The sequence below is a fragment of the Perna viridis genome, chromosome 3 (assembly GCF_037379345.1).
Source record: "Perna viridis isolate PV_CMFRI_1.1 ecotype Kerala chromosome 3, ASM3737934v1, whole genome shotgun sequence".
Classification (NCBI taxonomy): domain Eukaryota; kingdom Metazoa; phylum Mollusca; class Bivalvia; order Mytilida; family Mytilidae; genus Perna; species Perna viridis.
In genome coordinates this window covers 49465346-49607264 of record NC_142447.1, presented here as the reverse complement: position 1 = coordinate 49607264, position 141919 = coordinate 49465346, and the positions used below count along the sequence as shown (strand labels likewise).

At 32.6% G+C, this 141919-nt stretch overlaps 5 protein-coding genes across 20 annotated transcripts; 1 reads left to right on the top strand and 4 right to left on the bottom strand.

Annotated features, from left to right (window-relative positions):
- Positions 1 to 2068: 2068 nt before the first annotated feature.
- LOC148622730 (protein mono-ADP-ribosyltransferase PARP14-like) lies at positions 2069 to 44413 on the bottom strand. Of its 6 annotated transcripts, none has more exons than XM_088572865.1 (21): positions 44158 to 44413; positions 41005 to 41219; positions 39547 to 40771; positions 36795 to 37049; positions 36253 to 36486; positions 33465 to 35192; positions 31179 to 31613; positions 30130 to 30395; positions 28752 to 28985; positions 27676 to 27897; positions 26878 to 26935; positions 26252 to 26263; positions 24115 to 24294; positions 23693 to 23758; positions 22384 to 22563; positions 21246 to 21428; positions 16907 to 17109; positions 11280 to 11682; positions 10768 to 10913; positions 9198 to 9369; positions 2069 to 5895 (listed from the first exon to the last, which is right to left on the bottom strand). In XM_088572865.1, the coding sequence occupies exons 2-21, from the start codon at positions 41158 to 41160 to the stop codon at positions 5624 to 5626; spliced, it is 6630 nt and encodes a 2209-aa protein (XP_088428991.1). In that variant the 5' UTR covers positions 41161 to 41219; positions 44158 to 44413; the 3' UTR covers positions 2069 to 5623. The 6 variants fall into 6 exon arrangements, with proteins under 6 accessions (XP_088428991.1, XP_088428990.1, XP_088428992.1 ...); XM_088572864.1 differs by having other exon boundaries at positions 44162 to 44412; XM_088572866.1 differs by lacking the exon at positions 44158 to 44413 and adding an exon at positions 43992 to 44111.
- Positions 44414 to 51594: 7181 nt separating this feature from the next.
- On the bottom strand, positions 51595 to 59020 carry LOC148622729 (glycine N-acyltransferase-like protein 3). The gene is made up of 5 exons (XM_088572861.1): positions 58851 to 59020; positions 58026 to 58148; positions 55774 to 55888; positions 52940 to 53063; positions 51595 to 52544 (listed from the first exon to the last, which is right to left on the bottom strand). Exons 1-5 carry the CDS (start codon positions 58929 to 58931, stop codon positions 52025 to 52027), a joined length of 963 nt encoding a protein of 320 aa, XP_088428987.1. The 5' UTR covers positions 58932 to 59020; the 3' UTR covers positions 51595 to 52024.
- A 2671-nt stretch (positions 59021 to 61691) lies between these two features.
- On the bottom strand, positions 61692 to 63398 carry LOC148622728 (uncharacterized). The gene has a single exon (XM_088572859.1). The coding sequence runs from the start codon at positions 62866 to 62868 to the stop codon at positions 61795 to 61797; it is 1074 nt and encodes a 357-aa protein (XP_088428985.1). The 5' UTR covers positions 62869 to 63398; the 3' UTR covers positions 61692 to 61794.
- Positions 63399 to 68991: 5593 nt separating this feature from the next.
- LOC148622727 (uncharacterized) lies at positions 68992 to 91414 on the top strand. 10 transcript variants are annotated; one of them, XM_088572849.1, is made up of 17 exons: positions 68992 to 69127; positions 70518 to 71556; positions 71945 to 72084; positions 74747 to 74764; positions 76129 to 76269; positions 76697 to 76917; positions 77152 to 77263; positions 78584 to 78649; positions 79794 to 80116; positions 81360 to 81554; positions 82074 to 82178; positions 84351 to 84534; positions 85129 to 85314; positions 86636 to 86825; positions 87426 to 87621; positions 89143 to 89268; positions 89972 to 91414. In XM_088572849.1, exons 2-17 carry the CDS (start codon positions 70523 to 70525, stop codon positions 90674 to 90676), a joined length of 3942 nt encoding a protein of 1313 aa, XP_088428975.1. In that variant the 5' UTR covers positions 68992 to 69127; positions 70518 to 70522; the 3' UTR covers positions 90677 to 91414. The 10 variants fall into 10 exon arrangements, with proteins under 10 accessions (XP_088428975.1, XP_088428977.1, XP_088428978.1 ...); XM_088572851.1 differs by lacking the exon at positions 74747 to 74764 and adding an exon at positions 73282 to 73296; XM_088572850.1 differs by having other exon boundaries at positions 68998 to 69127; positions 70522 to 71556.
- Positions 91415 to 93590: 2176 nt separating this feature from the next.
- Positions 93591 to 131717, bottom strand: LOC148622726 (fibronectin type 3 and ankyrin repeat domains protein 1-like). 2 transcript variants are annotated; one of them, XM_088572847.1, is made up of 11 exons: positions 130658 to 131717; positions 123136 to 123307; positions 112767 to 112891; positions 106580 to 106661; positions 105633 to 105647; positions 102726 to 102800; positions 98868 to 98933; positions 98348 to 98562; positions 97949 to 98121; positions 97247 to 97291; positions 93591 to 96589 (listed from the first exon to the last, which is right to left on the bottom strand). In XM_088572847.1, exons 1-11 carry the CDS (start codon positions 131004 to 131006, stop codon positions 96527 to 96529), a joined length of 1380 nt encoding a protein of 459 aa, XP_088428973.1. In that variant the 5' UTR covers positions 131007 to 131717; the 3' UTR covers positions 93591 to 96526. The 2 variants fall into 2 exon arrangements, with proteins under 2 accessions (XP_088428973.1, XP_088428974.1); XM_088572848.1 differs by lacking the exon at positions 105633 to 105647 and having other exon boundaries at positions 130658 to 131716.
- Positions 131718 to 141919: the final 10202 nt, after the last annotated feature.

Here is a 141919-nt window from a genome sequence, read left to right as displayed (position 1 = left end):
CATTTGCATTAGTATCACAATTCTGCATCCATTTCATGCATATGCCTCTGCAGTCGGAGTCTATTGACTTTTAAAATTTCAAATTTCAAATCAATATTTAAAGTTTTTTATGAGGTTAGTTTGATACATAACTACTTGCACTTAGTCAATGACATTTGGTATGTACTGGTAGTTAGGCATCACTGTATCATAATTCTGTATTTGTTTCAAGGTCTTTTGACATTGAAATTTCTTGTTTAGATTTAAATGCCAAGTTTCCTTTAAGTTAGTTAAACATGAATCACTTGTACTAGGTCAGTTATATTTGGTATGTAGTTGCATCAACATCACTTCTTTGCTATTTCAGGCCTGTAGCCAGATATTTTTAGGGGGTATTTGTACAAAAAATTTTCTGATTTTAACAGTTGTCAACCAATTTTCATCTAGTCTTTTACAATTTTTAATGATTTTCTGCTTTGGGGAGTGTCATTGTGACACCCCTGCCTAAGGGTATGAGTTCTATATCTTTTTAATGCATATGCCCCACAGCTATTTTATTTTACTGAAACATCACTTCATCACAGTTCAATACATGGATATGTATCTGGATATCTGGCTACTTTGGTGGTGTCAAATGGTTGTGTGGATATGTTAAAAGCTGCATTAGCTGTCATTTTTATTTCTGTTGAAATATGCCTCAACTTTGAATTATTTCTACTAAGTTGTACTTTTCTTGTATAATTTTATTTGATATCCACAAATAAAATGCATTAAATACATGAAATAGGTGTCTATATATTTGTTGTCTTGCAAGACAAAAAATCAACCTAGATCAATTTGTACGCATGTGACTTCTGGTGACCTTAATCTGCACATGTTGTAAGGGTTGCTTCTTTAAAAAAAAAATGTGATTGCAAAGCGAAAGTGGTTAATCAATGGCAAGGAAGACCGACGGACTCAAGCCATAAAAGAAAAAAGTTCGAATATAACACAAAGATCCTTTTGAAATTTTCATATTGTGATATAATGTGGCACAAATATGGTCAGAAATTTCATTATTTATTTGAAAACTAATCAAGAAATAGATGAAATAAATTGTAAACAAGACACATGCTTACCTGTGTATCCCATATTGTTATTTTTTCACTAAGGTTAAAGTATATTTGTAACCCAGGCGAATGTCCTGTCGGCAATCTTCGGAAGTAATGGCAAAAAATAATTAGATAAGAGCTATCAATCTTCTTTGATTAAAAAAGCATTGTTTTCACAATATTCTGTAGGTATTATCAACATTTATTGCTTCAATTGAATACTACAAACTTATTTCATTGAATCAGCAAAATTCAGTAGAATCAAAACTGAACACATTTGGCAGCTAATGCAGCTTTAAATTTACCGTACTGTATAAAATTAGTAACAATTTGGTTGATGACACTCTCATTGGCAATCATACATCTCCTATTTTCATACTACATGTACCAACTTTCGATTAACAGTGTCCATGTGTGATAGGTGAGACATCTACTATATAGTCTACAATGGTCTGTATACAGATATGTATTTTATAGAAACTTATCTCCCTCTTGAACCAACCGAATCAAGAACAATATCTTAAAGTGTTGCTTTCATACACAGCACACTAATACTGGTTATGTGGTCTGTCATTAACTCTGGATTAAAAATACATGTATAAGTAAATTTTGTGGGTTTTAAAGATGCATTAATCCCACCATGTCTGTCATATTTGTAAAGACTGCTACTATTAAAAGTATTTTGGTGCTTTCTAGAAATTTTGATGACCACATCTGACATTCTTTCTAGAAATTTTGATGAACACATCTTCTGACATTCTTTCTAGAAATTTTGATGACCACATCTTCTGACATTCTTTCTAGAAATTTTGATGAACACATCTTCTGACATTTAGGTTTCCCACAAAAACAAACTGCTTTGTGTCAAATATGTGTAACTAGGTTTGTTTTTTGTCATGACATGTATTTACTATGCAATTATTCTTTATTATTACTGGTATTTAACTATGTATGTTTTGTTTTTTTATTTATTGAAGTTAAACACAAATAATAAGAAGTTTTTGGATTTCATCTTTTATTTATCACAGTTTAATCAAAATAATAAAATATATTAACAAAATAATAATGAAATTAAACAATTACAATGTCAAATTAAGAACCATAATGGTAGGTTTAAGTTACACAGCAAGACAGTAATTGGACACCATATTTAATTACAGCACTAATTCAATGACAAAAATGTTTTCCTTTAGTACATTAGACCTCTAAGTTTGGCAAGATGGAATAACTTTCAATCAATGAAGAAATGAGGACATGTCAACTAAGGTACTTTTGTATAACTGTCATTTTCATTTTATGAAAAAAATGACATCAGTTGCTTCTTGTTTATTTCAATCAACTGTTACATGCCTTAAGTTTACACACCACCAATTCAACCAATGAGCATTTGGAACGTACACAAAAATAGTCCTACGCAGAAATTATCTTCTGTTCCTCATAGTACTGTGAAAAAAGTTCTCATTTTATTTCAAAACTTAAAACTGTTTCTGAAAGGAAAAAGACATTTCTGTACATTTTATAAGTGCATTTTTTCTTCTTGTGCCGTAAAGCCTAATCACCATTAAGATTTTTAAATATACCCCTATCTTGTGAAAACACTCAGATTTCCCATGCTATTTAAAGACCATTCACTTGACCAGTGCTGCACTGCAAGTCTGTTAACTCTATATGCCATTCTGAGGATTGTGAGCTGACACATGTAGAATTGTGCTAATATACAGTCTTCTGAATGTTAAAGTTTAAGGTATAGTCCAGAGAAGCCATTGAATATTGTGAAATTAGAATTGAAACCTACGGGAAGTGGAATTAGTGGTTTCCAGCCTTAAACAATAAAATATGGTCAAATACAGTCAATCTCCTGTCAATCAGACAATTAACATTCTTTTCCCGTCCTAGTTGTCACTGAAATATATACCAGCACAGTAATTATAGTGAGATACAATCAGTATATTCACATTAACACCCTTTACTTTATTTTCATTCCTCCTGTTAAAAGTCTGTTAACCAAGCAATTAAGAAAGTGACGTAAGATGATAGACCAATCATTTATAGGTAAAATTTTTCCTGTTTTGGGATATGCTTTGCATGGAGTTTCAAGTTCAAGGTTTTAAGGAGAAATTTATAGTTTAAATTGCAATTTTAAACACTGTTTTAAATTTCAAACTGCACTGTGAATGATCCAACACATACCGTCCCACAACAGATCAGAACACATACTGTCCCACAACAGATCAGAACACATACAACTGTTAGACTTAAAGGGCATAAAAATAAATATTAAAATTTTGATTTAGAAAGTTTGTGTGAAGATGTACAGAATAAAGGATTAAAGAGCCAGGCATGCCTGCACACAAACCACCACTTCAGGGAAATAAATGATTTAGTATCAAACACAGGGTCCTAGATTCTACTCCAACAGGGAAACAAATGGACATCCCCTATCAAGCCACAACACTAATAGGCATCACATATCCAGCCACCACACTTATCAAAATCCCATATCAAGACACCACACTTATGGGCATCCCTATCCAGTCACCAAAGTAATGGGTAACCCCTATCCAGCAACCACAATTTAAAAACTCCTTACGCATCCACCACTGGTGTTGACAAAATTTATCTTTTTTTTAATTTTTAACAAGTTGATTTTTGGGGGTGTGGTCTCTTTGAACCCTAATAACTTAAAAACTAAAAGAGATATCCGAAATCTGATTGAAAAATGCAGGCAGAGACCAATAAAAAAAATTCTCAAAATTGGACCAAAAATAAACAAGTTATTATCTTGACATCAGGAAAATGCATATTTCTGGCCTCCCTTTTTGGCTCCTAAATTCTGAAAAGTTCTTGTCTTTACCCCCAAAATCCAAGTCTGACCATTGTGGTACAGACTAGTGTGAAACAATATCATTGCCATTCCTATGCTTTGACTGGAGTTTTAAAGTTGAAATCTATGAAATGCTTGTTTTAGGCCCTTTATCGCTCCTTATTCTAAAAACAGCTGGGGCTATAGCACCCAAAATCAATACCAGCCTCCCTTTTGTGGTTTGAAACCTTGTTATAAAATTTTTAAAAAATCAACCATTACTCGGGTTATCGCACGAATAGCAAATTGTGATAACAACGACAATGACAGGGAAAAAGACGACGACAATGTCATACCAATATACAACCGCAACTTTTTTGTGGTTATATGAAAACTTTCTAAAGATAAATTACAGAAACATCTATGGTAAACACAACATCAGCAATATATACCATATACGTGTTTTTTGGGTTTTTTTTCAGAGTGGAAAATTTCATGTTTTCCTAAAAAACTGGTTGAGGTTTTTTATTGCATAACATAATTTTAGTGGCAGACAAAGATAAGACAAAGATGAATAACTCTTTTTTATCTTCATAAATATTTCATGTGATTTAATTTTCAAATTCCAAATTTGACCTTGAATAAAGCAAAAATTAAATTAGCACTTAATATGAATCAAAATACAGCAATAACAAATAGCAAAGCAAAAAAAAATATTTAGTACTCACAAAATCATTACATAAACCCTCAATACAATATATAGTTCACACATATTGATACATGTAACAGTTTTAAATCCATCTATCTGTTAGAAAGAGTTGCCCATACAAAATGGATACCATCCAACTGAGTTTATGTCAAAAATATTGGTTGAACAAAAAGGTTACTTAACAATCAATTACTGAAAGTTATATATAGAGGTAGACCTAATATATTTTTTGAATAAATTTTACTAGTTTCTCTCAAAGATGGCCCTAAAAAAACATAACCGACTTAATTTAAAGATATAGGTGATTTTTTATACACTCATATAGATTCTGTAATTTCTCAAGCTACCAAAAAAAAATGGTATAAAATTTCTTTAAAATTTGTATTTAGAGTACAGTATCTTACACACTTACATATTTCAAAAAAGAAAACTGGGGGGGGGAAGCACAAAATTTTTCTTTTGTAATATTACAAAAACCACCAAAATTCCCAGTACTTTTTTTTATAGAATATTATCCCGTCAATTATCTTCCCCTTGAAAAAAGTTTTTTCAAATAAATCTTTGTATTAATTTTACTTTACATAGTTTTATTAAAGTATATCTTTTAAAATAGTTTAAATCATTTTTAATTATTCTAACAGAATTTTCTTGTTGAAAACATACCTCTGTATGATTTTGCAAGATAACAAGAAAGAATGCTCTGTGTAATAGGTATGATCAACAAGAATTCATCATATCTCAAACTCAACATCCAGAAAGCTAACAAAGAGAATGTCTTACCTTCCTATATAATTTTATTGATCTGTAAAGTCATTATTAGATGACTACGAAATATTGAGTTGGCAATTTTTAATCAGACTGATCAAGCAGTTCATCCCTTTTAAGTCAAAATATAATTATTTAACATTGAAATTAGACATACCTAATATTCTTGTCAGATGATCGAAATAAAGTTTAACATAATGTAAAACTAATAAAAAATTCATACAGTTATTTCATAATAAATCACATGATACAACCCATAAAATCATTTGACAAATCTCACTTGAATATGATGTGATAAGTTGGGTAGGCCTGGCAGTCATGGAATATAACAAACATGACAGGGTTACTAGGGTTGTCAGTAGAAGAATCATAGGTCATTCCACCATAAGACTTCGTTGGTAAGACCTTCATTCCACTGTTTCCCTGGCAAGGTATACCAGTGAGGACTTGGACAGAGAATATATGACAACCTCCAGTCCCAGGCTGACAATAACCAACAGAATAACCAGCATTCACAGCAAAATACACTCCAGCTCCCAATGCTGTACCTAGTATTGATAAAAAAATATAAATACACTCCAGCTCCCAATGCTGTACCTAGTATAGATCAAAAAATATAACTACACTTCAGCTCCCAATGCTGTACCTAGTATTGATAAAAAAATATAAATACACTCCAGCTCCCAATGCTGTACCTAGTATAGATCAAAAAATATAACTACACTCCAGCTCCCAATGCTGTACCTAGTATTGATAAAAAAATATAACTACACTCAAGCTCCCAATGCTGTACCTAGTATCAATAAAAAAATATACATACACTCCAGCTCCCAATGCTGCACCCAGTATCGATAAAAAAATATACTACGGGTAAATTTACATTGGAAAATAGTTTATGTGTACTTAACCTAACTTCCATTTAAAAAAATCATGTACTGGTTGTAACACTGATGTTTTCATATTAACTCTGTACAACTTTCATAATGATGTACCCCATCTTCAAGAAAAAAATTCAATACATATAAAAAGATTTATAACTGAAATATGCATGCCCTATCCAGAGTGGGATAAACTAATTTACTAATCATACAGTAAGGCAGGAATCCTTTAGACTTAAAATTTGTGGAAATCAAGATTTCATGCACACTACCTGGGAAGGTGAACAATGGGTAGTCAAATGAGTCAAATGTACAGATTTGGGGCGTACAGCTGAATTATTATGAGTGCAGATGATAATAAAAAATGCTGATTACTGGTACTTTGAGATAAATTAGTTATCTACTATATTTACTATTTCAAACATGCAAATACAGTTATTTTATCATATATATAAGTTTCAAGTGTGCTGGATTCATTTTAATGACAATTTTAATTACAAAAAAATGTATTTTGAACGGAAAAAAAAAACAAAAAAAAAACACGGTCGTAAGGTGGTGCATTCAATATGTAGTGAACAAACACAGCAGATTATAGCAAGTAATATAGGGATAAAGTCTAATATTTTTCTTATCTGACTATAGGTTTTGTATTATTTTTTTAACATATTTTTGCTACAAGTTGGAATACTATTTTATGGTTTGGTTTTGTTATTATAGAAAGATGTAAAAAGTACACTGTTTTCATAGTTTGTGAAATAACTGTTGACGTTGACAGGGTTACACTGAATTTTCTACATTGATACCCCCTAGTTCCATAATCCTCATTAATAATTTGCTTTTTTATAGTAAAGCTTAAGATCAAGGCGAATTTGTATTCAGAATTGGGGCTGATTACTTTCAAATGTAATTGATTACATAATGATTACATCGGGTAAATCTATAATTGATTACATATGATTAATTTTGTCAAAGTAATCATGATTGCTTCAAGATTACATATGATTACTTCAGATATTTCCACACATGAATTTAAGAAAATAAATTTACTTCATTGGCATAGGTAATGCAATGACATATTTAGCAAAATAATTTATATAATCATAAAGCAGAAGAAATAATAAGAGTATCATATACATAATTTCAAAGCTGTGATAAATATGATATTGAAAATTTTTATTTTACTCTTATTAGTAGACCAAATATATTTCACTTTAATCAGTAAATTATGTGTCTGTTTAAGTTAGGTGACAATTTGACAAACAATTGTATAGCCTCAAGGAAATTTAAAATACATACAACAGCATTGAGAAATATGTTTGTATTGTACATTAATTTATTCTTGCAATCTTTTAATTAAATTACACAGGCAAAATTATTTCACATAATTTTCACATGAATTTCACATGATTTTCACCTGAATTGAGCAAATAAACAAAGTGACAGAGTTCACGTGAAATTCAGGTGAATGGAGCCTTCATGTGAAATTCACACGAAATGTTCACATGAAATTCATGTTTAGTGAATTTTACATGAAAATCATGTAAATTTTATGTGAATTTAACATGAATTTCACATGAAAAATATTTGCCTGTGTATATGATTTACACAGATATAACACATATACATATTTTAGGTTTGTTTCTCTAAAGTAAAATTAAAAAAAGATCATGATTATAGTTTAAAGTAATTCTTCATAAACATTGGATCACAACAATAATGTACAAATAAAGACAAAATGCTGTATTTCATCAATTGTTTCACATTTTTTATGTCAATGATTTGGTAAATAAATTATAAAAAAAAACTTGTATATCCTCTATTTGCTTTGGTAAATTAGTCGCGGGAGACAAAGGAATAGAAATTTACTTGGAGTGGTATACCACTATTATCTATTCTATAAAATGTATAAATGTCAATCTCAATTTTCAGTTGCTAAAATCAATTTAAATGTTAAGTTTGATAAATCATGCGAAAAGGAAAAATACTGATCTTTAATAATCTATTTTTTACAAAATTTTTTTGGGGTAATTTAATCAAAATGTTATAACAAAGTAATGACTTTTACACCACTTTTTTACCCAGTAATTGATTACACATTATTACTTGTAATCATAATTTACAATGATTACTAATAACATGTGTTTCTTGTGAAAATGTAATTGATTACAGGTGATTATGAATACCAACCCCTGTTTGTATTAAATGTAATTTGTTTCTTTGAAGGTGGTGAATGTTTCTGGACAGTATTTACAGACATATGATGGAGGCATCATGATGTTAAATGTAAACAAAAAATTAACTATGACAATCTTGCATCCAAAGGACATTTTTGTCAATTATATAGTATCATTTTCATCAACTGGTAGTTGTATTAAATTTTACTGTTAAATTCAATTTGAGTTATACAAGCTTGGAAATGTAATCAAGCAGAATAAAAAAAAGGTTTGCAATATTTTGAAGAACATTTCAACATTATTTCATGTCATTTTATCCATTTTTAACAACATTATATGCAATTAACTCCTCCAATCTGTTCAACTTCTGCACAACTACCTGTACAAAAAAAATTTAAATCGACATATGTATACTCCTAAATTTTGTGCACATCCTGCTACAACCAGAATCTGTGTTCAATATTTTAAACACTCACTCTATACAACAGAAAAGATCCAAATGAAACAAAATTTAAACAGTTTTAACAAGAAATCATTGTAGAATTTAAATCTATATCTGTTTGTTTGAATTATCATAGTTTTAAAGCGCAATGCTATAAAAAGTATTTTTGTCTGAACATTTTAATAACTTACCTGTGCACCCCCAATCTGTACATTTGACTCCTACTACCAGTGCCCAACAAGAGCAGTATAGGAGGAGTTGCCCTTTCAAGATATATTGACAGCCAATAGACAGGGTGATTTTTACAGACCCAAAAACTTTGTTTACAATGGATTTTGATTTTATACAAAACTAACCATTCTTTCCACAATAACTCCTGTTAAAGCCATGGTTAATGATATTATTGACAGTATCTGCTGATGTGCCATGCCATAACCATTTCTCTGGGTTTTTATTGTTTTTTTTCCACAACTCTTTTTTCTTAGCAGCGTATTGTAGATACAATGTAGGGTTTTGTACTCGATAGATCTGAAGTAAAAAAAGAAATGATGAAATGATTAATTTGATAATTGTGGTATTAACAGTCCTTTATTAGATAATTCACACATTATTAATTGGGAGAAAATTACATTGAGCTGAATCTGCTTCATTCAGTACTTTAATATGATATTTATATTTGGGAAAACTTAAATAAGTTTTACTATCAAACTGAAAATATCCTGTTATGAAAACATAACACATCATTTTGTCAAATTAACTGCAGTTCATGACTACCCAAACTGTTATATAGACAAATATGGTCTACAGATTTTTAATAAGGAAAACATGCACTTACAGTAAATGAAATGTTCACCAAGAAGAATTTATAACAATTAATTACATCTATCTATATATATCAAATATTCAGTTTGCATAAAGACATGTCATCCAACACATCTAAGACCTTGTTACACTGCCTTCCATGTCAACAACATTTGCAGTGACTTAAAGTCTTTAGTAGAACTAAAAGATATAGAATGGAGCAGGTACAGTTTAAAGTTCTATCCAAAGACAAAGAATGCAGCAGGCACAGTAAAATGTTCTATTCAAGAACATTTAATGGAACAGGTACAGATAAAGGTTCTATCCAAATATATATAATGGAACAGGTACAGATAAAAGTTCTATCCAAAGATGTAGAATGAAACAGCTACAGATAAAGGTTCTATCCAAAGATGTAGAATGGAACATGTACAGTTAAAGGTTCTATCCAAAGATGTAGAATGGAACAGGTACAAATAAAAGTTCTATCCAAAGATGTATAATGGAACAGGTACCATTAAAGGTTCTATTCAAAGTTGTAGAATGGAACAGGTACAGTATAAAGTTCTACCCAAAGATGTAGAATGGAACAGGTAAAGTAAAGGGTTAAATCCAAAGATGTAGAATGGAACAGGTATAGATAAAGGTTCTATCCAAAAATGTAGAATGGAACAGGTATAGATAAAGGTTCTATCCAAAAATGTAGAATGGAACAGGTATAGATAAAGGTTCTATTCAAAGATGGAGAATGGAATAGGTACAGTTAAAGGTTCTATCCAAAAGATGAAGAATGGAACAGGTACAGTTTAAAGTTCTATCAAAGACATAAAATGGAACAGGTACAGTTAAAGGTTCTATCCAAAGACGAAAAATGAAACCAGTACAGTTTAAAATTTTATCCAAAGATGTTGAATGGAGCAATTACAGTTTAGACTTCCATCCAAAGATGTAGAATGAAACAGGTACAGTTTAAGGTCCTGTACTCCTTAGGTATGAAAAGGACAATCGATCAAACAATACAATTATTAGGATTCCCATTTATAACCTTCAGATAAGATATACACAAATAAGTATAAGTGCATACCAGTAATATAACACCATTACATACTGAGATCAGTTACATACTTTGACAATAGAACGACTACCACCAGATCTCTGGAACTCCATCTTGACTCTGTCATACTCTGTATTACCAGGAAATAATTCCTCCTCATAACATAACTGTTGATCTTTCATCTGAACTTTACTCCAGGTAGATGGCACACCTTGTCCTAAACATAAAAGTTGAAGGTCATTGTGCAGTTGCTGTATATCTATTTCAAAACCACATTGTTCTTTTATGTCACAGTCAAACAACTTACTTGAAATGAGAGTGACATCACATGTTTTATAATCATCAGGCTGATAAATGTCCAAGACTGAAAAACATGCAGTATGGAAAAAAGATGGTGAACATAACCATTTCCATTTTTTTAATATTTTTCACTTACTTTTATTTCTAAAAACTATAACAAAATTCATGGAAAGTCTTCCATTAAGTTGAGAAGCATGATCCAAATCATTCATTAATGTTTCAAAGGCACGTGACAAAAAAAGTTTGATAGTATTCTTCCTTTAATCTAAAACATTTGACTAACCTCTCTGTTGCTCTTTAATCTCTCTCTTAACTGGTATCTTAACATGAGAGCTGTCACTAGGAATTTCAACCATCTTTTGAAAGTCAATTGTATATGACACCCCTCGGTTATCACGAATTTTCACTGTAGCGTTTTTATTTTTATATGCTGTCTCAATCTTAAGATTGTCCTCCAGTTTAAATGGTCTAAACTTTTTATCATGTTCGCTTTGATAATACCACTGGACATAATTAGCCACATCCTTGGCTCGCTCATAATCCAACATCTGGCTTTCCTTCTCTCGTAACTGAATTCTGATGTGGTCACATGCTTTATCCACATTAGGTTGAGGTCCCTCAATAGAAACACCTCCTTTTTGGTTTTTGATTTTTACATTAAATTTCTTTTCAGCTTCCCTAAAAATCTGTAAATAGATACAACCTAGACAACTGATTAAAGTAAAACCACAGTTATAAACAAATGATTGGAAGGTTTCATCCAGCTATACAGGCAAATGATGAGAAAGTTTTCATCATTTCAATATAAATAACTCAGTAGATATTGCTATAGCAAAAATAAAAATATAGTTAATACATGCCATAGATGGATTTCCCTCATTTTGCTCTCTAATATAAAAAGGTAATACTATAAGCAAGCTCACAAAAAGGATGCCCTGTTCCACACATACCCTGATGTTGTAAAGGTCTCACTAACAACTTCTGACATTTCCATTACTTTTTAATTTTTAATTTTGGATGTGATGTCTCTTCTGATTGGTTGATATTTTTCTATTTATCCTCTCATAGACATAAATTTACCATGTTATTGGGATGTTTGATAATGTTGCCTGTTAACTTAAACTTTTGAATTCAAAATTAAATTATAAGGACTGAATGTAATATTTTTTTATCTATTTAAATAACCTCAATGCATGTGGTGCAAACTTGAAAATAATTCACTATATGCAGTAAGGACCATATGATTGAGATTATTTCTTCATAGACTAAAACAAGAGGTTCCCAGGAGCCTGAATCGCTCACCAGGTTGAATTTTGCCTTTCAATAAATTAAACAAGAAGTAGTCCAACAATTTTGACTCAAGAAAACTTTGATAGGATTTATGAAAAGGATCATTTCAGCAAATGAAAGTCTAAATCTATCATAGTTATGAAGATATTGGCTGAAAACTGTAAAAAAGGGCAATAACTCTTATAAGAAGGTGTCTGACAACTTTTATGCTTGAAGACTTTTGTAGTCCTAAGAATAACTGAAAGAATTTGGCTTAACGTAATGATTTTGGAGATATATGCAAAAAACTACTGTCTCACCCCTATGTTCTATTTTTAGTAATGGCGGCCATGCTTTTCAACGGATCACAAATCCCCACATCAGTTCTATGCATGATACCCCATGGAACATTCATACAAAGTTTGGTTCCAATTGGTCAGGTCTCACTAACCACTTCCGGGTCAAATGGCCACCCCCCTATGTAGTACCAAAAACACACTGAACCTAGACATATGCATTGTAAGTGCATTATTTGTGTGTATAAAAGTAGTCAAAATAAAGCTGAGAATGTGTACTTTAAAATCATGTATGTAATTAACTACAAAAGTGTATGAATATTATTTACATGTGTGAGTAATTTGCCTACATGCTGTCAGTTAGCAGAACAGGTAAAAATATGGATTTTCAGTATTATTTATTCAAGTAAATTTTGTGAAGAATTTCTACAATCATCGTACCATTAGCATAATGATTTTGGAAGCCTTTTTTCCCAGCTTCGCAACGGTATGCAACTTTAAGATGTCATTTGTCCTGGGAATTCACAGTGAGACATTGAAAATTACTTCTTTAACATGTAAAGTAATGGAAACGTTAGAAGTGGTTAGTGAGACCTCAAGTAGTGTCAAAGGAGAAGATCTTTGAAAGAAATAACGTTAAAAATAGCAAAAAAAACATTGAAAAAGGGCAATAACTCCAACATGGTATAACAGATTAAAATGAAAATTTGACCACAGATAGATATCATCATGCTGAACACTTTTACCAGTGTCAGAATTTGGCTAAACCGAACGGTTTTGGAGATATATGCGAAAAACTACTGTCTGACCCCTATGTTCTATTTTTAGTAACGGCGGCCATGCTTTTCGACGGAACAAAAATCCCCACAACAGTACTATGTAGGATACCCCAACAAATATCCATACACAGTTTAATTCCAATTGGTCGAGTAGTTTCAGAGGAGAAGAGTTTTGAAAAATTGTTAATGACAACAACAGTGGACGCCAAGTGATGGCAATAGCTCACATGGCCTTCGGCCAGGTGAGCTAAAATATTACAAGAATTCCTTAAATCATTTTCAAATTTTTACTGTGAATTCCAGGGACAAATGATGACTTGGGCTGAGATAACCCCCTGTGCACACACCCCCCCACTCATCAACCAAAATATGATTTTCAGGTACCCTTATACCTCCCATTTACAAATCTTTTTGTCGCCAAAAAATTATCTGAAGCATTTTTGTATTTTTTGGCTACTTTTTATACCTCGTTGTGGCAAATATCCATTTTTTACTTTTTTTGATTCTACGAACTTCTTCTTTCTACAAAATGAAGAACACTAACATATATATGTAACATCATGTATCCTTATGTCTCAGCTTTACAATGGTACCAAGAAAGTTGTGGTAACACTTGGGGTTTGGGGGTAAAATGAAAAAAATGTACCCTACCCCACCAAAAAAAAATCGCTTAAATTGACATATTTTACCATATCAAAGCCCCCAGAGTGCTTATGCTTTGGTAAAAAATAGATTATTTGGTATTTTCTGTTTAGTATTATCACAATTAATACTTCTGGAGTTCTTATGGTGAATTTTTGCGATTTTCATAGTCAGAATTTAGCCAAAAAAGCAAAAAATGAGATTTTTTTTTTTTCCATAAAAAATAAAATAAATTCGACTCTACAAGCTATTGCTAAACTAAAACGCCTCAAATTTGGTATCATTCAATAGATCATTCAATTTTCCACATAAATAAACCATAAAAAACTAATTTTCAAGAAAGAACTTTCTAAATTCTAAAAATTCTACACCTACCCCTTGGAAATTGGTTTCAGTATCAAACAGAATCCTCATTCACAACATACCAACACCGTAAAACTCATATTTTAAGCATTCATAATTAAGATAATGATGTACCCAATAAATCTGGTCAATTCAGGTGCTTAGATTTTCTTTTGGGGTTACAATTACTGTAAAATCGTAAAAACGGGAATTTTCAGAATTTCAGTATTTCACCTATATCACCCGTTATTTCCATTTTTTCAGAATACCATAGTATAAACAAGCTTTTGTTTGATACAGTACATTATAATAGTGTCTTAAGGCTAAAAACCACTAATTCCACTTCCCATAGGCTTCTATGCTAATTTCACAATATTCAATGGCTTCTCTGGACTTTACCTTAACTTTAACCTGCAGAGGACTATATATCAGCATGATTCTACATATGTCAGCTCACAATCCTCAGAATGGCATGTGGGGTTAGCAGACTTGCAGTGCAGTACTGGTCACCGGAAGTGACGGGTCTATAAATAGCATGGGAAATCCCAGTGTTTTCACAAGATAGGGGTATATTTAAAAATCATTATGGAGATTAGGCTTCACATCACAAGAAGCAAAATGCACCTATAAAATGTACAGAAATGTTTTTCCTTTCAGAAACTGTTTAAATTTTTTAAATAAGATGAGAACTTTTTTCACAGCACTATGAGGAACAGGGGTAATTTCTGCGTAGGACTATTTTTGCGTACGTTCCAAATGCTCATTGGTTGAATTGGTGGTCTGTAACCTTAACTTCCAAAGTAATAAATATTTGAACTCTTAAAAGTAAAAATAGGTGGAAATTTCCACCCCTACCCATGAAAGAAATACCTCAACAAGAACTAAAATGTTAATTTTTTGGCATATAATCAGTGTACAATAGACATGTTGGGTATCATTGTTTTAATCATCGATGTTTCAAACATATTTTTCAGTTTCAATGTGGCAATAACAAACTTTTCATAAAAAGAAGAATTTTCGGATTTCATATTTTCTTCCATTTCACCTGTAATTGGCAATTTTTTTTTCAAATACCATACTTCAAACAAGCTTTTGTGTATATTCAAATACAATAATATATTGTCTTAGCTTTCAAATGAGCCCAAGTAATAAATATTTGAACTTTTCCAAGTCCAATCAAGTTAAAAAATGCCACCCCTACCCATGAAAAGAAAACCTCCAAATGAGCAAAAATGTTAATTTTTAGCATATAATCGATGTCAAATAGACATGTTGGGTACTTGTGTTTTGTATATTGATGTTTTCAACAAACCAAATCCAATCAAGTGAAAAAGTGCAACCCTTACCCATAAAAAATACCTCAACATAAACTAAAATGTTAATTTTTAGCATATAATCAGTCAGTGTACAACAGACATATTGGGTACTGTTGTTTAAATTATTGATGTATCCATCATATTTGCTCATTTCAGGTGCATATTTTTCAGTTTCAATGTGGCAATAATGAGTTGTTCATAAAAAGGGGAATTTTCGGAATTTCATAGTTTCTTCCATTTCACTTATAATTGGCATTTTTTCAAAAACCGTACTTCAAACAAGCTTTTGTATATTCAAATACAAATATATAATGTCTTAGCTTTCTATTGAGTCCAAGTGATAAATATTTGAACCTTTCCAAGTCCAATCAAGTGAAAAATTGCCACCCCACCCATGAAAAGAATACCTCAAAATGAGCATGAGCGTACTTTTCAGTTTCAAGGTGACAATAATTTTCAAGTTTGTGTGAAGTAGGGTACTTGAAAAAAAATGCCTATTACAAGTGAAATGGAAGAAAATATGAAATTCCCCAAAAATTCCCCATCATATGAAAAACTCATTGTCATATTGAAACTGAAAAATATGCGCCTGGTATGAGCAGGTATGTTGAATACATTGATAATTAAAACACTAGTACCCAACTTTTTTTTATACATCGATTAAATGCTAAAAATTAACATTTTGGTTCTTGTTGAGGTACTTTTTTCATATAAGCTCTACCATGTCAGTATGCTGTGAATGAGAACTCTGATACTGAAACCAGTTTCCAAGGGGTAGGGGTAATAAAATTAACATTTTTTGGAAATTCTTTCTTGAAAATTAGTTTCTCTTGGTTATCTATGTGGAAAAGTGAAATATCTATCAAATTTGAGACGTTTTAGTTGAGCAATAGCTTATAGAGTTGAATTTATTTGACTTTTTATGGAAAAATCAAAAATCCCATTTTTCGTTTTTGGATAAACTGTCACAAAAATCTTGGCTTTATGACCCAGTCGGGTACACATATAGGCTTATACTAAAAAAGAATCCGTGATCCTTCTTTGGTAACAAATTGATTCGGTAATGGGTGGTATAAAGGTACCTAAAATTCAACATGAAGTTGATGAGTGGAGGGTGCACGGTGGACCCTCCCAGACCATGGACTAAAAGTTGTAAGAATTGTGAAGCTTGGAAGAAAGAGTTCCAAAATCACTATATCAATGATAAAGAGTTGAAGGTATTTAGTGTTAATGAAACACAAAAATCCTCAAACTACTGGTAACTACCTCATCACTTTTAAGCTGATTAACAACATCAGGATACCCAACAACTGATTTCTGACAACACTGAGCTTCTGCTAACTTATCAAGGTCTCTTTTAGCAGCACTGATGTTGGCCCAAGAATCAGACCATAAATAAAACTTCACAATGTCTGTGTTACTTTCTTCTCTGACAGAATATCTAGAAGCAGCTTTAGGTCTTGTGGAATCTGAATTATGCAAATGCTAAATATCAATTTTTGATACAGTGAGTACCTGGAAATTCTAAATTTGTTTGAGCTGTATGCTTTTATTATAAAAATAAAAACATCTGATGTAAAGAATATTTGAAGCACATCAATCTTATAACAAACGATAACATTATCTTCTTTAAATACTATAAAAGGCCTCTGTCTAAATATTAATGACTAAAGACAACACCATTTTTCCTACAACATCTGTCAACAGTTCCCCATTTTCAATGGAAATGAACAATGTGAAATACAAATTCATTCATGTAATATACTGTACAACTAAGATCATCATATTAGACTTCTTTAAGCGATATAATTTTTTTTCTTTATCTTCTACATTTTAAAATGGAAATACTTTAAATTTCTGTGCAAATTCAGAATAGTTCGGAGCTATTGACCAACAATGTCCATTTTGTATAACCTAACCTGGTATTTTAGCCACTCCCCCCTTTCTACAAAACTACTTCAGTGGTATACACCAAAAGCATGCATGTGAATTACAGATAACGATATCGATTGATGACAATGACAGAATCAATCTGCATTAAAAAATGTTGATTTTGTATTAAAAAAATTTGTTTTCTTTCTCTGTTTGTTTTCTGGTGTGTTTCAATTTAAATATAAGGAATGTTCTCAATTCTTGGTTAAATTAGGCCACAGTTTTTTAATTTGACTGTTTACAGATCTGCCGACCTGATTTCTCCACATAAGTGAAAAAAATTATATTGGAATTTCAGTTTTCCAATTAACATTTTTATGTCACCAAATAATGGCAAGTGCAAAATTATCACATTTGCTTTTTAAATTAAAGTACGAATGACGCTTGCTTCTAGTTTTGTTCATTCAACAAGTCAGTGAGAAGATTGAGCAAAAATGGCTGCATAAATTTCACCACTTCAAAAAAATTTGAATTTAAGGGTTATGGTAGTTTGGGAAACAAGTAAACACTGGCTACAGATGATAGAATCAAAATACCTTTCATTGAAAAGAATATAAACAGTACCTGTAAATGATTTAAGGGTTTAAAAACATTGTGGTTTGTTTTTCTTCTCAACAAGAAGTAGGAAAACAAGAGGCTCCCAGGAGCCTGAATCACTCACCTTTTTTGCCTTTTAAGGGCAATAACTCTAACAAGAAATTTGGACTCCATGAAAACTTTGGTAGGACTTATTGTAATGTTCATTTCATCAATTGAAAGATACTAGCTAAACCTAACGATTTTGGTGATATATGCAAGAAACTGCTGTCTGACCCATATATTCTACTTTTAGTAATGGCGGCCATATTTTTTTAACCAATCAAAAGTTCAAACGGTCATTTTGTTAAGAATACCCTATAAACAAAAACACCAACTTTCATTGAATTGTGTACAGTAGTTTCTGAGAGGATTTTAAAAGTAATAACATCAAAAACAGCAAAAAACATCCAAAAAGGGCAATAACACCAACATGGGTCAACAGATTTTCACCAGAATTTGACCAGAGAGAGATCTCATCATGCTGAATATTTTACCCTCAGTCAGAATTTGGTTAAACCTAACAGTTTCAGAGATATATGCAAAAATCTGCTGTCTGACCCCTATGTTCTATTTTTAGTAATGGCCGCCATGTTTTAATATTGTTTGGCTAGATCCTTTAATCTCAGTTTCCACTACATAGATGACATATTATCTTTAAACAATACTAATTTCAGGGATTCTACAGAGACAGTAAAGTCAACCTCATATCTTGACCAACACTTAGAAATCGATGGTAAAGGAAAACTATTGACCAAACTTTACAACAAACATGATGACTACACAGACTTTTTGTATCATGCTAGAACTCTAACAAATAGGCTTCTGGAACAGAGTTATGTTGCTACAAGTCATCACTATAGAAGTTTTATGGTCGTCATCATGAACTCGTGGATCGTTATGGTATATCCATCTGCACCATAAAAACTGATTTATTCAACGGGTCATAGTTTTCCTTTCCTCTTTTGTCTACACCTGGACTTGACTTTTTATAAGCAACTCGGCAGGTGTTTCTAGAAAAGCAGAGAATGCTTACCCTATCGGTGCACCTGGTCCATGCTCCCAGTTTTTAGTGGAGTCCAAGTTGCTCATTTGCTTGTGTTACTTTGTATGCATGATTTTAGTTACTTTATGTTCTTTGTTGTGTATGTCTGTTTTCCATGTCTGGTCTTTGTCCCTGGATTACATTCAATTGATTACCGCTATAACCTTGGTTCCCTTGATTACTCTTTTAAACAGATCAAAAATCCAAGCAGTCATTTTGTGCAGGATACTCTAAAGAACAATCATCTTAAGTTTCATCCAAATCCATTCAGTAGTTTCAGAGGAGAAGATGTTTGAAGAATTGTTAACAACGATGATGATGACAACGGACGCCAAAATAAAGGGGAGACAATTGGTTGGAGAATCAAAGCTATGAACTTTTTGTGTGGAATTATGCAAGAGACCTTATAAACAATTGAGAAAATTAACTTAAAACATAATTAGTTGTTTTGTTTTTTTTTTCTGGTGACCATTTCACCCTCCATAATTATTGAAATTTTATAAAATTTACAAGTTTCATTGTCTTCCAATAAACGACAAATTACAAGTTTTTAATGTATTTTTCAGATTTAAAAATTGTTCGTCAATTTCATTTTTTTTAAAGAGTTTTAAAAAGATTATGTAGTCTCTCAGTGTAATTGTTATATGAAAATAGAAAACAAATGCAATGACAGGTTGGATAACGGAATCTTTGAAAATAAAAAAAAAGTTTTTATTAATAACATAAATAATCGATATGTATTACTGGTTCCCAATTTATTTTTTATTTTTTTACGACCGACTGACCCAATTTCATCCAGTCAAAAATCTGTAAACCAACAAATTAAAAAAAATTGTGGACTTATGGGATATAATCAACTTTGGGTCAGTTTACACAACAACATAAACCACTTTGCAGTCAGCATAAACCAACCCAAAGATGTTAATATCCATTAATCTAACCAACAATTGAAAACAGGTCTTAAATACTTAATATTAGAAATTTTCTTAACATCTGATAACTTGTTCTTCGGTATTTTTTGAGTGGAGTTTTAACATTTATCTCCAAAAGAGAGGAAGGGAAGAGACCTCTGAAAACAGGATTAAAGTCAACAAAATGAGTATTCCATTAAGTGCAAACTTTTGAATTTCATCAGCTTAATTTAAATGTATTATTTCCTTTAACAGGATAATGTAGAATGCAAATAGCAAAAAAGTAATGTAGATATGCCTTATCACTTAAAGATAAAAAGATTCTTTTTAAAATTTGTTATATCTCCTTTTAACATGATGGAATGCCATATTTGGCCATCACCAATGTTATTAAACTCCTGGGAAAATGTTAAAATCAGCTGATTAGAACTAACTACCAAAAAAATTTCCTCTTCACATTAATGAGATCAGCCAAACAACAAAGCAACAATAGTTGTCTATTTTAAAAAAAAAAAATCCTCATAAGGATTTTAAATTATGGACCAGCAGGTGTTAGATAAACCTTTGATACCATGAATCTCACAGTTGCAAGAATGTGAGACTTAATATCTCTTTCTCCCATTCATAGGCTTCGCACCGCACAAGGGCGTGATTATTAAATTTGTAATTTCCCGCCACGTGCCGGGACTCCCACGCTTACCATGTTTACAGTTGTTATTCATATTGTTGATCAATTAAATACGTGTTGATTTACAAATGTTATTCACATTTTAAAAGCTTATTTGATAGTGTATCAACTAATCAAAATGGTAGTTATATCAATGATGCAATGACTTGATGACTAGAGGGAGGTCCTTGATTATATAGTTGATGTTGGGAGAATTTTGGGTGTTTTTTAATTTATTTTTTATGGTTTTATTCATAGGAGAAACAGATTCTCCCTCATTTCTCTTGGGGATTAAAGGATTTCTCCACTCCCGATAGTTAAATTTTAGATTTTAACCCACTCGCTAAAACTTGTGGGTTAAAATCTTAAATTTAACCATCTAAAGTGGAGAAATCCTGTAATCCCCTCAAGACTGAAGGAGAATATATACATAACTCTACAAAAACCTTAAGATTTGAGCAGTAAAGACAATACCTTGGGGTTTTCCTAAATCTTTGTGAAGTCCAGCAATTTTTTTAAGAGCTTTGATAAAAACAGCAGCCATTTCTTTCTGAAACACAACTAGAGTAACATGTTTCAAATGTTTGGTTGATGTAAACTTCTTTATGGATTGGAATATTGCAGTGGCTACATCTCCTGGACTACAAGCTTTCTGACCTGTATTGAAAAAACAGATGGATAAGTTTGAGGGAATATTCTATTGACCAGCCATAACAAGCTCATTAGCACATACAGTCAAATAAAACAAACACTGAAAAAAAGTACATTTTGCAGTATACCTTTTTCTAAGATATGATGAGCATTTTTGTCAGATCTTCGGTATATACAAATATTTTTTGCCCAGTGGCCCCAAATTTTCTTTTCATAATTTCATTAAACACACCTTAAAAGGTTATTAGAGAAGTTTGTAAATCCTTGTAATTTCTTCTGGATGTGAATAAATAAAACTACTGACACAAAACCTGTAAAAAATCAAGAGAAATCCTTTTCCTAGTAAAATTTCAAATGTTTAATCTAAAAAATGAGCACCATGACCCATCAATTTTTTCTACTTATATTATTCTGAATAAAAGATCTTATAAGATTTCACAACCCTTTGAAATCCTTGTTATTTTCAAACAGAACAGCAAACATAACTAATGCATCACTGACGGAATTACATATCACAGGTAAAAATAATTTTCATAAATTAAAGACACAATTTACAATAATTTATTTCAGTTTTTAACTGACTGTTTAGTCTTTCTGAGGAAACAAGGTTTATTTTGCATAACCTCATTTTATATGTGATCATTGTGATGTTATTAAAATGGAAATTTCTGCTCTCTGCAATTCAAAAAATCCCTAACAAATAATGTTTAGATTGTGAACCAATTCTTACAGTTTGGAATTGAATCCATTACAAATTATAAGGAACATTTCTGATGTGAAATGTCTAATGAATTAGCATGGTTTGGGCCAGTTTATACTTTTTATGAACTCCTCAGCAGTTTGCAAAAATCTTCAAACCAGGTTATTTCATTAAACCAGAGTTCAAAGAGATTCCTTTAATAAAGACTTTAATATCTAAGAATTGTTTACAATATTGTCATATGTTCTATAGTGTTATTACCTGTACCAAGAGCAGGTAAAGATAAAGTTGTCAGTCGTCTTTTCTCAGCCTCAGTCAGACATTTGGTTACAGCTCCCTCCCAACCTGCTGATGAGGACTGCGCAAAGATGTGGAATATATGTTTACATCCTAGTCTTCCACCAGAAGTCACTATCAAACCTTTTTCTTTTGAACTTTCACCTAAACAAATAAAAACACAGTTCAAACAATCAAACCATTTCTAAAGAATGAGAATGCTTAAATGACTTCCATGAAGTTTTCCTAAGAGTAATCAAAGGAACCAAGATTCATGAAGCAATGAAAAGAATATGTTCCAAGGATTAAGACTAGAAAGAAAAAATAGACACACGCAATACAGAGCATGAAATAACCAAAACAAATACAAAGAAACAAAAAATAAATGAGCAAACCCCGACTCTACTAAAAACTGGGAGCATGAAACAGAAACACCTGTCGAGTTGCTTATAAAATATCACATCCAACAGACAAAGAGGAAAGGAAAACTATGACACAGTGAACAAATTGATTCTCATGGTGTAGATGGATACCTCATATTGAACCAGTTCATGATGACAACCATCAAAGGTTTGTATTGATAACTTTAATCTTGTAGCAACAAAACCCTGTTCCAGAAGCCCAGCTGTAAAAAGTCTAGCACAGTTCAAAAAGCCTTTGTAGTTTTGGCACGCTATGGCATAATGTATGAATTGTGATATGAAAACTCCATATGCAGGTACCAAATGGATACTGCCAAAGATGAAAGGAAAGTTGACAATAAGGAATGAGAAGTCATTGTGTTTGCCGTATAGTTTGGTCATGATCTTTCCTTTTCAGAAGGTCAAGATGTTACGCTAAATTCATAGTGTCTAAGTTAAAGCTGAGAACAATGTATGGAACAGATGTACAGACAGCAGTAAAATGTGATGTCCCAAAATACCTCAAGTCATAGAATAATAAAAATGCCATATATCAGTTGAGTTCAGGGATGCATAAACAGAGCTAACAATCAATATATTTGCATCATGCAGTGCTAAAAGTTTATACAATCTTAAAACATTTCTTTTAATAATCTGATGCTTTATGTAGTCATCAATTTCACCATAGATATGGTAATATCAAAAACTTGTGTGTTATGGGATAAAGTAAATAACTTCATGTGATATAATTCATAGTCCTTAGCTATTTGTTGTAAATTTAAAAAATGTTCATATCTTGTATTGTATGGTGATGTGAGGTAGTGGCTTCCCAAATACCGCTATTTCTTCATGCTCTAAAACTGAACTATATATAAACCAACAATATAATATACCTTCCTGTGTTAATTCCCTCTGTATGTCTTGTCCACCAGCTATCAGGATGGCTTTGGACACTGCACCTGGAATTAGTTCCCATTATGTAATAACATTCTGATTTTGACTAGTGGCAATTTAATGCTGCCCATTTGTGTTGAAATATTCTGGTAATGATGAACCATACTGGTAGAAGGAGTTTTAGCGCACTATAAAACCTGGTTTACCCCACCTTTTATTTTGAAATGCTTACACATAGTCAGGACCTTTGTGATGGTTTCCAACTTTCTGTTTTTTAATCTGATTTTGCCATTTGTTATATGGACTTTCCTTTTGAAAATTGTCTTGATTTTATCAGTTCAGAAATTTTGTTATTACCCTTCATTTAGAGAGGTCCAGAGAGTAGAATTGCTATATAATCTGTAACCTTTATAATACTTACCTCTAGAGAGGTCTAGAGAGTAGGATATACTGTTCACTATTGCATCAGCACTTTCTTTAGTAATATCACCACACTTGATCAGAACATTGATATACCCTAACTGAGTTGATTGAACCTTGCCTGTAGGTCGAAGTCTATAGTCAGTTGAAGGTGTACTCACAGGGGCCTGGGCTTTACTGTCTGTAGAAAACATCAGCCAAATTTAAACCGAAGTCTAAACATATAGTTCCTTTATAACATAAAATAGGATACAGTTTACTTATATGGTCTTCATTAAACAACATAATCTGGTTATTTTAATAGACCTAAGCACATTATGTACTTTAATAAAGTCACGCCATTGGTAAAGCAAACTGGAAGTGCTGAAAAAGTAAGGTATTTGGTTTTCTTAAAAGGAATATGTTTACTGTAGATCAAATTAAGCCTATAAATCAAACTTTGTGAAATCAATATAGATATAGCATAATATTTAGTAAAATGTGTGCTTACTTTGCTAACAAACCCATCTTTTTTGGTAGTACATGAATGCATTACACCAAAATAAAAGACAAAAAAGTAATTAAAAAGTCCAAATTGGACCAAATCAAGGAAAAAACACTTGATTTCATTATATATTTCTTAAACGATAATATTTGCCACAAGTGTTGACAACTATTTGATCCATGAAAGGCTATTGTCTCACAACACTTTTCAACAACACACTGGTTTATTTTCATATACATTTTTCAGATGGAAAAAAATACCCCAAACTTCTCAATTTAAAAACATAAAAAAATTGTCTATAAAACAATAATTTCAAATTCCATTTTTGACATGTTTATAACAAAGCAGCCTGTTAATGTTTTGTGATATTTTTAACATTAACATATGTTCAACTCTCAATTGAGTTTTTAGATCACTCTGTGTATTAAGAAGCACAATTATCTTTAAACAAAAAATCTGTAAGTGATAGCTAACCAGTGATACCCCCGCTTTCAATCATAATATAAGGAAAATAAACAAGTTCTTCATAAACAGGAATGTGAATTTTTTCAACAATGGATCGCACCATATGGCACCCTACAAAAAGAATGTGCTTTAATTTCAAGCCACTGTGATGAGTAGTAAGTGCAACGAAAATTTCAACTATCAAAAATTTACAGTAAAAAAATAAACAAAGTCCTTGGTATTCAGTGGTTGTTTTTTTCTGAAAATTAATCTTATCATATGGCATACCTACAGGAAGAATGTGTTTAAACTTCAAGCCACTGTGATGAGAAGTTGCTGAGAAAAGTGCCATGGAAAAACTTGTTAGGACGGGAACACGGACAAGGGTAAAACAGTATACCACTTCTCCTTCAAAGTTGGGGTATAATAAATACAATGAATGTTGAAATTACTTATAAAGTACTGTGAAAGTATCAATATTCCTAGAGTACCAATTTTCGTGGTTTGGCAAACTATGAATTTAGGTTCTCTACAAAAACGATAATTCTCATCAGTTTGATTGCATCTGTTTGCACTAAGTCAAGAATTCAAAAACTGATTTTTTTTTCACCAAAACCATAAAAATTGGGACCCACAAATTAAAGTACTTTCACGGTATGTCTGGTTGTATCAAGGTATTGTGTACTTAGAGATAGCGTGTACCTTGAAACCTGTCTAAACTGAACACATTTTTGGCTCTAAAATTGGTTCAGTCTACCAAGGTTCAGAATACATTTAAAAATTTATAACAAAGTGTCTGGCTTAGACAGGTTTTTCAATTTTTCAGGGTTTGGTTTAGACAGATTTCAATGTAATCTGAAATATAGATCAGAGTGAAAAAACTCCAGCAATACAGAAATGATCATATACATTTATTCTTGTAATTTTGTGGTTTAAGATCAAAATGGGATTCAACATTTTGCAATATCAAAAAAATTTTAAATTCATCCAAATTAAAATACCCGAAAGCAAGTTTTAATTTTGCAAAAACAGAAATCCCGTAACATTTTTGCAATGATATCTGAAATTAAAATATATTTCTTTTCCTTACAAAACAAAAATTCTACCTGATGAAACTAAAGAGAAGATTCTGTGACTCATGGAGTGCAGAGTTTTTTTTTAATGCACTAAAACTACAAGTATATCACATCACTCTAATAAACTGACTTACAGTTCTCTTTACCTACAATACATTATTACAGACACATGTTCAAAAGTAAAACCTTCATAACTGCATAACATCAGTAATACTTTACTGGTAATGCTTTATCATTACCCAGGGGCTCAAATTTACTTGCATGTGTGAAAAGTCCTAGACTTTTTTAATCCTAAATGAATGGTCAACCAGAAGAAAGTGAAATGTCTTCAATAAGAGTAAAGTAAGGTAGGTCCTGGACCTAGGTGAATGATATTTCAATGTGCATCAGAAATTGACTGTAGTGGACGATGAACCAACACTAATTTGGACCCTGATGACCAAATTATTTGTTTTTACTACAAGCTGCAAACAAAACAGCAGCATGCCAATCAAACCATAACGTATTGCAGTCATATTAAACTGTCAGTTAGTGCTTCAGAAAAGAACAAATTCTAGCTGTAGAACTTGGTCTGACCTTCTTCATCCCGATAGAGTTGTTGTCTCTATGACATATTCCTCATATCCATTCTCGTTGTATTTCATAAAAAAATTCCCTCAGAGTGAATGCTCACTTCAGATCTGCAGATCAAATGACATAACCAATCCTGCTTAGTTCATGATATATGAAGAAAAAATTACTTTTGGCTAACTAAACTTACCTGGAAAAGTTTGGGTGTTGGTTTTACTTGAAACTTTCTTCAGTCTATCTTCAAAAGCCTAAAAATATTTGATAAGGTGTAAACTGAACTAATGCACCTAATTGAAACTGAATTATCATTCAGTACATATAGTATGTTATGGACTTTCGATGATTTTTACTAACCAGTAATACCAATATACATGATATAAATCCTGATAGCAACTTACCAAAGTCATGATTTATCCACTGGAGAAAATTTGAAACAATTGTATTCATCAAACCAGGCAAGCTAAGCAAGCTGAATATAACATTTTTAAAGGTTGATAAATAATAAAGCAACTTATATCAAAGTCCTGAATTGTTTAATTACATGAATCAAGATTTATCATTTTTGCTTGTGTAACTCTACTTTCATTTTATATTTTTAGGTTATCCCTTTATAATGACAACTTTTGATAGCCTATAAATGTTGACCCTCCATACTGACCAAAAACTATCAGTTTACTCTAAAATAAATAAGAGATTAACAATTATATAAAAAGACAAAATTACCAGTCAATAATTCTTATAAAAAACAATTACAAGCTATAACAATGAAGAAGTGCAGGTAATAAACAATATATACTAGCAATACATGTTGTTACAGGTGTCTAGTGAAGCAGTTCACTATTTCCAAAAGATGCACAAAATGAAAATCACAACTCGAACATATATATTTTTTTCTTTTTACATGTATAACATACAGTTATATCATTTTGCTATGAAATCTTTACTACAGTCATGATATTTTCATAACTTGGAAAATACATATACTTACATTAACTGCTGCAGTATCTTTTGGATAGATAACAAACTCAACAGATTTAATTGTTGAATGTGGACATTTATCCTGGAAATGTTGAATTTTATCAAACATGATCTTGGCCACAAGATCTGCTGGAAAACTAAGTACACCAGTCCCGACAGCTGGGAAAGCTATAGTAGACAGTCCTAACTCAGTTGCTTTAATCATACAAAGGATGACAAAATTTTCCAGAATCTACAAATACATGGGATATATAATCAATACCAAGTAATACATGTCAGTAATTCTGCTGTACTCAATCAAATATGAGAAAAAAAGCCAATTTTACATTTATTTAGTGGAATTTAAGCACACCATCATCATTCCCACTTATCTAATGAAACTGTATCAATACACTGTATCTTAACACTGTTCCCTCTAGTCACACCAAACTGTAAAAAGTATGCTGTACCTTAACACTGTTCCCACTAGTCCCATCAAACTGTATCAGTACACTGTACCTTAACACTGTTCCCTCTAGTCCTATCGAACTGTATCAGTACACTGTACCTAAACACTGGTCCAACTAGTCCCATCAAACTGTATCAGTACACTGTACCTTAACACTATTCCCTCTAGTACCATCAAACTAAATCAGTACACTGTACCTTAACACAGCTCTGTCTAGTCCCATCAAACTGTATTAGTACACTGTACCTTAACACTGTTCCCTCTACTCCTATCATATTGTATCAGTACACTGTACCTTAACACTGTTCCCTCTAGTCCAATCAAACTGTATCAGTACACAGTATCTTAACACTGTTCCCACTAGTCCCACCAAACTGTATAAGTACACTGTACCTTAACACTGGCCCCACTAGTCCCATCAAATTGTATCAGTACACTGTACCTTAACACTGTTCCCTCTACTCCTATCATATTGTATCAGTACACTGTACCTTAACACTGTTCCCTCTAGTCCCATCAAACTGTATCAGTACACAGTACCTTAACACTGGCATCACTAGTCCCATCAAACTGTATAAGTACACTGTATCTTAACACAGCTCTGTCTAATTCCATCAAACTGTTTTAGTAAACTGTACCTTAACACTGTTCCCAGTAGTCCCATCAAACTGCATCAGTACACCATGGAAAATTTTGCTACATGGCAACTTCCCGCCAGATGTCACTGCTACAGTTTGACATGGTTTGAATGTATCTATATGTTGGTATAACTCTGTCTGTATTATATCTCCAGCTGCCTGAAGGATAGATTTGGAAAGTCGACCATGGTTGAGGTCCATGTTCTGGTCGATAGAATTCACAATAACATCAACCTGCAACAATAACTTGTTTATAACTTACAAGCAAAACCTCTGCTTTTAACAGAAAAAATATTCAAAGAAATATTATTTATACAATAGTTGCTTATGTTGACAGCCCAAGGGGCATTGATATTGCTAAAAATGTTAATGCCTCAAGCCTCAGATAAGGGCATCATCAATGTTGTCGGAAATATCACTTACCAAGGACAGGCATTTTTTTAAATTAAATTTCAAGGGAAAGCCTTCCAATAGCACAGTTATAAGACTGTTTCCAATCATTAACAAAAAACATAACTACTTAATTTAAAAATCAAATGATAGAAGAAAATTCCCAAACAGTGTTAATATAAATGATAATATTCCAAGTTACACCTTTTTGAAACATTCAGGGATAGATATATGTATACAGTGAGACCTGTCTAAATCAAACCCTCAAAAGTACGAAAACCTGTCTAAACCAAAACATAATTGGTCTGAAAACCTGTCTAAACCAAACCATGAATAGTCCAAAAACCTTTCTACCAGTAAACCAAACTCTGAATAGTCCAAAAACCTGTCTAAAACAAACTGTAAATAGTCTGAAAACCGTCTAAACCAAACCAAAGCCCTGAATAGTCCAAAAACCTGTCAAAACTGGGCCTTGAATAGTCCAAAACCTGTCTAAATCAGGCCCTGAATAGTCCAAAAACATGTCTAATCTGGGCCCTGAATAGTCCAAAAACCTGTCTAAACTGGGCCTTGAATAGTTCAAAAACCTGTCTAAACCAGGCCCCAAATAGTCCAAAAACCTGTCTTAACTGGGCCTTGAATATCTCAAAAACCTATCAAAACTGGGCCCTGAATAGTCAAACAAACCTGTCTAAACTGGGCCTTGAAAAGTCAAAAAACACCTGTCTAAACCAGACCCTGAATAGTCCAAAAGCCTATCTAAAGTGGGCCTTCAATAGTCCAAAAACCTGTCTAAAACAGGCTCTGAATAGTATAAAAACCTGTCTAAACTGTATATGTTTAAAAGTCCTGACATATCAATTTAAATATATTTAGAACCTTCATAAACCTAACACCTGTCTAAACCAAACAAATTTTAAAGTCCAAAAGGGGTTCAGTTTGGACAGGTTTCACTGTATATAATCATAACTGAGAACGAGATAAGAACCTGTCTCTCAGATAATAACCCCTTCACCACTTTAAAAAAGCCATGATCTTCAGACTCTGTCTCTCTAGGCTGAGGGCTATAGTGATGTTCGTGACTATTTTTCCCAGCCTCTCGAGTCCTATTGTGGTAACGATGTTTATCTCTACTCTCGTCCTTTGGTAACTTATCATGTCTGGATGGTGATGATTCAGTATGGTGAGGGTATCTTAAAAATTGTTCTCTGCTAGGCTTGTGATCAGGTTCTGGGTATTCCAAGGGTGGTAATCCTGCATAGAGAAAATTTAAGATAAGACTTTTTCCATATATACATCTTAATTTTATTGGTTCACTCCAGTAACAAAATAATTAATAAACTGGTTTGATCCTGTGAGAAATAATAACAGATTAATGTCATATTTAAGAAGTCAACATACATGTAGGATGTTTACAGCAGTGATTTTGTTCCTCTTTTTCAAAGGTGGATTTGGGAAGAAAATAAACTAATTGGAAACCACAAAAGGTGGGGCTAACTGTGATTTTTTGTGAATTTTGCATGATTTTGAGATAATTTGTTAGGGGACACAGCCTGTACTAAGAGGTCAATTCCAGGTAACAAAATCACTAATATTGTTAGATGGGTATTTTTTGTACCGTAACAGGTACAATGTACTCATTTTCACTGTTTATACTGTGGACAAAAAAAAATAAAGCATCTAATACCTGATATAAATTCAAAATTTAAATCTGAGAACAAGTCTGAATGACAGAATACCTCATCTTGAATACATTTTCTGTAGTTTGAAGTAGTCAGTACTCATTCACATTACAAAAATGATCATGAAAATATTTGTTACTAGAACATAATTCTTGTAATGGTAATTTTGTGTTATAATTCAAAGGCAAATATACAAAATATTCTATTGAACAATCATATTGCTTATAAATTCCAGTTTTTTAACATAGTGAACATAGAAAAGATCTTTGCATGTAATTTTATTCTGAAGATCTGCAATGACTTTTTTTTAAAATTGTTTTCCAGTATTCATAAGTAAATAATAAGAGGCCAATACCTTCACCAGTATCTCTATCTCCATTGTAAATTCTTTTTAAAGCTGAATCAAACTTTTGGACAGTTCCAATGCTGATGTCACACAAATAAACCTCATTAACTGTCGTTGAACTGCCATACTTGTTAAAATATTCTTTGATTGTCTCTACAATAGTCAATGTACACTTGTCTAGAGGGTATCCAAATATACCTCCACTCAATGCAGGAATGGCTACTGTACAATATCTATATTGTTCTGTCAGATATAGACACTGTAGTACTGCAGCTTTCAGTAATGGTTCCTCTCCATCATATCCTCCCTTCCAAACTGGTCCTACAGCATGTATGATCATCTTACATGGAAGCTTTCCTGGTTCAGAACACATAGCATCACCATCCACTATAGGTCCTTTGTTTTTAATGAAATCATTACACTCTTCCTGTACAGATCTACCAGCTGTTTAAGTCAACATAGAAATACACATGTACTTGTTTTAATCACATACATTTGTACCATGAGTTTAATAAGTTCTAATTATGAAACTTAAGTTACCCAGTCCTGTGGTAAAAAATTTCAAACAGGCATCACTCCTAGAAAATCTTCCTTGTACTATCATTAACTACATACAATGTCTTTTGTTAAGGTTGATTATACCTAATATTCCCAGTACACAGATTTTCCTAATTTTTTTCAAAGATGACCTTGAATGATCAACCTTACAATTTACTGTAAAAAACAAAGGTCACCAAACTCAACATAACTGAACCTTAACAAAAGCAATTGTTTTTGCAAAACTTTATAAAGATTCTGTAGGGAACTTTCACTATTTTACAAACTATTAAAAAACAAGCTAGACCAATCGATGTCTAGACCTTGCATCGTACTGAAGCTGTGATTTATATTTGCTGAGGAAAATGCACCGAAAAAAAAGTGTGTTGGACAGATGTACAGAACTACGGAACATAATTCCCATAAAAATTAGAGAATCAAAATTTTCTAATAATATGCACATACATCTATGGTGTTCTTGCTACATATCAAATTTTATAAATTCTGTTTGGTAGATTAAGAGGAGCTGCAATGACATGATGATTTTCAGTAAATATCTAAGTTCAAAGGGGTATAACTCCAATAAAAATTAGAGAATCAAAATTTCCTGAAAGTATGTGCAACTACATATGATATTCTTGCTAAATATCAAGTTTCATTAAATTCTGGTGAGTAGTTTCAGAGTAATTATAATCACAAGCTGATACATGATGATTTATGATAAATATGTAAGTTCAAAGGGCTATAACTCCCATAAAAACTGAAGAATCATAATTATCCAGATAATATGGACAACTACATTCTTGCTATATTTCAACTTTCAGGAATTACTCATGAGCAGTTTCAGAGGAGTTGCAATGACAAGCTGAAGTGAATGGATGGACAGAGTGACTCAACTACTAGACCTGCTTCCACCTTTGGCAGGGCAGGTAAAAATAGTGTAAACAATTTCTTATACATGTAACTTTATATAAAGAACACTTAACTGACATTCTTTCATATTTCAAAAAGAAAATATGAGGTCACTGAACTCTTTTTCTTGTAATATTAAAAAAACAAAAAATTCCCACTACATTTCTAAAGATATTGCTGCTCGGATGTTAAACCCCAACAAACAAACATTTCTAAAGAAAATTTTTCTGTAAATTATCTCCCCTTTGAAAAAAATATATCTCCTTGAATGAGGATTTTTACAATTAATGATTGTAGTTTTATCATACAAAATTGTTTGTCAAAAATTCCTTAAAAATAATTAAAACATTATATTTTTACACCATTTCAAACACCAATAGTGAATTGAAGACATGTAAGTATGTCTGCATGATTAAGCACGGTGAAAGAAAAAAATGCTCCATGAAATATGTATGATCTACCACAAATTCCATCTTTTAAATTTAAATTTCCTATTCTTTTAAAGACACAACTAACAAAAACTTTAGGGTATCAATATATACTGATAATATGCATAAAAACCTACTAAGTTTCATGAAATTCTTTTCAACTAGAGAAGTTGCACTGACAAAATGTGCCACAGACAACCAGACAAAAGGACGTACAGAACAAAAACAATATGCATCCACACCAAATTGAGAAGAGGGATATATTTCAGGATTTGTTCCCCTATAGTCAACATTAATCTTGTAATGTTATCAGCAACATGAGCAATAACTTCTTGTTTTAACTATGATTGGAATAAGAATAAAATGACAATATGTAAATTTAGTACACAGCCAAAAATACCATGTTATTATATCTTACCAGCATCAACTACAGCTTTAGCCAGTCCTCCACAATGGTCTAAATCATTGTTAGCAGCATTTACAATGGCATCAACCTCAAGCTTAGTTATATCAGTCTGCATCAAGTATATCTTATGATCAGCATCATGCTGGAATTCTTTCTTCTTAAATTCAGGAGACCATGATTTTGTCCCCTTCTGACCTGTTTTTGCTTTCTGTTTAGAATATTCTGATTCATGAAGAACTATACATGAATTTCTTTTGCCAATGTCAATGGTTTCTCTTTTGCCACATGTACTTGAAAAGTATTCCCTTATACCAAAAGATTCTATCTTGTACTTATCTGAATGTATTTTATTTATTAAATTTTCGAATTTACTTTTTGCTATGGCAACTCCAGTTTTATTTCCAGTAATTTTAAAACTAAAGTCTTTGTCACTGCCTCTAATTTTGACATCCATTTTTTTCAGTGGCATTTCAATAGCTTGTACATTATTCTGACCAACATGTATGAGAAACATATGGACACCTTTATCACAATGAACTGTTACTGTGTCTTTTCCATAAAGTTTAGAAAACTTTTCTATTTCTCTCTCTATTTCTGATTTGATCTCATGAAAAATGTACTTAATGGCTGCCATCTGAATTCTTCTATTGTCAGTGTGAACAGTAAAGCACTTTTCATTCCTCCTTTCAAGTGTATTCACAAGTTCTTTCCACTCCATAGATGTGATAAATGTGTCATATTGATCTTCAACTAGAAACTCATCTTCTAAGAACAGATCCTCCATACAAATGATAGCACGATCTGCCTCCTTTTTAGTACGAGCATACATCTGACATGTTGTATGTCCACGTTCAACATTCCAGGTGGCCATTATTTGTTTTGTTTTACACTCATTGTACCAAATCTCTCGAGATACCTTTTTGAAGAGTAACTCCTTTTTATATTTGCTCATTTTAAAGGATTCATTCACAAAGGAGTTAGCAGACTCCCTAAGAAATAACTCTGCTGCCTGCATAGATTCTACAGGTCCAGTAAGGTTTACTTCCTTCTTTTCCAGATTGCACTCAGCATTAACGTCAGGATAGGTCATCTTCACCTTGTCGAAGTACTTTAACAACCATAAAAGCTGGAGTTTGTAGATTTTAAAGGAAATAATTTTTGATGAAGAGTTATCTAAAGCCAACACTTTTCTTTCTGAATCAGATATGATGATTTTCACAGTTTGACAAAGTTCTTTTACTATTCCTTTGTCTCCTACCAGCACAATGGCAAAGCTATCTTTGTCTAAAAATACACCTACTCTTTCAGGATCAGAAATATCAACTGATCTAAGTTCCTTTTTGACAGTTTTCCAACAGGCTTCAATGGTTGTCATTTTCATTGTTGTTAAAGATGATTTAAACTGTTCAGTAAAATTATTTATATCTGATGGCCATGAAGTAGCTTTCATTTGATCTTCAGAAATTGATAAATCAAGTTCACATTCAATTCTGACATCATCATTTTCCAAATCTTCAGGCCAAATTATGCAACCATTCAGCTTACTTAGCTCACATTCAAACTCTTCTTTAACTTTTGGTGAGTTTTTTATAAACTTAAGAATGTTTAAATCAGCACAAAAAAATTCTGGCCCTGGCAAATCAGGAACAACCAAGTGACTTCTTAGAAACACATAGTACAGACTTACATTTAACTGAAAGTCCTTCATTACATGCTTCCTCCTACAAACTCTTCTTGCCACTGAAAAATGAAATGAATGAAAACTAGAAAGTGCTTAAATTGGTGAAAAAATATCTTTATATTTCACAAAGACTAAAACTAGTATTGTTTAACATTTCAATTGGATGTTTTTGTTCATTCGTTAACATTTTATCCATTTTTTTTTAATTATAATCTCTGAATATATTAATTTCTGTGAAATCTGAATAGTTCAGTGTAACACTGTTCATTACATATATATAACCTAACTTTTAAACACACCCACTAACCACAGAACTACATCAGTGGTATCTCAATACACTAAAAATATAAATGTAAACTAAAAATGGTACTTTCCATTGATGACAATGACAGAATTGATCCACATATAAAAATGTCAATTTCATATTAGATGAACAATTTCTTTTATTTCAATTTTTGTTATCTATTGTGTTTCAAATTAAAATATAAGAATTGTTTTCAATTTTTGGTTAGATTATTCAGGGTTTATTCAGGGTAAACGAACCCAAGAACCCAGGTTCACATACCCAATTATCTAACCAATAATACAAAACAATCCTCTAATTGATTCTCTCTGTATCAATTTTTATTTTAATGATAACATAATAACAGCAGCAGATAATCAGGTTTATCTAAAATAAACCATTTATTTTATCAAAATTTGTAAAGTAATCTTATTTTCATTTAAAACAACTTACGTGATACAAATATATTATCTATGGGATATAATTTAATTATTTCAGAATTAATACTAGAATAACTGTTAGCAAATCTGCTATGTTATATTATGTATGTTCACACATATACTTTCTACAATTTCTATTTGATCCTAAAACTAATTAAACATAAAATTAAATCTAATTACATTTTGTAGTAGGTGAACAATATCATTCCCTGAAAGTCTCATAAAAAGCTATAAAAGAATTAACCAGGAATTAAAGATACAAAACTGTAAGACCAAAACAAGAAAGGAAGGGTAGCATTAGAGTGTCAAGTACATGTAATGGCTAAGGTCAAAAATGATTCCACAGCATTTTTACAAAATATGATGTAATACACAAGTAATCTAGATTATACCAACCTTGTGGTGATGGAAATCTGATAACACAAGAAAAGCCATTGTATTCCATAATTTCTGCATCATCATCACCACCACTTTTCCTTTCATTCTCAAAATAATATCGAACTGTATCCCTGGTCATTTTTGATGCTATATTGGATACCAGTACACAACTTGTAACAGGTACTCTGAATACGGACAGTTTGTTCCCTTCTAATGGCTTCCTACCACAGGCTACTTCAAGACTCATAAAATCTACAAATCAAACACATAACTGAGAAAGTACTGGTAACAAAAAAAAATACCCATGCAAAAATCATGAACAAACACTTTGTTAATAAGATGATGTAGAATGCCACTAAAAAGTTACAATAACAAGTCTTTGTATTTGATGTCTATAGCCTCCTCTGTCTAATTCTATTCTTTATCAAAAGGGAAAAAAGGTCTTAATGAATGGTAGATTTATTGTTGTTAATGAATAAGAATGTGCAGTTATCTAAATAATACAGAAATTCTTAATTTTATCCTCATTGATAGTTAGGTAATTATTCACACCATCGTACCAATTTTTTCCTCAAACATAATGATAGCACATTTTCTGTCTGTTCCATATGTAATTTGTGTTGGTTCTGAGTTGGCCCTAACCTCCATACAATCTCTCAAGCAATCCTCTGATGTGGTCGGTTTTAAACCCTTAACAAACACCATACTCTGTTCTATAACATTATCTAGATCATTGTCAGTTTCTATCACGTGGATGGTTAGGTCCACATTGGATACTCTGTGTACTGAATTATTCTTTAAAACATTCTTTGCAGCTTAATAATAAAAGAAGCAAAATTTTTTAAATTATTTATCATGCAACAGAGAAACTGAAAATTTAAATATCTACCAGTTTCAATAATTTAACAATTTCAACACAGACGAGCTAAAATACTGCTATCCAACTGCCCCAACAACAGTTGCCAGTACTACATAAAGACTTGACAAAAAACTATTACTGGTAACTGGCATAGTGGGGCACAAGTATAAAACAAACTAGAAAGTATTAAGTACTAATGTACTTGTAGAGGTGATATGAATACTTTTGTTGTATGTCAGAATGTTGTTATAAAATTAAATTTAAGATATTAGAATCTAACACCTGTACAAGTTCAGGGTATGGAAATCTCAGACATCGGAGGATTTAATCTTCTTTAAAGATTCTCTCTGCTGAGTTAAAGAACTATTAAATTTTATCCAAGGTCTGAGATTTTCCAATCTTGCAAGAGAACAGTGGGTGTTTGATTTCCCCGTTGGAGTTAAATTTCCAATAAAATATTTCAATTGAAATAACCTGCATCTTATAGCTGATTGTGATGTATTAGCCCAGTGATACGCCATGACCAGGTGTGAAACTTCAAAACAAACTGCAAGAAATAATCAATCACTGGCTGTTCTATATTATTTATGTAGATAAAAAATTATCATTTTAAAAGAATTTTCAAACACAAAATCAATATTGGTAAGATATGACCATTCTCTTTATTCAGTTGTGCCATTTTTTTTAAGGGAAAGTGCAAGTTATCTCAAACAGTGGGTTAGAAAAGATCTTACACAGCTAAAGATTTGGTTTTTCTTGTCTCTTTTGTGAGAAAAAGTAAGTCTATTTTTAAAGCAACAGAATCATGGAAACAGTGAAAACTTCATGCTGAGATTTGACTGTACATTTGTGATCATTGTGTGTATAAGTACAGAAAAAAAGTGTCCTGTACCATTATAATGTTTTATTTGACTGCAACTAAAATAAAATTTTACATGATGCAGCTTGATATGACCCCAGAGGATGTATCGTAAATGGTTGGGGCAAGTATAGACACAACATTCATTCAAGTTTGATGAGATCAAAGATTCCCTAGAATTAAATTTTAGTTGATATCAAATACAGTTTATTTGGTCTGTGATTATTTTTTTTACCAGCATGGAAGAGGAGCCCAAATATACTGTTAGATTAAGCACATCAAGGAACTCTGTTTTAAGAGAGTGAATCCCATTGAAATAGGTAAGAAATAAGCTATATATACTATGTAAAAGAAAATGCTTATTTTTGCCCTTTCAAACCTACATTATGTAAATTCTAAAACACTATAAATATAACCCCCAAAACCAATCACAGTCTGTCTTTTGTGGTATGTATCCTTGTGGTACAATTTCACTTAGATCTGTACGCTTTTGTTAAAAAATTAGTACAGAATCATGATAAATGTTTGTAAATTTTGCTACTTTTCAGCCTTTTATTCCTAAAAGATGAGGACTCTAAGACAGAAACAAGAGCAACAGTGATATATAGTTAGGAAATAAAACAAAGAAACTCCATTTATGACAGTTTTACCATTGACTTGCCAATTATGTTTGCATAATTCCAACCTAAGCTATAGCAAGGGGTTAAATATTGACATAAATACCAATAATGGCCAGTCTGTTTTTGTGAATTATTTCAATTCTAACAGAACTAGTTTTTTCATATTTTTCAAAAGATGCAGCTTCTATGTTGCATAAAATATCGACCGTTTGTCAACAGAATTGTCTGTAAAATTGGGTAAAAGAGTAATCAAGGGAACCAAGGTTATAGCGGTAATCAAAAGAATGTAATCCAAGGACAAAGACCAGACATGGAAAACAGACATACACAACAAAGAACATAAAGTAACTAAAATCATACATACAAAGTAACAAAAGTAAATGAGCAACTCGGACTCCACTAAAAACTGGGAGCATCGACCAGGTGCACCGGTAGGGTAAGCGTCCTCTGCTTCTCTAAAACACCCGCCGAGTTGCTCATAAAAAGTCAAGTCTGGGGTAAACCTTATTTTTGATGTCGGAAATAAGACTGTCATATATCTTTGACTTCTGTCATATGTTTATCAAAGTTTTATCATAGCTGTGGTCTATAGACCTTTGAAGCACATCATATCAAAAAATCATAATTATTTTTACTGTGTATATCATTAAAAAACACTATTCTCATTGAATAATTGGCTTTATAAATGAATCTTTAGGAGTTAAAACACATTTCCAGCTATTTGTATAGGCCATGGCCAAAATTACCAGACTACTTTTATTGATATTGTGTATTGTAATCTTTAAAAATCAAATAAATAACTAAAACAGTGTTATTCATCACGAATCAGGATGAAATTAAAGAAGAGAAACCTGTCAAATGTTATAAGAATTGAATGTTTCATTTTTAATGTTTCATTGGCATGTAAATGTGTTCTAAGGTCACACAGGTACCACTGGTACTCTAAACCAAAGACATTTGCTAAAAATACTTACCCTCTTTAGCCTTAAATTCAATAACAGCAATCCCAGTTTCAGAACTGACATCTAAAGACTCAATGTCTCCTCCACCAGACTTTCTGGTATTATCGAAGTAGTAAGATAAAGTATCTTCAGATATTTCCCCAGTAAATGTAATAACAATTTTACTTCCCCCTGAACTGGTCTTTGGATCAGATTCATAAGCGTCAGGCTGTAAGTTAGGATATAACTGATGACCTCCCCTTGGAACAACTTCTTCATCATATCCACTTTGATAAGCTTTCTTTTCCACTTCCTCCAACTGGTTTCTTCTATTCAAGGGTTCTGATTTTGAAGTTCTGTAATCATTATCAATTGAACTATCTACTTCTGCAGTAATTGAAACCTGGTTACTTGTCTGTACACCAGTTGGCAAGTATAGTCCACCATACATCGGTTGCACTGGGAGTATATGGTATGGATAAGGAGGGTAAGCACCTGATGGTCTGGCATAGTAGTTACGGTATGGATAGTAAGGTGAACTCCGTGGTCTAATGAATGGCGGCTGTGATTGAGGACTGTCAGATATGTACTGTCCGTCACTAGATATATCAGGATATAAATTCCCTAAATTGTTTGTCTCCACTTTGGTATCATATGGCATTTCATTTCCATGCAGTGTGTCTACTGTCCTCTCAAAGGTTGCTGCTTCTTCACTGGTTTCTCCTTCCATATTTGATTTCACTGTTTGTTCTTTATTTCTATTTTTCTCCTCTGTCAATACTTGGTCAGCATGTTTCAACCCTACTTCCTTACCCACACTGTTGTCACAAAAAGCAAGGTTAGTATTTTGTACTTCTCTCTCTGTGACAATACTACCTCCGCTAAAATCAACAGGTGAACCAGTGTTCTCTAAAACTGTAAGTTCTTCCTTATGACTACAAGTTTCAATATCTATATCTATCTCTCCATCATTGTTAACATTTCCTTGTGAAACTGAAGCATTATTAACAGGTTTCATATTCCTGTAATGGGGCAGTCCTGTATCAGTTTCAATGTCCTCATCAATTAACATTCTGTTTTTATATTTTGCAGTTCTAGAGGAAATAACACGATCTTCTTTATCAACTTGCTGAATGGTGATTCTATCTTTCTGAAGTTCAAGCTGGAGTTGATTGCAGATGGAAATGGCATTCTCTGGTTGGATATTTTCGTTAAGGGTACTAGACTGGTGAACCAATTTATCATCAAAATCATCACTCTAAAAAGAAATATCTTTGATATAACATAATAGTTTTGAAAAGTGTATATATATATTTATCTATATTTTAAACTACAATGTATACAAATATCATTTAATTGATAAAAATCTTTTTTGTGTACCAGTAAAAGTTTCAGAACTACACATAAATCAAGGTTTTATCATCAAGAATTCAACATCATTTACTCATTTATTTTCTATGAGATTAGTAAATAGTACAACTAAATTAGTACCCTAGTAGCTGAAGTTTCACCCAATGTAACACTGTCAAATGGAATGGTGAATGTAGGAACATAAACATCAGGTCCATCTTCATCAGAACTACTTGTTGAGTCACTTATAGTATATTGTGCACTCTGAACTTCTTTTTCACCATTACTACCCTCCATCTTTATTACAGTTAACCCCCTTAATAACCTCTGGATATAGACATATTGCTTATAAACATCTGAAACAAACATAAAATGCTATGTCAATCAGTATAAAATGTAATTAAACTAGATTATTAGGAATATGCTATAAGAATTCTAGATGATTCAGTAAAGTTCAATCTAGGATGCTTCTATTCGTGGATTTTAGCATGATACTACCAGTACTCTGTATCATTACAGAGACAAAGGGTTTTGTTTAAATAAATTACCAAGAAAGTCGCAAGATTTAATTCTTGCATGGAACAAGTTCCACACACTAATTAAATCTAGGTGTTCTTGGACACTCTTGACCATCTTTTTGTTATTCACTCTTTAGAAAAGCAGAGGATGCTTACCCTACCGGTGCACCTGGTCCATGCTCCCAGTTTTTAGTGGAGTCCGAGTTGCTCATTTACTTTTGTTACTTTGTATGTATGATTTTAGTTACTTTATGTTCTTGGTTGTGAATGTCTATTTTCCATGTCTGGTCTTTGTCCCTGGATTAAATTCTTTTGATTACCGCTATAACCTTGGTTCCCTTGATTACTCTTACAATTTTTAAAGTATATTATTCAGTGAAAAATTCAAATAGTGGGATAATGAAAGGTTGTTCCCATTTCATTGTAACTGTTCCAAATTTGAGTTTTTACAATAGACTACATACCTATTTTGCCTTTGCTTTAAGTCAGTTTTAAAAGGGCATTAGAGCTTGTGTTGTGATGTTTTAAGTGTACTTTAAATAAAGCTTTCAAACTTTGAAAAACATTTTTTCCTAAAGTTCAAAACTAGGGCAAATTTGGAACAAAAGCAGATCAAGGCCTGCAGAACCAACAGAAGCCCTCATGGCTTTTTTTAAGAAAAATGAAAGAAAATCACTGACAGGTGATGGTGAACACCTCTACATTTGGCAAGTCATTGCACCCTACCCCTCCCATATTCTAGAATCTGCCTTTGATGACCACACCATATTGACTATTGAGACACAAGAATAAGGATGTTGTTTAAATAATTATGTAGTATTAAGTCCTAAAATATAGAAAATGATTCCATTTCCATAACCATAGTCACAAGATATAGTATCAATATACTTTCAGCCTTTCAACAGCATTAGAAAATTCCTGAACACTGAATCCCCTCCTAAATTTTCTTCTAAATTGAAACTTCGAACTCGTATTACCATGATGCAGAAATGAAAGTGAAAATAAAATTAACAAAACAATACTGGAATGTACCATATGACTGACAGCAGATTGTATACCCCAAACTTGTCTCAAAGTACATCATATACAAAGTATTTGTATTTGTATTTGTATTAGCTGCGAAATCATAGCTCGTCGGTTCATTCTCACTTAGCCAACATTTTGAAAATTGATAGTCTCATCTGGCCAACATAGGTAATTGGGGTGTTAAAATAACATTTAGAAATATTGTTTTTATAACTGTTTTATTGAGGCCACCCAAAGGGCTACATTTATGTTGGGTAAAATAAAAAAAAAATATTAATGATATATTTTTAAAAGTATTTATAAAATAACACAAAACATTTTTTAATTATCTTTAAAAAAAAATATATAAATATATATATTTCAAATATAAAAATAAAAAAATATAAGTTTAATTTTTAAATTCTGTAAATAAAATTTAATAAAATGAAATGACTGCTATTCTTAATTGAGAATAATTATTATTAATTGATATTAATTAATATAAATTAAAATAATTAAAGATAAGATATGTTCAGCTTGCACCACTCTACTTGACAGATGCATACTCACTATAGCTTGGGATGCTATGGAAGAGTATATAAATGTGGGGCCAACTAGCAGATTTATCATTTCAGTTCTCATGGCTAACGCTCAAGTACACATAGACTTTCTTGAAAATGGCCGCGGTGGTCATTATTTGCTTCATAATGGTTACAAATATTCAATAAAAACTAGACGCAACGACCGTTGCTACTGGAGATGCATCTCACGTCAATGTCCTGCTACTCTGACAACACTACATAATGTTCCTGTTACCATAAACAACAATCACAACCATGACTCAGATAGCATTGGTTTAGCAGCAGCAGCCTTTATTAATAAAGTAAAAAAGCGTTGCAGGGAAGAGGTGTCACCAATACCTTCCATTTTTGATGAGGAGCTTAGTAGTCTTTGTAATAATGAGTTTGACGATGATGTCAATGAGATGATAGAGAAAATTCCGACCTTTGAAAGTTGTAAAGCTGCACTCTACAGAAGCCGTTCTAAGGTGCTACCAAAGCTACCAAAAACTCAGGCTGATATAGACCTCGATGAAAACTTCAAAAACACACCAGCCGGTGATCGCTTTCTTCTAATAGACAACACCAACAACAGCGAATGTTAGTGTTTGCTACAGACAACAACTTGGAACTGTTATGCAACTCACAAACAGAGTTTGGTGATGGCACATTTTATTCATGTCCTGGGATGTTCTATCAGCTATATACATTAAATGTAATAACATGCAGACAAATTTTTTATATGAATATAGTGCTGATTATAAAAAAATACCATTGCTTTAATATAAAAACATGTTGTTATGTTTTATTGCTTGAAATTGTGATTTGATCAATTATTATTTCTGAAATAAAAAAATATAAATATATATATATATATATTACTTTTTTCTATCAAACCCCTGCATATTATAAAAAAAAACCTCAACAAATTGACACATTTACCTTGAATAATTATTATAGTCCCCATGGAAGAGGCCCCAATCAATTAAATAATTGCAGTAAAAACAATTGCAAAGTTTCACCTAGCCTACATGAATTTAATTACCTGTAGGTACCTGAAATACAAAATGTTGGCTAAGTGAGAAGACACCAGCTCGTCACAGCCTCGTGATCTTTTTCTTTTTCTTTTTTTTTTTGATTTTGCGATCTAACGTTAAGAAAATACAAAAAAAATAGTTAGAGCTACGTTTCGCAGCTATATTTGTATATACCTACATCTTTAATGGTTCTTCGTAACAACACTTTAATCCATTTTTTTTTCGAAGTATTTTCGACGTTTTCACAAAGTTTCCTACTTTCGGTTTTGAAGCTGTCAAAATTAGTTCGTCATATTCGAACCCGATATGTAAATAACACGACTAACAGTCACATGTACAACATATAGGCTAAAAACCACTAATTCCACTTCCCATAGGCTTCTATGCTAATTTCACAATATTCAATGGCTTCTCTGGACTTTACCTTAACTTTAACCTGCAGAGGACTATATATCAGCATGATTCTACATATGTCAGCTCACAATCCTCAGAATGGCACGTGGGGTTAGCAGACTTGCAGTGCACTACTGGCCACCGGAAGTGAAGGGTCTATAAATAGCATGGGAAATCCCAGTGTTTACACAAGATAGGGGTATATTTAAAAATCATTATGGAGATTAGGCTTCACATCACAAGAAGCAAAATGCACCTATAAAATGTACAGAAATGTTTTTCCTTTCAGAAACTGTTTAAATTTTTTAAATGAGATGAGAACTTTTTTCACAGCACTACGAGGAACAGGGGTAATTTCTGCGTAGGACTATTTTTGCCTACGTTCCAAATGCTCATTGGTTGAATTGGTGGTCTGTAACCTATAATAAGGTCTCAGTCTTGTATTCTTTGCCCCATAGGCTTCTATAGTATACCTTAAATTTTCATGATTTTAAAAAAAAATACACAATGAGTTTCAATCTAACTTTTAACCATGTTTTTCAATTAAGGAAATGTCAAAAATAATTTTTAGGTCCATTTTAGAAAAAAGGCACGAACTTTGGTACACCAAGACAGGTCAAACTAAAATTAGACTTTTTCTACTTTCACTTTATTTTGAGTTCATAAAATAGACCCCTTTTCTGAAGCATTATTTTATATGAAAATACTGTTTTTCCTCAAAAACAAGTTTATCGTGTTATAGCTTGATATTTACACTGTACTTTTGATGAAAAATGATAGCCATCTGCCAAGAAACAAAAACAGGAAAAGGCAAAAAGGAAGCGCACTATATTTTTAGCCTCCATGTTTTGACGTACACCCGCTCAGGAATATATAATACAAGACTGATACCTATAAAGTCCAGTGAACTTTTAAATAGACTATTTCTTAGGTATTTATAGCCCTCTCACCGCTAGCGCCGTCCAGGGAGTGTATATATATTGTGGGTTACCCAGTGTTTAAAATATTAAGCCTTCGATACAAATTCAAAACAACACCTGATGGACATTTTTGTTTCCATACACGTAGCCTAGATATTCTACTATTAAATGTTGAAAAAATCTTATGATTATAAATGCTGATCATACTTAAAGAATGAATGAATGACACCGTTATCGGCCGCCATTATTGTTTTCGTTTGTGCTAATCCGGTGCAAAGGCGAAATTCTTGGTAATGTAATGCGAACATCGGATGACTCCTACGAAGCAGACCATAATCAGTTTTTAGTTCACGCTCGTCGCCGTCGTCTGTCGTCGTTAACAATTCTTTAAACATCTTCTCCTCTGAAACTATTTAATGGATTTGAATGAAACTTATTATGTTTGTTCCTTAGAGTATCCAGCACAAAATGACCGTTTGCATTTTTGATCTATTAAACACATGGCCCTCGTTACTAAAAATAGAACATGGTCAGACAGCGGTTTTTTGCATAAATCTCAAAAACTGTTAGGTTTAACCAAATTCTGACAAGAGTATTTATAAGTGTTCAGCATGATGAGATCTATCTGTGACAGATAAACACAAAAAAGAACATAAAGTAACTAAAATCATACATACAAAGTAACAAAAGCAAAAGAGCAACTCGGACTCCACTTAAAACTGGGAGCTCATAAAAAGTCAAGTCCGGGATAGACAAACGAGGAAAGGAAAACTATGACCCGTTGAATAAGTCAGTTTTCATGGTGCAGATGGATACACCATAACGATCCACGAGTTCATGATGATGACCATAAAACTTCTGTAGTGATGACTTCAATCTCGTAGCAACATAACCCTGTTCCAGAAGCCTATTTGTTAGAGTTCTAGAGCGATACAAAAAGTCTGCGTAGTTTCGGCAAGCTATGGCATAACGTATGAGTTGTAATATGAACACTTCATACGCAGGTGCTGAAGGGATGTTGCACACAGATGAAAGGAAAGTTGGCAATTCTGAATGAAAAGTCATCACGTTTGTCGTAGTTTGGTCAATAGTTTTCCATTACCATCGATTTCTAAGTGTAGGTCAAGATATGAGGCTGACTTCACAGTGTCTGTAGTATCCCTTATCTCAAGTTCTTTGGGGTAGATGCGATGTATCAAATCTCCAAAATTAGGATTGTTTAAAGATAATACGTCATCTATATAGCGGAACTGAGATTAAAGGATCTAGCTAAACGATATTCTTTCCTTCGGATCAGATCAGCTAGTCAGCCTCATAAGAGTGAAGGAATAGGTCAGCAAGTAAAGGAGCACAATTTGTTCCCATTGGAATGCCGACCGTCTGTTGAAAAGCGCGTCCGCCACACTGGACAAATATGTTGTCGATTAAAAATTCCAGCATTTTGTAAACATCTTCTGTATATTTGGAAGATGATTTGGATTTATTTCTTACAAAGTATGAGGAATCTCTACCAAGAACTAGGTATTTGTATCTCGGTGTACCATCTTTTTTTGAAAAACAACGATGTATAATGTTTTAAGTCGAGATTTTTACTGAGTATGAGGAATAGAAGTATACAGTGTTGAAAAATCATAGGCTTTAATGCTATTATCTGATAATAGTCTTGAACTGATTGTCTCCAAAAGATCTTTCGAATTTTTTAGGATCCACATTGAATTAATACCACTACGGGAGTAACACGTATTGTGGCAGGACTGCAGACCCTCTTTGACAGGTGTGAGGATAGAAGTTAAAAGTTTTGAAATAGGTTTGGTGGTACATTTGCAGATCCAGCTATGTAACGTTGTTTGTATGGATTCTTGTGGAGTTTAGGAATCCAGTACATAGACGGTAAATCACAATCATCGTCCTTGGTAGAGAGACCAAAAGAGGATAGCACAGATTTATGGTTATCCACAATCTCTTCTTTGGAGAGTGTGGTAGCAGTATAGGTATTATCACTGGTATTGTTTTCTACGTCTACCTCTGGTAATAAACATTGCATGTAAAACGTTTTGCAGACAAAAACAATGTTGTTTCGGGCTTTGTCTTCTGGAACAACAACATATTTGTCATGTATAGTAGACAATGTTTTTCCTACTTCGGGGTCTTTGAAAACTGATGTAGCCTTGGCACTCACTGACCTACTTAAAACTTTCATTCGTTTCAAAATTAAAGACCTCACGGCCTTTAACCACTCTGACAGAGAATCAATGTCTTCTTGTTCTCGTTTTATCCATTTTCTTGCAAAGTCCTCGACGGCATCCATAAGAACTTTAAAGTTATAATTCCAATTTATGGAGTGTGGTTCACGGTGCTTGGGACCTTTAGAAATGATATTACGCAGAGATTCGTTTTCGATGATGGTTAAATCTCCTGTTACGACGTGACCAGAAGGACCATATTTGAATGGAGAGGTTTTGCAAGAACAGTCAGATAGTTTAGCCTTGAAGTCCTCAATCTCGAGGTTCTGCAATAGCCTTTTATAATTGAAAATTTTGGATGTAATGGATGCAGTATAGGAATATGAAATAATTGGTATGGATTTGTATTTGAAATATGGGGGAATTTTGTTTGTAACGTTTTTGTAATGGAGGATGTTAGCCAAATTAATTGCATCTATACCTTTGTTGACAAACGGTAGTGGAAGAAATGATCGTTTTTCTTCGTCTTGACTTTTCACACAAACTGGTTTAAAGAGTCTATGGAAACCAACATCCAAAATGATGGCAACAAGTCTGTATAATGATAAGGTGGGGTCAGAAACAGGAGTGTCAAGACTTGTTTTGTGAAGGGAGTGTAGTAGAGTGAGAGGTATAGAATAAAGTTTGGTTCCAATGTGTTGAAGTCCAAGAGGTTTTTGTATGGAAGGAAGGAGACCATCTGTGGAGACTTCGTGTAAGAAGGGTGGTCGACCCTGATAAACATGTTTGCTTCACAAGTGCAAGCGAAATCAATATTTCTATTTGGAAATCTGTCTTGTTTATTAATTTTTTTTTCAATTAAATGAATAACTTGAAATTTTTTCCCCAAAATTCCAACCCCATACCCCACTTTCCCCTCGCTCTCAAAATGGTCGATAACTTTTGTAGCACTTCGCAATACTTTGCATTTTTTATCCCTTAAGAGCATCTCTAGCAACATTCATTTCAGTTTTGGCCGGTCAGATCAATCTGTACAGATACCGAAAATATTACAGTTCTCTACGGATGGTGGGGATATTTTACACATTTAAAATGACGTAAACAAAATTCAGACGACAGCTGCAAGTAAGAAAATAATTGCCTTTTCTATCGTAGAAAAGCTATGCTTCGATTTGGATAATACAATCGGAGTTATATTTTTTTCCAAGGCGGGTGAGGTTCTTGACAAAAGCAACAGTGGAACAGCGGAGATACACGTACGTATATCCACGAGTTTCCTGAAGTTTTTAAAAACATCGAATTCACTTCTATAAAAAAGTAAAAAATAATTAGAAATAGTCTTTAATTTTGAAACGAATGAAAGTTTCAAGTAGGTCAGTACCTCGCGCTGAAATAGTCTGTCTGTCGACACACTTTAATGTATTCAAGATGAAACGAATGACATTTTATGTGTATTTGCCATAGTTATGATCAGAACAGAAAGGTGTTCTATGAAAGGCTGTATACAACTTATCCAAATCTACGTAATTGAACCATGAAATGCTTTTAATTTAACCACTGAAAATAGTAAAGTTTTTAACTTTCCTAGCAGATTATTTGGAATCAAATTTTAACAAAAGAAAATGCAAAAATGCTTGACTAATATTTTATGCAAACCATATGTACAGGAATCTTGAATGGCTCTTACAATACTCTTTTTATTTTATTTTTTTCGCTCTTTTTCTAAAATTATACGTAGCAAATTAACGCAAATTAGGTATGAATGGCTGTATATGTCGTTATTTGCGAACTATGTTGGGTATAGGTAAGAGACCACAATTAATTCCCCTCGGTTTAGTTCCAACTTTGGTAGTAGGTACTATCCACATTTTTTCATTTTTTTTACTGGAAACTTATTTGCTGAAGTTTTGCCTCCATTTTGGTGTAAAATAGGTCAAATTACATGGGATTTTTTTTGTTAATCAATTCTGACTACAAGTTGTGATTTGGTTCCGTGGACGAAGGTTAAAATTTAGGGATGATGCGGGGGATCTCTGGTCATCGTTGAGCGACAGAAATATCCTCTTGCATGTTTACCACATCTCCAAGTCATATGTATTAATTACAGAAAATGATGACAAAATTTTTGACAATTTATATATATAATCCTGGTTGTAGGTATTTTTAGGCCTGAGAAGTTTTTATTCAGTTTGCCTCGGTGGAATTTTTTTAATCTGCTCAAATGTGTATATTGAAATGCACTGTGGTCTCGTGCCTGTATGCTTTATATTTGTGATTCGATATGCCTGTAAAAGCCCCGTGATTAGGCAATAAAATTACTTGTATTTGTATTTGTAAGGCCGTCAAATACTCCCTCTATTTGGTACAGATTGTATTGTGTCCATCTTGACACTTCAAAACTTTGAGAACATATAAAACGTTTACAACTGAGGCTTGCAGTTTTTGTCTAAGCACAAATCGTAAAAACTTAATTTATCATTCAAGTTATTTAACGGTTACCGTAAATTTTTACACTTATACCTCTTGGTGATCTCTGAAAATATTAACAATTTTGTATTAGTTTATAGTGTATTTGTTACGTTTCACGATATTCGTTCTTTTCTATTGGATCTTTTCTTGATGTTTAACAGTTATTGTTGATTTTGTACGTTAGTTTTGGCTTGTTGATAACGTCACACACGTTTAACAATAAAGGATTAATATCGCCAAAGAGGGTATCCAGTCCTACCAAGACACTTGTTACTCCCGTAGTGGTATTAATTCAATGTGAATTTTCAAAAAAGATCTTCTGGAAACCCTAAAATCAAGATTATAACCAGAATAAAATAGTATTTAAACCTATGGTTCTCAACTCTTTATACTTCTATTTCCCGTATTCAGTTAAAATTCCAACCCATAAACATTATACATCGTTGTTACTCCAAAAAAGACGATACACCTAGATACATATATATATAGTAGTTGGTAGAGATTCCCCATACTTGGTGAAAACGATTCCAAATCATTTTCCAAATATACCGAAGATGTTTTCAAAATGCTGGAATTTTTAATCGACAACATATGTCCAATATGATAAACGCGCTTTTCAACAAACGGCCGACATTCCAATGGGAACAAATTGTGTCCCTTACTCGCTGACCTATTCCTTCACTCTTATGATGCTGACTTTATAGCTGATCTGATCCAAAGGATGGAACATCGTTAAGCCAGATCCTATTATCTAAGTTTCCACTATATAGATGACGTATTGTCGTTGAACAATCTTAGTTTCGGGGATTTTATACATCGCATTTATCTACCCCAAAACAAACTTGAGATAAAGGATACTACAGTCACTTTGAAGTCAGACTCACATCTTGACCTACACTAAGTTATCGATGGTAAAGGAAAACTATTGACAAAACTATACGACAGACGCGATGAATTTTCATTCCATTCTTTCCTTTCGTCTGTGGCAACATCCCTTCAGCATATGCATATTGAGTTTTCATATCACAACTCATACGTTATGCCAGAGCTTGCCGTTACTACGCCGACTTTTTTACGAATAGGCTCCTGGAAAAAAAGTTATGTTGCTACAAGATTGAATTCATCACTACAGAAGTAGTGAAGTCATCATGAACTCTTGGATCGTTACGGTGTATCCATCTGCACCATGAGAACCGATTTGTTCAACATGTCATAGTTTTCCTTTCCTCTTTCGTCAACCCCGGACTTAAGTTTTTTATAAGCAATTCGTCGGGTGTTTGTACAAAAGCAGAGGACGCTTACCCTATTGGTGTAACTGGTCCATGCACACAGTCATAGTGGAGTCCAAGTTGCTTATTTGCATTTTGTTGCATTGTACGTATTAATTTGGTTATTTTATGTTTTTTTGTTTTTTTGTTTTTTTTGGTCGTGTTGATCTGTTTTCCATGTCTGGTCTTTGGAATTATATTCTTTTGATTTCCGTTAGAATCCTGGTTCCATGTTACTCTCTCTTGTTAAGTACAAGGCCAATAATCAAAGAGATTCAAAATTATCCTGACAAGTGATATAATGATAGCACAGTGCTTGCTAAAGTTTTTAATCTTACCTATCATATTTTCAGTCTTAAAATAATTTTGACGTCAATGAAAAAAAGCGAAATATTTATTCCGTATAAACGATTAACTACAAAAAAAAAACAAAAACCACGGTGCAACCTGGGAACACATGAATAAATATGTACATTTCTAAATAAACAACAAAGGTCATTTCATCCTTCAATGATATGAAAATCGACGAAACATGTATTATTAGAACATATTATTGGAAATGTAGATCGTCCTGCTTTTCTCTGGTCTTCTTGATTTAACAAAACATTTAGTGGGGCTATGGATTTATGATAGAAGTGCTTGTAGGTTTCTTTTTTTTTTCTTTTTTTTTTTTTAGCTTTTATAAAAAAGACGTACGTATTAAAACTGTTAAACTTACCCATGTCCCAGAGGCGGCATAAGGATACAAAATATACAAGTACCAGAAACAGAAAAGTTAAAAATAATCCAAACTGGTACCCTAAATAATTCACAAAGTTGTTAAAGGAATTGCATTGATTTTAAAATGATGAATACAATCTTCAAAACTAATTGACCTCTCACCAACAACTCTAGCCATCTGAGCAACATTGTTAGGAAGAGAAGGGGGGTTATAACGTACCCATGTCATATTACCCTCCGGAACCCACTCTAGCCCAAACTCTCGTGCTAGCTGAATTAAAGATGAGTCTTGTATCGGTATAAAAGCATATGCCACCTCATTTTTAGCTAATAATTTACGAGTCAGATCACTTAGGAGAATGTTGAAGTAACCATGTTGTCTATATTCAGGTCTGATATACAGCATGGCCATCGCACCATTATATTGCATACATATATAAGCCAAGAGATTGCCTTGTTTGTCTGTTAAACAACTACTGTCAAACTTGTCTACAACACTAGAGAAATATCCCTCTAAATCCTCCCTGTATCTCGTTGATTCCCAGTCATCTTTCATTGCTTCGACATGTCTTTGTTCCAATGCTCTCAGACAGATGTCATCAGGAATTCTGAAAACAAAACCAAATACATATCATGAAATGAAGAAACTGAATATCTTTAAAAACTATTAACAAATATTTCATATGCTTATTGCTGTTGAGATACTTGTTGCCCAGGAAACGAAAAATCAAAGTTACTGCTGAAAACCAAATCTGGACCAATAGGACACATTTAGCTCTCCAATTTTACAACTATAGAGGCACCCGTAAATTGCTCCATTTATTGAGGTGTAGGAATATAAGAAAGCTAAATTAGTTGAGAAAAGAGTCAGTAGCCCGACAACATATGGGTCCATATAGTGTTATTTTTTCTCTCTAAATGTCATTATGAAACAACATGCATACACGTGCACACAAACGTTCAGTCTTGTAAGGCAAATATAATCGTGTGTATTCAAACTTACTCTGGCATAGGCGGTGGTGATTTCTTCGTCCAACAATACATGAATCTGGACTCCTTAGAAGAAACTGTGGCGCCATATTTCTTACTGACCTCTGTGATGACAGGAACAATGTCGTTCGGTACACCTAAACATATGTACTAAAATATACTTAACTGTTAACAGCTAATATAAAATAGAAGCCCTGTTTGTCAAAGAAGTCCCCTCTCCCCGCATCATTTGTTAGTAATGATTTTTTTAGTAAATCAGATGTGTAAGACACTAATGATGCACCCGCTCGCTAGATTTGCCAAATTAAGAACATATTTATTTTTGTATGAAGACATAGTTTGCAGATTCAGAACGGCTATGTACTGTTGGTTGATGCAGGAATATTTGGAATGTAAGGCTAAGCACTGCAAAAATACTTGCAATGAGAAAAAGAGACCTGATGGACGGACTGACGGACACATAAAAAATGTTAATACCACTAATAACAAATAACAAAACTTTGTTGCGTGGGGTATATTTCTTACAAACATTACGAAGTCTAACTATCACCCAGTTCCGTAATATTCCAAGGTCCAACAATCACCCAGTTCCGTAATATTCCACAAAAATCAAGATCCTATGACCTAGCACACCATCATTATGTGTAGAAACATCCTGCAAAAATATTTAAGATGTAGTTCGTTCAAAAACTACAGGAGGAGATAGCCGGACAAGCCATATAGCCCTATATGTATTTGTGATGAAAATGACTAAGTCTATCTATCACCAATTCCGTAATATTTCATGAAAATCAAAATCCTTTGATCCTGCACACCTTCATTATGTATAGAAATATCTTGTAAAATATTTTAGATGCAGTTCAAAAACTGTACGAGGAGATAGCCATGATCATGTTTAATCCGGACGAACGAACGGACGGACGAACAGACGACCAGGGGTAAATTAATATGCCCGGCAGTTTGTCACAGGGGCATAAAAAAAAAAACAATAGAACACGGGGAGGGGTGTCGCCTTCCTGACCTAGTGGTGTACTTAAAATAATCTGGTAAAACCATGATTTGTTGGTGGGTTTTGTTGGCTAATATTAAATGTCCATCACCACTGCCATGGTTGACTGATTGTACGTCTTGTGATATATATTGCATTTCATAATTAACGAGAACGTTTGATCAATTTATTAGAATTAGAACAAGTTGGTAAACTTTGAAAATTTCGCGGACCGAAATGACACACGGCTGAAGGAACTTGGTATCAGTTTTGAGGTATTTAAAGGGCGCTTCAGTTAAGACTGCCGTAGAAGATTTGTGTGGTGCAATTTTCGAATATATATATATCATACTTTAATTTTAACTCGGAAGTCATGCGACTTTTTGCGTCTTAAACCGTCTGATGTAAATCAAAGGGACTTCCGGTTGATAACCGCCTTAAAAGCACTTCCACTGCGCAAGAGATCTGGTGGATGAATATTGAAATGTATCAAATTGATTTTTTCGTATAAATACATTGCCCGTTTTCCAGCACGCGATTGAAGTTATGTTTCACATGATTGATTGTCACAGAAAAATTCAAATACATATTTAGAAGTTTGAATTGAAATTTTGAATCATCAGTATTGTGTGGATGTGTAGTTCTAGTAGTGGTGAAAGCGCTGATCCCGTTGTAAATAATTACTCTTTTTGGACATACAGAGAGAACAAATTACCATCAGCGGATAATAAAGTTTTTAAAATACCCATAAATATCTCATCACTTCCGAGATTCAACGCCATCGGTGCTTTGATTTTTATAGTCAACATATGCCCATTTCTTGGAGACAAAAGAATTATTTTATGATAAAATTTTATCTATTTAACTAAAACGTGTGCAATAAAATCTACTCGATGCCTGTTAATAAGTCTGTGTATCAAAAACGTACCTGTAAGTGTTGTACAGACTATTTTCTGTATGAAATGCGTATATAACTGTATATCATGACAATTCGGATAAATCAAAATCCAAGTACATGATCTGACCGAGCAAGGACGAACTTCATACACGTTATGTAAGGCCAAATAAAATTATATAGTCGATTTTCATCTCCTCCCGTCCCTATTAAAAATTGATTTTTATTTTTTAAATTAGGGCGGAAATTTCAAAATCAGGATTTTTTTTTTCATGTCAGTTTCTAGTATTGAGGTATCATAACACACGAATCTTTCATTTCTTGGTGACTGAAATGATTTTACTTCTCTGACACTTCAGATGGTGTGGTTATGGATTTAGAACACATGTATACTTCAAATCGCTAAAATTAGGTTACCAAATATCTGCAAAGGAATACAAATTAAAAATAAAATCCTCCCACCGGTCCCATTTTTTTTGTGAAGGTTGAATGAAAATATACTATTAAAATTTACTTAGGCTTTTAGCGAACAGAATAAAATGGGCTTCATAATAAGTTTTACAGCTTTTAGTTTCTGTACCAAGAACGTACTTGTATGTAAATGTAACTGTTTTCTCTCCGTTGTACAGACTAGTTTCTGTACGAAATGTAACTGGTACCTCCCAGTTATACAGAGTCTTGTTTTTGTATAAAGAACGTATCTGTAAATGTAACTGTTTCCTCCCAGTTATACAGACTCTTGTTTCTGTATAAAGAACGTATTTGTAATTGTAACGGATTCCTTCCAGTTGCACGGGCTGTACCTGTAAATACAACTGGTTCCTCACAGTTGTACGGACTGTACATGTAAATGTAACTGATTCCTCCCAGTTGTACGGACTTGCTTCTGTATAAAGAACGTACCTGTATGTATAACTGGTTCCTCCCATTTGTACAGACTCCTGTTTCTGTATAAAGAACGTACCTGTAAATGTAACTGGTTCCTCCCAGTTGATTACTCCTGGTCTCTGTATAAAAAACTTAAACGCCCTCACACTTTTAGTGTGACATATGTATGTGTGACTGAAGTATTTAGGTATCTACAAACAAAAGGAGCTTTCATTATTTTAACTAGTGTACTGTACTACATATACCAAAACCTATCGGATGTTTAATAACCCTTGTATACAAAATCCAAATAACAAACACGCGTACTATTTCTTAAATATTATAGGCTAAAAACCACTAATTCCACTTCCCATAGGCTTCTATGCTAATTTCACAATATTCAATGGCTTCTCTGGACTTTACCTTAACTTTAACCTGCAGATGACTATATATCAGCATGATTCTACATATGTCAGCTCACAATCCTCAGAATGGCATGTGGGGTTAGCAGACTTGCAGTGCAGTACTGGTCACCGGAAGTGAAGGGTCTATAAATAGCATGGGAAATCCCAGTGTTTTCACAAGATAGGGGTATATTTAAAAATCATTATGGAGATTAGGCTTCACATCACAAGAAGCAAAATGCACCTATAAAATGTACATAAATGTTTTTCCTTTCAGAAACTGTTTAAATTTTTAAAATAAGATGAGAACTTTTTTCACAGCACTATGAGGAACAGGGGTAATTTCTGCGTAGGACTATTTTTGCCTACGTTCCAAATGCTCATTGGTTGAATTGGTGGTCTGTAACCTTATACAAACGAAATCAAAGAAGCATATCAAACAACCTTCATGAATGTGACTCCATTTAAACTTATATGTGCATGTTATTAAAGCGTTACATAATGTGACAATTACTTGTCCCAGTAACCCTTTCCTGAGGTAACGGGTTAACGCAGACAGTAAGTCATATACATAAACAGAAGAATACATATAAAGAACCAATTAACGACTATTTAAGTAGCAGTTTTGATAAAAATGTAGATAACTTTATGACAATTTGTAGAAATTAAGCTATATTGAGACACTTATACAAGCAAATCCAGTTTTTTTTCCTGTAAAAAGTATATATTTTTCAAAACCTTACATTTTGGACATCCATGAAAAAAAAAAAAGAATGGATATTCTTATCTATTTTGTCATGAAATACTGTAGCCATGGCAACGTAATAAAAATGCATATCAGTTTTCATAACAAATTTTGGGTGCCTACCCAAAACTAATTGTAAAAAAACAGATTTTCTAAAATATCAGGCACTTTAAAATAGTCAGAAAAAGGAAGTGGGCATGATATTATAAAAAAGAAATAAAAAGTGGACCTTTTTCTGTCCATTTGTTCATGATTTTAATCCTTAAAGTTCGAGCGAAATTTTGCACTTTTGAAAAACAGTTTGTGCAGAGAAGAGAATCCAATCCGGTGAGGACCTGAATCTTTCCGTATAGCATAAAGCATGCATTTTACACCTCTTTACCTTCACAAGTGCCCCGTGCAGGTCCGGGTGTTAAAAGAATATGCCTGCAGCAGCGCTAAGCTTGTCGTAAAAGGCGACTAAATAATGCTCAGAAACCTAGCCGGGGGCTAGGCGCTCTGACCACAGTGCAACTGGGATGTGTGCCCCAGGTGGTGGAATGGGGCACCCTTGGCATGTTATATGCTGGGGTTGTCAGGCTTTAAAACGGAAAACCTGACCGCAAACCATAGTGGTGCACCGTGTTGGGAAAGATGTCACGTTCTTCGCACGTGAAAGAACCCTGCTGTGGTATTCGATAGTAGTAACCTTTGCGCTCCGCCACAGGAGGCTGAATTGCCCGACCTTGCCCATCCCCCCTTTTTCTAGTGGCAATCAAAATTTGTCGACCCTATTATCCTTGTGTCCCATCCTTTTTTTCATTTCATCATCATTTCATGTTCATTTTATCGTCCATTTCAAGTTCATCGTCTGAATATAGCGGAAATATTGCTGTTCGGACGCTTTTATTTTTTAAGTTTTACATCTTTAGTTTTTCATTTTGGGTGTTGCGCTTTTGAGAAATTTATATAGATTGTACATTAAATTAGCACTTTGCAAGAGTTATCGTTCTTGATTTGGTTTGATTTGGTTGATTTTAGTGAGTTTCACAAAAATACAGATCTGAATACAGTAAGGACTACTGTCACATAAAATATTGCATATGTAAGACCAAAAAAGCAGTTTGTCCCGTGTTTTTCTACACAATGAATCGCCTTACCATAGGCAGTGCCTGAATTTTATATGGACTCGTACTTAATGTAAGCATAGCTATATCTTACTGTTTTTGTCTGGTCTTCACTCTGAGGTCGTAATATAATACATGACCAACAAGGCCATGTGTCAACTATCACCTCAAATCCTGTCAAATTCCCATGAACAAAGTTTCTGATGACATAGTATATCTAAAATATACATTAAATGTGTGTGTACAGTATTACTTCAGCAAATGCACGAATTGTATTTGTTAACTTTCTTGCGTGTTCGGTCGTTTACATGACAAACAGGAAAAGAAAGTAGTACGGTTCTCTCTAATTTAACTAGGTTATCTACATAACAAGTTTTACCGGGAGCACCGGGTGCAGAGATGATAGCAACGTAAAACTTTATTAAACAGGAACAAAACGCCATCCCCATCCTCAAGACTCAGATCGCCATTAAAATCATTTAGACTCAAGAAGCCGTCAACATCCTTAAAGCTCAACTTTTATATGAGAAGAAAGTTTTATACTTTCAGGTTATTTAATAGTTTTCTAATACGATATTTTCAGGTAATAGGCAAGACATCGAATTATCGTCTCATGTGTGTTTGTCTTTAGCTGGTGTGCGATTCTTTTTTTTTTCTTTTTTTTTTTGTCGTTTGACGTAGTTCTTCTAATGTAACTTATCTTGAAAGACACTGTAATACATTGTTCCCTTTTAAAACTAGTATATAAACAATAAAATTCGAAACGGAAAAGAAAAAAAGATGTTTTTAAAAGAAATATTACTATACTTAATATCACTTTTTTCACTATAGGAAAATATTCTCTGAAAGCGATGATTAACAAAAACCACTGACCAATATATTGTAACTTCGAATCTAACAGTACTATAAACCGTCCTACCTTTGCGCTGCCCGGTAAGTTACTGTGTAGCTCCTGTTCTAACTCCCTAACTTCATCAAAACTTAGAACTTGGTAGATCATACCTCCCTCATAAGACTTTTCAGGTAAATGTTAGTAAAGCAAACTTTTTACCTGTAGTGTTTACCTTATAGATCATTCACGTGATCGTTCCTAATCTTAAACAGACCGAGTTGGTTTTTTAAACGTGATCATGTATGGACTAACCGTAGAATTATCAGTGGACAAGGTTACATTAAGTATGTCGGTCATTGTACACATAAATCATTATAAAGTACTCAACAATAAATATGGATGTAATCAATGAAGGACATAATCTAATGTAAATGATTGATATCAAGTTCGTGGGCTGATTATATTTAGCAAACTGTCTAGAAAAGGTTCAATTAAGTGACTGAAATTTATTTCTGAAGTCTATTATCAAAAGATTAAACTTTTTCTTTGATTAATACATATCTCACTTTTAATAAAAAAGAATCAAAATAAACAATATGAACCAATTATACACTACATATTTCATAACTATGTTATAGACGTTTTTACACACTATCGTTACTAAAGGGCGTTGAGTTTTCAGCCTTAACCTCTTCTTCTAGCACAATAAGGACTCGATTTATAAATATATGCATCATTATGAATATTGATAAAGTGTTCTAGTTTCACTTCGTTTGTTTTGGGGTTTTTCACAGCTTGCTTTATGGTATGGCTTTTGCCTATCATTGAAGACATAGGATATCCTGTAAACGTTTTATTGTTTGTCGCCTGGTATTTGGTGGATGACTGTTTCATACCATATAGCGTATGTTTATATTGACATGCAGAGCTCGAAGTTTTGATTGATGAGACCTCGGTGACGTATAGGGTCTGCAGTTTTAATCACTAATTCTAATGCTGCTGATGGGAGGTTACTCCTTGGAACAAGTGTACAGCAAATCGGAATCTTCGATATATGATTGGTATTTTGTATTTTGGGTCGACGCCACTGCTGATGAACAATAGGTCCCCGAGGGCGTTCACATATTTTACTCCGAATTATATAAGATTTTAATTATCAAATATTTCAAAATTTGCTATATTACTAAAACACTGAGGCATCATTCTTTGTTTTGCGTAGAACCTCTTGTAGATTTAAGTACTTTTAGTAAATTAGCATTTGGATTTAGATCCTTCTATGAATGATTATAATGCTGCCGGTGAGAGGTTACAATACTCGTGAAACACGTGAAAGGAATATCGAAATTTGCAATATATGTTATTGGCATTTTTGCATTCAGTACAATTTATAAGTCTTCGAAATGTCATTTATAATTCCGTTTAGTGAACTATTCAATTTTATCATTGTTCTAGTTCCGGGGTAATGAGCAGTTTCTTGACTATAAGCATTTATTTCGAATATGTCAGTCAATTTTTTCCTATAAGTATATCCTTTGTGTTTTTTATTGTCTTTGAGGAATTGAAAGAAAACATTTTGAGTTTATATATAGGGAGTGTAGTGATTGAATGTTGAGTAGTTGTTTCCTGGAAATATTCACTTGTGTAAGTAGCAGGCAGCGGTTTAACTGTTGTCTATATTCAGCCGCCAATTTGTGATCGTTGATAAGAAGTTTGTTATGGAATTATGTTTATTACAGCACGGTATACCCGTGTACATTATACTTATAAACTGATTTCTTGATATATAAAGTACAATTTGGTCTTACTTTATGTACCATGCACGAGAAACATGTTCCGGTGTTACCCTTATATTGCCATTCTTCTAAATCATCAAAATATCGTACCTTGATGCAAGGTAGAAAAAAAAACACTACACGTGAAGTTTGTGCCAGCGAATAAAGGATGAAAAAAGGTTGTAATAAAAAGAATAAAAAATAACAAATAGGGTGCATCCTCTGCGAATCAACTTTCAAAAAAAAGAGAGAGATTAGGTTCCAAATAGTATTTCATTTGCACCGAGAAATCTTTCATTTGCGCCACAAATCATGTTTCAATTGGGGCAAAAATAAATGATTGTATTTGCAGATGATTTTAATATAATATAATACAATAACACTTTTTATATCATTATTTTACTTGTACTTCCGTTCGCTATCAGTACCTGTTATCCCTGTTCACGGGGAGGTGGAAGTAGGAAGGCTAGAAACCACTAATTCCACTTCCCATAGGCTTCTATGCTAATTTCACAATATTCAATGGCTTCTCTGGACTTTACCTTAACTTTAACCTGCAGAGGACTATATATCAGCATGATTCTACATATGTCAGCTCACAATCCTCAGAATGACATGTGGGGTTAACAGACTTGCAGTGTAGTACTGGTCACCGGAAGTGAAGGGTCTTTAAATAGCATGGGAAATCCCAGTGTTTTCACAAGATAGGGGTATATCTAGAAATCATTATGGAGATTAGGCTTCACATCACAAGAAGCAAAATGCACCTATAGAATGTACATAAATGTTTTTCCTTTCAGAAACTGTTTAAATTTTTAAAATAAAATGAGAACTTTTTTCACAGCACTATGAGGAACAGGGGTAATTTCTGCGTAGGACTATTTTTGTACGTTCCAAATGCTCATGGGTTGAATTGGTGGTCTGTAACCTGAATGTTAAAATGGTTAAAATACTAAAATGGCATTCACATCATTGTCACCTTTAAATCTACACGAAAGGCCTTCACATATTCCCTGTGTTGTCTTGTGCTGCTGAACATTAGTTACAAAATAAGACAGTACTTACAGCCCAGAATATTCTATACAATACTACAAATCAAGTGTCCACTGTAAAGGATTCAATTGCAACTGGTTTGATTATAAGAAGTTAACACGTATTTTAGAGCCTTTGTTTTCTTTCTTTTTTTTGCTAATGCCTATTCTGTTACTACATTTTAGGTAATGTATGTTATACGTCTACAAATTAAGTATAACATTTATTTAACCTGTCCGTTTATTTTTATCCATTTCCTTCATTGGTAAAGGTTTTCTTTGAGGATCCCGGAAACCAGTTTCTTCCATTACAGCCTTTCTATGTTCCACAGATATGGCACCACTACTGTACCAATGTCTGCTCGGTACATCTCGGTACTGTCTCTCGCGATAGTTATGGGAAGTATGTCTACGGTCATCATGGACATAGTCGTCATATTTTTTTGTGTATATGTCATGGTCTGGTCTATAACGATGAGGTGAAATAGTTCTAGGATACACCGTTGCTCGCCTTTCGTTTTCATGGCGATTGTATGGGTCATACATATATCCAGCATGTCGCGTGAAAGGGGCTTGTAAATTTGGTGTCGCAAATACATTATATTCTCCATTCTCTGCAACAATAGTCACGTCAGTTTTGGGAATAACCCTGTATGTTTTCAAACAATCTGTGAGCACAAAATTTGGAATATCTCGGAACGAAACATTTCCATGTAATATCCGTATCGATACCATTTTTCCATATTCTAAAGTTCCTTCAATTTTGAAGTTCATTGGAAATCTTTGTCTTTCTGGGGAATATTGTAGTTTAGGCTTCACGAAACTAGCCGGTGGCCCAGGCAACCTTTCACCGTTTGGTCCATAAAAATTATGGACTTCATTTTCCGAACCTCTGTTTTGATTGCTGTTATATTGGACAACATTTCCTTGGGATGGATTCGAATATTGCTGCACGGCCATATTTGGTACCGTTGTATAAGATGGGTATGGCACAACATTACTTTCTTGCACAATATTTGATCTTGGACTGTTTGGGTAACCACGTGGACTACCGTGATTGGGCACAGTGTAATACTGGCCTACATAGCCTCCTTGAGAATGATTCCTAGGTACATTCCGTCCGACATTGTAAGAGTATTCAGTGGGACCAAACAGCCGTGGGGGGACGTCTGCTAGGTTAGATGTTCCAATGTTACCACCATTACCGAGGGCAAAAGATGGAAGATCGATTATTGGTCTAGCCCCGAACTTCGTATTCACAACTGAACCCTGTTCGTGTGCGCGTGAGGCTGTCATTGTCATATAAAATCCTAAATCTTGGTAAGTCCTTGGAGTAATTTAAACTTACATTACTTAATGCGATATATGATTAAAGAGTAAAGTAGATGTTCCTACCCATTGAAAAGCGCTATTCCGACTACAAGATCTATCTGCTAAGTTCTATCCACATCGTTATCTTTTGTTAGTTGTAAACATTCATATAGAACTGCATTAAACTTCCATTAAAGCCTCTAATGGTACTAATACTCTTTATATCCATTTTAATATATAACCACTGTACTGTTTGTAGTTAAAACAGGTCCGTAAGTTTCTTTGGCAGATAATTCGATATCAATTAAGTGTGAAATATCACAATTTCTTACACAATTCCTTATTTTCAAGCGGACACTTCTCGTTTCTATAGAGTCAACATACTTAAATTTCACATGATTGAATGAAACACATTGAATCACAAATTATTTTCACTTTGTATATATACAATGTGTTGTGTGGGATATGAGTATTTGTGTATTGAATTGGGAGTAAATATAAGGCTTTCATCAATATTGTCAGTGCGGAAACATATATAACGTATATATCGTATCTATGTTTTGGCGATGTCACGCTTTATGATCACTTTGAAAGGGTGAAAAGATTACTGATTGAATTTTTCTTTAACAATGATGAGATCATATTTCATCACTTGTATACAAATAAAAACAGAGAATATTTTGATTTTAATTGATTCCATAGATTGCATGGATAATATTAGTAGTTGGAATGAACGACGAACAATTAAGTGAATAGTGACACCAATTAATTACCGTATTAATTGTGGGTCAGAAAAATGTACCAGGAAGGACATTGGCTCGAATGACTTACGAAATAATAATTCACTATTCAATATCTGTCTAAATACTTTGGCAAAGTAAATAAAAAATATGTGTGTTTCTATCATAGATTCTATCTTAGATTTAGTACCCTAGCACTGTTATGGACATTTTGGCAGAAGCACCGTTAATCTTTAGAGTTCTTCCCCATTTACTCAAAGTAAAAATTATTGTAAAAACGAAATCCCGAAGGCTGGCCTTAAACAACTATCAAATAAAAGATGTCGATGAAAGCTTCAACTGAATACAAAAGGCGGAAATACTTCAAAACACAAAGCCACTGTTGAGGGGATACTGTCTACGTGAAATGGGTTATTATTCATGGGAACAACTTGACACTTCTTATTTTTTTTATTTTTTTTATTTTTTTTTTAGGGGGGGGGGTGGGGGTAAACCTGGGAGTTGAAGGAAAAAGACATGCATTACAAAAACAACAACAGCAAAAACAAAAAACAATTCTTTGAATATCTATAATAACTGACGCTGAAATTAAATAATGAAAAATAAATCAAAAGAATTTTCGTTGTTTTTATTTATCAAAATAAACAATACTCACAATTCTATGACCCTTAGTGCAACTTAATAATGTTATCAGATTGTTTTATTTGTGCTGGATTTACACGCGAATTGAACATGGTGTGTCCAATTAAGCACACATACACACATACTTCATATTGCAACTATTTGTGCAGTATTTTCTTGTATTATATTCTTTTTGCGTTTGTGTCATAATTCTGTCTAACTGCTGAATCGATAGGAAGAGACATGACGTCTCCATCAAATGCTGTCATCTAGCAGTGATTGTTGATCATTCTGCTGTATAGGCTCAGAATATATACTATACTCTCCACCTTCCGCAATTATTATCACTTTCATCGAAGAAACTAATCTATACGCCCTTTTGATATCAGCCAAGACAAAATCTGGAATGTCATGAAATGAAATATTCCCACTTATGATTTTCACCGATATCATCTTTCCATACTCAAGTTGTCCCTCGACAGTAAAGTTCGAAACATATTGTTTTACCCCCGCCTGTGCTAGGTGCCTGTCTGGTGGTCCTGAGAGTTTTTCTCCGTTTGGGCCATAATAATAGTGAACTTCAGACTGACTTCCATAAGGAAGCATGTTTTGCAATCCGACTTGGCTTTGGTAATCCGAATAAGGGAATGCTGGGCTGATATTTGACTTTCCATAATGTGTCTGTAGTCCATAGAACGATGGTGGCTTTAATTGCACTGTTGAATAGTAGGGAAAGGTATTTCTGTCATATATAGTCCCATACGCTCTGTCACTGACAATGAAATCGTCTGATAAATTAGCAAGAGCATTTCCTGACACCGAAGCCCTTATTCCTCCTAGGCTAGGCAAGTTTACGATAGGTCGATCCCCATAAACCGAATTTACAACCGTCCTCTGACTTGAACGTGACGACATTTTTGCTAAATCCATAGATCACAAAGCCGTTTAATTCATTTTCTTATCCCCTATGTAAAATGAACTCACAATTTATATTTCCTAACTGATACGGCAGATTTAATTGAATTCCTCGGTGTCAATAGTAAAAGATTTATTTATCATTTGGTCTCTGATATTGTAATTACCTAGCAGGAGAAATTTCATTAAAACTAAACAAGTTAAAACCGCCTGTGTTCCTGTTACCAAAACAAATCATTAAAATAAACCACCTCAAAGACAAAATAATTAGATATTGTAAACAAAAAGATTATCAATTACACCGGTTGAAAACGTTGAGTGAATGATTAAACATAACTTGAAAGCCTACAGAGATTGTGGATTCTTTTCTATCCAATATTTTTTAGGCTTTTTTCATTAATAGAAGACAAATACTGAGTTTCAAAAAAGACCACTAAAACAAATATATTTTACAATACTTAAATCCCATGATGAAAAATTCATACTCCCATGAAAGTAGATTTTCTTTCACAAGAAGTAAAATTTTGAAGCAGTAAATGATATGAAGTTTCCCTTGTTGATGTCTTTCTGGTTTGTTTGACTCTAAGTTATGATGTATAACTAACGTTTAAAATAAGAAGAAAAGAAGCAAACATACAAAACAAACCCAAAACAAAATTTCAAATCAGCCTTGCATACAAATATAATTACCCCGCTCAACGAGTGGGTGGTATATCATTTCGTTCGTCCGTCCGAATGTCGTCGCAGTTATCTCGAGATTGATTTCAACTTTGGTATGCAGCTTTATATAAATGGGGCCTACGTACGGGTAGTTATTGATTTTTGGTTGCTATTCTATATCAACTTCTAATTGTTTCGTCGAATTGCGAGATGAAAAGGAGGTATACCTAGCACAACAACGCGTTTACAACTATCCGTTGTACTTTACTCGGAGCGTTGTGAAAAGATTTGCGACTTCAGTTATATTCCTTTGTGTTCAAACAATAATAAATTTGTCAATTTGTTCTATTATTGACCTCATTGGGTTGTAAAATTGTTCAGACACACTTGCATACAGAGAGAGGGGGTACTTGAAATGTATGTTATGTCCTGTGGTGTACAAATACACGAGATTTTGGTTTAATGTAATATGGTGGTCGTGGACTTGATTTTTAATTTTTGATATGACGTAAAATATCATAGATGACGTGTGTTGTCATGCTGCAATCTTTGTACTGAAGATGTATCTAACCAAAGTTCAAAGTATTTTATTGTACCAATCATGGACCCGCAGAGCAATGATAAAACAACCTTCATGATTTAATACACAAATACATGTATAAAGACATACAATAAAAGTTTTTTTGTATGTTTTATTTTTACAATCATGAACAATTACACAGTAATAATCCTACCAATGATATCAAAACTACAGACAAATAATTGGGTTGTATGTATAAATTTCTAGTGTTCTTCCATACTTTATTTGTCCCTCATATTCCCTAAGGACTTACGAACGTCTTCACCTGTTTACAGTATAAGATTGCATGTTCCAGTTTAGGGGTATTAAAAGAAAGCATTGATGCAGTCTAATTACAAAATACGATGAGAAATATGTCTTTTATCTTCCACAAATGCAGGTGTGGATTTACTATATACCGAATATTTTTGTCTATAAATTTCCTACTTTTTCTAACAATAAACTTTAGAATCCAAATGTCACTGAACTGGATTTCGAGGTAATTGAGCCTTGATGTTGTCATTAAAAACTTCTTAAAAAACACACATATTGATTATACATGGTCTTTTTACTCCTTAAAAAAGCGCCTTATATTCCAAATTCATAAAATCCAGTAATTAGTTCGTTTTGTAGTGACATTTGTCCAGATATATAGAATCCCTCATAAAATAACGTTTTATGCAATTTTCTGAAAAAAAAATATTGGTATGGTTAGGGCTCAGATAACTTTACAAATTGCACATTTTATGTTTGAATGAAAACCAAAAAATGGTATCTACATTTCAAAATGACATTAGCACAAATCTATACCAAAAACAAAACTATCTCCCTGTTTTTTTTCTTTCAGGTTGCTTTTCTGCGTTTTTGTTGTGCGCTTTGCTCTTCATTTATTGCCTGAATTTAAGACAATAATGCCTGCTTTTGTTATCTCAGCTGTAACCTCTAGTATGGTCCTCGTCCGGGAAAGTCGTGCTACCAATGCGGTAAACGACTGAATAACAATTTAGTAGTGCTTTCACATATTTCACGCACAGGCACATTGGCTCGTATTTTTTTCTCGATCATCGTAATTTCCGTCTGAATCTTTAATTTGGTTAAAAATCAGGTTTTTTGCCAGTTTTTGGGTCTACTCATTGAAAATATCACAAAGGAATATCACCATCTAACAAAAATGACTAGGTCTCTTCTGTCTGTATTGGTGATGAACATATGAAAAACATTAGATAAACATGTTATTTTTAGTTGTTTAGGATCTGGTCCTTTTTGTTTTGTTTTGTATTGTTTTTTGTTTGTTTTGTGAATTGGTAAATTTAAAAAAAAGTTTTTCTTTGCATCTTCTCTGAAACAACTCATTGCAGTATATCGAATTCCGAACACTCATAGAAAAATAACAAATTTATGAATGCACTTATTTGAAGCCCTCAACACCGTTTAAAAAGAAAGTAATGTAGAAGAAACTGGAAACGTAGAATGGGTCAAAGATAAAACAACTCTACCAAACTACGAAAAATAAACGAAAAATGCAGACTATGGATCTGCAATGAACGATGAGAAAATTATCTCGAATTCGGAATCTGCCATTGACTACACCAATATAGGCCTACCTGTTCTGCGAAAAGTCTTTTACACTATATCCTAAACAAAAAAAAAATAATTCGAAATCACGCCATATTAACAAAGGATTGAGGTGTCTGACTTCAACAAGTACAAAAGGGTTGTTATTAGTTTGGTGTGGCCACAGTCATTCCCTTCTAGCAAATTTAAACATCAAAATATACAATACAATAATACGACAAAACTCGATGAAAAAAAGTTTTGTTTCAGTATAAAAAGGAGACACAAGAAACCAAGTTTAAAACAACAGTAAACACATAACTACTCCCAATTACTGACATACAAGCTCCAGAACTCAATTGAGGTGATCTAAGACTGTGTTTCTTTGAAAAAGCACATTAAATAGTCATAACACTTCCGAATTAGAATACTGCTAACTATCTTAGAAAAACATAACTCGTGCAAATGCCAGTAGTAAGGTTTCAGAACTGTATAAAGGCAATAGCAATTCTTGTGATGATAGTACGGTAAAGTCAAGAGTCCAGCTTTAGAAAGATATAAAGACCATTTTTGACCAGGTGAGTGATTCAGGCTCTCTAGAGCCTCTAGTTTTTTTCTTGCTTTTGATTTCTCCATGAAAAAAATAAAAACTTTTCAGTTATAAATGTCTGATAACTTTTATTGAATGTCAGTTTAGGCACAATGACCTCATAAAACTTTCGATAAGATATGAGTATCTTCAATTAATCGTTCTATTCGCTGAAGTTTGTAGGAAGCACTACATCACTCATTTAAGAATAGCTGGGGACTTTATATAACGTTCTTATAGTCCCTTTTCGTGTTCAAGTGGGTCTATGCAATAAATACAGTCCGCATATCCATTGGGGATAAAAAATTATTGCGGAGTTCCCTGTTCCACATCCGGTGTTATTTTAGGGGTAATGGAAATGACTGAAAAGTTCTAATTGGACTGCGTAAAGAATGAAATATGAAGATTCCGGAAATTGAAAAAATCCGTGTTTTGGTTTTGACATTTAGACACCGACAAATAAAACGCAGTCAAGATTAAGATTTTAGCCTGGTAACGGACGTAAACTTTGCAGCTTCTTATTCCGAAAATATGTGAACCAAAAAAAATACAATGTCTATCTTTTGTAGATTAACATGGCATTGCGATCCAACATAGTTTAGCCACAACTGAGTATGCTAACATTTCGAATTATTATTAGTTCTTGTTTTTGTAAAATAACATTGTAATGTAAATGTTAATACACAGTTACAGGGGTTTGCTCCCAGTCCCACTATCAAATATGCTGCCCGACTAGTATGACTAGTATATGAATAAGACTGCAACTCAATTTTTTTTTCAGATGAAATCTAATATAATATGAGGAAGGCATTAGCCTTAAGTGTGAGCAAAGCATCCAGTAGGTTCCCATTGAGTTTGACATAAAATGGACTATATGTCATTTACCATTTGTGCAAAATTTGATTAAGAATAATTTCAAAATATTCCAGATAATTGTAATTTTATTGGTAAAACAGTTTTGGGTTTGGCAGAGAATGCTTTGTTTACCAAAACCAGATGTAAGTTTTTTTTGTTTTAATATTGTCTGAGGAGCTTCTATCAAATAACATGTGGGTCTTTGAAATGAATTGTGGGGTACCAATTTTTTTCATGGTTTTTGTGGGTAAACCAAACCACAAACTTTGGTTCCCAACAAATATGAGATTCCCGTTAACGTGTATTAAATAAAAACTTCAAAAACATGAATTCAAGAACACTCAAACTTGTGTTTCTTTCCTTATCCACGAAAAATTGGTATCCAAGGTACCTTCACAGTAATGCTTTTTACAGTTTTATATCAACTTGGATTTATTGTTTTTTAAACTGTTGCTAAAGACACAAAACTAAAAAGGATCCTTGCTTTGTATTACCCTTGGTATTGCAAGTTAACTTCCTGTCAGACTGAAAGCAGGCTCTCAGCCCTTCTAAGGTCAAATGTCGATTTTGCATTGATTACCATTATGAGGACTTAGTCCACTATTAGTGTATATATTGTGGTGACCCAGCTTGGATAAAGTCCAAGTGCTATTATGTGTTTTACACCACTGGTTAAAATTGCTTTTTTTTGTTATTTTTATAGCAAGTACTATTTATTCTCTGACCAGTACAGTACTCTACTGGTCAAGGAATAGTTCTTGCTGGCAAGTAATTCTCGACAACTGATTTTTCGTCCTCTGATTTTTTTGGTACATTGACCTTTCCAAATTGACTTCGTTTTAAATCGTATAGGGGACACACTGTTCCAATTGTTTATTTTTCATGAGATAGACCAAGTTCTTTATTGATGTCATTAATGTAAAATATAATTTGTATGACTTGCTGAAATGAATGTCTGTAAGTATAAATTGTTGCCAAGATAAATGCCCAATGTCTTGCCAAGATGAATTTCAATCAGTTATATGACTTGCCAAAATGAATCCCTATAAGTCTTTTAACAGAGTATACTTAAAATTACTTTATTCTATTATGATCTAATTTGTTATTATTGGTGTAATTTATAATTTCTTCTCTTTTATGAAATAAGAAAGAATGGCATTATACACAGACACTACCAGTTTAAGTGGGACCTTTGACAGGTCTGAAAAGCTGAAAACTCCAGCTTTGTTCAGTGTTGCTGCCAGAGTAAAAGTTCCACAACTAGGAGCTGAAGACACACAACTTAGTATCCAACTGCCACCCAAAAAACCAGCTCAAACTTCAATTGTTTTCCGTTCATTTAGTCAACCAGAGCCTGTTGATAAAAAGTATTTAAAGAAAATAAGTTCTGATCTTCAGTTTGGTGAGGATGTGGTTAAAGACAGATGTTTTCATATGCTTCCTTATGATCAGAAATATTTGTATGATGTGTTGTCATTGGATGGTATTGTACAGCCCCCTGGAAAAACAAAGATTCCACCTGGTCGGCATGATGCCAGGGGGTCAAATGTCAGACACATGCCATGTAACTTAACTAAGTCAACAAAATCAAATTTAAAACCTCTAAAGAGAAAAATAATGGAAAGAGCAAAACAAATGCATGAAGATGCACTCCAAAAAGCAGCAATTGATGAAGAAAAAAGAAAATCAGAGGTCATCCCAGAGGAAGAAGATGAAGAGGAGGAAATAAAGGCATCATTTTTCTTGACAGAACCTCAGTTACCTCCTCCACAGCCAAGCTCTGTGAGGTATAAACCTCCTGTTCCTCACTGGGAGTTAGGGAAACCTAAGGAGGACATTCAGTCTGAGGAGAAGTCAGAGTCTACACCTTCTCACACAAAAGTCAAACCTAAATCAGTCACATCCAAAACTAAAACTTTACCTATAGTTGAGAAGAAGGACAATTTAGACTGGGATGCATATGTTTTATCAAAGCTAGATAAAAATGTAGCCACTAGGTTAGTACATGAGAGAACAAATGACCCAGATACAAAAGACAGACTTGCCAAGTTGTTGGCAAATAATTATGGGAAGCCTGATCTGAACAACTTCTTTTTAGATGAAAGTGATGCCTTTGATTCACATGACTTAGCAAAGACAGAAGTGGAAACTAAACCAAAAAAGAAATGGAAGAAAAAAGAGGACTCGTAAGTTGCTTTTTTTAATAGCATTGATTTCAAAGTACCATCAACACATCAATTACAAATAAGCTGTTAAAAGGGAAATCACTTGAGATAATCATATGGATTGTCTTTAAAATACTTATACTTATACATGTACATGTATATATGTTTTATTAAAATTTCACTGTAAGATTCTCCTGAAATATATTGCTTGAAGTAATTTACTTGCTGTTCTTCAATTATATCACACAACATTAATTACTTGTTTTATGACTATTATATTTGTCATGATTTCCCATCAAATAGGCTTTTCAGCAGGAGACTTAAGACAGTTCCACCTTAAAAATGGCCCTTGACTTCATGTGTTATTAGAGAGTTCTTCCTTGTTGAAAGTTTTTATACCTTATATTAGAGTATTACAGAGAGTATATAGCATGCAGGAGGTAGAGAGAGAGGCCAATGACCCATACTCTGATGATAACAAAGCTCCATTCTACAGGCAACCAATTGGTCTCAGGAGAATCAGGAAGGAGAAGGAGAAGGAAGAAGCTGGTAGGTCAAAGGTCTAATAGATTGTCTGGCATCATTTGTGCATTTGTTACACTTGATATTTTTTATCACCATAATGCAGACATCAATCCAGTTAAATGATTATCTTACTAAATAATGAAAAAAATCCAAAATCATAGGATATCTGTATGGCAAAATCTTAATTTATTGATATTTATGAAAGCTGTACATTGTTCAATATTTAAAAAGAAAAGCAAAAGAAGTTCTACTATATAACATACTGTAAAGTGTTTTTGCTAAAACTGGCTGTTTGTCATTTTCAAAATTTTTCTAATAAAGTTTATACATTATTTGTAAAATATATCATGAATGTGAAAATTACAATCTAATGAAAAATAAATTTCATCTTCAACAGCATTTTGATTGCAAACTATAAATGTACATAGATAAACAGTTATATTTGATATTTCATATCATTCAGAACATAATGAAATTCATCCATGATATCTCCTTGATTACAACAAGATGTCTATGATAAAAATCCTTGATCATTCTCCAGTCTCTTTAAGGAGTTTTATGTTAAGTGTTCTAAACAGACATAATGTTAAATGATTAAAACATCAAGGCAATAGTAAAGATTTCCTTTGTATGAATTTTATTCAAAATGAATAAAGTGTTGTCTGTCTAAATAGTTCTATTATCATACCCTTAGTGTTTTTTTTTTGTATAAGGGAGGTTCACTTATAAAATGTGGACATTATTGAAAGGCAAAATAAGATGACAGTTTTGTTTTTCTTAGATTAATTGCTTTTTATTTCTAATAATATGTATAAATCTGATTAACTTTCTTATGTACACAGCATTGAACAATAGTTATTACATGGATATGATGTACATGTATGCTAATAAGAAAGTTAAATTAGTACATTTCAATTAATGTCATAAACTGTATAAGTTTCTTTTACATTAAGTTACATAAAATTACTTTTGATAGCTGCTAGAGGTAGTATGTATACAGTTTTTGTCAAGTTAAAGTTATACCTTTACATGTATAACAAATAAAGTCTTCACCTTTGTGATGTAAAGAATGATGACATATGTCACATCAACCATTGTATGATCACTATATTCCCATTACAAATGTGTGGAGTGTTGGCACATGTGTTTTAAACTATTATACTAGATATACTTGGAATGTTTTAAGATGAGTGTTGATAACTAAATATAATTTGTACACAGAATCCCTTGGAATAGGTATGACTTACACATTGATTATGATATGCTGTATGCTTTTCCTTTATATGGCGTCTTCTTCTCTGCTTTTGTTATTTATTTTATTTCCAAGTATTATATTCAGTTATCAGTTTCAAATATGAGTTTGATGACTCTGTGATAAAATATCAAAATTTTAATTGCTAGGTTCTTAATTAATTACTATACCTAATAAATTATATATTTGTGCAGATTTTGTACTACTTAATAACGTTTATTCTCTCTTTAGGGAGATTATGAATAGAAAATACATTTATCATGAATATTCTGAATTGAACTATAAATATGCCAGACATCTATCTTTGTTTGTCAGTTGCCTATCAGCTGCTATATGCTTCCTTTTATATGTCCTCCTGATACTGTTATATACCTGCCTTAACTAAAACTGGTGAAATCAATAGCATTATTGATAGAAACTTGTTTTGTTTCAGTATTGAAATTCTTCAGTTGATATTATTTGGTTATTACATGAATACTGTTGTCAGTAGTATTATATATTACACAAGTTTGCAGCGGAAATTCATATACTATCAGGGATTTTATTCCCTTATATTTATGCAATAATTGTTTTATTTTACCCCTGCTCAGAAGGATAGAGCGTATACTGTTTTACCCTTGTCTGTGTGTTTGTGTTACTGTAACACTTTTTATGTCATAGTTTTCTCAGCAACTGCTCATCACAGCAGAAATTTTAACACATTCTTCCTGTAGGTATGCCATATGGTGGGATTCATTTAAAAAAAAAATCGACATCAATCTCCTGTTTTCCAAGGAATTTGTTTATTTTTCACATATTTTGAAAGTAGAAATTTTTGTCACATTTTTCTCAGCAACTATTCATCACAGCGGCTTGATATTTTAAGACAATCTTTCTGTAGGTATACCATATGGTGGGTTTTAAAGGTATTTTTGGAAAAATTTGACACCAACTTCCTGTTCTGTATATATATATATATGTGTCTGGCTGGTGTTTTTCATTACTTTTGGGGGCAAATATTGTGGTGCTATACAATAACTTTTTTACTAAAGTTTTCCCCTATTACAAAACTGATTTTGGAAGTTTTATTGCCTATTGTACTCAGAAACTTTAAAGATAAAAAACTCAGTTTTAATCAGGAATATGTTAGTACATGTTTATATTTAACACCATTTTTGTTACTACTGACTACAGCAGAAATCTCACTATATATTTGTATTGTTCCTTTTTATTTTGATACTTATAAGTAACCAGGACTCGTCTTGTTATAGAACTAAATGGAATACTTTATAGGAAATGTTTTTGGATAGTGCTGTAGAAATAGTCTCAATATTAGATTGTACCTGTAGTGATATGTAAGTTTATTGTGTGTGCTCCCTTTAACCTGTTGATCTTCTGAGTTATTTGTTAAAGTATTACGTACCTACAATAACAATAAGATATTACTATATTTAGTATACAGACAGGCCGGTGGTTAGTATTGACTTGGTGTTTGACTAATAATGTACTCTGTATTTGTTGGACTGTACTTTATTTTTAAATGGGGATTCTCAAAAGTGTGTGAAAACTGAAATTTCTTATGGATGTTAATTAAGTCTCTCCATACATTTTTATTTAAATGTAGAATTGACTTCTTTCTCAAGCGTTAAACTTATAAGAAACAATAAAATGATATATAATTATACTGTTGTTTTAGTGCACCTCAATACAAGGTTTACTTGAGATATTGTCATTTTTTGGCATTTGTCTTCATCACTTACTGTTGTCATCTAAATTCATAATCTTTCTCAAAATCTTACTCCTAAAACTGTAAGGTAGAAAATTGTCTGAAAAAAGACTTTAGTATGTATTGATCAAGTGAAAGCATGGTCACTTTGATTTTTTAAGGGCAGTTAAGTAAAATTTCTATCAATTTTTCACAATATATACAAAACCTGATGTGGCCTTCCATCTTTAGCTAAAAATTCTTAAGTCTCTGTTGGGTTAAGTTGTACAACATTGCTTAATTTATAGAAGCTGGTGCATTGAAAGACACATGGTATTTTTACTGATTTAAAAGAAAAATGAAAGAAAAATGATTGAAACATTAAATTGATGAAATGATCCTTATGACCAGGTTTACCATTATCACATTGTAGGTAAAGCCTTGTAGAAGTTATTGCCATTGAAAGACACAATTTAACTATTTTACTGTTTTAAGCTTGAAAACTCTCCAAGAGTTAAGTTGTAGGTAAATTAATCATCAATATAAGGATCTATTGATAAACCTGTGACACTTCTAATTACCTGGTATAAACATTGAAAGAGATATATTGCTTGAAGACTTGGCATTGTTATTTTTATTTAATTGATGATATTGCCATGGTAAAATCTTTTGATTTTCCCCAATGGTCCTTCAAGTACAGGTACAGGTAGTAAGTCCTAACTAAGAAATTTAGATTGCCCATATTTAGTAGAAAACATTTCTTAAAGTATGCAGTTATTAACTTCTAACTTTAAAACGATGGTAGAAAATCTGATAATAATCAAATTGAGTAGGGTACTTCTAACTCACTGACCTGTAGCTAATGATTCTGGTGGGAAGTTACTGAAAAGGCATATGATTCATCTAATGTCTGATTTGTGGTGACTGTAACTCTTAGATCAAGCTTCATAACGTCTCATTATTAAGTGTTATACATAATTGAACTAGAAATCAATCATACATTTGCTATGTTTTATATCATCAACAATTTTATTTATTCAAACACTCCATAAAATTAAATTTATTATAAATTTTGAGCAATAATTATTTTTTCGTGGTCCTATATCTGTGCATTACTATGACTGTGTTTTAGGTGTCATCAATAAGACAGCAGATATTGAAATTAAACAGTACAAAATGACCCCTCCTCCAACTGTCCGGGATTATGTTAACCCAAAGATTAAAGACAGGTTATATGACTCTGACAACAGATTTGTACAGGAATGGCTTACAGGTTTGTTGTGTGCTGTGTTCTAGTGAAAATAACAACAACAAAACAAAGTACACAGTGTATTATTTTCAAACAAATAAAGACATTTTGGGCCATTGTGTTCAGAAGTGCAACTTTATCTCCATATCATTCAGAATGTCAGGTTTTCAAATGTAATTTAGACTATAGAATATGGTCTGTTGAAAATCAAGAACTGCCAAAAAAATTGCAACAGCCCACTTTGTCAACAAAAAAAAAAAAGAAGAACATTGACAGTAAGAATCAAAATAATCAGTAATATTTTAAAATGAATTAATATTCGGTAACAGAAAAAAAGGTTCTCATGTTATATGTCCAGTTGCAATTACTTAATTTTTTTTTATATAGCTTCCAATATTTACTTGTATGTAAAAAACAACATTTGAAATAAATGAAATTGATTTGATGACAGGTGCTGAGCAAGTTTACACTGATGACAATGAAAAAATCATTATGTCAACTTCAAACCAATATAAAAAAGTGTTAAAAACGGAGAGACCGAAGCCTTCTGATAGCTGGTATCCTACTGAAGAAATGGAACAGCAAGACTCACAAAGAACTTCAATTCCAACACCTAGAATGAAAAAGGTTGAAAAAGGACTGAAAAGATGGAAAGCCTTACCAGAACCTACAGTAAGTTTTCTTTTAAAATGAATATTTCACAGCCTTGTCAGCTTATTATGGCAACATTTTATCTGGAAAAAATCTTAGAAATCTGCAAGAGGCTTCTACTAAGCTCATGAATACAGCAAAAATTAAACTCAAAAATGGCTCTGCATTTATCATATGATACAACTTGGTGTCATGAACAATAAGGCTCCCTTTTTCAAAAAATGAAATCCTGATGGTAAATGTTTAATTCTGTAGGATGGAGAGGCAACCAGTATGATACCCCCTGGGTATGATCCAGAGTTCCACAGATCACCCGACCCAACAACTAGACGCCTTACAAAACAAAATGCCTCCTTGGTTCAAGTCAGTAAGTAGATTAGAGAATACCTAGTTTTCTTTATTTAAAAAAAAAATCAATTAAAACAATGTCAATTACATGAGTATAATGTATATATAAAATAGTTAGCAATAAAATAACCCAAAACAATGCTTGTTGTGAAATAAATGGGTACTTTTTGCTGCTTTGTTACACCCCCACCAAAAAGTTGGTGGATGATTAGAATCACCTTGCTCTGTCATTCAGTCTGTCCAAATTCTGTTGCAATTATTTTGAATCCCATTGGTTGGATTGATTTCAAATACGATGTGTGGCTTTATATTGATATAATTCTAATCATGAGATTCTTCATGCTTATAGCCGTTTTTGATTGGTCGAGAACAACTTGCCAGAAAGTTCATTCTTGCGTGAACTCCGCCAGATCATTCATACATGCATGAACCTGAAACCAGTTCGAAAGAGTGTAGCAAGGAACTAAACGGCACAATATAGCCGTAAGAATAGTTTATTACATCACCATTGATTTTACCAGTCAAGTTTGTTTACAGAGAGTAATTTTCAGCACAGGGAAAGAAACAGTTACTTATAAATTCTTAAAATCTAATTACTAGTAAATTCGCCCCAAAATGAAATTGTCCCAGAACTAGATTTTATATATATGTATACCGGTTCAACACATTAAAAAAAATTCCCAAATGTCGGATAGAATTATAAGGATTAAACAGCTATTTTTGGTTGCTCATGCATGTATGAACAGATCTCTCCATTCCCAAACATTACATGAACTGCCTTTGGCTGTTCATTGAGTTTGAGAGCTCAGAGATCTATTCATACATGCATGAACGACCGAAAAATAGCTGTTTAATCCTTTAGTGGCATATGTTATAAGAGATTTTGGTTGCTTTCCAATATTAACTTCCTGTATGAGTTGGGATATACCTAGCGTGACAATGTGTGCAACTTAATGTTTATGTTAATTTTACATTACTTCAGTATGTAAAATTCTAATGAATGTGTATTGATTACATTTTTTTAATAAAGAATACAGTAATAATATGGAAATAAAATGAAATTTGTATTCAAAGCATAAAAACTGCATGTAAATATTAAAAAAATACAACTATTACTTGTACAGAATGGTGATTAGTGCTGTTTATCTTTTAAAAAAAAAAGAAAGTAAAATAAATAATTTGATGATTATGAGTTATATTTTTTAGCACTTATAGTTTTATTTTATCTAACAATTTGTAAGGAATAAAATTGCTTGTAAGATATTGTTATGCTTGAAGTTTGTGTGTACAAGAAAGCAATCAATGTAACAATGTAAAATTGATTTTATGTTTTCTAAAGAATATCCCCATTCGTCAAAGATGGTCAAATTTTATGAACCAGCACAAGTGGAGACAAAAACTCCTGGTAACTTTGTGTTTCAATGTTCTATAGCCTCAATTTGGCTAAATCTTTATTTGAATGAATGACTTATATTTTCAGTTCTGTTGAATGAGCCATATTGTTTTTACGGCTTCTATTCAGTTTAGAATTGGCTTTACTCTAACTATATATATAGGAATGGCATTTATAGAGAATGATTATCAAGTTGGCTTTTTGTTTCTATTATTGCATGTTATGGTTTACTCAAAGTGATATTTTTACCTTGAAGATAGGGAGATGTTTGATGAATATCAGGGATTCAAATTTGCTTTTTTGGGTGAAAGGTCCAAGACCTTTGTAGATTTAAAATCCGAAGTCCTCCTGATAAAAACCAAAGGTCCTTAATTGATGGTCCTGTCCTTAATAGAGTTTCAATGTACCTTATTGATGGTCCTGAGGTCCTTAATAGAGTTTCAATGTACTGTATTGATGGTCCTGAGGTCCTTATAGAGTTTCAATGTACAGTATTGATGGTCCATCACCTATGTTTATGAAATTTGAAAAGTCCTGGGCTAGAAACAGAGGGTCCCGGACCTTGGACCTACACTTGTTTGAAACCCTGAATTTGTTATTTATTTATTAACAGTACCTCTATTGATTCTCCCTCCCATAAACAACTGTATTTCATTGGCTTAATGAATATCTTTAATGAATATAATCAGAAAATGATACTGGTATTAAAATAATAAGATTACATGTATTACCACCCTTTTTTGTACTTACAGTTGTAGAAATAGTCAGCAGCAATAAGTTATTGACCCAATGTCATGTTAAACTACAAAGAAATCCTTCCTTTAAATCTTAATTCCTTTGAGTAAACTATTTTCTGTTTTCTGAGGAGCTTTATGTTGAATTTGAAGAACAATATATAACAATTGTTTTTCAGGATAAACTGATCTGGAGTTATTCTTTTGTTCCAAAGACACCCCATAAAACACAATGAGCTTATGTACATAATATTTTTTCTATTACAAAATACATTGGTTCAATAGTGCAATTAGCTTTCACATTTTTATGTTTTGCTGATACACCACATATCATTAAAATTTACATGTCATAAAATAACCTTCATATAGAAATTAGAGAAATGAAGGATTTAGATCAAATTATGTTAACTTAATCATTGCAGTTGATGAATGGAGACAGCGATACCATCTGAGTGGACAGTTACTTGACAGTACCCCGGATGATCTGATTAGAGATATGGGTGACATTCAGGCTCATGTCAGACTCCAGGCCATAGCTACTCTTGCCAAAGTTGCAGAGTACAAGTCAGCAACAACAGACCCATTCAGCTCAGCATTTAAAAATATGCCTAATGACAATCCATATTCCAAAAACATTCCTGAGAAGATATTTGTAGCATTAGAATGTTTACTGGAGGATAGTAATGACCGTGTTAGGTGTGCTGCTGCAATCTCCCTCTACTCTCTGAACAGACCATGTGATGAGGTGAGTCATTGTAATTGCTGTGTCAGTTGCTTTTTTACAATTTGTCTGCACACTCCCAGCAGACCATTGATAAGGTGAGTCTTTTAGATGATGTTGTAAGGTGTATCACAAGATCTTTTTACTCTCTTAACTGACCTTGTGATCAGATGAGTCAGCAAATATATATTAATGTTATGTGTACTACGACAACCTGTCTCAACTTTCTAAAAGATCATGTGTGACTAGCTAAAAATCATGTATTCTTTCGAGGTAGATTAAGTTCCTTGTCTTTTGTCCTATTTGTTAAAGAGTAATCAAGGGAACCAAGGTAATAGCGTTAATCAAAAGAATGTAATCCAAGGACAAAGACCATACATGGAAACAGACATACACAGCAAAGAACATAAAGTTACTAAAATCATACATACAAAGTAAAAAAAGTAATTGTGCAACTTAAGATGTTGTATTCTGTATTGGTCTTAAGAGTTAAATATAAATTTGGCAGGTTTTTATAGTTCATTTTATTGTTGTATTTTCACACTACTGTCCCAGGTAAGGGAAAGGGTGGAGTGCTCATAAATATGTTCAACCCTACCACAAACTTTTTCGCCTGTCCCAAGCCTGGAACTTGTAGTCCAGTGGTTGTCGTTTTTTTTAGGTTGATTGTTGTTTGATTTGTGGTTTTTCTATAGATTAGGTTGATTTTTGTCTTTTATGAATAGTTTCACCATTTGTTTTTGGGCCTACAGGTCACTTTATGGTATGGGTATTGCCCATCATTGAAGACCATATATGACCTGTAGAAGTTTAATTGTGTGTTACTTGGTATTTGGTGGATGACTGTCTCATTGTCAATCATACCACAATATTAGTCTTTTTATAGATTGATATCTTCATTGACAGTTTAAGACGTGCTGTGAAAATCTCTGGCTATGCTCTCTAAAATGATCATGTGACAATCTGGGTCAGTAGTGACAGAATAAGGTGTGCTGTGACAATGTCTCTGTACTCTGAACTGACCATAAGGTCAGGGTCTCAAATCCTTTCATAATCAGATCACTTAAAATTGAAGATTTGAGGAAAAACTCTAAACCTGAAAAACCCAGGCCAGATCTGTTGGTAAAGATAGTGTTCAAAAATATTTAAAGTTTGAGATGAAATACATTTTGTATAATTTAGTAATATAGAAAATTTGCTGTCAAGATAAAGTAAAAACAGCTTATTCACAATATGTTGTTTAAGATAAGAATCACTTGTATTATAGGCAAAGGAGATATTACACACAGCGCTGAAGGGAGAATCTAGTATTGATAGATGGGCAGCAGCTCAGTGTCTGGCTTATTATGGTGTCTGTAACTCATTGATAGTAGGGGAGATAATTCACCAACTTCTTACCACTGAAGATACTATCAAACATGAGAGAGCCATTTCACTGTTGGGCAAACTAAGTATATTCTCTGTAAGTCTTCAATATTCACATAATGATGTTTGTAAGCTCAAACTGGTCCACAATGAAGTCATCAGGATAAAAAGTAATTTAAAAAAATGAGATATTGGAGGGTCTTTAACCATGTATTTAATAGATTTAAGGTTTTGGGCCCATTTTGAAATTATCCCTTGTTAAAGCCTAAATGCCCATATTTAAAGTTAAGTTTTGGTTACAACAAAAAAATTGTTGTTTTCTGTGGTATGGCATTTTTAACTGAATATTAACTATTTAGACCCTGTTTTCTTTGTTTTCAAATTTGAACAAATTGAAGTTATAAAATTAAATTTTGTCTGATTTACACATGAATGAGTTCAGATTTTTTCTCAAATTTTTAAGTGTTTTGATCACGATTATTATATTTATCCAAAGTCAGAACTGTATCAAGGTTGAACATAGTATTCATACTTGCCCAAACTGTTTATAGTTATACTATGGGGGTTGTATCAATTTCACCCAATTTCAGTACTAATGTAACAACTTTTTTTGCAGCCATTAGTTCATGGTATGACCGCTGAGTTGTTGAACAGCTCTAGTTGGAGACATAAAGTTATAGCCTGTAAAATTCTGCCAACTCTTCATGGTACTATCAACAAGGTTTGTATCATATACAGCAATGCCTAAATAATCAGTATTAACAAGGTATGTATCATCATAGACAATGATGTCTCAATTATCAGTAACAACAAGGCATGTATCATCATAGACAATGATGTCTCAATTATCAGTAACAACAAGGCATGTATCATCATAGACAACGATGTCTCAATTATCATAACAACAAGCCATGTATCATCATAGACAACGATGTCTCAATTATCAGTAATAACAAGGCATGTATCATCATAGACAACGATGTCTCAATTATCAGTAATAACAAGCCATGTATCATCATAGACAACGATGTCTCAATTATCAGTAACAACAAGACATGTATCATCATAGACAACGATGTCTCAATTATCAGTAACAACAAGGCATGTATCATCATAGACAACAATGTCTCAATTATCAGTAACAACAAGCCATGTATCATCATAGACAACGATGTCTCAATTATCAGTAATAACAAGGCATGTATCATCATAGACAACGATGTCTCAATATCAGTAACAACAAGACATGTATTATCATAGACAACGATGTCTCAGTTATGAGGAACAAATAGGCATGTATCATCATAGACAATGTTGTCTCAATTATCAGTAATAACAAGGCATGTATCATCATAGACAACGATGTCTCAATTATCAGTAACAACAAAGTATGTATCATCATAGACAACGATGTCTCAATATCAGTAACAACAAAGTATGTATCATCATAGACAACGATGTCTCAATATCAGTAACAACAAGGCATGTATTATCATAGACAACGATATCTCAGTATGAGGAACAACAAGCCATGTATCATCATAGACAACGATGTCTCAATTATCAGTAATAACAAGGCATGTATCATCATAGACAATGTTGTCTCAATTATCAGTAATAACAAGGCATGTATCATCATAGACAACGATGTCTCAATTATCAGTAACAACAAAGTATGTATCATCATAGACAACGATGTCTCAATATCAGAAACAACAAAGTATGTATCATCATAGACAACGATGTCTCAATATCAGTAACAACAAGGCATGTATTATCATAGACAACGATATCTCAGTATGAGGAACAACAAGCCATGTATCATCATAGACAACGATGTCTCAATTATCAGTAATAACAAGGCATGTATCATCATAGACAACGATGTCTCAATTATTAGTAACAACACGCCATGTATCATCATAGACAACGATGTCTCAATATCAGTAACAAGACATGTATTATCATAGACAACGATGTCTCAGTTATGAGGAACAAATAGGCATGTATCATCATAGACAATGTTGTCTCAATTATCAGTAATAACAAGGCATGTATCATCATAGACAACGATGTCTCAATTATCAGTAACAACAAAGTATGTATCATCATAGACAACGATGTCTCAATATCAGTAACAACAAAGTATGTATCATCATAGACAACGATGTCTCAATATCAGTAACAACAAGGCATGTATTATCATAGACAACGATGTCTCAGTTATGAGGAACAAATAGACATGTATCATCATAGACAATGTTGTCTTAATTATCAGTAAGGTTTAAAACATTGGGTAAACAGAAGTTTGAGCAGGGTTATCTTAAGAAAAAACTTTGCGGGTGGCTGCCAAACCTGTTTGTCCAGTAATTTGAAAAGTATTTTGCAGATTCTCTCAAATTTCGATATGCTGTTATATGTGACAAAATTAAAGTCAAGTTGGATTTTCAGAAATACTGTTTTTGTCATTTCTGAATGGCAGCCATTTTTTGTTGCAATAAAAGTGACTTCCACCATTCAGTGTGAGAAATCTGGTTTGTTGTTAATTTGACAGCTTTTTTTGTGCATGGATTTTGAAAAGTACAAGTTACTGAGATATATACTTTCCTAAAAAATTGTTTGTTTTTATACAATGAACCATTTCTGTAACCACTTATATGCTGTTTACTGGGTATACAAACATATTCTTTCTTGTGTTAATTTTTTTAATTTACTTTTCAAAGAACACTTACAGATTTGAAACAAAGACAAAAATTTATGAAATGCATTTTACATTAATTATTATGATTATGATGGGTTTTCATTCAAATATACAATTCCTTATCATTGTTCTTGTCTCTTATGATGGAATACTTATTGTGACACCATATAAACAATAAGTTGTCATTCATAGGATATAACCAGTAAATTATCAGACCTGATGTGGAATGATTGGCATTCTGATGTAAGAAAGAGTGCAGCGCAATGTCTGGGTAAAACCAGTCATGGCAAGGAAGTCCATGATGATCTCAAAGAAAGACTTGTGATTGATGATGAAGAAACCAGATTAGAGGCAATTAATAAGATTGGACAATTAGGTAATAAGCATGTAAATAACATTTGCTCTGTTTTTTTTTGTTTTATTCAACAATGTTTTTAGAATTGAATATGTAAAACAACCATGTGAAAATAAAATTCTAATTCTGGTGAAATAAGTAATTTCATGTAAAAATTTACGATTGTATAATGCCTTTAATGTTATGATGGTGATACTGTCATCAACTGTATCCTAGTTCACAGCTTCATCTAAAGACAGTGAGTTTTTGTGATAATTGGAATATTATCTGATGGATCTTTATACCACAAAAGGATGGTCTGTGTTGATTTTGGAGGTTATGGCTCTAATTGTTGACAGATACTTGTAACTGCAGGAGGTTGTGGGAGTCAGAATAATTTGTCAGAGTATGGTGGCATGCCTACCTGAGGGTTGTTGCGTCTGTGAGCTAGCAAAATAAGTATCTGGCTTGGCAAGTTGATCTTATACAAATCAGGGTCTGTTCAATTGGTCACTTGTTCTTGTCCTGAAATGTGTGAAATATCTGCCTTACTCTGTTAAACCTTAATCAATCAATTAATTAATTTTTTCCACAGTGTATGATGAAGAGTCATTTCTATGTCATTTCATTTTCAAGGTATAATGACAGCTAAACTCTTACCAGCTTTTCTGAAATGCTTTGAAGATGACTATATATCTATACGTTCTGAAGTTTGCATAACTTGTGGAAACATTGAGCTGAAGGATGAAGTTGTCATAGAGAAACTAGTGCACCTCGCAACCTTTGATCCTATCTGGAAGGTCAAGGCTTTAGCATTTCAAGGTAAATAAAATGTCTATATGCATTGTTTTTCAAGTATCAGGTTAAACCTTAAAGGCATTTAAATTAGTTTAAACATACTTTATATTTTATAATAAACAAAATGATCAGACACATGTAAAATAATATACTTATGAAGTCTTCTCTAGAAACAATGATAATTACAATAAAGTACAGGCATACAAATGCATTAGTGTTAGTTTAAATGGGAGACAGTAAAAATATGACATTTGGTGATGTGATGTGATGTGTACCAATTAAACTCAAGCAGTAAGGTATCTTTTAGTGCATTTAATAAATGAATATACATGGTCTGACACAACCTAATATTGTCTTTTTTGTGACTGATTTTCTGTAAGACCAACAAATAGATTAAGATCTATGTTGCAAAATGCAGGAACCCACTATAGGTCCTTCATTAGTTTGGTTCTTACATTGTTATAAAGAGTGCATATAGAAATATAATGGCAGTCTCATATATATGTCCACATTGCACTAGGAACTTTGTATAATATTAACACTACACTAATCAAAGTTTAGAAAAGGATGAAGAATTACAAATTTGAGTTATCCATTTGAATATATTTAAATTTCATGGACTTTAGCAAAAATGTTTAGAACATTAATTTATCCCTGCCATTCAGTAAACACTGTTCAATTTTTTCTGGGACCTAGCTCTCTCTTAATGCTCTGTCTAATTTATTTCACTCAACCATTGTTGATGGAACAAAAAATGTTGTGAACAAGCTCACAAAGACAATACTCCCCCTTTTTCAAATGGACTTAAATGTAGAACACTTGCTGGATTATCTCCTTTTGGCATCATCAAACAGTGATTATATTCCTTCATGCACATCGTCATCTGCATATGATACCCAACCTTCTTATAAAATTTCATCAACATTTCTTGAGTGGTTCAGGAGGCATTGCGCTTACAAGGTTTTACTATGTAAAATCCTTAATTTGGATTATCTCCCTTTGGATTCCTCCAACATTATTTATAAATATTCAAAAAAATTGCTTAAGCAGTTTAGGAGAAGTTGTGCTTACAAAAAATGTGGACAGATGGTCATATGAACAGATTGGGGATCCATCCCTATATACGCTATAAAAAAAGATTCATGAGTAACCGAAAACCTACAAAAGGGGACAATGATATGTTGGATTTGGATGTATCGTAGGCACTGTAAATACAGTGACAACACTTGTCATGAGTTTAAGATAATCTTACAAATGAATGATACAAAGTAGATAGTAATTTTTATTTTTTATCATTGAATGCATGATATTTCTCTTTAGTACTGAATATTTGATAATTTTGTAGCCCTTGGTAAGATAGGAGTAGTGAGTGAAGAAATTACAGAATGTTTACTTTGGGCTGTGAGATACGAAGAGAAACCAGCAGTGAGAGCAGAGGCTTGCCATACTATTGCTGTATTAGAGCTTGAGACTGAGGAGGTAGCTGAAGTGCTTCAGGAAAGATTCCTGGTAGAATCCAGTCAGTTGGTTCGAGAGTAGGTTTACAGAACTATCATTAAGATGTAGTCAATGATACAACAGACACATCAGATCATCAGAGATTTTGTTTCCTATCTACAAATGTAGCTTAAAATATCCATAAGTTGCCAGTGTTTTACTGGTAGCTTAATCCTGATGTGAATTCAACAGTTAAGGGATATTCATTTGAAAGCTAAGGAACAAAGATAATTTGTCAGTTTCTAAGAGCAGGTGAAAATATAAGACAAAAAAAGTAGAATCTACTTTGTTCTTTGTCTCAAGTATATTTATATCCCACACAAACAAAGTTCCATCCATCCTTTTAATTTTTATCACACAAATTTTGTGGGAGTTATGTTTCGTGGAACTTCAGATGTTCATGACTGAAGTATCTCATCATTGCAACACCTCTCAACCCCACTGAGTAGAATTTCATGAAACTTGGTATTAGTAAGAGAGCATTATGTAGTTGTGCATTTTACCAGGAAAGTTTGATACCCTAAATTGTGTTAGAGTTATGCAACTTTGAACTTTGCGTCATGAAGTGCACTATTGTAAAAATTAAACTAACAAATATAGCATCTTACTCAATTAATTACGTTAGTACTTTTTTACAGAGAAATAGCACAAACCTTACAAATGTTTGGTATCAGTGCTACAGAAGATATGGACATGGTGACACAGATAAAAACTGAAGTCAGAAAACTGTGTACACGTAACAATATAGCTGCTCAGATAGTTCTGAATGAGAAAGATGAACAGAAGGAGGAGAATCTAGCTCGTATGATCTATCAATCTTCAGAAGAAGCTAAGGTAATGTGGGCAGTTATCACGATACACTTAATATAATGGGAAATATTTCATAGGTTGTTGTGCCATCCATAAATTTCCAAATCTGTCAAGTATCAATTTATGTTTTTATAAATTGGAAATCTTTGCATGCTTTATATTTTTTTAATCCCCAAGTTAAAAAATATTTTTGAATGATGTTTGAATGAGTTTATATTAACCTTTATGCAGCACCTACTAGAGCTTTGACTTTATAACCATTACTAACACAATCTTCAGACATACACTGTAGAAGGTGTATTAATACTACTAAGGGAGGCAAAATTTTTAAAATGGATATAAGAATATTAAGTAGCTTGTTCTAATGTTTGTGAACATGTAAACTTAATGAATGCTTGCACAGCAGTTAAAAATATAATGGCATTCTCTGCATAAGTAATTATTTACGACTACTAATTGATAGTCAATTTTGTTATATATATATATATATATTTTTTTATCTTATATCATTATTTAGACAGATTTCTGATTAGTTTATTATTTTCATAGTTGTTGGCTTCTTTGACCAATCAACTCAAACTTATGAAAATCAGAGGATAAAATATGCTGTCTTTGTAACACTTTTACAAAACAAATATTTTTAAGTGATTTTAAGATAAAAGCTATTTCAATGTGTAAAACGCCCACCACCTATTTAATAAGCACCAGTATTATCCTATCCTTCCTATCTTTTTCTCAATGCTTCACAATACTTATTTAAGTTTTAGTGCATCTAATAACAAGCATCTGATGTACAATGTATTAGTACTTTCATTTTGTAGTTTCATTTATAATAGATTTAGGTTAGTGTTTAACAATGAAATTATTGGTTTGTCATAGTAGCACTCATATTTACTTTGTTATGGGTATTTGGGCACTCCAAAATGTTTATTTATCAGTGAGACACACAATCATTTTATTTTTGCATTTGCACACCTATAATATGACATCAAGCTATAAATGGAACTACAAGAGAGCAATCTCAGTACGTATACCTGCCATTTTTCATGTTCTATGCTTATCTTACATGTCTTTCTGAGAAAACAAATCTGTACAAATGATAGAATAGTATTTTTCTTTCTGATCTCATTATTAGCATGTTTTAAGAACCTTCATGGCTATATTCAACTTTAATTATGTAACATACAACTGCTGAATATAAAAAACTCATTACAAATTATTGGAGGTGTTTTTGTTTTTGACATTTGATATGGTTTAAGAACAATTAATTTCTCAGAAAGCTTCATGTATGATTTTAATGATTTAACAATATTACTAGATATGTAGTGTGAGGCATACAGAAATCAATACTTATTCCCTAATAGTAAGGAAAACAACTTTAACACTTTTACATTAATTTTCACATTTATTAGTTTCTATGCATTAACAATATATTTATTATTATTATAAAAGTCTTGATTTCTATCTGTATGGTTCAGTATAATCTTCTGCACTGTGTGTGAAATGCTTGATTTGCATGCCTCTTGTTTTCTCTTTCTAACATAGAAATTTTTCTGCCGCAAACACTCATACAAAGATGTGGAATTAAAAACTGAAGCGGATAAGAAAAAAGCTAGATGTCATTTTAGTCTTAGCTACCATCATTTCTCATATAAATTTCTGTCTACTACAGTAAGTACTAAGTATATGGCACAACAATGGAATATGACTTGATTTCAGTTTGGAAATGTTTTCAGATTGTGTTAATTTTCAGAGTTGAATCCATATGATAAATAGACAATTGATTTATCTGTAGTAAATTATTCAGCCATATTTCCTGTTTGTATCTGATTGTAGACATCTCAAACTCACCCAAGCAGGTAGTTATTGTAATGTAAAGAAGATAGAGAAGGATTATTTTTAACTTCACATATTTTGTTTTAAAGAAGTGTCAAAATAATGCTAATTTTACAAAGATAAGACATACACAATATGAATCTTTTTGAATTCTAGACAGGAAATGTTCACAATGATCTGATGTTCTGTCAAGACATTATGTTGGTCAGTTTATCAGAGATGTCACAGTCTGTTGGATGTAATGTTGTCATTAGAATTAAGGTTTTCTTTAAGGTAGAAAATATCAGGCTGTAAGAACAATTAAAAAAAAACCAAAAAGTTGCTGATAATAATAAAGCTGTGTGTAGGGTATTGTCATTGAGAAAATCTGTATCTAGGGTATTTGTCCTTCAGTTAATCCATATCTAGAGTATTTGTCTGTTGAGTAAATCTGTATTTAGAATATTTGTCCTTGAGTAAAACTGTATCTAGGGTATTTGTCATTGAGTAAGGATGTCTGTCATACAGACTATTATTAATTTGTTTTTACTTTTTATAGGATCAAACAAAGAATAAGGAATCTGTTGTGGAGAGGATTAGATCAATGTCTCAAGCCAGTACTCGTACAGAAACTCCTAAGATAGTTATAGAAACAGGACAAACATCACCAGTTCCTAGTAGGGAAGGTACTGTGTTTACACCTACTGCTGAGGAGGAGTTAGAAACTATACTGTCTAGAGAGGATACCTCTATGACTCCTACAACAACATCTACTACCCCAGCTGTTAAGTCGAGGGCTGATAACGAAGAGGATGAGGAAGACTCAAAGTCAAAATTAGAGAAAATTTCAGAAAGAGCTGACAGTGGTAGTCTTAGTCAATTGTCACTTACTGAGGATGAGAAATTCCTCAGTAGACCTGGCAGTAAGGTCAAATTCCAGGACATTGTAGAAAAACCTAGGACTGCACCAGCGAAATCTAGTGGCTTGGGTAATACAGCATCAGAAATCAGGGCATTTAGTAGAGATGCTATAAAGGAACGTGAAAAGATTAATACAGAAGCAAGGAATACATTTGCTGGATTAGATCAAAGATATTCATCTCTTACTGATGCTTTGTTACTTGTAGATAATGCTTATTTAGGTAAGATTCCAAGTGAGGAAAGGATAACGTCTGTAGACATTATAAGTGAGCCTTCATCGTCATACCAACAGAGGGCAGCACAAGCACAGGTTGATGAGGAGTTTGATGTTAATGAGATTTGATAGATTGAAATTCATAATGAAAATTTGAAAGTAAACTGTCAGAAGGTAGTTGTTTTTTTTTTTAAATGAGATGTTGATGTGTTTTATATATTTTAATCCTGTTGTATTAGTCTAAAGGAATCTTGAAAAAAAAAAACATTTGGAATGACATCATTTTAGCTTGTTAGACCTGTAACAGTATGAAATTGTCAGGTTTTTTTAAATTCTGTCACTGCATTTAAATTTGATGGCATTGTCACTTAGTTTATGTGATTGGTTTATAGTGTGAAGTTTGTTACCTCTGTTCTGTGGATACTGTCTCATTCTTACATGTTGATTATTTTGGAAATTGGGTTTTTTATCCCATGAAAAACACTATTCCAAATTTTAGTATATAGGGGCCTGTATGCCCTTCAAAATTGTTATAATTTTGGAGAGAAAGTCTCCTAGAAAATGTTCTATTTGTGACATGATTTCTTATACAACAATTTAATTTTATTCACAAAAATATTGGTCTTATTTTTTAAATTTGCAGAATGTTCCCAAATATCCTTTAAGATGAATTCAAAATGATGAGTGTCATGCTATTGGTTAAAGTTATTTATGTATTTGCTCATTTCACTGACAAGTAACAGATGAAAAAAGAGGTTATTTTTTTTCTATATTTTAACACTGTGATATTGTTTACATCTGTGATATCAATATGAACATTTATCTACATATTTTTATGAGAAATGAAAAGAAATGTTGATTGCCTTTTGTTATGTTTTCATGCTTTTAGTACTTTTTTTTTTTAGCTCACCTGCCCTTACGACTGTGTGAGCTATTGTCTTCACTTGCGTCTGTAGTTGTCCATTAACTTTTCTAACACCTTCTACTCTGAAACTACAGGTCAGATGGTAACCTAACTCTGCTTGAATATTCCTTAGAGTATCTTTTAACAATCCTTGTGTGAGGAGTTTTGATCTGGTGAAAAACATGCCCACCATTACTAAAAATAGACCAATAGGGGTCACATTGTAGAATTATGCAAATAACTCAAGAACAGATGGGTTTAGCTAAAATCATGGAGTGAGTTAAGTTTTTCAGCATTATGGGAAGGACCCATGCCAGAAAGATCCTATAACAGATAATGAAATGGATTTTTTCTTGAATTTTGCAGTTCCAATTTTGAATAACTTCTCCTCTGAAACCTAATGGATGGATGGAAACAAAACAGAGCATGATGTTCTGTAGAACATCTTTAACAATCTTTGTGTGGGGATTTTTGATCTTGTGAATAACATGGCTAAAAATAGAACATAGTGGTCAAAATGCAGAATTATGCAAATAACTCAAAAACATTTGGGTTTAGGTAAAATCTGGCAGGGAGTAAAATTTTTCAGTGTGATGAGTTGGACTTATACAGAAATTATACTGAAATATTAAGATAGATCTGTTGAGGGATGAATGAGTCATGGGTCCTCAATTTTACACTAAGAGAAAATGTAGAATGGATTGTAACCAAACACTGCTTGAATGTTTGTTGGGATATCATTAACAATCTGTGTGTGGAACTTTTTGGTATGTTGAAAAACATGGCTGCTGTTACTAAAAATTGAGGATTTGTAGAAATAACTCTAAAACCAATGGCTTTAGCCAAATTTACACAGGTAAAATTTATCTGCACGGCGAGATGCACCTATGCTGTAATTCCCATAAAGATCTGTTGATCGTTTTTGGAGTTGTTGCCCTTGAAGAGTGAAAAATTGACATAAGAGATTGATTTTATATGAAGAACAGGTGGATAACTAAGATGCTTTCTATTGGTTAGATGATTCTTGTGACAATAGTACAGTAGGGTGAAGAGTCTAGCTTTAGATAAAAGCTATTTTTGAAAACATGAGTGATTCAGGCTCTCTAGTCTCTAGTTTCCTCATAATTCAAATCCTCTGTTAAATAGTCATCACAAAACACACAGCTAATGCATAATTAATTTTAAAAAATTGTGAACAATGCTCATGAAATTGATACACCCTACTTCTTAATGCAATGACATGTAATTTTTACCTCCAGATTGTTTCAGATCAAAATCTGAACAAGCTCTATCTAAGATAGTATCTTTACAAAGACAGCAGACACATTTTCTTGAAAAGTCTGATTAGACATTTTTTTGTGACTTAATGCTATGTTTAGTATTTCGATAAGTAATTTAATTGGTTCAACAAGTAAACTATTTACAACTATTTGATATATGAAAGTGAATAAAAATATTCTTGACACAAATGCCCCCAATGGAGCCTTGAATTTTATGGTTGCCATCACTTTTGTTTTATGAAATGCGAGTTTGTATGCTTTAATGGTTACATTGCCAAACTTAAGTATCATGGATGTCAGGTGATGCCAAAGAGAACTCAATACTCTGTTGGAAAAAAGAAAGTGCACAATAGTCATATGTAATTAAGATTATGTTAAAGTTTCATTAAATTCCATTCAGTTTTGTAGAATGAGCTACTGATAAGAGATAGGTACCCCCACACCAGGGAATGATCAAGTCCATGACCTCAATAAACTTCAGATTAAAATCTAATAGTCCTATATTCATAAATGACAAAGTTCATTTTGAGCTTTGCAGAAATTAAATTTAGATCAAAATCTGAAATAGGAGGTACACAATGGGAATATATAATAAAGATTCGGAGAAAGTTTTATTCCATTCAGCTGTGTAGGAGGAAAAATGGAAAAGAGATGAGGACCCTCTATGCATAACTGAAGAATAATTAAACTTTCCAAGTCACAACCTATGAAATCAATCCCAACCTTCCTTTGGTGCTATGGCACTATGTGGTACAATTTCAAAGAGATCTTTTACACTTATACACAATTTATCGTCCACACCAAAATGTCTATAGATGAAAATGCCAACAAAAATGCTTTCCTATAAAAATACAACAAATAATATCTTTTTGATTTTATTTATGATGGATTGTTATAACATGCATAAAGAAAAAAAAAAACAGTAACAATTCTATTAAAAAAAACCTATAATAAGTTATTTCTACATAGAAATATGGGACGGAATGTTTATTGGATGGATGAAATGTTTCAATCACAGTCTGAATAACAGCAGTTTAAATGAGATCATTTGTACACACATGTGCATTTGACTCTTTCATTTATTAAGTACATTGTAAAAGACCACTATGGGACAGTCAAAGTCATTCAGGCACCAATAGCAGGAAAAGATATATGTATATGCCAATGAATTTTCTTTTTCCATTTGACTGTTAACTAGACAATGGTTCTGATAAAAAAACATGAAATTTTTTTTGCAAACACTAAACAGAGAACATTTTGACAGGTATAAACACTCTAACTAACAGTAAACAAGTATATCACTATATGGCAACATAAAAGGAGATTTGACACAAAAATATTTTATAAATGTTTGTATTTAAAAAAAAACAAACCATAGTATGTTTAGATATGAGTGTAACAAACATTTTCTCACCAGGTTGGTGCATAACAAAGTTAGAAAGATTTATTTGTGTTTTCATGAAAACCTTATTAATATGCATAAATAAAAACCATAAGTAATGCTCAATTACCATATATGGAAGTGCTACGTCATTGGTTCTCAATCTCAATTTGGGTACATTGAAAATGTATACATGTGCATAAAATAATCAATAAATCTTTGAAAATAGCTTGTATATATGATGCAGATTGGTTCACTAATCTGTGTATGGGTGCAATAATCTAAAAAGAAGTAAGAAGACTAAAGTTCTTCTCGTTTTCTGTCAGCTTTTCATTTCAGCTTTTCATTTCGTTAGGCATACATCTATATGCAGTGAATACTTTGCACATTATTTTTAGGACTTGAACAACTAAAATAGTAACACTGTGTATTGTTTTTTTATTTGCTGCTGAGTTATATTAATAAACAAGCCCAGTAGACCTAATTATGACCAAGAGATAGCGTTGGCAGCTTCTTTTATCTTTACATGGTTTGGCGATCCGTGACTTCAATAATCATTGAAGTATAATTGAATTTCTGTTGTTTTACGGATTTTGAAATAAAACAATTTATATGGTATGAAATAGGTGTCCCTAGGTGAGTTAAAGACAGTTTTTCTGGTACAGGCATTATTTTGTATAGGTCAGTTAAATTATTTATTTTAGCAAAAAAGATTTAGAACACCAGGAGCTTCAGCACAAAACCCATATTGGTTATCAAATACAATTATCAAAAACCAACAAAAAATAAACCTGTTCATATTATCCTCTGTACTTGCAGGGACTTTTCATTACACTCCCTGGTACTGGTACACTTGTCAGGAGTATTAATGTTCCATATAAAAGGGGTGAAGATCGAGATCGAAAAGGTTTAAATTATAGAATATGAATTTAATTTACTTTATGTAATAAGTTCAATCTTACATGACAGAACATAATGAAATATTTCTATGTAATCTTCAAACAGAAGTGTTTTTGTCTCACTGTGGATAGTCTAGTCTTCATAAATGTAATAGTTTAATATTTCTGACATTGTTTATCATTTTCTTCTCAAAGTGGTTTAAATTGATATAACTGTAAGTATATATTCACTGGCAAACCAAAACTTTCAATATTTTCACTCTCACTTGTACAAATCATGTAAAAAATGCAGAATCCCTATGCATTTCAACCACTCGATCTATGAACCAATGATGTAACACAGTCATGTGACCACATGGCTAATAAAACTTTGTATGGATTGAGTCATCGTGGATTAAATGACATAAATGACTACATGGGGCATTTTGATTATATATATTAGGTGTAAAAAATCAAATAAACCAAAAATTGAAAAAATATATTTTTGTGTCATGTCGCTTTTAAATCAATGTTGTAAGAGTGTGCCTTATAGTATTTCTTCATTTAATTACATAACAAACAATTACATGTTTTATGTGATAGAAAAAAATAATGCCTAGAAACCGGTAGCTTCTTACAGTTTGAATGATTAAATATAATGTAAAACTTATGTATATATCTTATCTAGGATATCAACCCTTTAATCAAATAGTTAACCTAAGTATATTTTCAGAATCTCTTGAAGTATCAATGATGAGAGGACCTACAGCTAAAATGCTAAGATATTCTTCCTGAATATCAGTCAATTAATAAACATTTCTACGAAAAATTGAAAAAGCACACATAAATAGTGTAATTGAAGAAAAAAAAATGCTTGAAAAAATTAATGGAAAAATGTAATTTTTTGAAAAAGTTTTAGTAATTTTTTCTAGTAGATTTCTCTTGATTTTTTTTTTAATTACATGTACTAAGATTAAATATGTAAAACTGAAAATAGCAATGTGACAAAAATTACTCAAAAATGAATTTACAAAAGACAGCCTTTCATTACAGTTGTTTAACTGGTCAATGACTCTTGTAATTAAAATCAATGGTGCCGCAATACAACAAATGAATTATACAAATTGTCTCTACAGTGTCAATTACATAACTGTACAGATAAACACCATAAAAACAGCTGAAATAACAAGATACTTCAGTGCATTTATTACAGTGATTGTTACTAGTATTCAATGAAACTTTCAGTGTGAATGAATTAACCTTCAGAATTAATTAATTAATACCTTACTATCAATGCAGTTAAAGCAACATATTTAGTTAACCATTTGCAAAACATTTCAGAAAGTTTTATTTAATTATTAGCTCTTTGGAAAATCTGTTACTATCTAGATTCCCTCCATCTCTGAACTACAAGACTGCATCTGTTAGAGCAGGAAATCTCTACCAAAGGGAGTTAACTCCAAGGTTTGGCACTCAGCTATTCTATACAAATTAATATATTGCAGTTTACCCAATATCAGATGATTAACTGGACTGTCATATTTTAATTCCTTTAAGGTTTTTGTACTCAACATGTTCATCTAATGACCGCAAAATTCTCTGTAAAAAAAGTGTTGTACACAAGATTACACCAGAATTTACTTTCATCATTTACATACAAGAACACTCATCTAAAATTATAACTTTTTTTTACCAAATCCGTGTTAAATTCAAGACAATAAAGGTGTTTGTCAAATAGTCTGATATCTAACAGTATCATACATAAGGAAAGTCTACAAGCATTAGTTTAACTTGTCCATGCATACTGTATAGTATTCTATAAAGATTTTCAATGTAAGCTATATCAACTAAGAAGTTTTTATACATGCTTTTTCTTTCTGAAATAAGTCTTAATTCAAATAAATTATTTCTATAAACTAGGTCTATACTTAGTTTTTACACCTAGTAAAATCAGCTGTTGACATACTGTCATAATTCAGAAAGCCTGCTGACAAGAAAATTAGGTACATAATAGATAGCTATGGTTCACCTCAGTAATTACTGGTACATGATAGATAGCTATGTTTTATATAAGAAATTACTGGTACATGACAGACAGTATGGTACACATCAGTAATTACTGGTACATGATAGCTATAGAACATACTAGTAATTACTGGTGCACAATAGATAGCTATGGTACACACCAGTAATTACTGGTACATGATACATGTAGATAGCTATGGTACACAAGTCTAACAGCCAAGAACTACCTACCCTCTTTTCCATGGACTGTGCCATCTGGTAAGCTGTCTTTCCATACTACAAAAATAATCATGTATAGGATTTTATATGAAGTTTTACTGATTTTCAGATATGCTTTTATTTAGGTAATCTACAAACAAAATTTGAGATACAATATTGTTTTCTTCCTGAAAGAACTAATCTTGCAAGATAAGAAGCCTTATTTCAAACTAGTGCTTTTGACATTTTGGATTTTGGCTTCTGTTTTACAATAGGGTTTGTAAGTCTCGTTCTAATTTCATTTTCCTTACTGGAATTTTTTAGGAAGAAGGTATTGAAATCAGAAGACTGATCTGCATTTTATTGTTTACTTCCAGGATCTCAGGACGCTACATTATAACGCAAAATCTTCTATTTATTGCTTTTCTTAACACTTTAATCATGTAGAAATATATATTTGTCATTTTTTTGCGGTATTTTAAAGAGAAAAATGTTTAACTTTTAATTGTGAACTTAATGCTTTGTAAATGACTAAGTTTCCATGCATTTGAATAGTAGATTATGAACCATTTGAATAGTAGATTATGACCCATTCTCATGAAACCACTAAGTCACATGGCGAGACTTAAATACCCATTCCAAATATTCATGTGGCATATACTTCTACCATAACAGAGGTTTTTGTTTTATAAAATAAATATGGTTAACCATATAACAAGCTACTTAAAGGTGTACCTCATTCTTGACAGTAAGATCTGCATTTCTTTTCAGTAGGAGCTCCACCAGTTCTAAATGGCCATTAATGATAGCAATCATCAGTGTAGTCTTACCATCCCGATCCTGAGCATTGATGTTAGCACCTTTACTCAGTAATGTGTATGCTACATCTCTTTTACCACCTATTGAAGCTGGAGATAAAGATTAATCATATTATATCATAACAAGTTAAACTATCAGGCAACAATTGAATTTTATGTGCACTATTGAATACTTGACAATTATGTTTCCAAAGTTAAATGTTTATAAGAAATGTACATCCATTAATATATTAATCACGATCTTACAAACAATAAAACATACCACAATGAATTAATGGAGTCCATCAATAATCATGGTTTGACATATAAAACATACCACAACGCAATAACGGAGTCCATCCACAATTATGGTCAGCTAAATTGACTTCGGCACCATCCTCTAACATCCATTCTATCAAATCTATATTGCCCCCATCGACGGCCCAATGCAGAGCTGTTGATCCTCCTCTGTCATAGTCATCATAACGAGCACCTGCACTGCGTAGTATCTTAACTACTTTAAACTGACCAGCAAAACATGCCAACATTAACCTGTAAAAATAAATATCAGTTATCTCCCTTATAACATGTCAATGCAACAAGAGATAAACTTTTTTTTGAGTAAGTGTTCACTAAATGAGCTGTTCAACTGCATGGTAAATAATTCTCATCTACTCATTGTACTTTACTTAACACCTCTTTCCATTCATGAATTCAAAATTTGCAATTCAGTAAAAAATACTGTTTACACTAACATTATTTTATCTTAAAATGCCCCCCTAAAAAAGACCCAGCAAGCTGAAGAAATGTTTGTAACCCTCTCGATACAGTAGGTGGAGTATTCTACAAAGACTTACGCTGTTTTTCCTGCATCATTCTTTGTATGTACATCAGCACCATTATTCAATAAACATTCAACCACTCTGTAAAACAGAAATGATTACATGTAATTAACTGATTTGAATCAGGATTTATTCCAGACAAACAGTAAAGACCTGTTGTTAAGTTTTGACAACATTATGTCATATAACCAACAATGGGGTAGTTTATATTTTGAATGATTAGAGATTGGTCAAAGAAAGAGTCAGTTTTTAATGTGATACAATGCTGTGATATGGTTTTCCCCATCAAATAATACAGCTGCATCACAAGGGCATAATACATCCATCATATTGTGAAAAAAAACATTATAAATGTTTTTGGAATAACACAGGGTAGTACAGGATGTCATGCAAAGTCTACCTGACTTATTCCTTATTCCCACTCAATAGGAAGTTTATATAAGAGACAGACAAAAATTGCTGATACCAAATTAAAGCATTAATTCTAATTAAGGGACCAAAGATTTTTGCAACAAAATTTTTGCATGTCAATACATAATTGAAAATATCGAAGTTCCATAAAACAGAAAGTTGATGAATGAGAGAAAAAAAAATTGTTACATGTTACATTGTTTATGGTATAATGTTTCTCTAAAATAAATTCTCCATATTGCTTCCTTCCAAGGGCTATTCAATCAATAAATGTATGGGAGGGTTAAAAGGCAGTTTTTTGTGACCTAACTACCATACATACAGTAAACGTATTGATTGTCATGGTGCACCAATTTTTGCTCTCTTTGCATTGAACAGAAAACCGTGAAAATTAGTACCTGTGAAGTTTATTTTTCAACCCTATACATTGATTTTCATTTTTTTTTAACCTGCAAAAATTGATACCAGCAAATATATTCCCATGAAAGAATGAATACATTTACAGTATTTTTAATGATTCATGCACCTCCTGAATTCCCCTCATACAGCGTGAAATTTGAAGAAAAAAAAAACACCTCTCTTAAACATAAAAGTATACAGATCATCTGACCATTAAAAGGAACAACTATATTAAATTTCAAGAAATTTTGATATGCTGTTCTAAAGTTAAGGTTTTGATATGTTTACGATAGACACCGAACATTTGTATATTATACATTTGTTATAAGTCCCCGTCAAAATTTGGATGGGCATATAAAAAGTGAAAACTCAATGGCTTAAAGCAAATTATACACTTATAAATTAGACTATGGCCCAATTTCTTAACTCATCTTAAATTGAGCAAAGCCTTCCTTAATTCAAATTTCAACAAATCAGATCCTTTAAAATAGAAAAATAGAAAACTTGTGGCAAAATGCAAGTATTTGAAGAAGTTTTTTTAATCTTCCAGGCCAGAAGATAGAAGTTGTCTTTACTATGAAATCAGGACTATTGCTGCATTCTGTCTACCTACTCCAACAACAATCCGTAATAGTTAAACTCTATTTAAACCACTGTAATTTGTGAAATCAATACCAAAAGTTTATGCCTAGTAACAGTGAACATAAAAGTCCCATTTATTTCTATTTTGTTGGGAAATTAGAACTGTTTTATAGACCTAATCTACACCTTACATGTTTAAATTAATCTTTCTAGCTTTAATTCCAGTTTCTGATCATTAAACAACAATATTTTGTCCTCATCAGATTAAATACATTCAACTTCATCAAATTAACATATCAATCTATCACATTCTCCCCAGTTTATAGTATATACACGTAGTCTTAACACTTATAGTCATGCAAAACTTCCATGAATTATAAAGTGCTATTAAGGAAACTTTAAAAACAGCTGAGACAAGTTCATCTGGATAAGAATTTCTGCCAGATATCATAAAGCCAACTTTTATTTAATAAACTCCTTTACAAAATTATAAACACAGTTTTATAAACTCATTGATCACTACTATATATTTTTGAGAAAAAATGTCATCTGTACACATTTTTTTTAAATTGGGAAACTGTTTCCACATTTAGGGATACACTTAACTGTTTCCAGAGGTAGGAGTTCAGTTAAACTGTTTCCAGAGTTAGGGGTACAATTTAACTGTTTCCAGAGGTAGGGGTACAGTTAAACTGTTACCAGAATTAGGGGTACAATTAAACTGTTTCCACAGGTAGGAGTACAGTTAAACTGTTTCCACAGGCAAGGGTACAATTAAACTGTTTCCAGAGGTGGGGGTACAGTGAACTGTTTACAGAGGTAGGGATACAATTAAACTGTTTCAAGAGGTAGGGGTACAGTTAACTGTTTTTTCATATGAACTACACTGCTGCACTATATCACACAACACCCCCTTTTTTTGGGCAAGTTTCATATCTCTGAAACAGTAAACTAGAAAACAACAACAACAAAACAAGAAAGTTTGCTTCCATGAAGACAAATATTGTAAAAAAAGACATATCTAAATCCCATAAAGGATAAAAGTCACAATGTGTTGATAGATGGGAAGCAGTATATTATAATTATGGCCTAAAAAAAGTATTGCCTTGCCATCCCTAGAAAAGCAATACCTTATTCTAGCAACCTGTCACTTAAGTTGCAGATGAGACAATAAACAGCTGTGCTTTAACCACATGATACGCCTGTTGCCCTTTTAACTTGTCCTTAAGCTTTCAATGAATTTATGTGATCAACTAGAAATAATATGAATACCCTTCCCCACAAACAAAAGTAAATAAAAATTTGGCACTATCAAGGCTACCTCAGTTTTAACTAAATTTGTTGTCTTGATTTTTCACCCATACATTTCTATCTTGTTTAAGACACACATTTCTGACAAGGTTACCAAGTACCTTTTATATTTATTAGTCGATCATCATAACAAATAGTCTGTTTTACACGATTTTTGAACGAATCAAATTTCCTTGGCCATCTCTTTTTTAAAGAGTAAAACTTCAGTAAAACGGGAACTTAAGATTTGATATTTATACAAATCGGAAAGGAGCTTACTTCAATAGATATAAACAATTCACCAAAGTTTCATAAAAGTTAGTGAAAGTGTTTTTGAGTAATTGCTGCGAAAACTTGACAATCTCCCTTTTTTTAAGTATAAAAATTCATAACACGGAAACGAAAAGTCTTAAATTAATAAAAATCAAAAGGGAACTTATGTCAATAGAAATGAACTATTCACCAAAGTTTCATAAAAGTAGGTGAAAGTGTTCTTGAGTTATTATCCGAAAACTTGAAAATCCCCCCTTTTTTAAGGAAAAAAAATTCATAACACTGAAACGAAAAAAATCTTAAATTTATAAAAATCGAAAGGGAGCTTACGTTAAAAAATATGAACATTTCATCAAAGTTTCATTAAAGTTGGTGAAAGCATTTTTTGAGTTATTGTCCGAAAACTTGAAAATCCCCCCCCTTTTTAAGGAAAAAAATTCATAACAAGGAAACAAAAAATCTGAAATTTATAAAAATTGAAAGGGAGCTAACGTCAATAGATATGAACAATTCACCCAGTTTCATTAAAGCATTTTTGAGTTATTGTCGGAAGTGTGGACGACTGACCGACAGATGGACTAACGGTATACCATAATACGTCGTGTTTTTGACGGGCGCATAAAAATGGTTAGTTCAACATGCTGGAAATGTATTTTTTGAAAACATTAATCAAATTTGTCCAAAATATGAGATACACATCATCAGTATGTACATATTGAAAGTGCAAAGTTAGAATAATATTGGTATAAAACATTTTGACTTACAGATTACACAAAGTAGGTCCCCCCAAAGAAAGACAGACCAACTGATGAACGGAGTGTAACAACTGCTAGACCTGCTTTCACCATTGGTGACTCAGGTAAAAATCTATCAGGTTTGCCAAAGTGTGCTTAAAGTGTGCCATGTCATTATACTTACTCTACATATCCTTTCTGAGATGCTTGCATCAGTCCAGTAAACCCATACTTGTCTGGAACATCTATCTTTACATCTCTAAAAACATATACCGAACTAATTATCACAGTATAATCATAGTTAACCCTTATCTATGATAATAAAAATATCCATTATGGAAATCAATATCAAATTACTGAAAAATTAAATTAAGTTAATATTTCAAAGAACAGATAAACAATTAATTAGATCAGTTTTTCTAACATTTGTTAAAATGAAACAAGCTTGGGTATAATTTCTAAAAAGATATATCTTTGGTTTTTCCACCCCATGAATTGTCCTAAATTTTAAAGCATATATCACTAAAATGTTTCAGTTTCACTGAATATCAATTATAAGGGTAATTTTCCTGAATTGTTTCAAAGAAAACTTAATTATTATTGTAAGTTTGACGAAAATCAAAGGAACCTGAAAAAACTAGAAAATAAATTCATAAGATAAATACCAGTATTGAATAAAAACAAAACAGAAAGACGAGTTCAAGTGAGTAAACAGTAGATCCCACACTTATCAAAATGGGATTACCACCACTATATGTTCACCTTCAATGATTAATATCTCCCCCCCTACTTTTGGGAGTTGACATCATCTATTAACCACACAGACTATCCCAGACAAAGGGAAACAAATAATATTGACTGCCATCTTGATTTTATGTCCAGCAAAGTGTAAAATCAATGAGAATATTGTATTAAAGGGTCTATAAATTGATGTCAGATTTCTCTTTAATATTGATAGTAATAGTTAGAGAAAAGATTCAGGCTATCAATACAATTTATCTCCTAACAAAAATAGCTCATGCCAGATACTGGGATACCTTTTGATACTAAATTTTAAAAGAAATTTAATTAAAAAATGTGATGCATTTAAAGCACTTGAAACATTGATTTTCATCCATTTAAGTGAAGCAAATTACAATGAAAGGAGATTTAATGTAGTCATAAATTTAGATGCACAAAACAGTTACTTCTTTTTTTAAATACATACAAGAAATTTCCACTTTGACTGCAACAGTTATGTAAAGGATAAGCCTGATTAAATACAAACATTCTTAATATATGACTAAAGTTAATGTAATAGAAACTTTATGAACTTCAGTATAGAACAAATCTATACATATGTAATGTAAACTGTATTGGGTATTAGTGTTCTTGTCATCATGTCTTCTACAATGTTAGGTATAATATAGGCATAAATGTACACCCCAAACATGTGACTTCTACTGCAATGAAAACATCTTTTAGACATTCTAATTTCACTTTTGAGAACTGAACAGGTTAAATGATGGTTAAAATCTGCTCATAGATATTTACCAGTAAAATATTGGATTTTAAATCAAGGCATACATTTTTTTTTTAATTTCAATCTTCGTAAGGCATACACCCTTTCATATTCACTTATTTCCTTGAAAATTTCTTGATACTTAAATCGCCTCTACCGTGCTTAAGACCACCTTATACAGCATTATTATATAAATCCACTACAGCATACTTAGGACCACCTTATACAGCATTATTATATAAATCCCCTCTACCCATGCTTAGGACCACTTCATACAGCATTATTATATAAATCCCCTCTACCCATGCTTAGGACCACTTCATACAGCATTATTAGATAAATCCCTTCTACCCATGCTTAGGACCACTTCATACAGCATTATTATATAAATCCCCTCTACCCATACTTAGGACCACCTTATACAGCATTATTATATAAATCCCCTCTACCCTACTTAGGACCACCTTATACAGCATTATTATATAGATGCCCTCTACCCATGCTTAGGACCACCTTATACAGCATTATTATATAAATGCCCTCTACCCATGCTTAGGACCACCTTACACAGCATTATCATAATATGATGAAGGTGAAACCTTTTAACGCTCCCAAAGAAACATTAATTAAAAACAACTTTGATAATTTTTGTCAGCACTGATTTGATATATTATGCTTATAACACTCAAGTATGGTAAATTTTGTAACGATATCTATTTGTCCTGAAGCATCATACTCATTGTCATAGTGATATGTCTATTGGCCGAAATGCATGCATGTCCGGCATTCATAAGGAATTATTGGTTGCCATGGTCCGAAATGTCTTTGGGTCGAACTGTCTGGCACGGGTTTATTATGGTTCGTATAATTTGCTAAACGTCTTAAAAGATTTGTTTTGTTGCATTTAGTTTCGCTTCATTCTGTTTCATTTTGAATAGTTTAATTATGTTTTTAAAACTATTTAATTCATTTCATCAGATTGCTTCGTTTTGATTTTCTTTTTATTGATTATTTTCGTTTCGTTTTGGTTCGTTTTCATTTCGCAATTTTTATGACCCGAGAATTATGGGTAATATTGATTATGTAATTTTTGTAAACATCTGGGCACCATACTGCAGACTATAAGGCCAACCCGATTTTTGGAAAAGCTACGATTAGATTTGTATTTAATTATCGAAACTAGCAAATACTTTCTGAGACTGGTTTGGCTCTCAATCGCACATACACAAGTATACGCAAATGAAGCTGCCATTACGCTGTTCTTCAGCTCCTGAAAATGCAGGTACAAACCGGATATTGATGCTTTTTCTTGCCATAAGTATACAAAACCAAGTTGATAATACAACCATAAACGCTCCCTTTGGGAGTGTATAAATCCCCTCTACCCATGCTTAGGACGACCTTATACAGCTTTATTATACAAATACCCTCTACCCATACTTAGGACCACCTTATACAGCATTATTAGATACAGTAAGCTACTAGCAGCAGCCGCACACATGGTCAGAAATACATGCAATGATTGTTCAAAATAACAAATTAAATCAAAATAAATTCACCATTATGTAAAAGAAATTCCCCTGTACTTACCTCCCCTGGTAAAATCTACCTCATAAAATGATTAAATGTGAACATTAACTGAGTGCTAAAACCAAAACACATAATAAACTAGTGAATTCTACCCTTATCTAATATATAACAATTTGGTTAATTTTCACTCACTGATGTTTTAAACTGTTTTGATGTCAGTCAGAAAGAATTTTAATTTGACAAAAAATCTCCTTGTCACAAATAACTAAAAGAGACATTTAATGTCAATAGAATGGTTTTCCTATTTTTTTCACAAATTGAGCTTTACATTCATTTCTTATTCATTAACATGAACCTTTATGATTTTCTTAAAGAGCTGCACAATCACATTGTCAGAATCCAAAGGGAGCTCAAATCAAAAGAAAAAAAAACAATTCAGCAAATTTCATGAAAATTAGCGGAAGCATTTATAAGTTATTGTGTGCATGATGAACAGACAACAGTATACCATAAATAAAATGTCCCGTTCAAAAAGGGGCAATTACAAATCAATGAAGTACAGGACCGAGGGAAGTTTTGTGTGACCAACTCAGCAATAAAAATACAATCAGAAACCTTGTGTTATTTTGGATTATTTATGTGGGTGCTTTACCAAACAAAATGTGTTCCAAATATTCAGTCCTACTTTTGAAATATTAGACCAAGAGATTAGATTTTATGACACAATCATTACAAGTGTAGATAAGCTCTTGCTTCTACAAGTTAATAATAGTTACTTTCTGACTGAGCTGAAAAATGAATGAAAGAAAATCTACATAAATAGTGTATCTACAATATACAAAGAACTCATAAGTGAAAAAAAATATTACAATGTATAACTTAAGAAAACAAAAATATGCATTATATTTAAGCTGAATTACATTTTATACTTGTATTATTTGATGGCTATTAAATTACAAAATCAAATAAACTTTGTAATAGTATTTTAGTAAGCTCTATACCCTTACCCAGTGTCAAGAATTTTCTCTATTTCTTCAACATCCTGCTTCAAGATGGCCCTGTGAAGATGTTCACCTGTTAATGGTTCTTCTGCAAAAGAGGGTTTAATCATATTTTTAATTAAAATATTTTACAGGATGACAGGAAAAGTCTGGTATGCAATAAATCTATATTCATTCTATAGACCCTTTTATTTTAACTGCCGGGTAGTCCATAAGCATGCTTAACCTTTCTCTGTAAGATTTTTTTTATCTGTAGATAACACGAAAGGGCACTGTCACTGTTCTGTTGTATTGTTATAGTGTTTTTATCACACCGTCAGTGTATTTTATTGTATTGTCAGTGTGGTGTATTGTATTATCAATGTGATTTACATTTAATTGTCAGTGTGGTGTACTGTATAGCCAGTGTGGTATATTACATTGTCAGTGTTTGTATTGTATTGTCAGTGAGGTGTATATTATCGTCAGTGTGGTGTATTGTATTGTCAGTGTGTTGTTCTGTATTGTCAGTAAGGTGTATATTATTGTCAGTAAGGAGAATATTATTGTCAGTGAGGTGTATATTACTGTCAGTGTGGTGTATTGTATTGTCAGTGTGATGTATTACATTATCAGTGAGGTGTATTGTATTGTCAGTAAGGTGTATTGTATTGTCAGTGTGGTGTTCTGTGTTGTCAGTGAGGTGTATTGTATTGTCAGTGTGGTGTTCTGTGTTGTCAGTGAGGTGTATTGTATTGTCAGTGTGGTGTTCTGTATTGTAAGTGAGGTGTTTTGTATTGTCAGTGAGGCATTTTGTATTGTCAGTGTGGTGTATATTATTGTCAGTGTTGTGTATTGTGTTGTCATTGTGGTGTTTTGTATTGTCAGTGAGGTGTATTGTATTATAAGTGTGGTGTATTGTATTGTCAGTGAGGTGTTTTGTATTGTCAGTGAGGTGTTTTGTATTGTCAGTGAGGTGTATACATGTATTATTATCAGTGAGGTGTATTGTATTGTCAGGGAGGTGTATATTACTGTCAGTGTGGTGTATTGTATTGTCAGTGTGGTGTTCTGTATTGTTAGTGAGGAGTATATTATTGTCAGTGAGGTGGATATTATTGTCAGTGTGGTGTATTGTATTGTCAGTGTGGTGTATTACATTGTCAGTGTGGTGTTCTGTATTGTCAGTGAGGTGTTTTGTATTGTTCTACTTTCACTGTATTTGTAGTTTTGACATTGCATTACTATCTGTACAGTATTTAGTGGTGGTGGTTGTTTTTTCATCAGAATGATTAAATGATCTGCAAAAATATTTTTATAGATGTAGAAAATTTATAGGCTAAGCATGATTTTATACAGCCTGTATAACTGAATATAAATAGATCTTAAAGTGTCTAGAATATTTTATACTTTAATGATGTAATGTAATCTATTACCATCATTAAAGCAGAAAAAAATAAGTTAAGCTTAATGTTTTTACATATTGCTGAAGCTTGTTAAAAGTTTTAACATGTATTTCTTATTTTACAAACCAATAGTTTTCAATGGGAAGAAGTAAATAAATAAATCTGAATTCTCATTCAAACAGAACATGTTTTTGGACAGACTGTTTATTTGTTATTGTAAAATCCAAAACAAACATTAAGTAACATTATACATAATTGTGACTGAAAGTGACTCAACAATATAAATGAAAATCAGGCCAAGTAAAAAAAAATTAAGATTAATTCCTTTAATTGGAAAACTATTAATAATTAAGTCATTTTAAAAAGTCTTAGTCAAAACTGGCTTTAATTGCCTCAAAAATAACACTAAAGTAAAAATTACAGACAGAGGTCCTTTAATTTTTATCATGTTTTTATTGAAGATTAAAATCTACACATGGCACTTTAATTGCCTTCTACTACCAGCGACCCTGAAAGAATGTATTCCATATATTACTTCTTAAAAGGGTGATTTACCAAATCATTCACTCATATGATTGGTCCCTTGCTTCATTTAATAACCTCATAACCTTACTTACTACTTTCTTTGGTTAAACAAAACATTCTAATTATCTAGTGGTAAAGAATATTGTACCTGAATTCTAGGTTGATACATTCTAGTCTTTACTGTGATACAATTTGAAAACAGGGCCCAAAATCCAAAATCTAAATATATGATTAGATTCTGCATGTAAAAGGACTCCAAGTACTCATTTATTGTTAACCCTTGCCATGCTGTGGTCAGATATATACGGTCTTGGCCTGTTTTTTTCTATTTTTAGGTTCTGGCAATGTTATTTTTAGCTTAGAATAGCACAATTTGTTTCCATCTGCTAACAGAGTGAATGAGCTCAAAAGCTGATATTAACTTATATAGAGTATGGTAAAAAATATTGATTTTAGAGAAGAACAAAAGATATGAGTTTATGATGGCCCCAAGCAGTTGCAATTTATGGAGGGATTGGGGTCATTTCTTGGCCACCACTCCGGAAGGACAAAAGCAGTATTTGTAAAAATTCAAGTTGACCTTCATTTAGTCACATGAAACAATATATCCCAATTAGAAAAGAATCTACTAAATACTTAAGACTGCAGTATTAATATGTTATATCTGCCAGTAATGATCTTCTGTGGCTGTCTATAATTCATATTCACAGCTTTCTATTCTGACTCTAACTATCAGTCCCTGCTAGGACGTTAAGCCCCAACAAACAAACAAACAAACAAACTATCAGTCTGCATTGTCTAATTTGCAGTGAAAATTCATACAGAATCAGTACCTCTTGTATCAAACTTAATTGTCCCACCAAAACATTCTCCCTTCCACTTATGATGCCAATACTAATCTTGTAGAAATCTGCTGAAAAGTGGCAACTATTTTAGAAAACTGACAGATCACTGCAGTGGTCATGATATCGTCATTCCATGATCACAGGCACAACAAACTTAAAACTATATTTCAAATTTGAATAATAATGGTTACTGTGAAAGTACTTTAATTCGTGGAAACCAATTTCCGTGGATTTGGAAAGAAACACAAGTTTGTGGATTCTTGAAGTTGTGATTTTAAGGTTTTAAGTATACACATCAATGGGATTATCCCTTTCGTTGGGAACAAAATTTTGTGGTTTGGTCGACCCACGAAAACCACGAATATTGGTACCCCATGGACAATAGTACTTTCACAGTATATGATTTAATTCTTAAAAATTTATTTCTCAAATCAAGATGATTTACAGGGCCAATATTTGGGGTTAAGTGAATCCATTCCTTTTATACATATAAATGTACAAAGACAAAGATATAAGCCAGATATTTTACCTTCATGAAGTACATGTTATATATGTTTTAATATTAATACATGTCAAACTGGTTTTTGGCATTACTTAGCATGTTAAATACCATTAATAAAGACATCATATGGCAGTTAATCATTGTCCTGAAATCAGAGCCTTACTCAATGACACTTAAAGCTCAGTAACAATCACCTGTTTACATATCAACAAGGGGACAAGAACTAAAACTAAGATATAATGGTCAAAATATTGAAGATTTATGGTCCTTTACATCACGATTCACTCCCTACAAATAATCCTACACCTACAACCCAAGTTCATTCTCAAACCAATGTAAATTACTTTGATGTTCTTCATACATTTTCAAAGATTGGTTCATTATAATTTTCATAAACCTTGTGACATAAAATGAATATATAAAAGTGGAAAAGTAAACAATCTCAGAGATTTAATTTAAATTATCATGTAATCCAAGCTTCAAACATAGAAAATATCTTGTAAAAGCTTGTATGGGTCATTAAATTTGTATGAGACATATATGTCAAGTTAACATGGTACACAAAATAGATACCAATATAGAGAAGAAAACAGTCCAATCAATGATTACTGGGGATCTAAAAGGTAGAAGTCAACCTATAGTGGAAATCATAAGGACTATTTGAAAATTATTACTCCTATAAAAACTACAAGACATATGACATCAGGATATAGATATCCCTGCAACTACTAAAATTCTAACAGAGGTGTTATGTAAACAAGAAATTGATGAAAGCCATGTATAATGCAGAATCCAAAACATTCAAAAACAGCGACTGGAATCCAAATTATTCTTACTTTCAGCTGACCTCAAATAGTTTGCATGCAAACATACTACAAAAATGAGAGTAACAAAATCTGTTGGAAAGAAAAATGAGAGAAGAGAAATATATACCTAGTATTTTTTAACTCCACATGAAAATTTTCATGTGCATGCCAAAGATCAACCGAGATTGTTCACATAATTCTAAACTTATCACTGAGCCTATCAATTTAACTCACTTGGTGTCAAAACCTGTCCAAATTTAGTAATGGGATTTAGACTTCAAAGTGGTAACATAGTTGAAGTCATTAATGAAGTAAACATCCCATACCAAACATGATTAATGTCTCTACTACAGTATGATAATCATTATCATACTAAATTACATAAAAATCAATGAAGAAAACTGATTTAATCAAACTTGATTGTTTCCTTTAGACATAAATGGTACTATATTACAAACTCTATTAACTCCACTTCTAGTCGTTCTCTTGTTTAATACAATACTCTCCTTACAATTCAGAATTTCAATTTTCATCCTAATGGAAAATTGCCATTGTTGAAATTAATGAAGTTCTGCTGCAATATCCTTTGTAAAAATGAAAGCATCAAATAATTGTTTTCATTGCTGTGACAGATAATCAAAAATGTCTATTATGAAATTCTGGAGCAAGATGAATATATCGTTCATTTAACACTAGGTCTATAATTCATTAAAAATATAAGTTTATGAAAGGTTCACCAAAATCTTCACTTATGCTGATAATTATTTAAAGTCTATACTGGTATATCAAATATATTTTCTGTATATCTGTATATACACAGGAGTACAGTGGGGGGGTCTATGAATGTATTTCAAGATAATTTGAGCATCTTCACCAGGCTGAATGTAATTCAGTTTTTTAACAGACTGACATAATTTCTTCCACAATTTCATACTAAGATGTCTGCAATTTTTCATCTAAAAAAAGCAATTCTTCATTACCCATGTCTTGATAAAAATATTATTAACTTTAAAAAGTAAAATTTAGATTTTTTCAATAAGCTTGCTTTGAGTGGTTGTAAAAACCATGTTTAAACACCACACAAAATTCCAAAAAGACCCAGTAGAGAGCAAATGTGCTTATCAGCCAAAATGGCTAGACGTTCTCAACGCATATATATTTCTGTAATTTGCCCAAAACTTACAACCAATTGTAATGTATAGCCTACAATAGATACAATTGCATGAATAAAATATTTTTACATGTAATAATGTAGAATGGAATTATCTGTTAGGTATAATCAGAGTAGCAAATTCACTCATATATCTAGCATGTCAATCTACCAAGAATTCACTACCACCCTTACAGAAATCTGATTGACCCTGACTGATTGGAGACAGAAAACCTTTATCAATATAATAAATATTAAAGAGCAATTATAGTGCTGTCATTTTAACTGACCATGGGGTGTTAGATTTTATATCATGCCACTAGATAATAACTTAAATTACCTCAATACTATTATAGTCATGTGACAACAAGTATAAGATGCCAGACTTTATCGTCAACATTAATATTCAAATACATGTATCTTCCTTTGGTTACTTCTTAACATTTATTTGTGATTTTGAGGTCGTTTTTTTAAACCCTTTTTTAAAAGCAGTGTCTAAGACATTAAAGATATAAGTTGGATTGATTGACTGGTTGTTGTTTTATGATTTATTGCAGGTATGACAAGAAGGCTTTATCATCAAACAAACCCTGCTTTGCAGTAAGTCCTACATTCAGATTTTTAATGTGCTACCTCACAGAATCAAAAGTCAACAGGTAGGCATGTCACTTCAATCAAACATATCATTCTGACAATGAGCTAACAAGTCTTTGCTCTATCTCCTATCTGCCTCATGACTGGCTGAGAGAAAGTAAATACAAACTTTGGTATGACTCGGTTAGGGATGAAACTCACAACCAAAAGTACTCCAGTATAACTCAGTTAGGGGTGGAACCCACAACCTCTTGTACTGAGTATAACTCAGGGATGGAACCCACAACATCCTGTACTTGAGTAGGACTCAGTTCGGGATGGAACCCACAACCTCATGCACTCCAAGGGAGCACACTATCACAAGGCAGTACAAGTTAGATGCTTACTTGTAGTAGACACATTGACATGAGCACTCCATTCACTGTTACCAAAGTTGTTCATAAACCGCAATCTATAGTGATATTCTTTCTGATGGTCTAATCCAGTCACAGTATGTCTCTTTCCATATCCCCTGCAAATATAAAATATAACTTTATCAAATGTTTCACATAACCAATACAAATATAAAAAAAATAACTAGTAGGATGTTTCACAGTACGTCTCATTCCATGACCTATACAATTACAAAATATAACTTTATCAGGATGTTTCTCAACAGAAGGTCTGATAAAACCCTGGTGCCTAGATCATATCTCTACATGTCTGATAGAACCCTAGTGCCTAGATCATGTCTCTACATGTCTGATAGAACCCTGGTGCTTAGATCATGTCTCAACAGGCTTGATAGGACCCTAGTGCCTAGATCATGTCTCTACATGTCTGATAGAACCCTGGTGCCTACATCCTGCCTCTACAGGTCTGACAGAACCATGCTTGCTCATTATGTAACCAAGGGTAGATGGACTAAAAGGGTACCGAGGTTCAATTACTTAATCAAACATACCAGCATACATAAGTTTGTTAACCCAATAAATGATTGATGACATGTTATTCCCATAGAGAACCTTAAATTAATTAAATATTGAATTCAAAAACATACTACCAATATCCGAAACTGATGCCAATTCATCAGAACATTTCTCTGAGTATTTAATAGCAAGATAATTAAAGTTTTTGTTTTAAAGTTGATAGAAACTATTCCAATGGAGCAATCCTATCACACTGTAGGGATGAGCACTTTTCTAATTTCAAATGACGGGAATTATTGCCAAGTATCAACATGTATGGTTCTCCTATGTTACTCCTAACAATCACTAACAACAGAACTTCATAACATCATCAATATTAATTTGTTTTATCATTAAAATATTTAAACCAATCCTATTTCATCTGACAAAACAAATTAATAAGTCTAAATATCATCAAGAACTTCGGCTTATTAATATTTAATACCAGACATTGACAGATATGAGTAACAAATCCTCCAGTGGAACCAGTAATAACCTGCTTATTGTCACTTTCATTTAAGGTACCTTCACTTATAATAAGAAAAAATGAAGAAAGCGTTAATATAAAAATTTCTTGAAAAGCAGCTTTCCCTTATTCTAAAATTCATCACAATGAATTACCTGTGTATTCAAAGTGAACTTATATACACAAATCTGAATAAACTTCAGACATTGAATATTCCTATATTACTCATTAGCAGTGCAACATGCTTTATTTTATGTGTATGATGTTATTAAGTTTCTTGGCAACAGTACATGTTAACTTCAAGCACTTGTCACAGTTTGTATCCATTTTGTTATCCATCTCAATAAAGAACATTTTTATTGACAATGGATTAAAGCACTAAACTGCTGTTGTAATGTAAATAGCTGAGTGGTTCAAACAAACAGCATAATACTAACTTGTGGTAAAAGAAAGGCTCCATAAAAAATGTATATGTTATATCTGATGAGATCAGTGGAAGACATCAGTGAAACATTCAGGGACATTAAAGACATTTTAATTAATTTACTTCCTTTTTAATTATAGGGAACTTCTACCCAATAGTACTTAACTATTATCATCCAAGCTTCACCTTATATAAATCATTACAAGTGATACTGGACTTTAATACATCTTTAATCAAAGGGAATCATGCTTGACAGAAAATCTCAACAAGACAACATATGTTGACACTGCCTACAGATTCTCTGTGGCATAGCTGCAATATATTTCAAGAAGCCAAGGCTACAACTTACTTGTAATAGAAACCAACAAAAATAAATCCCTCACATTTTTCTGGGCTATGAACTGCTTTGATATGGTCCTAGCTATATCAATGATTCTAATATACTGGTGACTTTGACAATTCAATGACATATAGTACTGGAAGCATACTGCCTGAATTATTGTCTATTCTTTGAACCGTATTTTCACAAATACAGATATTCAACCCCTAATTCATTATTGCATCCCAATGTAACAACTAAGTCATTTTAGCATTGCACTACATCAAATCTTGCATATTTAGTACTTGAAATTACTGCTCCAAATTTAGTCCAATGGGACTGTACATGTATTGACAAATTATTTCTAATGCTGGCAGTTTCTATGGTATGGCCATACTTTTATATCTTCTGAGATAGCTTTCAGTAACTGTGAATGTTCTTTAAGTTGGTATCTCATTTTGTCTTTATAGTGTATATTGAGCTATTCCATGGAGTAAATGGCTGTTGTATTGAGTGAATTTTATGGTGTGTCTATTGGTTGTTTCAGTTCATATTTAATCTTACATTAAAGTGGGATGATTAAGGCATTAACTTCATGCATATGTCAGTAGATGTTGGTCATTAATGTGTCTTTGTGCTGTTATATCATTGTTTGATTTAAAAAAAAAAACTAGATAAAGTGATGCCCCCGCATTTAACCTTCATACGGCTATGTCATAACTCATAATTGTAAAAAGCACTTTGTCAGATGTGTTATTGTGTCTGTGAGACACAAATGATGCCCCTGCATGTGGTTTTGAGTAAAACTCAGCATAGCTGAACGAAACTTAAACTCAATCTGTAACTAATCATGACAGACTCACATACCATATACCAGTCAAATATCTTCAAGCATTTACAAAAAAAAAAGCAAAAAACTATTATTTCAATACAATTTTTAAAGTGCACGGCCCATTATTTTGGTAAAACTCAGCATAGAAGAATGAAACTTACACTCAATTTGTAACTAATCATGACAGACTCACATATCAAAAAGCAGTTCAATATCTTCAAAGGTTTACAAAAAAAGTGAGGAAAACTATTATTTCCATGAAATTTTTCACGTCCAGGGCCATAATTTTGGTAAAACTCAGCGTAGCGGAACAAAACTTTAAGTCGATCTGTAACTAATCATGAAAGACTCACATACAAAAAATCAGTTCAATATCTTCAAGGGTTTACCAAAAAAGTGTGGAAAACTGTTATTTCCATGGAATTTTTTACGTCCAGGGCCATAATTTTGGTAAAACTCAGCGTAGCGGAACAAAACTTTAAGTCGATCTGTAACTAATCATGAAAGACTCACATACAAAAAATCAGTTCAATATCTTCAAGGATTTTAAAAAAAGTGCGGAAAACTTATGGGACAGAAAGAATTACGGACGGACAGACATGGGTAAAACAATATGCCCCCCAACTTATTGTTGCAAGGGCATAAAAAACGCTCATCAATCATTCAGTTACGGTAGATTTTTTTACTTTTGTCTGGGCCTTTCAGAGCTTACATTAATATGTGTTTACATTTGTTGAAGACCTTTAGTTGAAAGTATTAACTATTTTGTATTTAGGTTATACGCTGGTGCATTTGTTACATTTCAAGTCAAAGTCGAGGTTGATATTCTTTACCGAGCGTAGTGATCTAATATACCATCCTCAACTGCAGGCAGTGTCTGTTATTTTATAGTGAAAATCATCAAGATCTTGTTTAGATAAAATCTCTGAACAATCTGATGCACCATTCTTTAATAGAAACTGGTGGAACAATAGCCACTCCTCTTTGCACTAGTGTTGTGTCCACTTTGCAACTTTTATTACCAAAATTATTGATATTTTCACTTAAACTTCATTTTTCATTCTAAAAAAATAATATCTGCTGTTTTTGTGCTAGGTCAAAAGTCTAAAAAAGCACACAACAGAACAGAAATTTGGTCTGCGCATATTGTATTCTTGGAAGAAGAGTGATATGCATGAAAAGTGATTTTCCAACCCTTATATTGTAACTCAGTGACTCCTTATGGAATTCAATACAATTTAAATTGTAATGGTCTGCATCAAGACTGTTAATTAGAAGTTTTTTTATATAGTATGGAAAAATCATTGCCATTATTTCCTGAAGTCACAATTTTAATGCTCTTTTTCACAATTGTATGAGCCCAGAGCCCCTTCCCTAAAACAGAAATGAAAATCACTGTAAAGAAAGAGTTCTATACCAGAAAAATTAATCACTGTAAACCAATAAAAAATGTAGAATTTTATATGAAATATAATATATAGTTATAATACCGACATTTAACTTCATCAATCTAAAGTTCACATGGCTTAAACACTGACTTTCCAACCTCAAAACCAATAGATATCTCTAACCTTTAAAGGTGAACCTGTATAAGTTTCATGAAAATGAACAAAAGCTTCAGAATTTGTGCTCCAGAAACCAATATTTCCAAATAAAAATGTATTTCTTAAAGTGCATGTTATCCTTAACTGATTGACTTGTCCTAAAATCAATATGGGCCTTCATTATAACTATTAGTTAACTGGTATAAAGTTCATTGAAATTGTACAAAAGCTTCCAGAACTTATGCCCTGGTTATCATTCTCCCATGGAACACAAAATATTGAAGTATCGATGTATTGGAAGTATGAAAGCATGGAAATACAGAATATAGAATTGAAAGTTGAATTCCATAGTCCCCACCCCCTTTTCTGAAAATCAGGGGGCAATCAAATTACAATGAATAAATAATCAGGGGAAAAATGAATTCTAGTCCAAAATAAAAATCAAATGGTTGCTTCCTTAAAGACACTAGAAGATAAAAGTTTACCACAATTGAGTAGGAAAAACAAGATTTTAATCTTTCAGTATGAAAATAGAAAAAGACCATTTTTCCTGGTTAACCAAATGATAATGCACTATACATTAAAATTTAATTCATTAAAAAATTATGTAAGAATTATATAAAAGGATTAACTCAATAAATGGCAAAAAAATTAGGACATAAACTTGCGTCAAATAGGTTTTTTTTACAAGAAATCTTTTCATTAGATTAACTCAGGCTAAATAAATGCTTTCACTGCATTGTTCAATTATTCATATTGATCTTTTTATATAATTATTTCAAATTATAAGAACTGTATTCATTCTTTACTGATACTACTTGAAGCAGCTAGAAAAAATAAATTACAAAACACTCCAAAGAAAAGTTTACTTAAAAGGTAACAAGACCCAGTTTTTGTACGTTTGCTTTCGGGTTTCACTTCACTAGAATATCTACTATCAATAGTATATAGAATACAATTCAGTATTCTCTGACTAAATATATTTGCATGTAAATAGTCGGAACAATAGAACACTTTTCGCTTGAAAGCAGGCATGTATTTGATTTTCCGTCTTCACACTGCTATCAAACAAATTATATTTGAATTTTGGATTATAAGTTTAAACAAGGATATTGACTAGAATTTACGCAACAAAAAAACCGCCAATTTAAATATAGAGCAAACAACAGTAAAACAGGGCGAACAATACAAAAACCAAATATCTGATTTTATGACGTAAATAAACTGTCCATGACATTGCATTTTAAAATAATATCAAAATTATAAAAGGTTTTAAACCATAAACATCTATTGAGTGATATGAAATCAACATTTTATCCCAGCCATAACATTTTGGAATCTTTACATTTGATACTAACACACCAATAAAAAGCAACAACGAATGATCACAATAGGAAAAATATATTCCCAACCAAAAGACCATGACTGTAAAATGAACTTGTTTACAATTTGATCATTTCATACAGCTTCATATACCACTAATTTTGGTTTACTGTACACATTATGTACATAGTAATACTATATCTGATACAATGAAATACTACTCAGTAACTCATGTATACTATGAGTGGCCATAGAGTAGTAAGGTGCATGTACACTATGAGTGGCCATAGAGTAGTAAGGTACATGTACACTGAGTGGCCATAGAGTAGTAAGGTGCATGTACACTATGAGTGGCCATAGAGTAGTAAGGTGCATGTACACTATGAGTGGCCATAGAGTAGTAAGGTGCATGTACACTATGAGTGGCCATAGAGTAGTAAGGTGCATGTACACTATGAGTGGCCATAGAGTAGTAAGGTGCATGTACACTATGAGTGGCCATAGAGTAAGGTGCATGTACACTATGAGTGGCCATAGAGTAGCAAGGTGCATGTACACTATGAGTGGCCATAGAGTAGTAAGGTACACCTACACTATGAGTGGCCATAGAGTAGTAAGGTGCATGTACACTATGGGTGGCCATAGAGTAGTAAGGTACTTATTTATTTTCAGTTGTTCTCTGTTAGCTTATTGCTTTGTGTTAAATGAGTAGATTCACAAACAACAATTTCATGCCAATTTATAATACTGAAAATTTAAACCTAATTGCTGTATTGCTGTAACTATAAGTTGTTTTCATATTTTACCAGAACTAAACCCTTGCATACATATTGTTGGTAATAAACAATCTGTTACATCATAAAAATGTTGAATGACATCATTAAGTTATGCTTTCTAGAACTTAAATGATGCTTTTAAGGTTTGTTTTTTGACACCCCACAGGCCAACACATACAACACATGCTTTGAACAACTAATATTTTTCCAAGAGTTGTGATGATATAAAAAGCCTTTCCTGTATATATGTAGACACTTTTGATGCAAGCCCTTTATGTTTAGCATACTACACTAAAATGTCTGATGAAATTAAAACAACTAAAAACAGTTTGACTAAATTTTCAAATTCCCTTAATTTTCATCTATTTTTATGCATCACATGCATGCTAGGCATTATAAGTTTATTTAACTAGTAAGTTTTTACAAATTTCAAATAAATTTTAAATGCTTTAATTTATGATGCTAATTTTGATTATCATTAAAACTACACTTTTATTTGAAGCAAAGTTTATGGTACTTGAAGCATCCCTTATATACATGTAAGTAGTTCAACATATTACTTTCAGTTTAATTTCTAACATGTAAAACTTGAGTAAAACAAAAACAAAAATGCTAAGGGTCACCTGTCTTACAAACTTGTTAGACAACTTTTACAGTGAAACAGTGACATTAACCTTCAACCTACTGACCTCAAAATGGGTAGGTCTCTTCCTTGCCACTCAAAATTTTATCTGTGCAAGTTTCATTAGAATTCAATGGAAACAAAAATCTGAATAAGTGGAGGATTGGAAAAGACCCTGCTTCTACAAAAGGCAGGGGATAGCTGGAAATACAAAGCTACATGTAACTCTAACCCCTGCATCCTGTACAATGTATACCTTTGTAATATGATTAATGCTATGAATTCAATGTCACAATTTCCAACTATAACAAAGGTAATAAATCAAAGATGAAAGTCGCTAATCGCCAAATGTACTCTGTCACTGATTTTGGCTTATTTCAACATTCCACATGGCACAAATGAGATCTAAAAATCAGGTGACTTCCGGTAAAACCTTGGTTCCCTTGATATGATTGCTTATTCTTTTGTAACCCTGATGACCCAAATGTTTTCAATTACCCAGAAATAGTAAAAAACAAACTGGCAATGACTATATATAGATATCGGATCCTGATATTATATATGACTTATATATAGTTAATTGTAAGGAGCGCCTGTGTTTGAATTGGAAACTGGATAATATTACATAAATTCCATGCTAACTGATCATTTCATCTTTAAATGTAAACTTCCCATTCTCATACTTGCAAAAAACATACAGACATGTGTAAGATATTTTTTAAAAGAGGTACCTTGTAGCAACCTTTAGGTCATTTATGATATTGACCAAGGAACCTGATTAAACAATTGGCATGAATATTCATAGATATTGGGGCCCTGCTGATGTATATGACCTATATAGTCATGTAACAAGCCTCTATGCCTGAATCAGAAACTAGGTTATGTTCAATGCTAACTGATCATTTCATGTAAACTTCCCATTCTCATACAAGCAAGAAACTAATGTAGAACACACGTGTGTGATATTTAAGAGGTACACTTTTATCTCATATGAAGCTAGAACTATGAGGCTATGGCAGTGAACAAAATGGTATTATATGTTGAATAATGTGTGCAAGTTTCATCAAATCTTATGTAGCAGTATTAGAGGAATTTCAGATGACAACTGGATAAAAGGATAAACAGCATGATCATTACATATATAACTTTGGGTGATTTAATCAAGTTTGAGTTGATTGCTGTAAGTTCAAAAGATTTTGTACAGATACCCCACCACTGTTGCTACTGCATAGAATGATATGATTAAAATAATACTATGGTAAATGTTTATGTCTGACCAAGTTCAAGTTGTGTATTGATCAATCTTGCCTACTTCAGATTTGGGTGTTACTTTTCTTATAACCAGTTTGGGCTGAGAGGGTTATTAAAAACTATCCGACCATCAAAGTGAGTTTCTATAAATTTTTCAACTTTAGTTATCATTGCACACTGAACAAAGTAGATATGGTACTTACAATGAACAGTAATCTACACGAATATCTAAGAAGAATTATGTGTTGTACACACCTTTTCCATCCAATGATTTTTTTTAAATATCCATTAAATCAACATTAATGATATAACAAGAGGCTCCCAGGAGCCAGAATTGCTCACCTGGTTAAATTTTGCCTTTCAATGGCAATAAATTAAACAAGAAGTTGTCCAACAATTTTGACTCAAGAAAACTTTGAAAGGACTTATCATAAGGATCATTTCAGTAAATGAAAGTCTAAATCTATCATAGTTTTCAAGACATTGGCTGAAAGCTGTAAAAAAAAACCTGTCATTTTCCCCTGTCAAGGGCAATAACTCTTATAAGAAGGCGTCTGACAAATTTTATGCCTGAAGACTTTTGTAGTCTTAAAAATAAGGATCATTTCAGCTATTGAAAGAATTTGGCTAAACCTAACGGTTTTGGAGATATATGCGAAAAACTACTGTCAGACCACTATGTTCTATTTTTAGTAACTGTGGCCATGTTTTTCGACGAATCAAAAAACCCCACTTCAATTCTATGCAGGTTACCCAAGAAACACTTATACTGAGTTTTATTTCAATTGGTAAAATAGTGTCAGAGGAGAAGATTTTTGAAAGAAATAACATTAAAAATAGCAAAAAACTTTGAAAAAGGGCAATAACTCCAACATGGCTTAATAGATTAAAATGAAAATTTGACCGCAGATAGATCTCACCATGCTGAACACTTTTACCCCTTTTAGATACTAAACCTAACTGTTTTGGAGATATATGCAAAAAACTATTGTCTGACCCCTATGTTCTACTTTTAGTAACAGCAGTGATGCTTTTCGACCAATCAAAAATACCTATATGTTCTATGCAGGATACCCCAAGAAACATTCATACCCAGTTTGGTTCCAATTGGTCAAGTAGTTTCAGAGGAGAAGAGTCTTGAAAAATTGTTAACAACAACGATGACGGACGCCAAGTGATGGCAATAGCTCACATGGCCTTCGACCAGATGAGCTAAAAAGCAGTGTTTTATCAAATGATCTCTGTGTAATTAATTTTGATAATTCACATGTGAAATTAATTTGGTTATTTCACTCTCAGACTTTCTCCCGCAGAACATCACAACAAAAATATCAAATAGCCAATCACAAAAATAAAATTTCTGTTGAAAATAGAAAAATTGTGTGTAGAAATTTAAAAAAAATAAATAAGATAATCAATTGATTATCATTAATAACCAAAATAATAATTACTCACACCAAAAATGCTTGAAGATTTAAGTCATGTACAGAACTTGTGCACTTGCTAGATCTGGGCGTTCTTTGACACTCCTGATAATATTTTGGTAATTCATTATTTCCAATTAATCATCCTATTATTTATTAGTTGCACTCTACCAGTATCTTATATTAGCCAATAAACAATTATTTAATAAACCAGAACTTCTCTGTTAATATCAAAACTCATAACTGATATATCGAGTACAATAGCAGGACCCTGTATGTCTTTGAAACTTTAGTGACGTTTACATACAATCCTGTTACAACTGTCCAGTAACTCATATATTGCAGAATATGTGGAATGACAATCACAGAAATCTATTTGTTAAAGTTTTTGTCTATTTCAATGAATTAGATGAATAAAACTTATATGAAGCACTGTTAGGTAATTGCCATGTGATGGAATATATGCAAAGAGAAAAATTTATTAAGCTCTAGCTGTCATACCCATATTGTTCCATGTATTACTCACTTCAGTAGAGCTGTGACATTTGCTAATGCACAACAAATCCTCAACTAATTATGAAACCAAACCATTTTTAATATGCATCATTCACATGTATATACTTCATTTGACATTGTTCAAAATGAACAAAATAGGGCATTTAATGGTATAATATCATGTTGTGAATCAACTGATAGCTCCTGTTTACACTAATGACCGACAATTCGCTTACCTGGCAAATCTATGTTGAAGAAATTGACAATAATATTCAAGTTTGTTTTTATAGTGGACAAACATACATGTCGGGTAATAAATCATGTAAACATACGTGTAAATAGTTCCCCATGAGTTGTGTGTATCCTCCTCCTGAAGACACACTTTGATTCTCCCACCATCTTTAGTGTTCTGGTCATGTGCCTTCAGTAATGCCTCTTCCCAGTACAACTCAATGCTGTAGTGAGTAACTTTACCAACAATTGGTGGTGGAGGTCTCTTAGGCTCTGAAATAACATAAATCATATCAGATTTCTGATATTTCACGGTTTTTGAGTTATAAGGAGTCAAAAAGGCCATACCAGAATACAGCATTTTTTTTTTGTTTTTGGTCCGATTTGAAAAAAAAATTCAAAAAAATATTTTTGCAATATTTGTACAGCTTATTATACAAATGTATCTTATAGCTAAAATAATTGAAATAATTGTCAAAAGGTACACTGTAATTGATACCATCATCAAATACATTGATTTTACAATATTTCACTAGCAAATGTGCAAGCGAGTGTCTACACACTTCAAAATACTTAGATGCAGACACGCTGATCCCAATTTCACCAGGACATCATTGCATATGAACAGACAGGAGTGCGTGCAAAGTGGGGGGGGGGGGGCTTTCTTTTTCCGGTTTTTCTTTTCAACTTTTCATTCATTATTTTATCAGATTCGCTAAAATTGTATTTTTGTATTCATTACATCCACAGTCGTATTAATTTAATCTAGTTTCGTAACTTTTCAATACTTTTTATTGTTTTTAAAATTGACGTTTAAGAGTTTTTATGTCGCAAAACCGAATGTTACTTTGGAAACGTCAAAAATGCACTTTGTGACAATTTTGTTAGACACGGTTTTACATATATATATATACGCTGGCCGAGTGGTCTAGGGCGCTGGACTTTGTGCAGGCGGTGTTGCCATAGATGTCACAGCAGTACGAGTTCGAGTCCCGCGGAGGGAACGACCATAAATTTGCATCGCAAATTTGACAGTTCTAACATCATTGGGAATTTTTCAGACCTTTCTATACATTTATATAACTTCCCTGTATCAATTTAATCCGATGGAGCAGTGTAGCAAATAGAGTCGTCACATTCTGAGACGTTTTACATATATATATATATATAACTAATTTGTTAAGCCAAAGAAATAATGAAATGATAAAACCATAGAGGAGCATGAATACTTTTTTAAGTATATGAAGAAATCGACTCAACACCATTTGCCTTTTTGGAACAATTTGTTCAAATTTTGCATGGTATACATGTGAATAAATAAAATATACAAATTTCAGATGTTGTGACATTTTGGTTAGACACAGACAAAATGCTGTGCTAAGATACATAGTTAACCAAGTATCATTATTTTTAGAATATACTATCTGCAGCATATATACATGTAAAACTCAAATAGTTCACTCAAAGCTAATGAAAAAAGCTTTTGATAAAGACCAGGTAGCATGCAACGTGTAGAAACCTGACATCACAACATATATGCGCATTTATCTACTAATAGACAATAAAACTCATTATTATTTTTAGAATAAACGTGATATTCTGAATATTTATACAGTCCTTTCAGTGTGAATATACTTTGATAAAAATGCTATTCGTTGCTATATTTTACAACCTTAAGCAAGAAGGTAGCAAATGGCCAACGTCGAAAAAAATTAAGATTTGTAACATAATTCAAATACGGACAAAAAGGCTTTTAACAAAAAGCCTGATTGAACATTTATATATTTTTCCATTGGGGTTATGTAATAAATTGTCAATATAGTTAATAAATGCACCGATCAAAAAAAGCTGTTTGCATAACTTTAAAAAAATGTCTAACATTTTGTCTTCAAATAAATTTTTTCCCATTTTTACAATGTCCACATCAAAGGGGAGACATTTGTGATATTGTAATACGCTTTGATCTTATCATTACGCCATAAAAAATATGATATCATCTGCAGCACAAACTGCTCTTTCCAAAAAAGTTAACTTATCAAAATGTGCCAAGAAACAACTTAGATACACTGGTGAAATGGAAAGCAATCATTTCTTAACGTTACCTGTCCACATATGAAAATGGATGTTTTTGTTAACGAATAGTGCTTTCCCTCCACAATTAATGGCATCTTTCAAAGATTTATGATTACAATCATAAAACAACAACCATTTTTGAACATTTTAATATCTATATAACTCCACATTCTAAAAGCAACATTTAAGTTTGTGTAACCAGCCCCGGTTCAGTCAAATGTGACACCAACAACGTATGCAAAGTCTATACATCAGCCATGCATAAAATCAACAATTTGACCTTGAAGTCAAAGTTCAACATTTTGTCTTGAGCAGATCTGCCTTGAAGCCTAATATCAAAAGCATACACCAAAAGACAGAAGTTATAGCCAAAACACAAAGCGGTCATGCAAAAATCATTTACTTGACCTTGAGGTCAAAGTTCAAGGTCAATGGTCAATTTTGTTACAATAACAAAATAAAAATTACAAAGATTGTGAAATTGTCAGTTTGCAAGTGTTATTGTTGTTGAATTCAGTTAGTTTTAATTGAAAATAAATGTATGGTTTTCTAAAAAATATGCATCAAAGCATGTAGCATATATAGACCAAAACCTCCATGTTTCTTCAGTGGGTTTTTCTACACCATGAATTACCTCTACCATAAGTAGAGTCTAAATTTTATATGGACTGGTACTTAAAAGAAATGTTTTGTAATAATCATTTAATTCTACATTGAATTGACCCCCTGAAATAATCTACACCTATTGAAAAGTATTGTATCTTAAAAACAACATCAAAAACAACATCAAAATCAGCATAAAGTATTTCAAATTATATTAAAAATTGCATAATTCACTAGTTGAACATGTGCATTCATTAAAACCAAAGTTTTATTTGCTGTTAATGCATATGTTGTATTAAAATTGAAAGATGAAAATAAAGCAAAATTAGAAAATTAACTACCGATTTTTACAGAAAATATTCATTGATCAGCCAAGAGGTTGGTTGTCATGGTAAGAAATCAAACTAAAACATGAGGAAACAGGATGTTGGTAATGGATGACTGGAACTCCTAAATATACATGTACATGCATTTTAGGCTTTTAAACCAACTAATAATAATAAACAGTTTAAAAAAATGATCCAAACAGCAATAGTGTCATCACATCTATTATGGTAAAAAGGATGTGAGTGTCAGATGAATTTCATCATACAAATAGTCTAAACCAACTTATTACAAAATAATGTACTTTTTAATTATTTTTTTGTAATTAATAACCAAACATAACCTACAGTTACAAGAAGTCCAAACCCGTGCAGGTCCGGGTGTCAAAAGAATAGGCCTGCAGCAGCACTAAGCTTGTCGTAAAAGGCGACTAAATAGTGCTCAGAAACCTAGCCGGGGGCTAGGCACTCTGCCCACAGAGCAACTGGGATGTGTGCCCCAGGTGGTGGAATGGGGTACCCCTGGCATGTTACATGCTGGGGTTGTCAGGCTATAATACGGAAAACCTGACCACAAACCATAGTGGTGCACCGTGTTGGGAAAGATGCCACGTTCCTCGCACGTTACAGAACCCTGCTGTGGTATTCGATAGGAGTAGGAACCTTTGCGCTCCGCCACAGGAGGCTAAATTGCCCGACCTTACCCATCCCCCTTTTTCTAGTGGCAATCAAAATTTGTCGACCCTATTATCCTTGTGACTCATCCTTTTTTTATCATTTCATGTTCATTTTATCTTCCATTTCATGTTCATTGTCTGAATATAGCTGAAATATTGCTGCTCGGATGTTAAACCCCAACAAACAACAAACAAACAAGAAGTCCAACCTTATACCATGTCTAATCTACAGTTCTACTGTGCCTAACCAATAGTTATACCATGTCTAATCTACAGTTCTACTGTGCCTAACCAATAGTTATACCATGCCTTACATAGTTATACAATGACTTAACTGCAGTTATAACATGTCTTATGGATAGTTATACCATACCAAACCTATAGTTACACCATGCCTAACCTATAGTTATACCATGTCCAACCTATGGTTACACCATGTCCAACCTATAGTTATACCATGTCCAACCTATAGTTATACCATGCCTAACCTATAGTTACATCATGTACAACCTATAGTTATACCATGTCCAACCTATAGTTATACCATGTCCAACCATTAGTTAAACAATACCTAACTGATACAATTCATCATGAATTCGTGGATTGTTATGGTGTATCCATCTGCACCATGAAAACTGATTTATTCAATGGGTCATAGTTTTCCTTTCCTTGTTTGTCTACACCGGACTTAACTTTTTATGAGCAAACAGCGGGAGTTTCTAGAAAAGCAGATGACGCTTACCCTACTGGTGTACCTGGTCCATGCTCCCAGTTTCTAGTGGAGTCCGAGTAGCTCATTTGCTTTTGTTACTTTGTATGTATGATTTTAGTTACTTAATGTTCTTTGTTGTGTAGATCTGTTTTCCATGTCTGGTCTTTGTCCCTGGATTACATTCTTTTGATTATCGCTATAACCTTGGTTCCCTTGACTACTCTTATAGTTATACCAAGCCCAACCTATAGTTATATCATGCCCAACCTGTAGTAATACCATGCCTAACCATTAGTTATACAATATCTAACCTATAGTTATACCAAGCCCAACCTATAGTTATACCATGCCCAACCTATAGTTATACCATGCCCAACCATTAGTTATACAATACCTAACCTATAGTTAAACCAAGCTCTATCTAAACTTATATCAGACCTGTTTTACCCAGCCCAACCTATAACATAAATTATGTATAGTAATACCATGCCTAACCTACAGTTATACCATGCCCAACCTATAGTTATATCATGCCCAACCTATAGTAGTTATACCATGCCCAACCATTAGTTATACAATATCTAACCTATAGTTATGCCAAGCCCTATCTAAACATATACCAGACCTGTTTTACCTAGCCCAACCTATAGTTATATCCAGCCTATTCTATAATAATACTAAGCTCAATTTTAGTTATATCAAGCCTAACCTAAGCCAAACCTATAATTACATGACATGTATACCAAGCCTAATGTAGTTATACCATGCCTTTTCGGTTAAACTATGCCTTTTTAGTTATACCGTGCCTTTTGAGTCATACCAAGCCTATTCATTAGTCTGATATATAGTTTAATAAGCCTGATCTATTTATTCAGCTGTACCAAGCCCAACCTTTAGCATTACATTTAATAATACTGTATGAAGCACTAAAATACGGGTTCGCTATTAAAAACAGCTTTTCTTGGAAAAAACTACATAGCATTGAAACAAATATTGAGTATAAAGTAGAATTAAATCATCAAAAATGTCAATGCCTCTGAAGGCATAGTGATCAATTAAGAATGAAAGCTTAATAAATATTAGGAAAGACTCACAGATTTATTTCTTCCAACAGTTGATCAATACAATCAATATCCAAGGTCAACTAAAAAACTACCACCACTCATACAGGTGTAACAATACAGGTAGTTATGTACGAAGAAACTAAAAAGAGTATTGTTGTCCTGTCTGGGTATGAACAGTATCACTGTCAAAGATGATCAAACTCTTCCTAGGCAAGATGTGTAACTCTGATAGAGGATTTTGATAAAGATAATAAATTTCAGGTACTGGTTAGCATTATAATAACTTTTCCCTTTTCATTAAATGAAGAAAATCTAATTTTACATTAGAACCCTACATTAGAAGAAGAAAACTGGATCCATCATCTAACATAACAATAAGATAATGAGATTTCAAAAAAAGACTTGTAAGCTTCTCTTAAAACACAGAAATTGACCAAATATTAACCTTGTGCTAGTACCATGTAAACACAAAAAATATATCGGATATTCATATGTAGTATAAGAAGATATGTGCCATGTATTGCAAGTTTATATTGTAATATACTGGATATAACTAACCACAATAGAAGTGAGAGGTTTTGTCCACTGTAAAACCTGATTTAACCTAGAATTACCATCAGAAATGCCTGTGGTGTTTTCTTACTTTCTGTTTGTAATTTGTTATAATTGTTGTAATTTCATTATTCCTTATGACTTTTGTTTAGAGTTTAACAGTGTTTGTTATTAACATTCATTTTAGTGTTCAAAGTGTACTTAGACTTAAAATCAATTCATTCTTCAGTTTTCTTTAAAAAGAACAAAGTGCCAGTTTTTGAGGATATTTGGTCTCAGGGAAGACATTTACCATAGTAATCACACTTGCTGTCCTGGCAAAGGTTTCATAAGAGATCTCAAATTGAGATTTTCCTCAAGTCCTTCCTCCACTTAATTTCAACAAATCAGATCACTTGAAATCGAAGATGAGAGGAAAAACACAGGATTAGAGGAAATTTTTAACTTGAGATTTTTTATGAAACCTAAGCCTGAAATTTAAACTGTGGATTCAAAGGCTTATTTTGGTACATTTGAATGCCGTGGTCACTTATATTCCAGACGAATGATGTGTTCTGTGCTACAACCAAAAGTCCAGGGATCACATTGGGAGAGGTCATGGGCCATTGGCCCATAAAATGCAAAAATGACCCAAAATTATGAGAGGTATGGGTGAATGGCCATTTTGTGTCAAAAATAATGCATTTCTAAGTATAATTCATGTTATTGGCACATTGCAATATTAGAAATAAACTATTTTAGGTCACAAGAATGGGCCATTTACCCAATATGAGAAAAATGAAGAGGTTTATTTTTCATTTTTCCCCATCCCTTGGTGTTTCTACCAGAACCACAACTGTCACGGTTGCTATAGTGTCTGTATTCATTATGATAGTTGCAAATATAAGTAAACATAGAAATATAACAGAAATAAATATGAAGTTGCACCTGTTGTCATGCTACAAGGAATATTCCCATTTGTGCAAAAAGTTGATATCAGACATCAACCAAAAAAAGCTTACAATGTTTGCCCAATCTGTAAGAAGCCAAATATCCAATTTGAAATCAAACCATCATTCCATAAAGTAAAAAATGCCCAAGTCCCACAAAACTGGGAGTTGGTGTACAGCAGCAACCAAAATTGCTCACAGCATTTGCCTCATCTACATAGATCAATCATACATAATCTATCTATTGGAAGTCCAGGTAATTGCAATGAAATTCGCTAAGACAAAATGAATGATAAACAGACAAGGCCATTAAAATCGTTGAGTGGGATTACATTTCAAAATTTGACACACATTTATGAATTTAATTTTTTCTTCACATAGGTGGCATCATAGCAATTAATGTCAACTAGAATTTATAAATTGTCATGTCTTCTGTAAAATTTGTCAATGAAACTTATATGTATGCTCCTTCGTTACTTGAATCATGTCAGTCTATAACTGCCCCTTGCCAAATGCTTATCCTACAACCCCCATATACAAAAAAATAAAATAAAAACACCAATTCAATTATATAACCTTTAACAAGCTATTTGTATTTGCCATTCCAGTTGCCACTTTGAAATAATAGTCCAATAATGTTACACTAATACATGCAGATCTTATTCTATTTCTGTATATGTTTACATGTACCTTTCACTTGAAATATATGGTCAGGATTATCATTTAGACCATTGTCAACAGCATATGATATAGTTTTTTTGTAAATCCCTTCTGGCATAGATTGTGGAAGCTGAGTATGAGAAGTCTGTCCACTGTACAGTCTATTCCCACTCTTCAGCTGAGAGTCATTTGTCACTTCACAATCATTTTTACTATTCTTATTATTGGCAAGTTTAGCCTGATAGGCAGATTTTTCTCTATCAATAGTCTGAGATACTGTTTGTAACTCTATTTCACTGTTGTTCTGATTGTTGTCTTCTTCCATGTCCTTATCGTCCACACTAGATCCCATGTCATTGTAGATTAATGACATCATCATTTTGAGACAGTAGGTATATGACTAGAATACTTCAGAAAGTGACAATCTGACTAGAATCCACAAAGAGGAATACAAAATTAATGAGACAACATGTCCAACTAGAAGTAGAGAACTCTTGTTAGATCAACACCATAGAACTTGAAACAACTTAACCTGATAATAGGTAAAAAGACAACGTCCAAAAAGGAAGTTTATGAATGTATAATCAATACAGTTCACATAGAGTTAAGGAATTGCACTAATCCTATATACATGACATCTATACACCATCTTGTATCCCATTAAATATGTATACATCCATTACAGGTAATAATCCCAATACATCAATATTTTATTCCATTTGCTATATATGTGTTCTATTAACTGTGTCTATTCATACAACCTATGTAAATGCCAAATCAACTGTAAAACTTTTATGTTTTTGTTGAAGCTCTCTGCCAGAATAAACAAAGTGTATTTTCTTCTGTACACGTCACATTAAAATGACTGGGAATTTTGAAACAGGAACCAATATCTTTTGAGCTACAACTTCCATTTTAATTATAAGCTACACACAGTATCGTGGTAATACATAAATGTGTTCCTTTGTCCAGTTGAGCCTTATTAAAACCTTTTTTGTTTAAATGCCCAATATTTCTATGTCTTTCCATGCCTAAATGCATTTTGGTAATAGGATTGTGACGTCGTTGCCCCAATAAATGATGTCCTGGACTGATTACACTTCTTATGCACAAAACGGGATTAAAACTACTATAATTAGTACATGTATATCCTAAAAATTACTATTCTCTTTTAACTAATCCATTTAAAAGGCTTTGAAACAACACAGGTAGAGAAATAAAGGACCATTATATCAGTGCCAGACAAATATTAGCAGTTACCATGTAGAGATCAAACTCTTTGGTACATAGACCAGTAGCATTTAACATTTTACACATTTCCTTAATATTTTACATGTAGTATAGAATTGTAGTCTAATGTAGTTTTTTGAGAGACCAAATAACATATCCCATTGTCATTACAAAAGAAGGAACATTGAATAATAAAAAAGAAATATGACAACCATTGCTGCAAGTTTGTATATTCATACAACTTATGTAAACTTTCTGGGACAGGTGTCTATATATATATATATACAGGTACCGTAGACAAAAATGTGACATTTTATGAGATCCCAGCCTCTTCTTATATATTCAGTGGTATGACAAATACATCAATGAGCTACAAATGTACAAACTATGGTATCTAATGAACAAGAGACTGCGAGGAGCCTGAATCGCTCACCTGGTTGAATTTTGCCTTTCAAAGGCAAACAAGAAGTTTTTCAACAATTTTGACTCCAGAAGACTATGGTACATGTGTAGGACTTATCATAAGAAACAGTTCAGCAGGAGAAAGTTTCTTTTTATCTATGAAAGTTTTCAAGATATTGGCTGAAAACTGAAAACATTTTTCCCCTTTCAAGTGGGGTCTGGGAGTAGGCTAGAGCGCCAAAAGTGCAGCCCAACCGCTAGTAGGACATACTCTGAGTTCTTCAGTCAGGTATCCCGAAGGCTGGGCTCTGCTACCTCCAACTACTAACAGACATTTACTAACAGAATCCCTGTAAGGGGCAGTCGTGCGAGATCCGTAAGGATAGTCAAGGCCGTAAAAAAAACCCAATCATCACAATACATGTAAAGTATTAAGAAAAAAGTTTCAACTTGATCAACACATGTCAAGAACTACATGTATTTATATTTAAACCTAATCTAATGCTGCTAAAAGAAGGAATATGACCTGAACTTTACCTAAATATGATACTAGCGTTGTCAAGGACGGTAAACATTTAATAATGTACGTGTACTTGACAGTTGAAAGAAATCTTCAAAGCCAAACAACAAAAAACAGACAAATCTGATATCAATTGGGTCAATAAACATTCTGTTTAAGTGTAATATCTTTTTTAACTGTTTAACTGTTAATCAAACAAAAAATTCACTTGTTTGATCGAACTGCTTCCATTCTTAATACCAAAAACGTACACTGAACATAGAGCTTAGTATGGGGGAATTTAATATGTATTTCAAGCATTGTGGTCTTCCCTGTAATTTAAATCAATTTAAACTTCATAGATCTAATACAAATAGTGGCTAATGTGATCTATTGTAGAAGTACATAAAAAAATATTGTGTTGTTAAAATTACACACAATTAAGATTTAAAAAGTTCAATTTGTACCATGCAAGTTTACATATAGAAATTATCCATATCTGTAAAATATCTATACAAGAAACAAGGTATTTTATTTTAACTAATCATAGTACCCAAGTCATACATTACACTGTACATACATTGTACAACACAGATGATGTCATGCATATAGGGACGGTTGTTCAGTATATAATAAAACGCACACATTAGACTTGTAGAAGAATGTGAACACATAATTCAAACATACATGTAAAGCATATGAATTGGGAAACATGTAATGTGTACCTCAAATTCTTGACACTTTTCAGCAATGTCATTAAAAGCCTATGCTAACATTTGAACTCTTACAATACATGTACATTGTGACATAGAAGTCAATTTAACATATTAATCCATGATCAGAATTAATCAGCTAGAATGAAAATCACTTTCAAATCTCTCTCCATACAACACTATTTAAATTATTGTGTAAGCATGAAAATTCTCTGTGATGGATATTCACAATAATTTACAATATGAAATAGTTAGCCACAGACAAAAGGATCAGATAAAATGTTCCATAAAGAAAGGGTAAATGCTGCATCAGCTCATGTCTCTTGCCTTGAAACTTTATCAAAATGCTAAAAACAAAGCTACATGATCAGTTGATTGTGAATGAAAACACTGCTTAATGAGACTGGTCCCTGAAAAAACCAATACGCCTTATTGATATGCATCATTCCAAATACATGAATTGATATGGAAGTTATGGATTTGACATGATAGACCTGTGGTGAAACCTCCATTTTTTATGACTGAAGTCCAATTACTGGAAAAATTACAATAGAATTTAATAATAATAGAGATAGCCTACATCAATAGAAATGAACAATTTTGTACACTTTCATGAAAAATTGGTTGTGTTTTTGAATTCTTATCCAAAAACAGTAAATCAACCCAATTTTCAAATTTATTAAGTCCCATTGAAATTGCTGGGAGCTTTTTGAGTAAATACATGTAAATGTTGTTGGAAATTGGGAAATCACCTCATTTTCTAACGAATAAGATTCCCCACTAGAAAACCCAAAATAAGAAATTTATGAAAATGAAATGCAAGCTCACACAATAAACCAGTTTTTGAAAATAGAAGGAACATTTTTTTATTTGTCATGGAAAGTGTGATCAACAGAGTCACGAAAAAAAAAAAAAGAATATTATACTGCAATACATTCGGTGTTTAACAAGGTTATTACTGAACTTATATACAAAAATGTATATTGTACATGTATTGTACAAAGAGTCAGGCGTCATATTTCAGGCATAAAAATTAGCAGTCATCCAGTAGCCCATGGCTACTAGATTTTGAGCTTGGGTACCAAAATTTTTGGTAAAATTAAGTTGAAAATATAGAAACTATTAAACAAAAATATGGTCTGATCTACCAGATTGTATTTCCTAATTTTTACCCATTATTTTTGATTGCTTAAGAGGTTTTTTGTTGATTACATGGTATCTTTACAAGCTATAAAACAACCACTCTCTGAATGGAGTTATGGACTACGAAAACCTTTACAGGCCCTATACAATGAAATTGAATTCTATGAGAAACAACTTAAAAATGCATTGGTTAAAATTGTCAAAACATTTCTTGATACAAAAAAAATGCAGCTATGTACCAGGCTGACAAAAGTGATTGTAAATCATAATTTTAATCAACCATTTAAATACATTTCATGTAGTTGAAATTTCACTTTTCCATTCAATCATTTACCCTGTAATAAGTCTTATACACAGGTTATTTTTCTTTTGAAAAAAAAATTAAAAAGCAGCAAGAACATTTTTTATAAGGCTCATTTGATCAAGAATGCATGATTCATCCATGACTTTTTTAGGGAATAAAGTAAAAAAAAAATATTTGATACAGGCCTATGTGATTTACCTGTACTTATTTAAAGTTAAGAGTTACTTTTCATGATGTTAGAAAGAAATTAATGAAGGAAATATATTTTCGAACTCAAAATAACTTGGTTTGACATACATGTACATTTGTACATGACATATAATCAGGTAAATTTTAGAAAATGTACATTGTACCTACTGCTATAAATATAGGAACAATGTATATTATATTTTCAAGTTTCTAATTCTGAATAACTTCAATGGTCATTTTATTGTTTTCTAATATCCGTATAAATTATGGATAATCTCAGGCACATGGATATAAAAGTTGAAAAAATCGAAACATAAATTGATCCAAGAAATTTAAAGTCTCCAAACGGAAACATTTTTTTTTAATAAAATGAATATCTACAGTATGTAACCAGAATAAAATACCTCATATGCAATTATATAAAGTTAATTAAATGGGTTATTCTTACATAAATATGTTTAAAAGAGCTTTTAGAGTGATTTTCATTTAATAACATGAAACTTCTGACACTGACAGTACAGGTCCTCTAAAAAATGATAAACTTCTGTTGTTGTTGTTTTTTAACATATCTATATACAAAATTATCTTACCGGTCATGCTGGAATGAATCAAATCCTTCCACTCCTTAAAAATTATGTCGACAAATAACGGGGTTACTGTTCAAAACATCGAGATGAAAACGCGTTTTGTAAAACCATCATCTGTGCAAAATTCCATAAACAAATCGCTCTTATCTGAGTGGAGGTAAAAATAGCTTTCGATCTATATGGACCAATCACAAAGCGTTCATCAACACCTCAACACACGAGTACCGCGAAAATATGAAATAGAGAAAAGCTCTCCGCTTAGAACCACATTAAATTCTTTAGGCTTATGACAAACGAAAATATGGCACTGTTGAAATCTTTAGTTCTTTTTATTTAGTGCGAACTGTTTTACCATCTACATATCTTTTTAAGTCGATTATACTTTTAGCGACTTCTTGCACTCGTAATTTTGCACATAAGTATGTAGTTACACGCCACGTAATGCTGCAGATCCTCGCCGTGTTTACCGCCATAGCGTCATAGTTCTAGTTTCATACAAGATGAAAATGTACCTCTTAAATATCATACACGTGTGTTCTATGTGTGTTTCTTGCTTGTATGAGAACGTGAAATGATCGGTTAGCTTTGAACATTACCCGATTCAGGCACTGGGGCACGTTACAAGACTATATACTATAGGTCATATACATTAGCGCGCGCCGATATTTATGAATATCCATTTGTTGCAAGTTGCTTAATCTGGTTCCTAATTTCTTTCTTTCTTTTTTTCTTTTTTTTTTTTTTTTTTGTATGAGAAGGGAAGTTTACATTAAAAGATAAAATGATCGGTTAGCATTGAATTTCTTTGGCTTGCCATAGACGTTCGTTACAATTGACTATATAAAGGTCATATACATTATCGGGACCCCGATATCTACATATAGCCATTGCCAGTTGTTTAATCTTGTTCTGGATGATTGAAAACGGTCGGGTCATCACGGTTACGAAAGAGAACGCAATCATTTCAAGAGAACCAAGATTTTAGCGGAAGTTACCCGATTTTAGGGCATATCGCATTCGTACTATTTCTGATGTTGAAAGTAAGCCAAAATCAGTGACGGTGAATATTTGACGAGTAGCAACTTTTAAGACTTCAGTCCTTGATTTTATTCAGCTGCTCAACTGATGTGTGTTGCAAAGGTATGCAGACATTATATATGCTAATATATTTTTTCTGCATATCTTTGCAACATGTCAATAACAAGTCGACAACTCGTGTAGTAGTTGTGAAGGTAAAAGTACAGACATGGATTATTACCTATGACAGTAGCGGATCCAGATGTGATGGGGTGAAAAGAAGTTGGCTCCCTCTTTCATTGGAAAAATTGTAATTTTCATGTGTAAAGTTGACAAAAAATGGCAAAGAATTTCCTAGCATCTCCCTTTTTCTGGGGAACCTCGGCTGGCTCCCTCCTTTTCAAAGTGTCTAAATCCGGCTCTGTTTAAGTGTATTGTGTGATAGACCATAGCACTTGATCCCACTTTATAGTATATAAACACGAAGCATACACATGTATAAATACAGGTCTATGGTTTTACGCTAGGTACATTTATTGCGTTTCACCAAATCTACATGTTTAGAAAAAATCAAAGACTATCTATTCTTTAAGTAAACGGATATAGCTGAAATAATGCTGCTTGGGCGACAAATACCAACAATCAATCGACAACCAATGTTTTCTATACATGCCAAGAAGGTTTTTTTTTATGGTAACTGTGTATTAATATGCACTGTATTTTAGTACTGTGACTCGATATGAAAATTGTAATTTTTCTTGGCTCTGGGTTGACTTATTTACCTTGATATTGATATTTCTCGATGATCTATAGTTGTCAACCATTGTACTTAATTGTATTGTTCTTCATGGATCTAAAGCATTCTCACCTATCCTTATTCTTATGTGCACAATCTCCGTTTTTTTTTCAAAAAATTACCGATGACAACTTATACATGTGGAAATGTTCCCCATCTGCAGGCCTTACAAATTTTGATATACAAACTGTCAGTGCAGTACTTGCATAGGTACTTAGAATCGAGATTTCTAAAAGAAAATGAGATACCAGTATATTGTTATTAAATTACAGGAAATATTGCATTTTATTTGAGACATAAAATTAATTTACTGGTCTATGATTTTACTGTCTCGGGTTTGGAAGAGGGATAAATAGATCCACAAAAAAACAATGAAAGAAATTGTTGAGGGTACAGTTTGTGAAAAATCAATATTTCATGCATTTTTGTCAACTTTAGAGTGTCTTGCCCTTATGAATACATGACTGGATTGGTATAAGAGAAGGCATTTTTGTTGACTTCGTATTATGGATAATATAAATGCCAGATTTATGCAAACAATCCTTGCATGTGTCGAGGAAATGCAAGTGCTTGGCGGATCCAAAGGGGAACCGACTACGAGGGGCCTTGAAAGTTTGGTTAATAATATCGATGAAAAACTTTAAATCACTGGACCCGCCACTGAAGTGTCAAAAATAAAATCGTGTCAAAATTATGATGTCTATAACAATTATGAGGACTTCGTCCTCTATTATAATCTCGCTTGTTTAAAGTTTAATTCTGTAAACTTAGACAGTATTTCTGGACTATGTCCGTGGCTGAAATAAAAGGCCTGTTGGCAGTAACATGAAGGATCAAAAACCCAAAAATTAAAATTAAATGCTAAAATGAAATACTTTTTAAAAATTTTAGGGGGTCTGCCCTTCTTTTGAACATGAACTGAATAATCGGGATATAAATGAACGATTAACAAAAATATAGTAGTTCTCTTTATTCTAAATCCAACTAGTCTGGCAGAGCTACAGCCATACAAGTCGAGGGTAACAGGAGTTATCCTTCTTTGAATATGAAATACTATCATAAAGAGTTACGAGGAGGGCAGCAGGATATGACCACTGCGTGTTGAATTCTAATATGGACAGAAAATTAGTTTTTGAAACACTTGAACAAAAGGATTTACAGTTCATTATGGGCACCACAGCTTGGTTGGAAATAATATATCACCCAATATGAAATTCAATTAAAGATCCATAAGGGTGCTTATCAAAGACCTTTGCCTGCGATCCCTGACACTATAAAAAGGCAATAAATTTCACAAGGAGTCATATAAAAAATATCAAATGGACCAAACACAAAATAAATGTTGGGAGGATGGCCAAATTTCTTACCCCTTTAATGGCAAAGTGTCTTCAAATAATAGGTTGCAAGACTGGATCATGGTTACCATGGAGACAACAATGGGGCCTCAAAGGGGCAGACAAATGCACGTAAGAAACATCGTCATTACAAAAACCGTCTCCTCTAAAACTATTTATGGATTGAAACATAACTTAGCGTGAATGTTCATTAGAACATCTTGAACATTCTGTGCAAGGGGATTTTTTATTTTGCTAAAAACATGGCCACCATTACTAAAAATATACCATTGTAGTCAAATTGCAGAAATAGCAAATAACTAAAAAAAGAACAGTAAGCTTTGGCTAAAATCTGACAAAGAGTGCAAATGTTCAGCAGGAAGGAATGGAGCTATGCTATTATTTTCAGATACATCTGTTGATGGATGTTTAAGTTACGAGTCCTGAAATGGTTTTTTTCCCGAATTTACATTTCCAACTTTGAAAATCTTCTCCTCTGAAACTACTGGACGGATTGTAATTAAATATGGCATGAATGTTTGTAAACAATCTGTGTGTGGATATTTTTGATCTGTCATGAAACATGGCCACCATTATTGAAAATTGAGGATTTGTGGAAATAACTTGAAAACCAATGGGTTCTACCAAATTTTCACGAGGTAAAAGCAAGTTGAGATGGACCAATGCCAAAATTTTCATGAAGATCAATGAAGGAGATATTGTGCTTGGATGGTTAAAAAATGACAGAGATTTATTTTATAATATGAAAATTGGGTGGATAACTAAGATGTTTTCTATTAATTAAATGATTCTTGTGACAATAGTACAGTAGGGTCAAGAGTGCAGCTTAAGAAGGTTAAAAGGGTCTTATTGACCAGGTTGTCCATTCAGGCTCTCTACAGCCTCTAGTTTTGTGCAGAATATCTATGGAAAAATCATGCAAAGTTTGGTTCCAATCAGTCTAATTGTTTCAAAGGAGTGCTTTCAAATGAAAAAATTGATTTTTTTCTTATATAAAATAAAGGGAGCTTCCAACTGTGGATATACACTTTCCCAAAAAATTTCTCTTTACTTGGTGCAAGTGTTGTTGTTGAGTTATTGTGCAAAAACTTGGAAGACCATACCCTTTGTTACATATAAATTTCTGGTACCAGAAAAAAAAGATTGCTAAAAAACTAATAAAGAGCTTCCCCAAGGCAGCATGATACAACCCCAGTGATTAAACCCTTAATAGTTATGGCAAGTGTTGACACAATGTAAGTTTTTGACACACTTAAGCATAGGGACTTACAATTCATTATGGACAAAACAATTGGTTTGGACACTTAACTGGACTATAACATTTCTGTGAATATTAATATCAGAACATTAGAGATGAAGATAGTTAGCTTTACTGGATTTTTCTTGTCACAATATTTATTACAATTACTCACCCAAATCTTTGTTAAGCATACATAAAAACTCAAAAGTATAAAAACTTTAATTGACTGAACTATAACTGGTGGAAGATAATACTGATAAAGTAATTTACATAGATTCATAGACTTCAGTTATGATATTTATAGCGATCATGAAGATAAATTTTCTATGGTACAACCTTTTTATTACTAATTTGATACTGATCACTTCACCAAACATGATAAATCTCACTTTAAAAAAAATGAATCACCCATTTCAATATTATTAATAGCACACATTGAGTGCTAGAATCTGTAAGATTCATTCAAAACTGAAAAATGATAAATAATGCTCAGAAAAAGCACACTAATTTGACAATGTTGGCATATTGTTTATGGTCTATTGAGGACAAATTGTAGTTCCTTTGTCTTAAAAGTGTCAGAGCTACAGTAGAATGATAGGGTCTCACTAACCACTCTAAAGGAGGTAACCCAACCACTACTTGGGTCTCACTAACCACTTCCGGGTCAAATGGCCACCACCCTATGTAGTACCAAAAACACACTGAACTTAGACATATGCATTGTAAGTGCATTATTTGTGTGTATTATGATTAAAAGTAGTCAAAATGAAGCTGAGAATGTGTACTTTAAAATCATATATGTAATTAACTACAAAAGTGTATGAATATTGTTTACATGTGTGAGTAATTTGCCTCCATGTTGTCAGTTAGCAGAACAGGTAAAAATGTGGATTTTCAGTATTATTTATTCAAGTAAACTTTGTGAAGAATTTCTACTATCATAGTACCATTAGCATAATGATTTTGGAAGCCTTATTTTCCAAGCTTTGCAACGGTATGCAACTTTAAGATGTCATTTGTCCTGGGAATTCACAGTGAGACTTTGAAAATTACTTTTTTAACATGTAAAGTAATGGAAACGTTAGAAGTGGTTAGTGAGACCATAAATTAAATTATGGCATATTTCAGAGAAATGCATAATTTGAGGGAAATTGCCTTTCCTGGTCATTATTTCCATTTTCCCATAAAATCAGTATAGTGATATTGGTAATCTGGCTATATTTTAAGAGGTGCATTGTGCAAGGTATTTTAAAAAACAACATAGCAACAAGATTTTTATCAGTAACAATGACTCATAACTTGACATCATCCATGAAATACACGTCACTGCTTGGGATATTCAAAGTACTCAAATAGTCACACAGCACATACTTAAAATCACACAGTAATAAAATAGTTATGATATAAATTGTTGAAATCTGTTCTTTTTTCATAATGATAAATGATATTTACTATTACAACTTTTTGAATTATCATAGGTATCACTTTGGTATGACAAGTTAGTTAAAATTGTAATTTTTTAGTAATTTAGGGAAAATATCACTGGAGGGCATGATATAAAAATGACAATTTCTTTGTAGTCCTATGTCTGATTTTGAGTTTTGGTCTTATTAGACTCACAACCCCACAAGCTTTCATAAAATGTAAAAAAAGAAAAACATAAAAACTCATAAAATGTTTTTAAGGTCTCACTAACCACTTCCGGGTCAAATGGCCACCCCTATGTAATACCAAAAACACACTGAACCTAGACATATGCATTGTAAGTGCATTATTTGTGTGTATTATGATTAAAAGTAGTCAAAATGAAGCTGAGA

Excerpts from the sequence above, each read along its gene's own strand:
- LOC148622730 (XM_088572862.1), bottom strand. The coding sequence starts at position 42,465 with ATGATGTACTTTGAGACAAGTTTGGGGTATACAATCTGCTGTCAGTCA. Across the intron at positions 27,898-28,751 it reads CTACTGGGAACAGTGTTAAG|ATTCTGGAAAATTTTGTCAT; the intron begins GTACAGTTTACT and ends ATGTATTTGTAG. Across the intron at positions 17,110-21,245 it reads AGATTTAGGAAAACCCCAAG|ATTCCACAAGACCTAAAGCT; the intron begins GTATTGTCTTTA and ends TGCATAATTCAG.
- LOC148622728 (XM_088572859.1), bottom strand. The coding sequence starts at position 62,868 with ATGACAATGACAGCCTCACGCGCACACGAACAGGGTTCAGTTGTGAAT.
- LOC148622727 (XM_088572849.1), top strand. The coding sequence starts at position 70,523 with ATGGCATTATACACAGACACTACCAGTTTAAGTGGGACCTTTGACAGG. Across the intron at positions 71,557-71,944 it reads TGGAAGAAAAAAGAGGACTC|AGTATTACAGAGAGTATATA; the intron begins GTAAGTTGCTTT and ends ACCTTATATTAG. Across the intron at positions 87,622-89,142 it reads AATCTTCAGAAGAAGCTAAG|AAATTTTTCTGCCGCAAACA; the intron begins GTAATGTGGGCA and ends TTTCTAACATAG.
- LOC148622729 (XM_088572861.1), bottom strand. The coding sequence starts at position 58,931 with ATGATCTACCAAGTTCTAAGTTTTGATGAAGTTAGGGAGTTAGAACAG. Across the intron at positions 55,889-58,025 it reads GTGAAGACCAGACAAAAACA|ATACCTAAATACTTCAGTCA; the intron begins GTAAGATATAGC and ends TTTTGTTTGTAG. Across the intron at positions 53,064-55,773 it reads GGAACCAGTTACATTTACAG|GTGTACCGAACGACATTGTT; the intron begins GTACGTTCTTTA and ends ACATATGTTTAG.
- LOC148622726 (XM_088572847.1), bottom strand. The coding sequence starts at position 131,006 with ATGATGATGTCATTAATCTACAATGACATGGGATCTAGTGTGGACGAT. Across the intron at positions 112,892-123,135 it reads TCATGGGGAACTATTTACAC|GGGATATGGAAAGAGACATA; the intron begins GTATGTTTACAT and ends TTATATTTGCAG. Across the intron at positions 106,662-112,766 it reads TGTCAATGTGTCTACTACAA|AAGAACCATTAACAGGTGAA; the intron begins GTAAGCATCTAA and ends CCTCTTTTGCAG.